Source organism: Rutidosis leptorrhynchoides, chromosome 2 (assembly GCF_046630445.1).
Source record: "Rutidosis leptorrhynchoides isolate AG116_Rl617_1_P2 chromosome 2, CSIRO_AGI_Rlap_v1, whole genome shotgun sequence".
Classification (NCBI taxonomy): domain Eukaryota; kingdom Viridiplantae; phylum Streptophyta; class Magnoliopsida; order Asterales; family Asteraceae; genus Rutidosis; species Rutidosis leptorrhynchoides.
The window spans coordinates 454,339,516-454,474,924 of NC_092334.1; the positions used below are offsets into that span (position 1 = coordinate 454,339,516).

A 135,409-nucleotide genomic window follows, 5' to 3' on the forward strand; every position below is an offset into this window, starting at 1 on the left:
AAATACTCTTTTTAAAATAACGAAAATAAAATACAATCGGTATTTATTTTTTTACGGAGTACTTTCTAAGAAATACAATATATATGGAGTACTGGTTAGAGATTAGAACATGACTAGCAGAAGACCGATCGCGCGTTGCCGCGAGTCTCAACTATCTCTTTTAGTATATACAAAACGTTGTTGGCGAAAGTTAGGCGAAAAATGTAGGGAAAAAGAAGGGTAAAAATAGCAAAATAAGAAGGAAGCGTAACGTTTTTACGAGAAAAATAAGTTTAAAATAACGGTAAAACGTTTTTGTGCAGGTCTTTTAGTAAAATTTTTGGGGAGAATGTGGAGGAAATCCACACCCAAAAAAAAAAAATCACTGTAGCTCAGTATTAGCTTTGTGAGTATAACTGGTTTTGCACATCGTACAAGTTGATAAAGTTTGGGAGGTGTACTATTCACCAATAATGAAGAAATCCACAAAAAAAAAACAAAAAAAAGGTCACTGTAGCTCAGTATTAGCCTTGTGAGTACAACTGGTTTTGTAGAGCGTACAAGTTGGTAAAGCTTGAGAGAGGGTACTATTCACCAATAGTACCCCAACTATATCTAACAGTATGTGTATACAATTAATTAAGTAATTTTACTTTTAAGTCTCGTTAACTAAGATTAACTGGACTAATGAATATCATTGAATATGCAAAGGTTAATTAAAAAATATTCTTCAATATGAAACAAAAGTTACTGATGAATAAAATACTACAATAGATAAACAAACACTCCCTTCGTTCATAATTTATTACTCACTAACTTTTTTTTTAATATATATATATATTTTTTTTTAGATTTTACAAGGTAGGTGTTCACTTTTAGAAGTTCATAAAATAACGAAGTAAAATTCTTTTATGTCCTTGACGTATGAATATGAATGGAAGATAATTTTTTTATACATAAAAAGTAAGAGATAAAACTATAAAGCTAACAAACATACAATAGAATAATAATAATAATAATAATATTTATTAAACTATATATTTTTTTATCTTGAGACAACAAAATTGCGATGAAATAACTTTTTACTTTAGCCAAGTCTAACTTGTTATTGACTTCTGTTATGTTATATGTTAGGACTCACTAAAACTTAAAGCATCAATAATTACGTTACCTATCAATGTAAATTTATCAATTTCTATATTTATTGAAGATTAAAGATAAAGAAATCTTAAAATATATCTAGATTAGTTGACATATTATATGATGCATATATATGTAATAAGTATACGTATACGTATACGTAAAAGTTTTTTAAATTTGTGATCATAGATTTGTATATTATCCCATCTGCTAATTAACTATATTCATATCTATATCTATAGTCATTATACCTCCCATTCAATCATTTATACTCACTACTAATAGTTGTTATGGTTTTTCTAAATAGACGGTATATTGTTAAAAATTTCAGTTAATTTTTGTTGTTGTTTGGTCTTTGTTCATTTTTTTGGGTTGTATGCTCCGGTTTTGTGTTCTTCATTGAGTTTCTTTCAAATGGTAATTTTTTTTCATTTTTATGTTACTAACTTCGTTTTTTGCCAAGAAAAAAAAGCTAATAAATATAATTAAAATCGGATAACAATTGACATCTCTAAAATCATACGGTATAAATCAATTACTTAAGTATCATGTCTTTCATATGTAATTTCTAAGTATATTCCACTCGTTCGAATTATTACTACATATTTAAAATATTTAATATTTGTATTGAATATATTAAATAAAATATTAAAATATAATTTAATATAGACAAAATTGCTGAAATAGTCCCTGTGGTTTGTACCAAAATGCTAGTTTCGTCCCTGTGCTTTTTTTTTTTGATGGATTTGGTCCCGGTGGTTTGTAAAAGTTGCTGATTTAGTCCCTCTGACCGACGGCCGTCAAAAAGTGTCGTTAACTCCAGTCATGTGCCAGACATGTGAGGGTATTTTCGTCAGTTTCTTTCCTTTATTTACAATATTGCTGAAATGGTCCCCGTAGTTTGTAACAAAGTTGCTGAATTAATCCCTGTGGTTTGTAACAAAATTGCTGAAATCTTTATCCCCAAAATTGCTGAAATACCTTAAATCTCACCCACCAATTCATTACAAACCATTTCTTCAACTCATTCCCAACACTTTCTTCCCCAAAATCAAAATCAATATTAAGAACACAAATTCAATCGTCCATAGATTAACTCAACTTCTGTTTTAGCGAATCCATTCACGTAATTTATTTACGATCGTATAATTTATGATTTATACAACAAATCCTTAAATTTTTTAAGACTCGGTGGATCTGGGTCATATCAGACCAACATCAGGTGGTGGCGGTTGTTGAACTCGGTTCGAGTATGACAGTGATGGGTTCCGGCAACAAGGTCCGAGACATCATCATCATCCTAATGTATCTTATGCGAATGGAAAGAACTCCGACTAGATCTGAAACTGGTTTCGGTTCGGGTACCAATATGTTTTTTTTAGATCTACAATGAATCACGTTTCAGATCCGATACAAATTGCATTTAAGAAGGACCGGGTTGATTTATCTTTTACGATTGGATAATAAATCAATGACCCAACTAATTTGATGAATTTGAATAGATAGGTGTCTGAACATGTGTAATGTAGTGTGAATTTTGTTTTAATCAAAATAAATGAATTAATTCGTTTGCTTGCTGCTAATGAAAATTTCAATATTTATATATTTTTGGATCTAGTTTTCATGAAATTAATTTTGTAACATGAAGTTAGATTTTGTAATTTGATTTTGTAAATTGAATATTGTTGCTTTGTTCATTTTCAAGAAAAACACCCAGATTCTTGATTTGTATATTATATGTATGGTGAAAAGAATAAAAGAATTGGATAATAATTTATTTAATTTTTGGTTTTCGGATGTTTTTTTTAATGGCAGGTTTTAGGATGTTTTTGAAAAAGTTTATATTTATATGTTGTTTAAAGTGTTTGAAGAATTGGTGGGTTTAATTTTACCATGTTAATTAAACTGATTGAATAAAATGAAAAAATTAGGGTTTGTTCATAGTTTTTTGGGGATAAAGATGAAGGTGGGGAAGACAAAATTGTTGAAATGGTCCTAGGAATGAAACCAGCGATTTTGTTACAAACCACAGGGACTAATTCAGCAACTTTGTTACAAACTACGGGGACCATTTCAGCAATATTGTAAATAAAGGAAAGAAACTGACGAAAATACCCTCACATGTCTGGCACATGACTGGAGTTAACGGCATTTTTTGACGGCCGTCGGTCAGAGGGACTAAATCAGCAACTTTTACAAACCACCGGGACCAAATCCATCAAAAAAAAGCACAGGGACGAAACTAGCATTTTGGTACAAACCACAGGGACTATTTCAGCAATTTTGTCTTTAATATATATTACTTATTATTTATGGTGTTATCTTTTTATGCATTACTGCTATATGTGTTCTCTTTTTTGGTTATGTGTATGGTTGCATCTTGCTAGGCGCACATAACTCTTACAGGTACGTATCATTTGTGAAATGTCCCGTTCTTATTGATTCAAAACGTTCCATATTAATTGATTTCGTTGCGAGGTTTTGACCTCTATATGAGACGTTTTTCAAAGACTGCATTCATTTTAAAACAAACCATAACCTTTATTTCATCAATAAAGGTTTAAAAAGCTTTACGTAGATTATCAAATAATGATAATCTACAATATCCTGTTTACACACGACCATTACATAATGGTTTACAATACAAATATGTTACAACAAAATAAGTTTCTTGAATGCAGTTTTTACACAATATCATACAAGCATGGACTCCAAATCTCGTCCTTATCTAAGTATGCGACAGCGGAAGCTCTTAATAATCACCTGAGAATAAACATGCTTAAAACGTCAACAAAAATGTTGGTGAGTTATAGGTTTAACCTATATATATCAAATCATAATAATAGACCACAAGATTTCATATTTCAATACACATCCCATACATAGAGATAAAAATCATTCATATGGTGAACACCTGGTAACCGACATTAACAAGATGCATATATAAGAATATCCCCATCATTCCGGGACACCCTTCGGATATGATATAAATTTCGAAGTACTAAAGCATCCGGTTCTTTGGATGGGGTTTGTTAGGCCCAATAGATCTATCTTTAGGATTCGCGTCAATTAGGGTGTCTGTTCCCTAATTCTTAGATTACCAGACTTAATAAAAAGGGGCATATTCGATTTCGATAATTCAACCATAGAATGTAGTTTCACGTACTTGTGTCTACTTTGTAAATCATTTATAAAACCTGCATGTATTCTCATCCCAAAAATATTAGATTTTAAAAGTGGGACTATAACTCACTTTCACAGATTTTTACTTCGTCGGGAAGTAAGACTTGGCCACTGGTTGATTCACGAACCTATAACAATATATACATATATATCAAAGTATGTTCAAAATATATTTACAACACTTTTAATATATTTTGATGTTTTAAGTTTATTAAGTCAGCTGTCCTCGTTAGTAACCTACAACTAGTTGTTCACAGTTAGATGTACAGAAATAAATCGATAAATATTATCTTGAATCAATCCACGACCCAGTGTATACGTATCTCAGTATTGATCACAACTCAAACTATATATATTTTGGAATCAACCTCAACCCTGTATAGCTAACTCCAACATTCACATATAGAGTGTCTATGGTTGTTCCGAAATATATATAGATGTGTCGACATGATAGGTCGAAACATTGTATACGTGTCTATGGTATCTCAAGATTACATAATATACAATACAAGTTGATTAAGTTATGGTTGGAATAGATTTGTTACCAATTTTCACGTAGCTAAAATGAGAAAAATTATCCAATCTTGTTTTACCCATAACTTCTTCATTTTAAATCCGTTTTGAGTGAATCAAATTGCTATGGTTTCATATTGAACTCTATTTTATGAATCTAAACATAAAAAGTATAGGTTTATAGTCGGAAAAATAAGTTACAAGTCGTTTTTGTAAAGGTAGTCATTTCAGTCGAAAGAACGACGTCTAGATGACCATTTTAGAAAACATACTTCCACTTTGAGTTTAACCATAATTTTTGGATATAGTTTCATGTTCATAATAAAAATCATTTTCACAGAATAACAACTTTTAAATCAAAGTTTGTCATAGTTTTTAATTAACTAATCCAAAACAGCCCGCGGTGTTACTACGACGGCGTAAATCCGGTTTTACGGTGTTTTTCGTGTTTCCAGGTTTTAAATCATTAAGTTAGCATATCATATAGATATAGAACATGTGTTTAGTTGATTTTAAAATTCAAGTTAGAAGGATTAACTTTTGTTTGCGAACAAGTTTAGAATTAACTAAACTATGTTCTAGTGATTACAAGTTTAAACCTTCGAATAAGATAGCTTTATATGTAGGAATCGAATGATGTTATGAACATCATTACTACCTTAAGTTCCTTGGATAAACCTACTGGAAAAGTGAAAAATGGATCTAGCTTCAATGGATCCTTGGATGGCTCGAAGTTCTTGAAGCAGAATCATGACACGAAAACAAGTTCAAGTAAGATCATCACTTGAAATAAGATTGTTATAGTTATAGAAATTGAACCAAAGTTTGAATATGATTATTACCTTGTATTATAATGATAACCTACTGTAAGAAACAAAGATTTCTTGAGGTTGGATGATCACCTTACAAGATTGGAAGTGAGCTAGCAAACTTGAAAGTATTCTTGATTTTATGAAACTAGAACTTTTGGAATTTATGAAGAACACTTAGAACTTGAAGATAGAACTTGAGAGAGATCAATTAGATGAAGAAAATTGAAGAATGAAAGTGTTTGTAGGTGTTTTTGGTCGTTGGTGTATGGATTAGATATAAAGGATATGTAATTTTGTTTTCATGTAAATAAGTCATGAATGATTACTCATATTTTTGTAATTTTATGAGATATTTCATGCTAGTTGCCAAATGATGGTTCCCACATGTGTTAGGTGACTCACATGGGCTTCTAAGAGCTGATCATTGGAGTGTATATACCAATAGTACATACATCTAAAAGCTGTGTATTGTACGAGTACGAATACGGGTGCATACGAGTAGAATTGTTGATGAAACTGAACGAGGATGTAATTGTAAGCATTTTTGTTAAGTAGAAGTATTTTGATAAGTGTCTTGAAGTCTTTCAAAAGTGTATGAATACATATTAAAACACTACATGTATATACATTTTAACTGAGTCGTTAAGTCATCGTTAGTCGTTACATGTAAATGTTGTTTTGAAACCTTTAGGTTAACGATCTTGTTGAATGTTGTTAACCCATTGTTTATTATAACAAATGAGATGTTAAATTGTTATATTATCATGATATTATGATATATAATATATCTCAGTATGATGTATATACAGTTAAATGTCGTTACAACGATAATCGTTACATATATGTCTCGTTTCGAAATCATTAAGTTAGTAGTCTTATTTTTACATATGTATTTCATTGTTAATACACTTAATAATATATTTACTTATCATTTAACATAATTAACCAAGTGTATCAATATCTTAATATGATTCATATGTACCTAGTAAGACGTTGTTATAACGATAATCGTTATATATATCGTTTTCGAGTTTCTTAAATTAATAGTCTCATTTTTATGTATATAACTCATTGTTAAAATACCTAATGAGATACATACTTATAATAAAAACATGTTAACTATATATATAACCATATATATGTCATCGTATAGTTTTTACAAGTTTTAACGTTCGTGAATCACCGGTCAACTTGGGTGGTCAATTGTCTATATGAAACATATTTCAATTAATCAAGTCTTAACAAGTTTGATTGTTTAACATATTGGAAACATTTAATCATGTAAATATCAATCTCAATTAATATATATAAACATGGAAAAGTTCGGGTCACTACAGTACCTACCCGTTAAATAAATTTCGTCCCGAAATTTTAAGCTGTTGAAGGTGTTGACAAATCTTCTGGAAATAGATGCGGGTATTTCTTCTTCATCTGATCTTCACGCTCCCAGGTGAACTCGGTCCTCTACGAGCATTCCATCGAACCTTAACAATTGGTATCTTATTTTGCTTAAGTCTTTTAACCTCACGATCCATTATTTCGACGGGTTCTTCGATGAATTGAAGTTTTTCGTTGATTTGGATTTCATCTAACGGAATAGTGAGATCTTCTTTAGCAAAACATTTCTTCAAATTCGAGACGTGGAAAGTGTTATGTACAGCCGCGAGTTGTTGAGGTAACTCAAGTCGGTAAGCTACTGGTCCGACACGATCAATAATCTTGAATGGTCCAATATACCTTGGATTTAATTTCCCTCGTTTACCAAATCGAACAACGCCTTTCCAAGGTGCAACTTTAAGCATGACCATCTCTCCAATTTCAAATTCTATATCTTTTCTTTTAATGTCAGCGTAGCTCTTTTGTCGACTTTGGGCGGTTTTCAACCGTTGTTGAATTTGGATGATCTTCTCGGTAGTTTCTTGTATAATCTCCGGACCCGTAATCTGTCTATCCCCCACTTCACTCCAACAAATCGGAGACCTGCACTTTCTACCATAAAGTGCTTCAAACGGCGCCATCTCAATGCTTGAATGGTAGCTGTTGTTGTAGGAAAATTCTGCTAACGGTAGATGTCGATCCCAACTGTTTCCGAAATCAATAACACATGCTCGTAGCATGTCTTCAAGCGTTTGTATCGTCCTTTCGCTCTGCCCATCAGTTTGTGGATGATAGGCAGTACTCATGTCTAGACGAGTTCCTAATGCTTGCTGTAATGTCTGCCAGAATCTTGAAATAAATCTGCCATCCCTATCAGAGATAATAGAGATTGGTATTCCATGTCTGGAGACGACTTCCTTCAAATACAGTCGTGCTAACTTCTCCATCTTGTCATCTTCTCTTATTGGCAGGAAGTGTGCTGATTTGGTGAGACGATCAACTATTACCCAAATAGTATCAAAACCACTTGCAGTCCTTGGCAATTTAGTGATGAAATCCATGGTAATGTTTTCCCATTTCCATTCCGGGATTTCGGGTTGTTGAAGTAGACCTGATGGTTTCTGATGCTCAGCTTTGACCTTAGAACACGTCAAACATTCTCCTACGTATTTAGCAACATCGGCTTTCATACCCGGCCACCAAAAATGTTTCTTGAGATCCTTGTACATCTTCCCTGTTCCAGGATGTATTTAGTATCTGATTTTATGAGCTTCTCTAAGTACCATTTCTCTCATATCTCCAAATTTTGGTACCCAAATCCTTTCAGCCCTATACCGGGTTCCATCTTCCCGAATATTAAGATGCTTCTCCGATCCTTTGGGTATTTCATCCTTTAAATTTCCCTCTTTTAAAACTCCTTGTTGCACCTCCTTTATTTGAGTAGTAAGGTTATTATGAATCATTATATTCATAGATTTTACTCGAATGGGTTCTCTGTCCTTCCTGCTCAAGGCATCGGCTACCACATTTGCCTTCCCCGGGTGGTAACGAATCTCAAAGTCGTAATCATTCAATAATTCAATCCACCTACGCTGCCTCATATTCAGTTGTTTCTGATTAAATATGTGTTGAAGACTTTTGTGGTCGGTATATATAATACTTTTGACCCCATATAAGTAGTGCCTCCAAGTCTTTAATGCAAAAACAACCGCGCCTAATTCCAAATCATGCGTCGTATAATTTTGCTCGTGAATCTTCAATTGTCTAGAGGCATAAGCAATCACCTTCGTTCGTTGCATTAATACACAACCGAGACCTTGCTTTGATGCGTCACAATAAATCACAAAATCATCATTCCCTTCAGGCAATGACAATATAGGTGCCGTAGTTAGCTTTTTCTTCAATAACTGAAACGCTTTCTCTTGTTCATCCTTCCATTCAAATTTCTTCCCTTTATGCGTTAATGCAGTCAAGGGTTTTGCTATTCTGGAAAAGTCTTGGATGAACCTTCTGTAGTAACCAGCTAGTCCTAAAAACTGGCGTATGTGTTTCGGAGTTTTCGGGGTTTCCCACTTTTCAACAGTTTCTATCTTTGCCGGATCTACCTTAATACCTTCTTTGTTCACTATGTGACCGAGGAATTGAACTTCTTCCAACCAAAATGCACACTTTGAAAACTTAGCGTACAATTCTTCCTTCCTCAATACTTCTAACACCTTTCTCAAATGTTCACCGTGTTCTTGGTCATTCTTTGAGTAAATAAGTATGTCATCAATGAAAACAATGACAAACTTATCAAGGTATGGTCCACACACTCGATTCATAAGGTCCATGAACACAGCTGGTGCATTAGTTAAACCAAACGGCATGACCATAAACTCATAATGACCGTAACGTGTTCTGAAAGCAGTCTTTGGAATATCATCTTCTTTCACCCGCATTTGATGATACCCGGAACGTAAGTCAATCTTTGAATAAACAGACGAGCCTTGTAGTTGATCAAATAAGTCGTCGATTCTCGGTAGTGGGTAGCGGTTCTTGATGGTAAGTTTGTTCAACTCTCGGTAGTCGATACACAACCTGAATGTACCATCTTTCTTCTTGACAAACAAAACAGGAGCTCCCCACGGTGATGTGCTTGGTCGAATGAAACCACGCTCTAAAAGTTCTTGTAATTGGCTTTGCAGTTCTTTCATCTCGCTGGGTGCGAGTCTGTAAGGAGCACGAGCTATTGGTGCAGCTCCTGGTACAAGATCTATTTGAAATTCAACAGATCGATGTGGGGGTAATCCCGGTAATTCTTTCGGAAATACATCGGGAAATTCTTTTGCAATGGGAACATCATTGATGCTCTTTTCTTCAGTTTGTACTTTCTCGACGTGTGCTAGAATAGCATAGCAACCTTTTCTTATTAGTTTTTGTGCCTTCAAATTACTAATAAGATGTAGCTTCGTGTTGCCCTTTTCTCCGTACACCATTAAGGGTTTTCCTTTTTCTCGTATAATGCGAATTGCATTTTTGTAACAGACGATCTCTGCTTTCACTTCTTTCAACCAGTCCATACCGATTATCACATCAAAACTCCTTAACTCTACTGGTATCAAATCAATCTTAAATGTTTCGCTAACCAGTTTAATTTCTCGATTCCGACATATATTATCTGCTGAAATTAATTTACCATTTGCTAATTCGAGTAAAAATTTACTATCCAAAGGCGTCAATGGACAACTTAATTTAGCACAAAAATCTCTACTCATATAGCTTCTATCCGCACCCGAATCAAATAAAACGTAAGCAGATTTATTGTCAATAAGAAACGTACCCGTAACAAGCTCCGGGTCTTCCTGTGCCTCTGCCGCATTAATATTGAAAACTCTTCCGCGGCCTTGTCCATTCGTGTTCTCCTGGTTCGGGCAATTTCTAATAATGTGGCCCGGTTTTCCACATTTATAACAAACTACATTGGCATAACTTGCTCCGACACTACTTGCTCCGCCATTACTCGTTCCGACACCATTTGTTCCTTTCGTTCTATTAACCCCTGGTCCGTAAACCTCACACTTTGCCGCGCTATGACCATTTCTTTTACACTTGTTGCAAAATTTGGTGCAGAACCCCGAGTGATACTTTTCACACCTTTGGCATAGCTGCTTCTGATTGTTGTTGTTGTTGCGGTTATTATTGTTGTTGGGATGATTGTTGTAGTTGCTGTTGCTGTTGTTGTTGTTGTTGTTGTTGGGCCGTTTGTTGTAGTTGCGATTGATGCTGCGATTGTTGGGATAATTGTTGCGATTATTGTTGTAATTGCTGTTGTTGTTGTATTGGTGATTCTTATCACCGTTATCCTCCCACTTTCTTTTGACTTGCTTCACATTGGCCTCTTCAGCAGTCTGTTCTTTAATTCTTTCTTCAATCTGATTCACTAGTTTGTGAGCCATTCTACATGCCTGTTGTATAGAGGCGGGCTCGTGTGAACTTATATCTTCTTGGATTCTTTCCGGTAATCCTTTCACAAATGCGTCGATCTTCTCTTCCTCATCTTCGAATGCTCCCGGACACAATAGGCACAATTCTGTGAATCGTCTTTCGTACGTGGTAATATCAAATCCTTGGGTTCGTAACCCTCTAAGTTCTGTCTTGAGCTTATTGACCTCGGTTCTGGGACGGTACTTCTCGTTCATCAAGTGCTTGAATGCTGACCACGGTAGTGCGTACGCATCGTCTTGTCCCACTTGCTCTAGATAGGTATTCCACCATGTTAACGCAGAACCTGTGAAGGTATGCGTAGCGTACTTCACTTTGTCCTCTTCAGTACACTTACTTATGGCAAACACCGATTCGACCTTCTCGGTCCACCGTTTCAATCCGATCGGTCCTTCGGTTCCATCAAATTCCAAAGGTTTGCAGGCAGTGAATTCTTTGTAGGTGCATCCTACACGATTTCCTGTACTGCTAGATCCAAGGTTATTGTTGGTATGTAGCGCAGCCTGTACTGCGGCTATGTTTGAAGCTAGAAAAGTACGGAATTCCTCTTCATTCATATTCACGGTGTGTCGAGTAGTCGGTGCCATTTCCTTCAAAATAGTCAAATGGAACAAGTTAATCATACAGAATATTAAGAGTAGTTAATAGTATTTCGTAGCATAATATGAACTCATTTATAAAAGATTTTTCTTCATATTAGCGTTTTATAAGTTTAAATTCGGGTAGTACCTACCCGTTAAGTTCATACTTAGTAGCTAATATACAATTCAACTACTACAATTCTATATGAAAAACTGATTATAATAATATTTCGCGTTCAAACTTTTATACAATATTTTACAAACTTACAATACCGCTTATTTTACATAAAGCATGAAATATAGCACACAATAACTTTGATACAAGATAGTTGTGAAGATAATTCTAGCTAGTACACAAGTCGTTCAGCAAAGGCAATAAAGACACGTAATTCATACGTCCAGAAACAAGTCATGCATTCTGGTTTTACTAGGATTACTTCCCATCCTTGGTCTTGTGGAACATAACCGTTATGGCCGTTGATAAGACAGCGTGTTGTAACGTCGTCAAAAGGACGAGGGTTACGTAATGTCCAACAGTCCCGTAACAATCTAAAAACCTCATTTCTTACCCCAATTACCGACTCCGTCACTTGTGGAAACGTTTTGTTTAATAGTTGTAGCCCGATGTTCTTGTTCTCACTTTGGTGAGAAGCGAACATTACTAATCCGTAAGCATAACATGCTTCTTTATGTTGCATGTTAGCCGCTTTTTCTAAATCACGAAGTCCAATATTAGGATATATTGAGTCAAAATAATTTCTTAACACGTTGCGTAAAATAGCATTTGGGTTCCCCGCAATATATGCGTCAAAGTAAACACATCGTAACTTATGGGTTTCCCAATGTGCTATCCCCCATCTTTCAAACGAAAGTCTCTTATAAACCAAGACATTCTTGGAACGTTCTTCGAATGTCTTACAAACTGATCTCGCCTTAAATAGTTGTGCCGAGGAATTCTGGCCGACTCTAGACAAGATTTCATCAATCATGTCTCCGGGTAGGTCTCTTAAAATATTGGGTTGTCTATCCATTTTGTGTTTTTAAACTGTAAAATAGACAAAAGTTAGATTCATAAAAAAAATACTTATTAATACAAGCAATTTTTACATATATCATAAAGCATAAGAACACTATATTACATATATTACACCACACGAATACAACTATCTTATTCCGACTCGCTCGTTTCTTCTTCTTCGGTTTTGGTTCGTTTTGCCAAGTTTCTAGGGATATATGATGTTCCCCTAATACGAGCCGTCGTTGTCCACATTGGTTTAGAAAAACCTGGTGGTTTAGAGGTTCCCGGGTCATTGTTACAACTTAAGGACTTCGGGGGTTGACGATACATATAAAGTTCATCGGGGTTGGAATTAGATTTCTCTATTTTTATGCTCTTTCCCTTATTATTTTCTTTTGCCTTTTTAAATTCAGTTGGGGTAATTTCTATAACATCATTGGAATTCTCGTCGGAATCCGATTCGTCGGAGAATTGGTAATCCTCCCAATATTTTGCTTCCTTGGCGGAAACACCATTGACCATAATTAACCTTGGTCGGTTGGTTGAGGATTCTCTTTTACTTAACCGTTTTATTATTTTCCCCACCGGTTCCGATTCTTCTTCCGGTTCCGATTCTTCTTCCGGTTCCGACTCCTCTTCCGGTTCCTCTTCGGGAACTTGTGAATCAGTCCACGAATCATTCCAATTTACATTTGACTCTTCATTATTATTAGGTGAGTCAATGGGACTTGTTCTAGAGGTAGACATCTATCACATAATATCAACACGTTAAGAGATTAATATATCACATAATATTCATATGTTAAAAATATATAGTTTCCAACAAAAATGTTAAGCAATCATTTTTAAAGAAAACACGGTCGAAGTCCAGAATCACTAATGCATCCTAACAAACTCGATAAGACACACTAATGCAAATTTTCTGGTTCTCTAAGACCAACGCTCGGATACCAACTGAAATGTCCCGTTCTTATTGATTAAAAACGTTCCATATTAATTGATTTCGTTGCGAGGTTTTGACCTCTATATGAGACGTTTTTCAAAGACTGCATTCATTTTAAAACAAACCATAACCTTTATTTCATCAATAAAGGTTTAAAAAGCTTTACGTAGATTATCAAATAATGATAATCTACAATATCCTGTTTACACACGACCATTACATAATGGTTTACAATACAAATATGTTACAACAAAATAAGTTTCTTGAATGCAGTTTTTACACAATATCATACAAGCATGGACTCCAAATCTCGTCCTTATCTAAGTATGCGACAGCGGAAGCTCTTAATAATCACCTGAGAATAAACATGCTTAAAACGTCAACAAAAATGTTGGTGAGTTATAGGTTTAACCTATATATATCAAATCATAATAATAGACCACAAGATTTCATATTTCAATACACATCCCATACATAGAGATAAAAATCATTCATATGGTGAACACCTGGTAACCGACATTAACAAGATGCATATATAAGAATATCCCCATCATTCCGGGACACCCTTCGGATATGATATAAATTTCGAAGTACTAAAGCATCCGGTTCTTTGGATGGGGTTTGTTAGGCCCAATAGATCTATCTTTAGGATTCGCGTCAATTAGGGTGTCTGTTCCCTAATTCTTAGATTACCAGACTTAATAAAAAGGGGCATATTCGATTTCGATAATTCAACCATAGAATGTAGTTTCACGTACTTGTGTCTACTTTGTAAATCATTTATAAAACCTGCATGTATTCTCATCCCAAAAATATTAGATTTTAAAAGTGGGACTATAACTCACTTTCACAGATTTTTACTTCGTCGGGAAGTAAGACTTGGCCACTGGTTGATTCACGAACCTATAACAATATATACATATATATCAAAGTATGTTCAAAATATATTTACAACACTTTTAATATATTTTGATGTTTTAAGTTTATTAAGTCAGCTGTCCTCGTTAGTAACCTACAACTAGTTGTCCACAGTTAGATGTACAGAAATAAATCGATAAATATTATCTTGAATCAATCCACGACCCAGTGTATACGTATCTCAGTATTGATCACAACTCAAACTATATATATTTTGGAATCAACCTCAACCCTGTATAGCTAACTCCAACATTCACATATAGAGTGTCTATGGTTGTTCCGAAATATATATAGATGTGTCGACATGATAGGTCGAAACATTGTATACGTGTCTATGGTATCTCAAGATTACATAATATACAATACAAGTTGATTAAGTTATGGTTAGAATAGATTTGTTACCAATTTTCACGTAGCTAAAATGAAAAAAATTATCCAATCTTGTTTTACCCATAACTTCTTCATTTTAAATCCGTTTTGAGTGAATCAAATTGCTATGGTTTCATATTGAACTCTATTTTATGAATCTAAACATAAAAAGTATAGGTTTATAGTCGAAAAAATAAGTTACAAGTCGTTTTTGTAAAGGTAGTCATTTCAGTCGAAAGAACGACGTCTAGATGACCATTTTAGAAAACATACTTCCACTTTGAGTTTAACCATAATTTTTGGATATAGTTTCATGTTCATAATAAAAATCAATTTCACAGAATAACAACTTTTAAATCAAAGTTTGTCATAGTTTTTAATTAACTAACCCAAAACAGCCCGCGGTGTTACTACGACGGCGTAAATCCGGTTTTACGGTGTTTTTCGTGTTTCCAGGTTTTAAATCATTAAGTTAGCATATCATATAGATATAGAACATGTGTTTAGTTGATTTTAAAATTCAAGTTAGAAGGATTAACTTTTGTTTGCGAACAAGTTTAGAATTAACTAAACTATGTTCTAGTGATTACAAGTTTAAACCTTCGAATAAGATAGCTTTATATGTAGGAATCGAATGATGTTATGAACATCATTACTACCTTAAGTTCCTTGGATAAACCTACTGGAAAAGTGAAAAATGGATCTAGCTTCAATGGATCCTTGGATGGCTCGAAGTTCTTGAAGCAGAATCATGACACGAAAACAAGTTCAAGTAAGATCAGCACTTGAAATAAGATTGTTATAGTTATAGAAATTGAACCAAAGTTTGAATATGATTATTACCTTGTATTAGAATGATAACCTACTGTAAGAAACAAAGATTTCTTGAGGTTGGATGATCACCTTACAAGATTGGAAGTGAGCTAGCAAACTTGAAAGTATTCTTGATTTTATGAAACTAGAACTTTTGGAATTTATGAAGAACACTTAGAACTTGAAGATAGAACTTGAGAGAGATCAATTAGATGAAGAAAATTGAAGAATGAAAGTGTTTGTAGGTGTTTTTGGTCGTTGGTGTATGGATTAGATATAAAGGATATGTAATTTTGTTTTCATGTAAATAAGTCATGAATGATTACTCATATTTTTGTAATTTTATGAGATATTTCATGCTAGTTGCCAAATGATGGTTCCCACATGTGTTAGGTGACTCACATGGGCTGCTAAGAGCTGATCATTGGAGTGTATATACCAATAGTACATACATCTAAAAGATGTGTATTGTACGAGTACGAATACGGGTGCATACGAGTAGAATTGTTGAGGAAACTGAACGAGGATGTAATTGTAAGCATTTTTGTTAAGTAGAAGTATTTTGATAAGTGTCTTGAAGTCTTTCAAAAGTGTATGAATACATATTAAAACACTACATGTATATACATTTTAACTGAGTCGTTAAGTCATCGTTAGTCGTTACATGTAAATGTTGTTTTGAAACCTTTAGGTTAACGATCTTGTTGAATGTTGTTAACCCATTGTTTATTATAACAAATGAGATGTTAAATTGTTATATTATCATGATATTATGATATATAATATATCTCAGTATGATGTATATACAGTTAAATGTCGTTACAACGATAATCGTTACATATATGTCTCGTTTCGAAATCATTAAGTTAGTAGTCTTATTTTTACATATGTATTTCATTGTTAATACACTTAATAATATATTTACTTATCATTTAACATAATTAACCAAGTGTATCAATATCTTAATATGATTCATATGTACCTAGTAAGACGTTGTTATAACGATAATCGTTATATATATCGTTTTCGAGTTTCTTAAATTAATAGTCTCATTTTTATGTATATAACTCATTGTTAAAATACCTAATGAGATACATACTTATAATAAAAACATGTTAACTATATATATAACCATATATATGTCATCGTATAGTTTTTACAAGTTTTAACGTTCGTGAATCACCGGTCAACTTGGGTGGTCAATTGTCTATATGAAACATATTTCAATTAATCAAGTCTTAACAAGTTTGATTGCTTAACATATTGGAAACATTTAATCATGTAAATATCAATCTCAATTAATATATATAAACATGGAAAAGTTCGGGTCACTACAATTTGCCCTATCTATTTCGTTTTTATGAGCATTTCTGGCCGGAGGTCCTTTTGAAAGCAATCTCTTTTGCTCTAGAGTAGAGGGAGGGACGACCTTATCTAGGCGCGAGTTCTATACCCGCGAGTGGAGTAGTGATTTCCTTCTAATCTAAGGTACGAGGAATGATTGTCTACACCCACCTCTCCCACACCCCACTTTTGTGGGTTTGGGTATTGTTGTTGTTGTTGTTGTTACGGAGTATTATTTATGGAAGGTGATCATCAAACAACACTTTTTGATCTATTTACACCTAATTACCTATCATACCATTAATTATACTTAAAATAATAATATGAGTTAAATTGCATAGATTAATCTAAGAATATAAATGTGAGTTTATGATATAAAACTGTACATAAAGTCATGTGTGAAGATTACTCCATTTATTTAATATTAATATTTAATTTAATATATATTAATAATAATGTCACTGCAATTTCCTGAAAGTGAAATCATATATGACCATTAGACCACTCCCTATAGTTAGTTATCCGCTAGTTACCCGCCATTACCCGTAACTAACCATAGACACCGTTTAGTTATTCGCGTTAGTTACCCGCATTCACCATGAATTTGGCCAGTGGCGAAGGCAGGATTTTCAGTCAGTGGTGTCATCAATTGACTTTTGAAAATAATGGGGTCAATTGCCTTTTTTAGATATTAAAACTCAAACTTTAAAGCTAAAATTGATTAAAACTCAAACTTTGAGTGGTGTCAATTGACACCGTAACCTTCTATGTGGCTACGCCACTGGATTTGGCGAGAGTGTTATATGCACGTGGGACCCTCAATGCTTTAAATTGTTTATACTTTGTGCTATATTTTTTGTACATTGTTAGTTATTGGTAATTATTATAGAGTTTTTTTTTTTTTTTTAACGAGGAACCCCACTATGGGCCAGAGCACATTGGCCCCCCCACCGCAGGTAAACCCCGGGTAAACGACAAGCCAACCCTCCACCGCTACCGGGTAAAACATCCTCCAGCTTTGGTCATTAAATGCGGGCACCCCTTGGAGTTGAACCCGAGACCTCCACCTTCATGGGAGTGTTTAGTTATAGAATTTTATGGATTAGTTATAGGATATAAGTGTTGATATGGCGCTGATATAGCAGTTAAGATGATGAATAGTGTTAGTGATAGTAGTAAAATCCCCTTTGGACTCTAAAACTTCTTCGTGCTTGACTTCTCACACACATACTCACTATATAGTCGTCAAACTACACTCTCACCTCAAAGATTCAATCTTTAAGGACACCCACAACAAAAAGTTTAATAATTTCTTCTTAAATCACAAATTTTACCCTTTTTCTTGTCTGGGGTTCACTGTTTTTGGTTTTTCAAGTTAAAAGTTGAAACTTTTTTCCCGGAAACTTCTTGCCGGAAAATATGGAAATGGATTTCTGGGGTCTAAAATCTCACTCAGCAAAACACAATCACCAACACTTTCATACTCTTCACTCCGGCCATTTTAACAACTCCGGTGACTCTCTCATGCCTTCCTTTTTAGTTTTATTTATTTATATATGTATTTCTTATTTTCATAAATATTGTTTGATTGGATACCGTTGGCTATTTATTGAACTGGGTTGTTTTTATTTGTTGAAATTTTGTACTTATAATTTAATTTACTAGGGTAAAAAGCCAATCTTTTTGGAAAGATTCCTAGTTATTAGAACATTCCAGGTTTTTTTAAGTAGTTAAGTGTAAGTGTATGTATTTTGTTGCACAGTAAGATCTGATATTCCTTGTTATTTTACCGAACATTAGAGTCAAAAATTGTTTTGATGTTCATGATCATAAATGAAGTTATAATCAAGACTTCAGTTTTGAGGTAAAGACTTGTTTGACTTTTGAAGTCAAAACATAGTTGTTTGTTTTCCAGTTGTTGGGTTGATTTGGGTTCAATTTAAGCTGTTCACCTTTACAGTCAAGCCAAATGCTTTGTGGTTCTTGATTGGATATTGGTTCACTAGGATTATCTATTTTAAATGCTCAATTGTTTACATGTTTTATATCTCAAAGGTGAATTTGTAATAGTGTCTACTGTCATGTTTTATCCATATTGTTCAATGATTCTGAAAATCAAATTTTGATTGCTTCTTGTTTGAGACAGATAGTCATTTGACAATGGCTACAATAAACGGTGATGATGATGTTCGAGCTTGGTTCCCCTGCCCTTTCTGTTACGTTGAAATCGAAATCCCTGGGCTTTGTTGCCATTTGCAAGAAGAACACTGTTTTAATCTAAAAAATGCGGTACCTATAAACTATTTATCCATCACTTTTGTGGGATATAAACACTCAGATGTAGAATCTGACTCACAAAAGCATTTATGCATCTTGAAAATTTCACTAGTTTAGCTAATGTAAAAGCTATTTTTTTTTTTTTGTTTAGGCTTGTCCTATATGTGCTGCAAATTTGGGCAAAGATGCACTTTCTCATTTCACATCCCACCATGTCCATTCAATAAAGGCAAGTAGTATACACATCTTTAATGTACCTAGATGCAACTAGTTGTAATGGAGGTAGCAATTTCAACCCGTTTAACTATAATGGAATGATTTTTGATTCGCATATCGAATTAACTTGTTTTTAATACAACTTCCTAACCGTATTAACTTGTTTTTTGGTAACTTGTAGAGGAGAAAGTCCCAAAAATCCGGGTTGTGGAGTAATGGTGTCAAAATGACTGACCGGGGAAACATGCTTGAAGCCAGACCCGACCCACTATCCGCATTTCTGGGCAACGTCCCATTTTCAGAACTTGAAGAAGATAAAGTACCAAGTGCTATTTCTGATCGCGTGAGGTATATCTTCCTTGTTATACAAATTTCTGCATTTTATTTAATCATAAAACTAATTTGTATCAAGTGCGCATAATTGCTCATTGCGTGTGAAATGTGCAGCGACGCAAGTGTAGAAGTAAAAGTGAAAGATCATGAAGAAAAGAGGTATCAAGCAGCATTTGTTCAAGATCTCATCTTTTCAACCATTTTCTGAAGTACATGTCTCAAAACACATAAGACATATAAGCAGAGGGGGTTGATATTGTATCAAGTTAAACTTGCAATACTTTGGTAGATCGTTAATCTTGATGGTTTAAATTAAGTAGTAAGCAAGTTATCGAAAGTTACTAGAGTATGTATCCATCCTTTATGTGTAACTTATGCAATGAATGAAATCAAAATCTTCATCACTTAAACATTGCAGTTATGATTAGTGTCAATTTAATTCTAGTTTCTAGATAGTATATATCCTAACATTCATTCATACATATAAAGGCAACAAGCAGAAACCTAGATAAAATTACTGCACCAAAACCATTAAACCAATTCGATTGAACAGACACGAGTCTGCTTCTACAAGAAGCGTTAAAACATCAAGCAAAAATCATATTTGTGACGATTAAGCTAAACAACTAGCATAGATTCGAGAGGAGAGTTGTAGCAACATGTATGATACCATAAAAATTGCAAAATTAAGTGCATACAGTTATATGAATCTCCAAACAACTCAGATAAAAAGCCACAAACATGAGATAGAAATCACTCGATAATCGACTGAATAACACCAGCACCAACAGTCTTTCCACCTTCTCTGATAGCAAACCTCATTCCTTGTTCACAAGCAATAGGCATAATAAGTTCAACCACCATCTTCACACGATCACCAGGCATAACCATCTTCGATTCCTCATCTTTATCATTCATAATAGCCGTTACTTTCCCAGTAACATCAGTCGTCCTCATGTAAAACTGCGGTCTATACCCTGCAAAAAACGGCGAATGCCTTCCACCTTCTTCTTTCTTCAAAACATACACCAAAGCTTCAAACTTGGTGTGTGGCGTAATCGATCCAGGTTTCGCCAAAACCATCCCTCTTTGAATATCAGTCTTTTGAATACCTCTTAACAAAAGACCAACATTATCACCAGCCAACGCTTCATCAAGAAGCTTTTGAAACATTTCAACACCTGTAACAATAGTAGTTCTAGTATCTTTCAACCCTACAATCTCAACACTCTCACCAATCCTAACTGTACCTCTTTCAACCCGACCCGTTGCAACCGTTCCACGACCCGTAATTGAAAACACATCTTCAATCGCGCATAAAAACGGTAACTCGGTTTGTCTTTGGGGAATCGGAATGTACTCATCAACCGCAGCCATTAATTCGTAGATTTTATCCACCCATTTGTTTTCACCTTTCACAATTTTAGGGTTTTCAGTTAAAGCTTCTAACGCTAACAAAGCCGACCCTGATATAATCGGAATATCATCACCGGGGAATTCATAAGAGCTCAACAACTCCCTAACTTCTAATTCAACTAATTCTAACAATTCTTCATCATCAACTTGATCTTGTTTATTTAAAAACACAACCATATTAGGCACACCTACTTGTTTCGCAAGCAACACGTGCTCTTTCGTTTGCGGCATAGGCCCGTCGGCGCCTGAAACAACAAGAATAGCTCCGTCCATTTGTGCAGCTCCGGTAATCATATTTTTAACGTAATCAGCGTGACCGGGGCAGTCAACGTGAGCGTAATGACGGTTTTCTGTCTCGTATTCAACGGTAGCAGTGTTAATTGTGATACCACGGGCTCGTTCTTCCGGCGCGGCGTCAATTTCGTCGTACTTCTTTCCGATTCCTCCGCCGGAGGAGGCTAACGCCATAGTGAGTGCGGCAGTGAGTGTGGTCTTACCGTGGTCAACGTGGCCGATAGTTCCGATGTTGACATGTGGTTTAGTACGTTCGTATTTGCCACGTGCAGCGCGGACAGTTAGGGTTTTTCGGCGGTGGGATACGGCGGCGGAAGAATGTGAGTTGTTGTGAATGAATAGATTTGTGGTGGATTTAGAGATAAATGAAGAAGATGAAAGGAGTAATTTAGGAGAAGGTGAAATTGAGGGGGATTGTGACGTGGCAGAGGTGGTGGTGTAAGTGAATGACGTGGCAGCGGTGGCTGCAGCGGAGATGGAAGCCATTATGATGGTGGATTTCAGAGGATAGGATTTTGATTTTGGGGAAGAAGAAGGATAGGGTGATTTTTGAGGGTGTGGTTTTAGAAAAAGGGATTTTAGGATTTGGGGGTTTTTATCGGGTTGAAAATTATGGTGGTGGGTTATGGAGGATCCGGTGACGTGTATTATCATTTTGCCACATAGGATCCAGTTTATATTTCCACCACAAATATTATAAATCGGATTCATTAAGTTGGATAATTTATATCTTTTCGAATATGTTATAAAACTAGAAAAAAATTCGACCGCGCGTTGCTGCGATTGTATTTGACGCGCGGTCGAATTTGGATATACGTTGTTTGGTACCTAATATATCTAGTAGGTTGGGTTGTTTGTTGGACGTGTATGTATATGTATGTAATATAGCCCGAAATATACAGTGTTTTTCTAACGATGTCCGTTTCGTGTATAGTTAGTCACGTTGTGTTCGTAAAATTATTTCGAGTTAAACGGTGGTCTCGAAAAAATTTAACTCGCACCGAGCGAGAATATAGGGCCCGTTATCTAGTGTTTTTTTAACGATGTCCGTTTCGCGTATAGTTAGTCCCATTGGGTGCCTCTGATTTTTTCGAGTTGAACGGTGGGCTCAGAAATATTTAACTCGCAACGAGCGAAAAGATAGGACCCGTAAAAAAATCGGGTGGAATTAGTTTCTTTTATTTTAATAAAATTATAAATTTACGCTTTTTACCCCTGAAAAAGTGTAAACTTGAGGGGCCGTTGTGTAAATTGAGTCGAAGTTGAGTGACCGTTTATAGTGTGAACGCGAATTCAAAAGGACGAGATAAAACTGAAACGACGAGGTTTGGTAAAATATAAAATATATAATATAATATAATATAATATAATATTAATATAATAATATAATAATAATATAATAATATAATGATTGTATCGTCAACAGTTGGTTAAGAATGAAACATTTTTTTGCATCATACAGCAGAAAGTTAATGGTTTAAAGAATAACAGTTATATACGGAGTAATAATAATGATAATAATAATAATGATAATGATAATAATAATAATAATAAAAATGATGATGATGATGATGATGATGATGATGATGATGATAATAATTTGTGAAGTGAGTTAGGTATGTCTCTTATATTATGAACATAAACGATATTGTGAAATGTTTTAATCGACGGTTATCTTCATTTTGCCATCTCTAAGCATGAATCTCAAATCTGACATGTCAGTCTGTCATTGTCCCCCATTTTTTTTCCACGTAGATATTTTAAACATAACAATGAAAATGCAAAAAAACTCCAGCTACCCTACACGTGTACATAACAACAATTCTGAATCCATTTTACCCGAAAAAAAAAAAAAAAAAAAAAAAAACTCGAAAATCAAACTATCTCTTCCATCTCTCCTCAAAGAATACTCACCCCCAATTAATTCCAATCGACGGTTTATGGTTCCAGATTCAATCATATATGATGCTGATACAAGGATTTAATCGGCGACTCAATTACCCACAGAATGATATAAACTTTGTTTCGAATTTCCTTTGTATTAAAATTAGGGTTACGAATCTCAGTATAATCGATTACGGTGGGTTCTCTTAAATAACCAAATTTGAACATGTATACCCAACTGCAATTTCAATTGTATTTCATCATCAATCGCAACACCTGAATCTCGGGTTATCAATCTCTAACGGACGATTGTAGTTGTTGATGAAATTATGGTTTTTGATTTCATAAAATCACGATATGAATGTTTCTTCAACTCTGCAGATAAGGTAATGAATTATTTATGTTTTTTTGCAAAAATTTTATGAAGTTATATCGGCATATTTTTTTAAAAAACTTCATCATGGTAATTTTTGATACAGTTTTTGGATTACAATGAAGAACATGTAACCTATTGGAGATTTTTAATCTTTTTTATGATTGATTTTTTCCTGGATATTATTACTTACTATTATCAGTTTTTGAATTTTTTTTCTGGATATTTCTATTTTATCATTTGATAATATCAATAATTAGATTTAAAAAATATACAAATTCGGTTGATTGATATTTGATCGTTTGATTGCAAATTCTGTTACCTTTTTGATTAATTCATCAAAAAGTTTGATCTTTATTCAAATCTAGGATCAAATTGAAATGGGGGTATTCATGTAGACTATGTGTTCGATAAAATGTGTAAATGAAATTGAAGGCTCTAAATTAATGATTTTTTTTTTGTGTGATTGGGTATAAGGAGGTAGGATTAATGTTTAGCTGTTTTGTTGTTTGCTATAGGCTGGTCGATGTTTTTCATTTCCTTGTGTTTGATCAAAATGTTGGAAATTAAGAAGGAACAAAAGCTTAAAATAGTGGCTATCGAAGAAAGTGGGGAGAAACATGTTGATTTGCTTAAAATAGTGGCTACCGAAGAAAGAGAGGTTTAATTAACGATACATGCTTTTACGCTTATTGCAAGGTTCAACATTCTCAGTTCTCAAATGTAGCTTCAAGTAAGATATTAACACCCAATTGGCTCTAGCAACTTGGCGGGTGTAAGGATTTAATTTAATTTAGTTTATTACTGTTTAATCATAATTTAGAACTTTGCGTTGTTGGTTTTCTTTTGTTGAATATATATTGTCGTTTTGTGACAGGTTGATTTTTGTTGTTCTCTGTTTGCTCTTTGAGGCATTGTGCTTCAAGTATACTTATAGGTGGTAAGATGTGTCGGGGTAATGGGCCGGGCCAATCTGCAACCATTTTTTTTCTTTCATGCTTATTATAATTATAATTTTATAATTATAATTATAAATAATAATATAATTATACTATACAATAGAATGTGATACATGTGATTAAAAATCCATATTGCAGGTTAATGAACTGTTGAATCTCTGAAAAAAGCAGATTACAGTGTTGTAATGGGTCCAAATGGGTATGTTTTTATTATAAAAATGAGTCAACTGGGTATGTTTTATTGCAACGAAGGTTGACAACGGGTATGTTCACACTTATATTTCAAGTCTACGGCTCTCATTCGTAGACATGTCTTTACTTATGTGTTGATCCCTGATAGCAGAAAAGGAGAAATCGTGGAACTGTCAATGTGAACGGGTCAGTCAGAGTCTTCACAATTAGCACTCTGTGAAGCTCGGAACAACCCGAGTTAAATTAAATTGACCAATTTGTTCATTAAGGTATGTATACATATATCTGGTATGTTCTGAATGAGTCTAATTAAGTTGGGCTGATCAAAAACATATATGTCCATTTGTGTGTCAAGGATGATCATACAAAATATATTGATATTGATTTGTGTGTATCTTCAATAATCAATAAGGAAATGATAAAAAAAAGCTCATCCTTTCAACTGATAGTTTATGTAAGCTTAGTACACTTTGGGAATTTCAACCCATCTAGCCATTTCCTTTTAGCAAACTTTAGACTTTACATACCTATTGGAAGTTAAACTTAACACGACTTGATCTGATGGTGTATTTCACTTTATACAGTAGTTTCTAATTTCTAATTTCTGATGGATTCAATAATTGTTTCAGCATAGTGGGACTAATGTTTCTTATGTTTATTCTTTCAGGATTATGGAGATACATATGGCAGTGTTGGCCCATCACATTAAGGATATACATGGTATGTACTTGCACTCCTTTTCATTCTCTTAAAGATTTAGTTTTCACTGATTTTGAGTTTATGTTTTTATTTCTTGTGTGGATTGTTTGAGTTTACTTTCGGTAATATATGCATAATTTGCACCATCAAGAGGCAATTACTGTTATAATAAGTGGTAGTCAATATAATATGAAATCTGAATCATTGGGAATAACGTCAATGATAAGTGGTAGTTATCGGTTTGAGTTTCCTGTTATGGTTAGAGTTTTGATGTAAGTCACATTTTGAAATATTGTACGTGGAGTTAACCGGAAGCTGGTTGCAGTTGAGAATTCGAAGCAAATGTTACCGATCGCGGATCAAAGTAGAATAACCGGATATAAATAAATGTCATGTTCAGAGAAATGTCTCGATCGATAGTAGTTCAACGGAATCCTCGGACAATGATTCTCCAAACAGAGCTGATACATTAGGTATGTGATCGAGCCTAGATCCGTCTTCCTTACGGAATTGGATCTAGGATCGAGTGCAATGAGGAGGATTGTGGTGGTGTTGTTTGTTTTGGGCCCCGATGATCGTCTTTCACTCTAGCAATCAAGTGATCAACCACACCGACCCGGTCTTGATTATTGATTAGCGTAATTCACCTTAACACAATGTAAAAATCCCTTGGGCAAAGTCACAAGTAAAAATTACAAAGGCTAGAGCAAATAGTGGGAAATCAACAACCTATAAACCTATAAATGAGAGGCCATGCTCCCTATTTATAGGATTCAGAATGTTCGCAGTGTGCGGATCTCGGATTATCACACATTTGTGCGGATCGCACATCATCGCGGATTATCGCGGATCATTGCGGATCAGCGCGGATTAACGCGGATCATTGCTGATCAGCGCGGATTAACGCGGATCATTACGGATCATCGCGGATTATCGCGGATCATAGCGGATTAACGCGGATCATTGCGGATCAGCGAGGATTAACGCGGATCATTGCGGATTTCAGCACACTTGTGCATTACGCAAGGTAGTGCTATGCGCACTATCAAGTCCCCCAAGTTCGGTATTATATGTTGAAGATATATAATGACGAACTTGTAAGTATGCAATCATAGAGAATATAGCAATATATACACTATCAAGTCCCCCCAGTTCGATATTATAAACTGAAAGTATATGATGTCGAACTCTAAGTATACAATATGCTTTGCTCGTGAAGTTATGCGCAACTCATGGCGCTTGTTTATCAAAGAAAAAATCATGTTGCAACGTTTATTTATATAGCGCTTTGTTATATATTCATAATTTCTAGACTTGTCCTTTGCAATTTCCATGTTTATTATTGTGCACATAATAAACGCGTACTTATGCGAAACAATCTTTTATATATTATGAATCTTCTAAGTCCGACAAATCGATCCTTAGGCAATCTATTAGCATTGCGAAGCATCTAAGTATTGGCAAAATCAAATACTTAGTATTTTAAATTCCTTTCGCAATATTTCGCAAACACATGCAATTTCATGTGATTCATCCAAGCGGGCTTTCTTCAACGCTTAGGCATTCATTGTATTTTCACACGCCAAGTGGTTGAAAAATCAAAGTACGCGTCCGCACTTGATAAAATTTGACCACGATTTGACGCTTTTTTGCATAGTATAATATTCTTGAGAAATTTGCCCGACGCATATATGAAGCAAGTCATTTGAAGCTTATGTTAATATAACAAAGAACACATGACGTATTTTAAGCCTATCTCACCAACGTGCATTTGTATTAAAACCGGCCCATAAAATTTTTTCCTTTTAATACGCGTTAAATAATACATTAGGTCCCATTACACAATTTTCAAAACGTATTTTCATCAAAGTAAGTTCAACGAACTTAAAGACATACATTAATAGATTAAACTCCTTAATACAATGATACGTTAGTTAAATCATAAACCGGTTATAATCATTATGACCTGACTAGTTACGTTTACACAAAACCGAGCATGGTGATTTGGGACTACGCTACCCAAATCCTAATCAAGTACAAAAGCAAGGTCTTCTAAAGCAACCGAGCCAAGATCTCTAATCCCCAAGCTTACCCGAGCCGCCAAGCACGCGAACCTATAAAAATATCAACAATGAGAGGGTAAGCTAATGCTTAGTGAATGTAAAGATACTATACACATACATATGCATAAAATGGCTACGCATCACCAAGCATCAAATAAACACATACCGGCTCCGCATGGTAAACAAACTACAAAAGAGCACATACACAAAGTAGCTACACGCTACGTAAACACCAAGCTAACGCCACAAGATTAGCTACAACACAACAACAAGTATATACGCGTATATAACAAATATAATCAACAATAACGATAAAGTTAACCCCTTAACCCAAACCACATGAAGGTCGGCCGAACTACCCGGGCCTTAGTGAATTGGCACTACCCGAGATTCACTTCCTTCACCACTTCTACAACCGAGGTTGACCGAACTACCCGAGCCTTAGTGAATTCGCACAACCCGAAATTCACCACCTCATCACCAAGATGACCGAAACAACCCGAGTCATTATGAATCCGCACTAACCGAGATTCATTTCTTCAACAACAAATGCTAGCAACCCATCGCCAAAAGGGTTATCCAAAACGCTAGCCAATTCACAACACCAAGGGTAAAAACCCACAACGCATAAGCGTATCCCATGGACTCGAAACACAAGGTCCATTCTCTCACACGAACATAGAGTAAACCCGAACAAGGGTCACCCTACACACGCACCCATTTTACACATACACGTGTGCATAGTAAATTTACACTCACCTTAACGCCTCGATGAAGTGCAAATCCAAATCCGCAACTCGCCAAAGGAAAGTACCTATTCCATTAATCACAAATACAACAACACAATTAGGGTGGATTTACAAATCAACCCAAATTGACAACTAGTGCAATTCCGACCCAAATTGCACTTCCAAGCTCAATCCGCGCCAAAACTAACCAATAATCACTAACACAAGTGAGAATGGTCCTAATATGCCCATTAAACCCGAGCATAGGCATTAAATACCAATCTTGCCCAATATGACACCTTAACCCTAATTTTAACCCATTTCAAAATTGGTCAACCACAAGAACCCTAAAGGTCTCCAATACATCAATAATCACTAAATACTAGTGATTACACCCATTTACAAGTCTTACAAGTATAAACTTGCACATCAAACCCAAAACCCGCCAACAACAACAATAAATCCAAATCTTGGTGTTAATCTTCAATTAACAACCAAATGGGTTCCATTATGAACATACAATCAAAACCCCTAAATTTAGATGATGAACACGAAAACGAAATTCGGAGTTAGAGCTTACCGCTAGTATCAACTTGTAGCTAAGAACGAGGAGAACAAACTTGTCTCTTACGCTTTCGATCAAAACCCGCTTCTTCCTTTCCAAAAATACCTTTGAATCAATTGGGGTATTTGAGTTTTTGAGAGAAAAGAAGAAGAAAAGGAAAAAGATAAAAAGAAAAGAGGTGAGTGGATGGGATTTAAGATCCCAAATCTGGCACATACGCGAAATGACCAAAATGCCCTCGAACATCCTTTAAAATTGCAAATCTGGTACCAGCTCGCCCAGAATGCCGCGCCGCGGCCTTTATCGTCGCGCCGCGACATATAACGTGGTCTGGTGGTTGCCTTGACATGCCTCCTGACTTTGAAACTAGTTAATCGCTGCGCCGCGACCCTTTCTGTCGCGCCGCGACCTTCTGCAGAGTCTGATTCTGACTCTGAATTTCAGGGACTGAACTTGCCTAACTCTGATTCTGATGCAAATTCTGAAAATGCATAAGTGTTAGGTTCACTTTTAGTGGCGCTTTCTGCTGCGCACATTTACTGACACTTTCAGGAACATTTTCTGATACACTAAAATCCGGGGTGTTACAACTCTCCCCCACTTAGATTCAATCACGTCCTCGTGATCCTAGTCACTTAACCAATCCGAACCTACACTCGATGGTTTTCAAACAACGTTCCAATTCGACTTCCACCACACTTATCGTTAATCTGAAGGTTAATCCATTAACTAAATACACACTTGCACGCAATCCGAGACATGCAATACACGCAACAACCGAAGTCCATAACAATCACTTAGAATACGCGAAATTGACACGTACTCTTCCAACTACTCTAGGCAATTCTTCTCAAAGAGTCGCCCGTGATTTATCAAATCCACAATTCCGAGCACTAACACTAACTCAATCCCTCACATCGGGAAAAACTCAACCAATCTCGCACCGAGATATCAACTTCTAGCGTTCCATACCAAGTACATTGCTAGTAACAACCATAGCCAAAATAAGGTCAACCATCAAACCGAAGAAAAACCGAATAAAAGTGAATCCTTACGGATAACACTTACTGCTTAATAACCCTTGTAGTGCGCAAACACGTCCATTACGCAACCACCGCAACATCGCAAGCAACGGCTAAAACCGTTAGCGCTCAAACGACTATGGCAACGCAAATCCCAAGGTGTACAAAATCGACTAATGTCACACCCATAACAACATGTGAGCGAAACACGGCTATCGCATCACTAATCACACAACATGGCCCTCACGACCCCACCATTGGCGTATAAAACAATCAATAGTTCACACATCCAACATGGCCGAAACAACCCGAGCCTAGACACATATGGAGGATGGTCGAAACAACCCGAACCTTAGTGAATTCGCAACAACCCGAAATTCACCAACCCAATCCATATTTTCACAACAAAATGACCGCACAACCCGAGTCACCGTGAATACGCGCAAACCGATATTCACTACCTCCACCCCATAGTATAACCGAAGATGGCCGTACAACCCAAGCCTTAGTGAATCCGAACTACCCGACATTCACTACCTCAAACTATGAGTCCAAACAACAGGGACAATCGTACAACCCGAAACATTGTGAATACGAACAACCCGATATTCACGTCCCAAACCACACACAAGGAATGGTACTCGCATTTCCCACCGGTACTCGCATTTCCCGATAATGTTATACCATGGCGATATAACACTACTCCCATCACAAATATCCATTAGTATACTTAACACCGTGTACACTAATTCCCCGGGTGGCATCTTAACACGTCGATGCTTCACCCATGATGAAGTCAGCGGACCCCGAAGGTCATGCTTCACCAATATGACACTACTCCCATGATGAAGTCAGCGGACCCCGAAGGTCATGCTTCACCAATCAAAATCCCATGATGAAGTCAGCGGACCCCGAAGGTCATGCTTCACCAATCAACGCCCTTTTTGGCCTCGAACAACGAGTAGCGTAACATCGCGCTCTGCTATGCCATAGTGAATCCTAATGGATACCACTAACCATTCACACAATCGAGCAAGAACCACCTATATCAAACATAGGTACGAAATAATAATTCTCTAAAAGAGAATCCACCACGCACATCCCCTAACCGAGGGACTTCACCTTGCTCGCCAAACACGTCTATTATCTCTCAACGAGATTTCCACATTATCACCTCGGTGATAATTTCAAATCTAAAATCAGAAGTACAATTCACCGAAATTGTACTCTACCACAAATCGACCAAAACTAGGTCCCAACACAAATTTCGGATCTATCATAAGCATTATCCGAATTCTCACCCTAAGGTCTCCTCGTGCGGGAGTAAACTCCCCTACTTGGAAATACGTTCCATATCCACAACACGTACAACCGTACAATGCTACCAAAGGTAGACTATACCAACAATTGGGTTCACACGACCCATCACCACATCTTGCTCCAACCTTGAGCACACGAAGGTTTTTAACCAATTCCTTAAACACTTCGAACAAAAAGTGTACCACAAATTACCCAAACTATACTCTCGGAAATCATCCACTTGCTTTAGCTTGTCAAACTTCACCTAGTCACTCATGTACCTAAGGGTTTCACTTCGGTACCCTAAGTACAAAGTAACCGCAACATAATCGGAGTCGAATACCACGCTAGTAGGTATAAAAGAGGCACCTAATGTCGCGTCACGTCGACTCCTTTACCAACATACATCGAGATCCAACACTCGATCTCTCGGGTTTCATCCCACCCGTCAAACCTCATGGTTCATCAACTTCAACATAAAAGCGAACACGCGCTTAACGACCGATCACCAAAACCCATTTCCATGGTTTGGTAGAAACATTTTTCAAATACTAAGGAATGCTTGGTTTCACCAAGTCTTACGCCCTTCGCCCGACAATCAAATGTCACCATAGGGTACTTCCATTAGGAACGTCACCCATAACAATATTATGCACAATACAATGCATTTAACAAACCCGACGCATAAGCACATAAATAAATATTCAAAGGACATATTTATTAAAACGAAATGTACCTCAACGTCTCCTTTCGGCATTCGCTGCCGCCAACTCAGGACAATCCGGCTTGCGATGTCCCTCCTTATGGCAATAGTAGCACATCCCGTCATCACTCTTTGGCATTGTGCATTCCCACAACTTGTGGCCCCTAACACCACAATTAAAACATCTAGGCGCACGAGAACTCGTAGAACCTTTCACCACATTACCCATACTCGCACCTGCGCCCTTTGTTTTCTTACTTGGAGCACCATACGAATCAACCCTTCTTTTACTTGAAAGCTCCCTAGCTTTCGATCGCGAATGTGATTCGAAACCCCTAGCCATGTTAAATAACTCCGCAAACGAGTTCACTTGGCTAATGCTAATTTTGCCCTACAAATCATCATTCAACGTCTGATAGAAATCTTCCATCAACATCCGATCATTCCCAATATACTCCGGGCAAAAACGAGCCTTCGACATAAAGGTCATCTTTAGAGTATTCAAGTCCATTGATCCTTGTTGCAAATTTCGTAACTCATTCCACATTTCTAACAAATCAGCTGAAGTCCGGAACTCCTCGAAGAATTCCCTCTTAAACTCGTCCCATGATAACACCATAAATAGTTCACCACCGACAAGATCAATCTTACCATCCAACCAATCCTTTGCTCTACCCCGCAACAAGCTAATAGCGAGCCTTGTCCTCTTCTCGGGAGGACATTCAATCGTGCGAAAACACCCTTCGACATCCGAGATCCAAGTGGCGCTTACCAAGGGATTCGGTTTCCCATCGTACATCGGAGGTTTAGTCCTCATGAAACTCTTAAGACACCGCTCCATTTCACTACTACCCCGAAATTCGGAATACCTCCTATCCATTCTTTCTTCCAACGCACTCATTTGCTCCGCAACGGCGGCCGCAACTCTAGCGTTAAACTCCAAATCGTTCGTCTCGATCCCGTTTCCCGTCGCCATTCTAAGGAATACAAAGCGATTAGATCACGAACGTATAAAGCACACACACAATACCGCCCCATCTTGCTAAACACTCATCGTACATCACTTGCTAGACACGATTTGCACCCGTAATAAGGTCTGCAAGTCCTTATTACGCATACACGCCGTATCGGCTCGTTAGTACAATGACCGCCTCGCTCGATGATAAATGAAAACGCAAGCATAAACTAAATACAACTTAATCGCATATTAATAATATCCACATATTAAAACAAACGTTAGTCAACCTAATAACAAGGCACTAACTATAACCCATTCCGACCCGTTCACCTACAAGTCCCGCAACAAATAAGTACACACAAAAGTCTACGTCTAGGCACCTATCTCAAGTCGCCTAAATCCCTTAGACCATGCTCTGATACCACTTGTAACAACCCAACCCGTATTAAAACTGGCCCATAAAATGTTTTCCTTTTAATACGCGTTAAATAATACATTAGGTCCCATTTCACAATTTCCAAAACGTATTTTCATCAAAGTAAGTTCAACGAACTTAAGGACATACATTAATAGATTAAACTCCTTAATACAATAATACGTTAGTTAAATCATAAACCGGTTATAATCATTATGACCCGACTAGTTACGTTTACACAAAACCGAGCATGGTGATTTGGGACTACGCTACCCAAATCCTAATCAAGTACAAAAGCAAGGTCTTCTAAAGCAACCTAGCTAAGATCTCTAATCCCCAAGCTTACCCGAGCCGCCAAGCACGCGAACCTATAAAAATATCAACGAGAGGGTAAGCTAATGCTTAGTGAATGTAAAGATACTATACACATACATATGCATAAAATGGCTACGCATCACCAAGCATCAAATAAACACATACCGGCTCCGCATGGCAAACAAACTACAAAAGAGCACATACACAAAGTAGCTACACGCTACGTAAACACCAAGCTAATGCCACAAGATTAGCTACAACACAACAACAAGTATATACGCGTATATAACAAATATAATCAACAATAACGATAAAGTTAACCCCTTAACCCAAACCACATGAAGGTCGGCCGAACTACCCGGGCCTTAGTGAATTCGCACTACCCGAGATTCACTTCCTTCACCACTTCTACAACCGAGGTTGGCCGAACTACCCGAGCCTTAGTGAATTCGCACAACCCGAAATTCACCACCTCATCACCAAGATGACCGAAACAACCCGGGTCATTATGAATCCGCACTAACCGAGATTCATTTCTTCAACAACAAATGCTAGCAACCCATCGCCAAAAGGGTTATCCAAAACGCTAGCCAATTCACAACACCAAGGGTAAAAACCCACAACGCATAAGCGTATCCCATGGACTCGAAACACAAGGTCCATTCTCTCACACGAACATAGAGTAAACCCGAACAAGGGTCACCCTACACACGCACCCATTTTACACATACACATGTGCATAGTAAATTTACACTCACCTTAACGCCTCGATGAAGTGCAAATCCAAATCCGCAACTCGCCAAAGGAAAGTACCTATTCCATTAATCACAAATACAACAACACAATTAGGGTGGATTTACAAATCAACCCAAATTGACAACTAGTGCAATTCCGACCCAAATTGCACTTCCAAGCTCAATCCGCGCCAAAACTAACCAATAATCACTAACACAAGTGAGAATGGTCCTAATATGCCAATTAAACCCGAGCATAGGCATTAAATACCAATCTTGCCCAATATGACACCTTAACCCTAATTTTGACCCATTTCAAAATTGGTCAACCACAAGAACTCTAAAGGTCTCCAATACATCAATAATCACTAAATACTAATGATTACACCCATTTACAAGTCTTACAAGTATAAACTTGCACATCAAACCCAAAACCCGCCAACAACAACAATAAATCCAAATCTTGGTGTTAATCTTCAATTAACAACCAAATGGGTTCCATTATGAACATACAATCAAAACCCCTAAATTTAGATGATGAACACGAAAAAGAAATTCGGAGTTAGAGCTTACCGCTAGTATCAACTTGTAGCTAAGAACGAGGAGAACAAACTTGTCTCTTACGCTTTCGATCAAAACGCGCTTCTTCCTTTTCAAAAATACCTTTGAATCAATTGGGGTATTTGAGTTTTTGAGAGAAAAGAAGAAGAAAAGGAAAAAGATAAAAAGAAAAGAGGTGAGTGGATGGGATTTAAGATCCCAAATCTGGCACATACGCGAAATGACCAAAATGCCCTCGAACATCCTTTAAAATTGCAAATCTGGTACCAGCTCGCCCAGAATGCCGCGCCGCGGCCTTTATCGTCGCGCCGCGACATATAACGTGGTCTGGTGGTTGCCTTGACATGCCTCCCGACTTTGAAACTAGTTAATCGCCGCGCCGCGACCCTTTCTGTCGCGCCGCGACCTTCTGCAGATTCTGACTCTGAATTTCAGGGACTGAACTTGCCTAACTCTGATTCTGATGCAAATTCTGAAAATGCATAAGTGTTAGGTTCACTTTTAGTGGCGCTTTCTGCTGCGCACATTTACTGACACTTTCAGGAACATTTTCTGATACACTAAAATCCGGGGTGTTACAAGCACAAATAATAATATTTCCATGATCATATGCTCATGGACTTAAATGATGTTGCATTGTGCTTATATCACAAATAATAGCATTGCCAAGTCCATACTCAAGACAACCGTATGCAACTCAAAAATATTTGCACAAAGTAGCGCTTGACATCCAAATATTGAACGCTTAACTCGCATACATTTTTAGTTGAATCCAGTGATACTTGGTATTGGATTCATCATGCTTATCATCACGCAAACACGTTAATAATAGCGGTATATTTAATTTTTTCATTTCCGTATTCGCGTAGTTCAGAATTTCGTGCTAGTGTACCATTATGTGCTTTCACATGTTGCACGTGGCAACCAATTTGATACTAAGTTTTCACGTAATTTCTTCTTTGTTACACGTGTACGTGCAAAGCCTCAACAACTTGCAATAATTTCATGACTATTAATTTGTCATTCATATTATTGTAAAGGAATTGTGCTCATAAGTTATTGCTAAAAATTGACCAGTGAAGAATCATGTGATACCTTTCACCTCCCATTTAATACATACTTGTAGACTTGTAGTCCCAGCTATGAAGTTTGCACTGAAACATGCGTAAGCACTTCGCAAAGTGAACAACAATCCCCAAGGATTTGATCTTTTGCATTTCAGAATTATTTGCCGCATGATTTTCTGGAGTTGTCTATAGTTCAAAAATATATCGCTTTTACTTTCATCATCGCAATATTCTTTACTTTTTCCAAATAAAAGATTTTACAGAAAGATCCGCACAAATCACTATACCCGCATTTGAGAGCATGTGAGTTGTCATTGCGCTAGGCAAGTCTGCCATCAATCAGCGCATTTACCACGAAGCTTTTTTTTAATGTGTTGTGAACGAAACGTGTTACACAGAGGCCGTAAGAAATCAAGCAGGTAGCATGCAGCTGCTATCAAGTTGCCAGCGTATAAAAAAGCAAGCAAGAAACTTGGCTCGCCTTAACAATTTGGTACCACAAAATTTAAGTGCGCAATGTTTTAAAGCCAAAATCAGGTTTCGGGACCATGCTTGGGCCATAATCGGGCACCGCGAAGTCTGAATATCAATGTTTGAAAGCTAAATTCGGGCTCTTTTCAAGACCGTGCTCGGGCCATTACCGGGCACCGCGAAGTCTGAGTGCACTTAAAACACATTTAGGCTGTTTATCAAGATGTTATTTAGGCCAAACAAATGAGCTGCAATTCAGCACTTCATAGCCAGCAAATCGAGTTGTTTTCACACCAAACAAAGGCTGCTTTTAGGTAATACTCAAGTGTAAGGGTTGCGTTCAAGCCGAATAACATCGGGACAATGCCCGGGCAACAATTTAGCAACGCGAAATCTAAGCGCGCAACGTTTGAAAGCTAAAATGGGCTGTGTTCGAGACCATGCTTGGGCCGTATGTAAGACCCTATTTCTGTTTCTGGCATTTTAGTTATTCGGGACGCCGTCCAAACATTCGGGACGCCGTCCAAGCAAAGAAGGACGGGACGCCGTCCAGAAATAAAGGACGGGACGCCGTCCAAGATTCGGGACGCCGTCCAAAGTGTCTGTCGAGCCAGCTGTTTTAATTAATTAAAAAGGGGTAAAATGGTAAATTCACTTGGGTGCCGGTTTGGAGCCTTCAAGGCTGATTCATTGATCACTTTGGATCAATTCTCACCAACCAAAAACACTCTCAACATTATTTAGAGAGAGAGGAGAAGTTCTAGAGAGAGAGAGGTGGATTTGGAGAAGAAGGAGTCGGATTCTCGCAAAAGCTCGGGTTCTAAAGTTGTTCATCTCGCTCCTAGCTACGTTGTGGTGGTATTGGTAAGCTCAAACTCCGAATTTCATTTGTTAGATTTGATGTTCAAGTTAGGGTTTTGAGCTAGATTGTTGTGAAACCCTTTTAGATGATGAAGTAGGTTCATGGTGACTTGTTAATCTTGTCACTTGGCGGGTTTTGGGTTGGTTGACGTTTTAGCCTTGATTAGGGTTTGATCTTGAGTTTAATCACTAGGTTTAGTGATTATGGAAGTGTTGAAACACTTTTGGGGGTGTTTGGTTGCCTAATTTTGAAATGGGTCAAATTAGGGTTTTGGTGTCAAAATGGGTATGACACGTGTTTAACACTTGTGTTCGGGCTTAATCGGTGTGTTAGGACCATTTTCACTCGTGTTAGTGGATATTGGTTAATTTGGGCGCGGTTTGTGCTTGGAAGTGCAAATGGGTCGAATTTGCACTAAGGGTCAATTGGGTTGGTTTGTAAGTCAACCCTAATTGTGTTGTTTGTATTGTGATAATGGAATAGGTACTTTCCATTGGCGCGTGGCGGTTTATTTGGAAGCATTCTTCAAGGCGACAAGGTGAGTGTTAATATCCTATGTGCATATGTATGTGTAGGATGGGTGCGGGTCGGGTGAAGTGGTTCTCGGTTATAGAGCTCACTTCACATATAGGTGGATTTGATGGACTTGTGTATAGGTCCAATTGGCACGGTTGTGCGTTTTGGTTGTTTACCTTTGGCGAGGTACACGTTGTGTGTACGTTATCACACGTGGTTGTGATTTGGATGTTATAACCCCAAAGGCGAAGGGTTGATATTGTTGTGATGTGGATAACCCCGATGTGGTGGATTTTATAATCCCGTGACCGTGGGTTTGATGTTGAGAAGTGAATCTCGGGTAGTGCGGATTCATGATGACTCGGGTTGTTCGGTCATCTTGTGATGAGGTAGTGAATCTCGGGTTGTGCGAATTTACTAAGGCTCGGGTAGTTCGGCCAACCTCGGTTGTTGAATCGGTGAAGAAGTGAATATCGGATTGTGCGAATTCACTAAGGCTCGGGTTGTTCGGCCAATCTTCATTGTGGTGTTTGGTATTCGGTAATGGGTTAAGGGGTTAACCTTGTAGTTTGGTTACCCATTTATGTACGCGTATTTACTTATATTGTTGTAACTAATCTTGCGGTTTGACTTGGTGGTACGTTAGGTATAACATTGCTTAGTTATGCTTGGATTGCGGTATGTGGCTCGTATTTGTGTGTTAGCGATGCGCATTTCATTTTATGCATATATATGTATGTAGTATATTCTCATTCACTAAGCGTTAGCTTACCCTCTCGTTGTTTACATTTTTATAGATTGCACGGATGCGGTGGCTCGGGTAAGCGCGGGGACTAGTGGGCTTGCGTAGTTGCTTTAGAAGACTTGCTTTTGGATTTGATTAGGATTGGATAGCGTGTCCCCAATCCCATGCTCGGTCTATGTTTTTGTATAAACTAATGGGTCGAAATAGTCACTTATGGTATTTTGGGTCGTTGTGGGCCCGGTGTCGTAAAATTCGGTTTTTATTGTGGAAAACTCTTAGTTTACACTATTGTAATATATTGTGAAAGTGTTTTGGTTTAAAAGTGTCGGGGAGCGGGTTTTCGCTCGCGTGAGTTCGAAAAACTGATCAGAATGTTTTAGTACATCTGGACGCCGCCCCAGACGTCTGGACGCCGTCCCAGTCTTAAGAGCTGGACGCCGTCCAAGCTTTTGGACGCCGTCCAGATCAACTGTTTCAGAATTTTTTTTTTGTGACACGTTTTCGGATGGTTAACGGGTTGGGTCGTTACAAGTGGTATCAGAGCATGGTCTAAGGGATTTAGGTGACTTGAGATAGGTGCCTAGACTTAGACTTTTGTGTGTGCTTATTTGTTGCGGGACTTGTAGGATTACGGGTCGGAATGGGAATTTGGTTAGTGCCTTAATTGATAGGTGGACTAACGTGTATATTAATACGTGGATATTATTAATATACGATTGTGTTATGTTTATGTTTATGTTGCGTTGCGAATATCATCGAGCAAGATGGTCGTTGTACTAACGAGGGGATACGATGTGTGTGCGTAATAAGGACTTGCAAACCTTATTACGGGTGCAAATCGTGTTTAACAAGTGATGTACGACGAGTGTTGAGCAAGATGGGGCGGTGTTATGCGTGTTGTTTTATACGTTCGTGGACTAATTATAACGACCCTCATTTTTCCATCTATATAATGCCCGAACAAAAGATTTAAGTATAATGAATAAACTCTAAGTACTAATAAAAGGTCGTTATATACATACGAAATTAACGAACGTTAAACGAATAATAAATTTTATTCAACAACGTACGCGTAAGAATTTTTATAAAAAAAAAATTTATGTCATAACATGATTACATATAAAATACTTATATTAATTTTGTATTTAGTTAATATATTATACAATTAATAAATACAAGTATATATAAATGTAGTAACATATATAAAACTAATAAAATTATAAAGTAATAATTTAATTAAATAAAAACCACATTTAGTAATTATAATTTTATAAATACAGAATATATATTTATATTTATCAAAATTCGTATTTAATAATTAAATAAAAATAGAAATTTAGTTAGTTAATATTTTTAGAACTATGAAATATATATATATATATATATATATATATATATATATATATATATATATATATATATATATATATATATATATATATATATATTTTTTTTTTTTAAAAGTAGTATTTTTTTATATATAAACTAGATCTAGATCCACTTTTATTTATTTTATTCCTACTTTTAACTTTACTTTTATTTATTTATATTTTGAAATGGTGGCATGACTGGCCATAAATACTTTTAATTTTTTTACAAGACACTAGTTATTTTTTTATATAAACTTTTGTATTTTTTTATTTTCTCTTTACCAAAAATTGTAACTATAAATACCATAGCCTAGTTCACAAATTTTGTACACCAAAAACTTGAAGAATTCTCTCTCAAACCTCTGCAAAAATTATTTTTGTAAGTTCTCTATATTATTTTTATAGTTTTTATTTAGTTTTTATCATATTTTTGTGCTAGTTTTATGTTAAATACCAAATAAATATGAAATTAATTATAATAAATAATGTAAATACATGATAATTAGTATTAAGTATCCTAATGACTATAAAAATTATTTTTATGAATTATACATTCGAATTTATATTTATTAAAAATCAAAAATTGATTTTTTTTATATTCGGAATATATAGATATATAATAAATAAATAGTAAACGATTATATATATATGTTTTTACAATTTTCGCTTATCACATATGTTATGCAAGTAATTATAAAAATTAATGTTTGATTTAATTGTCATTTTAAATAATTAATTTGTTACAGTAGCCAAAAACAGTGTTTTTTTTAAATAAAAAGAGAACTAAATGGTATAATATTTTTATGACTACAATAATTAATAGAAACTACTTTTGAACTATTAAGAAAGTTATAAAATTATTTTTTTGAATTAATGAATATATATTTCTAGTTAATTTCGAATTTAAACTAATAACAATACAAAAGTTGAATTAAATAGTTAAACTATTAATATAATTATCCAAATAATTTTTCTAAGCTTAATATACTAATATAAGCTCACGAAAATTATTGGTTGAATTAATTTAGTTGATTTAATAATTATTACTTTATAAACTTTGATTTATTGCAAACCGAAAAAGAAATTAGCAATAAATACTTTTACACCATAACAAAAATTTATAAAATTTTCCTAAGTTTATTTTGATCAGTAGAACCTAAGAAAAATATAAGATGTGGTGTTAAACTTGTTTACCTATTTATTTTCATTTTAACTATTAAAAAAATTATAAAAAGTAATATTTAATACACAAAACTTAATATTAATGTATAGAAAATTTTTATTATGTTTTATACAAGTTACTTACTGTTATGAAATCAATAAAACACTTGTTAGCATCATTAGATAATTATTGGTGCTTATATTGATCTAAAACATAATTTAAACTATATATATATATATATATATATATATATATATATATATATATATATATATATATATATATATATATATATATATATATATATATATATATGTATATGTATCCTTACATATATATAATATATATATATTAAACACTTATAAGTAAAGTATATAAAGTGTTGTATTTCTATACGCACCTAAAAACGCATTGGAACGGTATATTAGATGGGTATAGATCTTGATCTTTCTCGAGTGGATGGACGCTCGAAAGTCTAGGCGGAGAGTTTGGATTACCGAGTTAAAGGATCCCGTGGCTCAGAAACCTATGACCTGAAAAGGCCATTTTAAATTGAAAGTGTTAGATTGGAAGCTTGTCTAGTATGAAAAGCCTTTCCAAAATGATAAACCTTCTTTAAACTTACTATAAAAGAAAATACTTACACTTATCATAATACGGGCAAAACATCTAAACTATTCTCAACTTATTCTTAGGTTGACTTCTCTGTGCTTCGATCATCCATACTTTCTCTTTAAGGAATACTTTCACTCACCGAATTACTAAGGTGACTTTCATAGCCCCACTCTTATTGCTATAGCACTTTTTATACTTACTGGGGTGAGACACATGCTGCTTTTATACTTTAAACAACTTAGACACAAGTACGAACCTAAACTGTACTATGACTAGCTTATGCTACTAAGACCCCACAGTGATATTTTTTTAATTGCTTTTAGGATAAGGCATTCTTAATTATTGGGGGTAGGCCTATCGGGAGTAACGTCCCCGATACATTTGACCGTGATGTCTTTGTATTACTTAATAATGATTTAAACATGGTGATAAGGTACTGCCAACTTATCATCAGGGCAACAAAACAAACGTTTAGTCTAAAATATCACGAATCAGTACTACTTTTGGATCTGCGAGATCTACTTTTTGATCCTGCGGGAGATCAACTTTACAACTAAATCTTGTGGTCTAAAAACAACGATAACTACTTTTGTTAAACCTATGAACTTCACTCAACCTTTTTGGTTGACACTTTAGCATGTTTTGTCTCAGGTGCTGTTTGATTCAAGCTTTCTTATCTACTACTTATGTGATGCTACTTGGACTTAGGATCAAGAGATATCGCATTTATTACTTCTGCATATGAACAATTACTTTATCGTTATTTCCATTATTGTAACGACATTTCATTTTCCACTGTGTACTCAATAAAGTTAAATTTTCTCATTTAGTATTGTTCTCGTATTATAATATGTTGGTTTATTTGATATTAGTAACGTTTCTTCCAGACCCTATTGGGAGGACGTCACAGATTGGTATCAGAGCATAACCAGGCTGTTATAGAGAACCAGGATTGCATTTTTATGTGTGCCTTACTTGCTAGCTAGGGTGCCTTAGCAATCTAGGAAACTATAACCTTTCCTGCCTTAGACTTAAATCATTTAGAATTGCCTTATAATCTTAACAATCATGCTTTACCAAACTTGACTTAAAGATTCTAATCAAAGTCTCTTTCCTAATGTAGGACTACAACTTTCCTTGACCATAGTGCCTTTAATTGTTGCCTTTAACTGTTAAATGCTACACTATACTTTAGAAACTTTACTTATCTTAGAATGCCGAGCTAATCTAAGAACTCTGCTCATTTTCCTGAGTACTATCCAATTACACCACCGCATCTAAATGCGACACAATGATTTCAGAAATTCTTGACATTCATAAGTCATCTATCATGGTTATGTGTATTACATATGTATTACATGAAATATTATCCATGATTTTGAAATTCTTATAATTGTTACTACTCACACTCAAACGTATATAACTCTCTGTTATATCACGTACCTATATGCCTTATGCCTTTATGCATCGGTTTGCGAATTGAAAAATGTCATTGGGTTATCACAGTATACGAATTGAAAGTCTTTAATCAAAAGATTATTAGATTACATACTTATCACTTTATGATCTCGACACGTCATACTGCCATTATTAAAGTAAAGACACATCATATCTTATTATATCTTATCGTATCTATCCTAATAGATTTTGTCTAACACTTTTCCTAAATTCCCTCCATAAATTACGGAAATCTTTTGCTATATACACGTATTCGAGGAGACGAATATATCATCCAGTATTCAAAACTAATCTCATATCAAAAACCCTAATTCCAAACACATAATATGGATTCCTCGAACTCTTCGAGCTCCAATGGCAGCGTAACCGGAATGAACCAACCAATCAGCCATCATCTATTTTGGATGAATTGGGGATGGGTTCGTAGTAAACTTAATCAATGGAGACAAGAAGAAGGTGATCCCTTCCACCAACCGAATTCACCTCTTGGTGAAGAACCTGAAGCACTTACTGGCGAACCCGTTCGGAACACTATTTTCACCCTCATTTCCAGGATATCCAGTCACGAATATATAATATCTAAAATTTTAGATCTTATTCATCCACTTGTCCGAACCGCCAATCATCCCGGAATAATAGAAGAAGTCAACGAGCTTCGCGCTCGAGTAGTGGCTCTGGAGAATATGGTGCGAAACCTACGAACACCAGCAGCAGCACCAGCAGCATAACCAGTACCACCAGTACCATCGGCATCACCACCAACATCACCAGCTTCACCAACGAAAACATCCGCATTCCACGCCTCAACATCACACTCAGTACCTCAAACATCAACATCATACGCCCCATAGATACCAAGGAATATTAGTAATAATGAGTTAAGATGTATTGACTCATTCTTCCTGAAGAATTACATATGTATACTTTATATATATGGATTGGAACAATAATAAATCTTTTCATACTAAGCTATTACGTGTGAATCTTAACTAGTATGTACTACTTGATTAATTCATATCATTAATATGCTATGATGTACATCCTTCGTTAATGACTTAACAATCGTTAATCACTGCTTCAACACAATAAACTCCATTTCATAATAAACCAAGTGTATTACTCAAATACATGATTGATTGTATACTTTCATTTTCGATGTACTCGAAACTTTCTAGAAAACATCATTCGTGCCTTATGAATTTCACAAGAATTCCACGAGCACCAACATCATATACTGAGGTATATCAATAACAATGAACGATGAAGTATTGATTCATAACTTCATTAGCGAAATATTTCGCGACAATTATGAAATCTCTAAGGTTTTGGAGATTATTTATTCTCGTTTCAACCGCAAATCAAATGAGTTTAATATTATATTAACTCATTAAATCTATATTATATCTGAAGAATACATATATGAACGTATATCTTCTCTTTTGTACAAACTGTTAATTGTGAAAATATTTTAATGGGTAGGTAATACCCGAGAAATATTTATATCTCACATTAATATGTTACATTGTACATTCTTCAAATTCTGATTCAATAATCAGTAACTATACTACTTACATCCACATATGTATCCGCGCACCAAAGAACAACCATTTTCATTCAAATCAAATTACATATTCTGAATTTGACATATCAGAATTCAAGTAAAGCTATAGCAGATGTTATCTTCCTAAAGATCACTACATTCATGAATTATATTCATTCGTATTCTATGATGAATTATCACATCAAACCACCAAAATTATCATTCATTACTTTTGAAATCAACAACGCCTATTCGTCAACCATTAGATCCATTGACGATTACAATCAGCGTTTAATCATCTAAAAATAAAATTTCTTGAAACCATCTCGGGTTGTCAATCAATGATTCAGATTCGTTAACCTTGAGAATGCTGACGAAGCAGCAAATGCTATAGATGTTCTTAAGGGCTAACAGTTTGATAATAAAGAATGGTACGTTGGAAAAGCCCAAAAGAAAATTTGGAACTGAAAAACGGATTGAGCTAACCATGGAGGAGACCAAGGACAAACACAAGGGTCAAACCCTATATTCAAAGAATCCAGGAAATTCTGAATCCGGTGAAATCTTTAGAGAATATCTTGCTCCAAAGTCATGTTAAAAGCTTGCGGAAAATTTTTCTTCATCAACTTTCGAACTTAGAAATTCCAAAATATCATCATAAATATCCTCTATATTTCGGAAGATATCTTCATAACGATTCATGTCCGCAATTAAGTATCTCTTTGCGATATCTTTATAAAGGAAACTGTTTTAGTTTCTATATTCTGTAAAATTCGAGTTTAAATTATAAATGCTTTGAAGAAGTGATTGGGAATTGAAGCATGAGTTAATATAATACAATGACGTCAGGCCAACGTGATTATATTACAGAAAGTCATGCTCAGTTTTTAATGGAAGATGATGATTCATAGATTTTATAATCATCATTTGCCATGTTACACGACTCTTACATTCTATTTAACCTCTAAACATATCAAGAAAATATTTTTCTTGATGATTCGGTCTTTTTCGGATATTCTGGTAATATGACAAATCAAATCGTGCTATTACCTTTCCTTTCTACTTTATATATTATGATCATTCAAAACTTCATACCTATGAATTCTGGACCATTACTCGCTTGACTTGAAGTCGGGAAGAAGAAACAAAAACATAAAGCTCCGACATATAAGGGAAAATATAAAGCCCGATAACGACTCCGAAATTACAAACCATGTATATCAATGCGTATAGCAATATAAAGACACGGGATAATTAAAAACACTATAACCCCAAGAGCATAGAAGAAGTAAACAGATTCCTCTGGCGGTAAAAGAAAAAGAAGAATGACTGCATAGATGGTCAATATAATAACCAGGATCAGAACTGGATTTAGCATTTTCTTAATCTTTTGGAAGTTTGAATTGAGAAAGAAAGTATAGAAGTGGTGAAGATAATGAAACGGAAGAAGCTAATTTATAGTAAAATTCCAAACACATCAATCGAGGCAAATCACCGCATTTAATCAAACAAATCTCAAAATTTCGTAAATACCGGAGAATCAAATCTTATAGATTACGAAGATTTCCTTTAATTCCTTGAATTCCGGAAATCAATCGTGACTACGTCAAAAGTTAAGGCGAACATTTAATTTTCTCATTTCACTCTTTTATGATAGCTTCGTTTATACTCTTCCTATAAACGAATCGTTTTATCCATATTATTCAATAGTGATAAAACTTTATTTTTCAACTTATATTCATCATTAAAATATTCTTGTTGTAAACAATGAAGATCTCTATCAAATTTCATGACTGTGATTTTCACGAACTCCTCTCTGTTTGTCTGCCCTAATATTGTGGCATAAAATGCTCAAGGTTTTAAATGAGCTCAATACCATTCATAACACATTTCATGTATCCAATTTACTGAAATGACTTGTATAACATCATCATTTTGAATGATCTTCGTATTAATGATAAAATGCACTTCGTTGAAGAACCTATAGAAATCATGGAAGGAGAGGTCAAACAAACGCGTAAAAGCAACATACCTATCATTAAAGTCTGTTGGAATTCGCGTAGAGGCCCCGAATATACCTGGGAACGCAAAGACCATATGAAACGGAAATATCCCCATCTCTTCCCAACTGTTGATGAAGCAGACGGGAACTCCACTTAAAACTTCGGGACGAAGTTTTCATTAACGGGGAGGTACTATAACGACCCTCATTTTTCCATCTATATAATGCCCGAACAAAAGATTTAAGTATAATGAATAAACTCTAAGTACTAATAAAAGGTCGTTATATACATACGAAATTAACGAACGTTAAACGAATAATAAATTTTATTCAACAACGTACGCGTAAGAATTTTTATAAAAAAAAAATTTATGTCATAACATGATTACATATAAAATACTTATATTAATTTTGTATTTAGTTAATATATTATACAATTAATAAATACAAGTATATATAAATGTAGTAACATATATAAAACTAATAAAATTATAAAGTAATAATTTAATTAAATAAATACCACATTTAGTAATTATAATTTTATAAATACAGAATATATATTTATATTTATCAAAATTCGTATTTAATAATTAAATAAAAATAGAAATTTAGTTAGTTAATATTTTTAGAACTATGAAATATATATATATATATATATATATATATATATATATATATATATATATATATATATATATATATATATATTTTTTTTTTTAAAAGTAGTATTTTTTTATATATAAACTAGATCTAGATCCACTTTTATTTATTTTATTCCTACTTTTAACTTTACTTTTATTTATTTATATTTTGAAATAGTGGCATGACTGGCCATAAATACTTTTAATTTTTTTACAAGACACTAGTTATTTTTTTATATAAACTTTTGTATTTTTTTATTTTCTCTTTACCAAAAATTGTAACTATAAATACCATAGCCTAGTTCACAAATTTTGTACACCAAAAACTTGAAGAATTCTCTCTCAAACCTCTGCAAAAATTATTTTTGTAAGTTCTCTATATTATTTTTATAGTTTTTATTTAGTTTTTATCATATTTTTGTGCTAGTTTTATGTTAAATACCAAATAAATATGAAATTAATTATAATAAATAATGTAAATACATGATAATTAGTATTAAGTATCCTAATGACTATAAAAATTATTTTTATGAATTATACATTCGAATTTATATTTATTAAAAATCAAAAACTGATTTTTTTTTATATTCGGTATATATAGATATATAATAAATAAATAGTAAACGATTATATATATATGTTTTTACAATTTTCGCTTATCACATATGTTATGCAAGTAATTATAAAAATTAATGTTTGATTTAATTGTCATTTTAAATAATTAATTTGTATTTTCTTTAGTTTTGCTACAGTAGCCGAAAACAGTGTTTTTTTTAAATAAAAAGAGAACTAAATGGTATAATATTTTTATGACTACAATAATTAATAGAAACTACTTTTGAACTATTAAGAAAGTTATAAAAATTATTTTTTTGAATTAATGAATATATATTTCTAGTTAATTTCGAATTTAAACTAATAACAATACAAAAGTTGAATTAAATAGTTAAACTATTAATATAATTATACAAATAATTTTTCTAAGCTTAATATACTAATATAAGCTCACGAAAATTATTGGTTGAATTAATTTAGTTGATTTAATAATTATTACTTTATAAACTTTGATTTATTGCAAACCGAAAAAGAAATTAGCAATAAATACTTTTACACCATAACAAAAATTTATAAAATTTTCCTAAGTTTATTTTGATCAGTAGAACCTAAGAAAAATATAAGATGTGGTGTTAAACTTGTTTACCTATTTATTTTCATTTTAACTATTAAAACAATTATAAAAAGTAATATTTAATACACAAAACTTAATATTAATGTATAGAAAATTTTTATTATGTTTTATACAAGTTACTTACTGTTATGAAATCAATAAAACACTTGTTAGCATCATTAGATAATTATTGGTGCTTATATTGATCTAAAACATAATTTAAACTATATATATATATATATATATATATATATATATATATATATATATATATATATATATATATATATATATATATGTATCCTTACATATATATAATATATATATATATATTAAACACTTATAAGTAAAGTATATAAAGTGTTGTATTTCTATACGCACCTAAAAACGTATTGGAACGGTATATTAGATGGGTATAGATCTTGATCTTTCTCGAGTGGATGGACGCTCGAAAGTCTAGGCGGAGAGTTTGGATTACCGAGTTAAAGGATCCTGTGGCTCAGAAACCTATGACCTGAAAAGGCCATTTTAAATTGAAAGTGTTAGATTGGAAGCTTGTCTAGTATGAAAAGCCTTTCCAAAATGATAAACCTTCTTTAAACTTACTATAAAAGAAAATACTTACACTTATCATAATACGGGCAAAACATCTAAACTATTCTCAACTTATTCTTAGGTTGACTTCTCTGTGCTTCGATCATCCATACTTTCTCTTTAAGGAATACTTTCACTCACCGAATTACTAAGGTGACTTTCATAGCCCCACTCTTATTGCTATAGCATTTTTTATACTTACTGGGGTGAGACACATGCTGCTTTTATACTTTAAACAACTTAGACACAAGTACGAACCTAAACTGTACTATGACTAGCTTATGCTACTAAGACCCCACAGTGATATTTTTTTAATTGCTTTTAGGATAAGGCATTCTTAATTATTGGGGGTAGGCCTATCGGGAGTAACGTCCCCGATACATTTGACCGTGATGTCTTTGTATTACTTAATAATGATTTAAACATGGTGATAAGGTACTGCCAACTTATCATCGGGGCAACAAAACAAACGTTTAGTCTAAAATATCACGAATCAGTACTACTTTTGGATCTGCGAGATCTACTTTTTGATCCTGCGGGAGATCAACTTTACAACTAAATCTTGTGGTCTAAAAACAACGATAACTACTTTTGTTAAACCTATGAACTTCACTCAACCTTTTTGGTTGACACTTTAGCATGTTTTGTCTCAGGTGCTGTTTGATTCAAGCTTTCTTATCTACTACTTATGTGATGCTACTTGGACTTAGGATCAAGAGATATCGCATTTATTACTTCTGCATATGAACAATTACTTTATCGTTATTTTCATTATTGTAACGACATTTCATTTTCCACTGCGTACTCAATAAAGTTAAATTTTCTCATTTAGTATTGTTCTCGTATTATAATATGTTGGTTTATTTGATATTAGTAACGTTTCTTCCAGACCCTATTGGGAGGACGTCACACTAATCGTTTTGCATTCTTTAGAATGACGACGCGAAACGAGATCGAGACGAATGACGAGGAGTTTAACTCTAGAGTTGCGGCCGCCGTTGCGGAGCAAATGAGTGCGTTTCGAGAAGAAATGGATAGGAAGTATTCCGAATTTCGGGGTAGCAGTGAAATGGAGCGTTGTCTTAAGAGCTTCATGAGGACTAAACCCCCGATGTATGACGGGAAACCGGATCCTTTGGTAAGCACAACTTGGATTTCGGATGTCGAAGGGTGTTTTCGTACTATTGATTGCCCTCCCGAGAAAAAGACGAGACTCGCTACTAGTTTGTTACGGGGTAGGGCGAGGGATTGGTTGGATGGTAAGATTGATCTTGTCGGTGGCGAGACATTTATGGCTTTATCGTGGGACGAGTTTAAGGAGGAATTCTTTGAGGAGTTCCGGACTTCGGCCGATTTGTGGGAATTACGTAATGACTTACGAAATTTGCGACAAGGATCTATGGACTTGAATACTCTCAAGATGACCTTTATGTCGAAGGCTCGTTTTTGCCCGGAGTATTTGGGGAATGATCGTTTGTTAATGGGGGATTTCTATCGGACCATGAATGATGACTTGAGAAGTAAAAATTAGTCGGGGTCAAGCGAAATCGTTTGCGGAATTATTCAACTTGGCTAGAGGTTTCGAGTCGTATACGCGATCAAAGATGTGTGAACCTTCAAGTAAGAGGAGGGTTGATTCGTACGGCGCCCCGGGTAAGAAAAATAAGGGTGCAAGTGCGAGTACGGGTAATGTGGGAAAAGGCACGGTGGATTCTCGTGCACCTAGATGTTTCAATTGTGGTATTAGGGGCCACAAGTTGTGGGAGTGCACAATGCCGAGAAGTGATGACGGGATGTGCTACTATTGTCATAAGGAGGGGCATCGCAAGCCGGATTGTCCCGAGTTGGCGGCGAATGCCGCAAGGTGACGTTGAGGTACGTTTCATTTTAATAAATATGTCATTTGAATATTTATTTATGTGGCGTTTAAGTTCGGAATTGTTATTGCATTGTGTTGTGCATGTTATTGTTAACGGTGACGTTCCTAATGGAAGTACCCTTTGGTAATGATTGTTTTGGACGAAGGGCGTAAGACTTGGTGTAACCAAGCATTCCTTAGTATTTGGGAAATGTTTCTACCAAGCCATGGAAATGGGTTTTGGTGTTCGATTGTTAAGAGCGTGTTCGCTTGTATGTGGAAGTTGATGAACTATGAGGTTCGTCGGGTGGTTGGAACCCTTGAAATCGAGTGTTTTGAATCTCGATGTATGTTGGTAATGGAGTTTATATGACGCGACATTAGGTGCCTCTTTTATACCTACTAGCGTGGTGTTCAACTCCGATTGTGTTGCGGTTACATTGTACTTAGGGTACCGAAGTGAAACCCTTAGGTACATGAGTGACTAGGTGGAAATTGACAAACTAGAGCAATTGGATGATTGCGAGGGTGTGGTTTGTGTAATTGTAGTACACTTTTCGTTCGAAGTGTTTGAGGATTGATTTAAATCCTTCGTGTGCTCTCGGTTGGAGCAAGCTGTGGTGATGAGTCGTGAGAGCCCAATTGTTGGTAAAGTCTACCTTGGGTAGCATGGTACGGTTGTAAGAGATGAGGTTATGTGATGTAGTTCCAAGTGGGGGAGTTACACTCCCGCCCGAGGAAGTTTTAGTGTGAGATTTCGGATGACGTTTTAGTAAGATCCGAAAATTGTGTTGGGACCTAGTTTGGTCGATTTGTGGTATATTACAATTTCGGATAAATTGTACTTATGGTTTGGATTTGAATTATCACCGAGGTGGTAATGTGGTAAATCTCGTTGAGAGATAATGGACGTGTTTGGTGAGCAAGGTGAAATCCTTCGGTTAAAGGAGGTGTGAGTCGGATTCTCTTCTAGAGAATTATTGTTTTGTGCCTATGTTTGATATAGGTGGTTCTTGCTCGAGTGTGTGAATGGTTAGTGGTATCCGTTAGGATTCACTATGGCGTAGCAGAGCGCGATGTTACGCTACTCGTTGTTCGAGGCCAAAAGGGCGTTGATTGATGAAGCACGACCTTCGGGGTCCGCTGACTTCATCATGGTAGTACGTGATTGGTGAAGCATGACCTTTAGGGTCCGCTGACTTCATCATGGTTGATTGGTGAAGCATGATCTTCGGGTCCGCTGACTTCATCATGGTTGTTGATTGGTGAAGCATGATCTTCGGGTCCGCTGAATTCATCAAGGGAGTAGTGTTATGTCGGTATGGTGTAACATTATCGGGAAATGCGAGTACCGGTGGGAAATGCGAGTACCATTCCTGAGTTGTGTTGTGGGACGTGAATATCGGGTTGTTCGTATTCACAATATTTCGGGTAGTACGATTGTCCCTGTTGGTTGGACTCATAGTTTGAGGTAGTGAATGTCGGGTAGTTCGGATTCACTAAGGCTCGGGTTGTACGACCATCCTCGGTTATACTATGTGGCGGTGGTAGTGAATATCGGGTGGTGCGTATTCACGATGACTCGGGTTGTGCGGTCATTTCGTTGTGAGATATATGGATTGGGTAGGTGAATTTCGGGTTGTGCGAATTCACTAAGGTTCGGGTTGTTTCGACCATCCTCCATATGTGTTCAGGCTCGGGTTGTTTCGGCCATGTTGAGTTGTGATCTATCGGTTGTTTTATACGCCGATGGTGGGGTCGTAAGGACCGTTTGGTTTGATCTATTGGTTGTTTTATGCACCAATGGTGGGGACGTAAGGACCATGTTGTGTGAACTATCGGTTGATTTATACACCGATGGTGGGGTCGTGAGAACCATGTTGTAGGATTAGTGATGCGATAGCCGTGCTTCGCTCACATGTTATTACAGGTGTGACGAATTGTCGATTTTGGTACACCTTTGGATTAGCATTGCCATAGTCGTTCTGGGCGCTGTCGGTTTTAACCGTTTGTTATGATGTTACGGTAGTTGCGTATGGGTCGTATTGCGCACTACAAGGGATGTTTAGTGATTGGTGTTATCCGTAAGGATTCGTTTGGTTCGATCTCCATCGTTTCGTGTTGTTGACCTTAGGTTGACTTGGTTACTTTTAGCATTGTACTCGGTAAGGATACGCTAGGGGATTGATATCTCGGTCCGAGATTGGTTGAGTTTTCCCGATGAAAGGGAGTGAGCATGGTTTTAGTGCTCGGATAGTGGGTTTGATAAATCGCGGGAGACGATTTTAGTTGTTAAAGGTGATTCCTTGGGAAGAGTTGACTAGGAAAGTCGGATTGGGGCTATGTTTGAGGACCGTTGAGTGAGGTCTGTTCGGTTACGTGTTGCAGATCACGAGGACGCGATCGTGTTTAAGTGGGGGAGAGTTGTAAGACCCTATTTCTGTTTCTGACATTTTAGTTATTCGGGACGCCGTCCAAACATTCGGGACGCCGTCCAAGCAAAGAAGGACGGGACGCCGTCCAAGAAGTGGGACGCCGTCCAGAAATAAAGGACGGGACGCCGTCTAAAGTGTCTGTCGAGCCAGCTGTTTTAATTAATTAAAAAGGGGTAAAATGGTAAATTCACTTGGGTGCCGGTTTGGAGCCTTCAAGGCTGATTCATTGATCACTTTGGATCAATTCTCACCAATCAAAAACACTCTCAACATTATTTAGAGAGAGAGGAGAAGTTCTAGAGAGAGAGAGGTGGATTTGGAGAAGAAGGAGTCGGATTCTCGCAAAAGCTCGGGTTCTAAAGTTGTTCATCTCGCTCCTAGCTACGTTGTGGTGGTATTGGTAAGCTCAAACTCCGAATTTCATTTGTTAGATTTGATGTTCAAGTTAGGGTTTTGAGCTAGATTGTTGTGAAACCCTTTTAGATGATGAAGTAGGTTCATGGTGACTTGTTAATCTTGTCACTTGGCGGGTTTTGGGTTGGTTGACGTTTTAGCCTTGATTAGGGTTTGATCTTGAGTTTAATCACTAGGTTTAGTGATTATGGAAGTGTTGAAACACTTTTGGGGGTGTTTGGTTGCCTAATTTTGAAATGGGTCAAATTAGGGTTTTGGTGTCAAAATGGGTATGACACGTGTTTAACACTTGTGTTCGGGCTTAATCGGTGTGTTAGGACCATTTTCACTCGTGTTAGTGGATATTGGTTAATTTGGGCGCGGTTTGTGCTTGGAAGTGCAAATGGGTCGAATTTGCACTAAGGGTCAATTGGGTTGGTTTGTAAGTCAACCCTAATTGTGTTGTTTGTATTGTGATAATGGAATAGGTACTTTCCATTGGCGCGTGGCGGTTTATTTGGAAGCATTCTTCAAGGCGACAAGGTGAGTGTTAATATCCTATGTGCATATGTATGTGTAGGATGGGTGCGGGTCGGGTGAAGTGGTTCTCGGTTATAGAGCTCACTTCACATATAGGTGGATTTGATGGACTTGTGTATAGGTCCAATTGGCACGGTTGTGCGTTTTGGTTGTTTACCTTTGGCGAGGTACACGTTGTGTGTACGTTATCACACGTGGTTGTGATTTGGATGTTATAACCCCAAAGGCGAAGGGTTGATATTGTTGTGATGTGGATAACCCCGATGTGGTGGATTTTATAATCCCGTGACCGTGGGTTTGATGTTGAGAAGTGAATCTCGGGTAGTGCGGATTCATGATGACTCGGGTTGTTCGGTCATCTTGTGATGAGGTAGTGAATCTCGGGTTGTGCGAATTTACTAAGGCTCGGGTAGTTCGGCCAACCTCGGTTGTTGAATCGGTGAAGAAGTGAATATCGGATTGTGCGAATTCACTAAGGCTCGGGTTGTTCGACCAATCTTCATTGTGGTGTTTGGTATTCGGTAATGGGTTAATGGGTTAACCTTGTAGTTTGGTTACCCATTTATGTACGCGTATTTACTTATATTGTTGTAACTAATCTTGCGGTTTGACTTGGTGGTACGTTAGGTATAACATTGCTTAGTTATGCTTGGATTGCGGTATGTGGCTCGTATTTGTGTGTTAGCGATGCGCATTTCATTTTATGCATATATATGTATGTAGTATATTCTCATTCACTAAGCGTTAGCTTACCCTCTCGTTGTTTACATTTTTATAGATTGCACGGATGCGGTGGCTCGGGTAAGCGCGGGGACTAGTGGGCTTGCGTAGTTGCTTTAGAAGACTTGCTTTTGGATTTGATTAGGATTGGATAGCGTGTCCCCAATCCCATGCTCGGTCTATGTTTTTGTATAAACTAATGGGTCGAAATAGTCACTTATGGTATTTTGGGTCGTTGTGGGCCCGGTGTCGTAAAACTCGGTTTTTATTGTGAAAAACTCTTAGTTTACACTATTGTAATATATTGTGAAAGTGTTTTGATTTAAAAGTGTCGGGGAGCGGGTTTTCGCCCGCGTGAGTTCGAAAAACTGATCAGAATGTTTTAGTACATCTGGACGCCGTCCCAGACGTCTGGACGCCGTCCCAGTCTTAAGAGCTGGACGCCGTCCAAGCTTTTGGACGCCGTCCAGATCAACTGTTTCAGAATTTTTTTTTTTGTGACACGTTTTCGGATGGTTAACGGGTTGGGTCGTTACACCGTACGATCGGGCACCGCGAAGTCTGAGTGAATATCTTCTGTATGCCAAACTTGGGCCATTTCTCAAGACGTTTTTTATGCTAAAACTGTTACGCATAATTAGCCTAAGTAGGTGCGCAAATGCTGCTGCAAATTAGCTTCAAAATGTTCTTGGGGGTATCTAAAGTGTGTGGCACACAAGGTTCCATCATGTATCGATATTTTACTTCGTCAAAGATTTAGTGTGCATGGGTAAAAGCGATAGCCAGACGCTATTGGTTGTATAACATGCCTTCACAACTCATGCGTACAACAAACGTGCGCCTTTAATTTGTGCGGTTCTCAAGTACAAAATATATACATTCGAAAAATATTAGGTGTGAGTGCGCCACCTGTTAAAATATAATTGTTCCGCGTAGTGGTGACTACATCGCGCAAGATGATTTGTGGCGCATAATTTGAGAATGTAGAGATAGAGAATTGCGCTAGTTTTGGAATAATAATAGCGAACATCTCACATGAGGCTAATATTAGAATTTTGCAGTGATATCTAGTAATAAGATATTGCATATATGAGTTTTAAACGAATCATGAGTTTCTATCAGAATAGTTCGCATGGGAAGGCACAAATCCCAACTTATTTATTTAATCGATTTTTGGCAATCAAAATGATTAAACATGTTATAAATCCTTTTTTGCAAGCACCGTCAAACGAAAAGCTGAAAAAACCTTTTATTACAATTGTGCGCACTACAGTGACACAATATTAAAGCTTTATTTTTTTATGCTTCTGTTTCTATTTATTGTACTATCGCAAGTTAACTGGCTCAAGCTGCAATCGTTACTTAATAGATCTGAGCGCTAATCAGATCTTGCAAAAGTAATTTTCATGCACAACATCAAAGCGATATGTATTGAATCAAAATTAAGTACGTAAAGTAAATGAAAACTTACATATACGAATTAGATCCGATTCACATGATTGATTGTAAGAGCACGCTAGAAATCATGACGTGTCCCACGGATGTCACCAATTGATCGAGCCTAGATCCGTCTTCCTTACGGAATTGGATCTAGGATCGAGTGCAATGAGGAGGATTGTGTTGTTGTTGTTTGTTTTGGGCCCCGATGATCGTCTTTCACTCTAGCAATCAAGTGATCAACCACCCCGACCCGGTCTTGATTATTGATTAGCGTATTTCACCTTAACACAATGTAAAAATCCCTTGGGCAAAGTCACAAGTGAAAATTACAAAGGCTAGAGCAAATAGTGGGAAATCAACAACCTATAAATGAGAGGTCATGCTCCCTATTTATAGGATTCAGAATGTTCGCGGTGTGCGGATCGCGGATTATCACACATTTGTGCGGATCGCACATCATCGCGGATTATTGCGGATCATCGCGGATTATCGCGGATCATTGCGGATCAGCGCGGATTAATGCGGATCATTACGGATCAGCGCGGATCATTGCGGATCAGCGCGGATTAACGCGGATCATTGCTGATCAGCGCGGATTAACGCGGATCATTGCGGATTTCAGCACACTTGTGCATTACGCAAGGTAGTGCTATGCGCACTATCAAGTTCCCCAAGTTCGGTATTATATGTTGAAGATATATAATGACGAACTTGTAAGTATGCAATCATAGAGAATATAGCAATATATACACTATCAGTATGTTGCATATGAATCTATCTATTTGGAGTTGAAAAATTGAATCTTAAAGTAAAAGGGTTATCAAACTGCTTCTGTGTATATCATAGTTGTGAATGATAAGACAAACATTTTACTAATAACTCGATATTGGTTAATTTAGTGGGCCTATATTCCAACTAAATATTATGATTCCATGATAATAAGCAACAAATGATGTGGCAACATGTAATCTACTGTTAGATTACAGATTCGACAACTACAATGTGAATCAATAGGTAAAAATTATATGGTGGAAGATTTGAAATGTGATCAAACATAAAATTTGACTGAAAAACAAACATTTAGATTATAAATCAACGTCTATAAATGGTGTAATTATATAACAAAGTTTATGTCATCGATCGTGTTTAATAAGTTAATTTCAACGTCAATTTGGATAATCCACTCTACATGATTATGTTTAGGAAATCACAATCCAATATTAGAATAAAAAATAATACTTATCGGATATTCATTGAAATTTGCTTACTTGACATAGTAATACTTTGATTGAATTTTTTTTTTTTTTCCCTTGCTTTCTTATAGGAGAAATTTTGACTCACTACATGGAAATGGGTCAAGAATTTGTACTACCTGTTTAATAACAGGTCAGACATGTATATTGTAAAAAATAGTTAAATGAAAAGGTGTCGAATGAGTTAAATTGGTAAAAAGTCATCTAACGAATGTGTCAAATTGTTATAATTCTTCTAACGCTTATTCATACGCTTACTTTTGTGGATTGATTTCTAGAACGACCTATATTATTCACATAATATATTACCTTCTATAAACATATTATATATTATATATTATATATTATATATCTATATCTAAAAGGCAAAGGCCAAATGAATAGTACTATTTCTTTTCTCACTTTACGCAAACTTAACCCCCCAACTTTTTTTACAATACAAATCGCACCCCACTTTATACTCTTATTCATCTTTTATTAAAATACAAATCGCACCCCCACTTTATACTCTTATTAAAATACAAATCGCACCCCCACTTTATACGTATATTTTTTTCCAAATTTCACAAACTTAACCCCCTAACTTTTATTAAAATACAAATCGAACCCTCACTTTACTAACTTTTTTTTTTTTACTAATATTCAACTTTCACAAACTTAACCCCCTAACTTTTATTAAAATAGAAATCGAACTCTCACTTTATACGTATATTTTTTTTCAAATTTCATAAACTTAACCCCCTAACTTTTATTAAAATACAAATCGAACCCCCACTTTACTAACTTTTTTTTTAAATAAAACCCGAACGCTAAAAGAAGCAACTTTCACAAAAGGAACAACCCTTCAATATTAGATGTCGAAAAAAATTCTTTTTTACAAAATAGATCAAGAAGGCAAATGCCAAATGAATAGTACTATTCTTTTTCCCACTTTACGCAAACTTAACCCCCCAACTTTTATTAAAATACAAATCGCACCCCACTTTATACTCTTATTCATCTTTTATTAAAATACAAATCGCACCCCCACTTTATACGTATATTTTTTCCCAAATTTCACAAACTTAACCCCCTAACTTTTATTAAAATACAAATCGAACCCCCACTTTACAAACTTTTTTTTTTTTTTACTAATATTCAACTTTCACAAACTTAACCCCCTAACTTTTATTAAAATAGAAATCGAACTCCCACTTTATACGTATATTTTTTTTCAAATTTCACAAACTTAACCCCCTAACTTTTATTAAAATACAAATCGAACCCCCACTTTACTAACTTTTTTTTAAATAAAACCCGAACGCTAAAAGAAGCAACTTTCACAAAAGGAACAACCCTTCAATGTTAGATGTCGAAAAAAATTCTTTTTTACAAAATAGATCAAGAATTTTTTTTTAACTCGCTTTCAAAACGGAGCCCCCGCCGCGAAGCGAGGGCTCCACAACTAGTTTAAGCTAATTTACCAAACTTTTGCAACCAATCAAATTACCATAAATAACATTAAATTCAATTGACATAACTTCAAAATAAAATAAATGTTGAAAGTAACTTAAAAATTATAACTTTTTAATGATTTTGATTAATAGAACACATTTATATGTTGCCTGATCATATACATGACATTGTATATGTGTGTTTTATTTGCTAAAGGCTAAAAGCAGAATTATGCGGACTCTAAAGTTAAGATATGCAATATTCGCTGAAAATAAAGTGCAGCATTTATGTTTCCGCGTTAATAAGGGACTGCGGTTTAATCCGCCGAGTTTCCGCGGATGGTTAGGTAATTCGCAGACCGCGGACATCTCGAATACTATAAATAGGGAGCTTGGCCTCTCATTTATGGGTTGTTGATTCTTTGCCATTTGACTACGCCTATGTGATTTCCACTTGTGACCTTGCCCAAGGGATTTTTACATCGCGCAAAGGTGAATTAAGCTAGTTAACAATCAAGACCGGGTCGGGGTGGTTGATCACTTGATAGTTAAAGTGAAAGACGATCATCGGGGCCCAAAACAATCATCAAACACTCCATCCTTCATCATAATCTTATTGCACTCAATCCGTAATTAAGTAACATCATTAATTAGGGATTGATCAATTGGCGCCATCCGTGGGACACGTTTTACGAATTAAACTGAAAATTATTTGTTTTGCGCTATCAAACGATTAATTCTTTAGTTTAATTTCAATCGTGTTTTTGTTGTGATGATTTGCAGGTGAATACATTTAAAATCAGCAGTAAGTTGCTCGATTGTTTAGAATAATGAGTAATATCGGAAATAATGGCGATGTAGTGGTTGCTGTGCGAGCAAATGTCCAAAAAAGAGGAAGAAAGCGAAAGTCAGCTAAATTGTATCATAATTGGCAATTTGCGCCAATTAGTTTCCCGAAAATGCAGAGCTATGATTTTTCTAAAATGCCGATAGTAGTATCGTGCAAAATCGCAGAAGCTGAAATTACAGTCATGAAAGTTCATGTCGATAATGGCAGCAGTGTTGATGTTATCTACGAACAATGCTTTGTTCAGCTGCCGGAGGGTATTAAAGCAAACCTACAACCAACCGCGGTTTCGCTAACTGGTTTTGCAGGAGAGTGTGATGACCCGGAAATTTCTGACCAAATTTAAACTTAATCTTTGTATGATTAACATTTTCGACACGATAAGCAAAGTCTGTAAAACTGAATCTCAAAATTTTTGAACTACTTTTATATATTTAAATACCTTTCGGTTGTTTTCGACGATTCGCGAACAATTATATGTAAATAGATACATATATACTATAACTTGAAAAGGTAACAATGTATTAATTATTTGATACCGTACATTAAACTTATTGGTTTAAATATCTATTTGAATATGTATGATAAGTTGAAATATTTATTATTAAAATTTATTTATAAATAACTTCCAATGTGTATTTAAAAACTGATTTATATATATTAAAAAGATATATACATATATATAATTTCAAGTTATTTAGTAAACGATAGTAACATTTCAAATTGCTACAGTACCCAAAATGCTACAGTGTTTTTGAAAATCACTATTTGCTACAGTGAAATTGACTTTGCTACAGTGAATTGCTACAGTAAAAATTGACTTTGCTACAGTAACTTTGCTACAGTGGAAGCAAAGTAACTTTGCTACAGTGGTATATTTTATGGATGATTTAAGACTATATTTTGACAAAGGTACGATTCACGAAACGTAAAGTACAAGTTTTCTCAGCGTACGAAAGGGCGTTCGAAAAACCGGAACCGGGACATAAGTCGAGTGACAACGTACGACTTATCGGAACAAAAATTACAAGTCAACTATGCACGTGAATTTAATATAATATATAATTAATTAATTTAAATTATATATATTATATTTATATTTATTTTATATTATGTCGACAAGCTAGGAGCCAAAACAATGTGAGCTGTCCCTGGTCCTCATGCGAGTCGCATGGCCAGAAGGCCATTTCCATGCGAGTCGCATGACTCCAGATTTCAGGCCACATCTATAAATTCCAGTGTTTTCGCTCGATTTAAATCACACACATACACAAATATATATATACTCCGTAATATTATTTATTATTTATTATTATTATTATTATTATTATTATTATTATTATTATTATTAATATTATTATTAAGATTAATATTAATCTATTATTATTAGTATTATACCTAAAATACTACGACGAGGTCATGAGCGTGTCACTTTCAAAATATGTTTTCAAGCGGGATAGAGTTAAGGAAATTATGGGTTATTGCCATGGAGGTTATGGGTAATGTTCGGGGGTATTTTTGTGAATCAAACCTCGTGTTTATCATCTCCGATGCGTCTACGTGCTTTCCTGCAATAATGTATATCAATATTAAACAGTGAGTTCATTGACCCCTTTTTATACATATTTTTGGGCTGAGAATACATGCAAATGCTTTATTAACAATATACAATATTTATATGCGTGAGTTTCATTATTCCCTTTTTACTCATTACATTTTTGGGCTGAGAATACATGCAAATGCTTTATAAACTGATTTACAATATTTATATGCGTGAGTTTCATTGCTCCCTTTTTAATTGCTTTTGCAATCTATATTTTTGGGCTGAGAATACATGCACTTTATTTTAAACGCAATGGATACAAGTACATACTAAATTCTACACTGAGTTTGAACCGAAAATCCCTTAGCTTTGGTAACTGTTAACTGCCAGTTATAAGAACTGGTGGGCGCGAGTAGTAGTATATGGATCCATAGGGCTTGATATCCCCGTCCGAGCTAGAGCGCTAGCCTTTTAATGGACGTATGCTATTTGAGAAGCGTACACATTGGTTTGCGTGTATTATTAAGATGATTATACAAAGGGTACAAATTATATAAGCATTAAAGTTTAGTTACCAGGGTGCTCAATTTTGTAGAACCGATTGATAAACGTTTCGGATGAAACAACTGAAATCTTGTGATCCACCTTTTATGTAAAACCTATTGATAAACGTTTTGAATAAAACAACTGAACTTTTGTAATCCACATTGATATACGGATTATGTGTAATATTAAAACTATGAACTCACCAACCTTTGTGTTGACATTTGAAGCATGTTTATTCTCAGGTTCCCTAGAAGTCTTCCGCTGTTTGCTTATATGTTAGACAAGCTATGTGCATGGAGTCTTACATGGCATATTTATCAAGGAAACGTTGCATTCACCAAATCATCACCATGTATCTTATTTTGACTGCATTGTCAACGGAATTACTATTGTAAACTATTATTTACGGTGATTGTTTATATGTAGAAATCATCAGATGTCGAAAACCTTTGATTTAAATATTCATTTATGGTGTGCCTTTTCAAAAGAATGCAATGTTTACAAAACGTATCATATAGAGGTCAAATACCTCGCAATGAAATCGATGAATGACGTGTTCGTCCATATGAATTTGGAGCGATCGTCACAGAGAGTCTTCATTGCCTATGGGCATTTTGCCATTAGAAATCGAGCTAGCCGATGTAAATGACAACGCTTTGGCGCGACAGGCGCGGTTAGATTTTTATGTTATGCGAGCCTCATCTCGCTATAACTTGCTGCTGGGAAGAACCGCTATAAGTAAATTCGGAATTATCCCGTCCACAATTCATGGCATGATCAAATTTCCAACATATAAAGGGGTTGCCACAATATGTTCAATGAGCATTATGCCTATTTGTGCGGCTGTTAATGTAAAAACCGCAGGCTGATGATGCGGATAATATGGAAATTATGAATCCCGCATATCCTGAGCAGAAAATTAAAGTGGGACGCAATATTAGTGCGGATATTAGGAAGCAAATAATCCAATTACTTGTCCAGTACATGGATGTTTTTGCTTGGAGCGAAAACGATATGACTGGTGTTCTGCGTCATATTTCACAACACAGGCTTAATGTAAATCCAGCCCTAAAACCTATAGTGCAAAAGCAAAGGGGTATGGCCCCAGACCGCGTAAAATGGTTGTGCGAAGAAGTAGCAAAATTGGTGAGAGCTGGAATTTTGCGTGAAGTTCAATACCAATCGTGGATCGCGAATCCAGTGTTGGTGAAAAAACCTGATGGTTCTTGGAGAATGTGTATTGATTACAAAGATTTAAATAAAGCGTGCACTAAAGATAACTATCCGCTTCCAGAAATTGATTTAAAAGTGGAATCTTTGCATGCTTTCCCGTATAAATGTTTTCTGGACGCGGCAAGAGGTTATCACTAGATTCCAATGGCTCAAGATGACGCAGATAAAACCGCATTTCATACGGGCAAAGGCATATATTGTTATATAATGATGCCTTTTGGTTTAATTAATGCGGGTGCGACATATCAGCGTTTGATTGATACCGCGTTTGACAAACAAATAGGGCGTAATCTTGAGGCTTATGTAGATGATTTAGTGATTAAAAGCACAACGCAAGAGCGAATTATTGAAAATATGCGCGAAACATTTGATACACTGAGAAAAATAAACATGAAATTCAAATCCACTAAAATGCAGTTTCGGTGAAACTGAAGGAAAGTTTTTGGGATATCTTGTTACAGAACAAGGTATTCAAGCTAATCCAAAAAAGATCGCGGCTATAGAAAATATGACCGCGCCAAAAACGATTAAAGAAGTGCAAAGTTTGACGGGAAAACTGGCCGCGTTAACGCGCTTTTTGTCTAAAGCTGCTGAAAGGCAGTTGCCGTTTTTCAAAACTTTAAAAGGATGTTTGAAACAAAAAAGTTTTGTTTGGTCCAGTGAAGCAGAAACCGCATTTCAAGAGATGAAAAAGTTGTTGAAAACTTTGCCTACACTAACAGTGCCAATTGATGGCGAAATTCTTTACCTTTATATATCAGTGGCAAACGAAGCTTTCGGTTCAGTTTTGATCGCGAAAAGGAACAAAATACAAAAGCTGGTGTATTTTGTTAGTAAAGCTCTTACAGGAAGTGAAATAAACTATGCGCCGATCGAAAAGTTTGTGTACGCGCTTATTTTAACATCGCGAAGGTTAAGAAGATATTTTCAAGGGCATCCAGTGCATGTATTAACTAATATGCCAATCAAGCAAGTTTTAACAAAACCAGAGATATCTGGTAGACTTGCATTGTGGGCAGTTGAATTAGGTTATCAAATATCTTACCTTCCGCGTAGTGCTATAAAAGGTCAGGTTATGGCAGATTACCTCGCTGAAATGTCTGGAGAATTGGAGGTGATTAATGAGCGAACCGCGTTGAAACCGGTACTTGATGAAACTTGGGATTTGTTTACTGATGGTGCTTCGTGCGCAGAGGGTGCAAGTGCGAGTTTGGTTTTGGCAAACCCAAGTGGTGAGGAGCGTACATATGCACTGCGTTTTAATTTTGATGTGTCAAATAATGAAGCGGAGTATGAAGCACTACTTGCTGGTTTAAATATTGCGCGAAAAATAAATATTGCTAAGTTGCGAGCATTTACAGATTCGCAGTTAGTAGCGAATCAGTTTAATGGCTCTTTCGAAGCACATGATCCTTCTATGCAGGAATACTTGCAGCTATTAAAGGAACTAGCAGCGCGGTTTGAGCATTTTGAACTTGCACAAGTGCCAAGAAGTCAAAACAAGAAGGCGGATGCTTTGAGCAAATTGGCGGCTTTAACGTTTTCGCAGTTTCAAAAACAAATATGGGTTGAGGAATTACCAAGTAAATCAATAGATAGTGACTTAATGGTCGCATCTGTTGAAGAAGAATAGCCAAATTGGATGGAGCCAATTATACAATATACCCGCAATGATACTTTGCCAAGCGACAGCCGCGAAGCTCGTTTAGTAAGAGAGCGGGCACCAATGTATATCATCCAAAATGATATCCTATATCGCAAATCGTACTGCGGACTAATGATGCGATGTGTTGGCCCAATTGAGGCAGAAATGATTGTAGAAGAAGTGCATAATGGTACTAGTGCACTGCATTCAGGCTACAAAACAATTGCAGCGAAAATTATGCGGATGGGTTACTTTTGGCCATCCCTATACCGCGATGTGGCGAAAATTGTTAAAAGATGCAAAAGTTGCCAAAGGCATGCCCCGCAGAACCGAATGCCAAGGCATGATATGATTCCTGTCAATTCGCCAAGGCCATTTCACAAATGGGCTATTGATATTGTAGGGCCATTTCCTGCAGGGCCTGGCAATGTTAAATTCCTGATTGTGGCAATCGATTATTTTACCAAATGGATTGAAGCTAAGGCGGTCCGCACTATCACTGGTGTACAAGTGCAAAATTTTGTATGGGAATACATTGTTTGTAGATTTGGCATTCCGCGAGAACTGGTTAGCGATAATGGTGCACAAATAGCGAAAGATCCTTTCAAAACATGGTGCACTGATTTAAATATCATACAAAAGTTTACGTCAGTAGCGCACTCACAAGCTAATGGCTTATGCGAAGTAACCAACCGTGATATAGTAAGCGGTATTAAAAAGAGGTTATGCGAAAAGCGAACTGGTTGGGTAGATGAATTACCCAATGTGTTGTGGGCACATCGCACAACTTTCAAAAAGAGCACAGGAGAAACACTTTTTAGTTTGGTATATGGTTCTGAGGCAGTAATTCCCGCAGAAATTTTGGTACCAACGCACAGAATAGTTAACTTTGAGGAAGAAGCGAATGATGCTGCGTTGAGCGAAAACCTGAATTTCATTGAAGAGCTGAGGTTAATGGCTGCTATCAGAGAAGCGAATAATAAGCAGCAAATTGCTAAGTATTACAACAAAAGAGTGCGTGCTTTGTCTTTCGCTATAGGCGAATGGGTGCTGCGAAATAATGAAGCAAGCAGAGCAAAAAAGCTTGGCAAATTGGGTCCTAATTGGGAAGGACCTTATCAAATTGTGGCAATTAATGCGGCAGGTTCATATAAGCTCGCGAATATGGAAGGGCGAATTTTACCTAATGCGTGGCATGCTGTTTTATTAAAGCGATATTACGCATAGCTTGGCGAAAATTATAGAGGATATATGTTCAAAGTGCGAAATTGGATTCAAGGCATATGGCTGATATACTTATTAGGTGTTGCTGTTTTTAATTTTTTGCAAGTCTTGATCACGCTTGTAGGAATTTTAAAAATAAACACTTGTAAAAGTATGCGAAAAGTTTATTTGTGAAATGCGAATGATTATGAAATGTTTTATAGTTTGTTTCATAAAGTTGTAGTATTTCACAAGTGTTTTGATAGCAAAGTGATGAAATTGCCCACTTTTGCATGTACATTATTGCGAAAAGAATTTTATATCCTAAGTATTTGATTTTGCCAATACTTAGATGCTTCGCAATGCTAATTAATTGCCTAAGGATCGTTTTAGCGGACTTAGAAGATTCACAACGTATAAACATATACGCATACAGATTGTTTAGCAAAAGTACGCATTTATTATGTGCACAATAATAGAAGTTGGAAATTGCAAAGGACAAGTTTGTGTTATGAATACTGTTTACGAAAAAGCGCTATATAAATAAAGAGTACTCGCGAATAAATATGAAAAAGTGAAGTTTCATTGATAACGACGCAGAGATAGTTGCGCGCTAATTTCTACAATATTCTATTCTAGCTTAGATAAGTCAAGTTCAAAGATGTCTTTTAAAGTAGCATCATCTTGTTGACTTATTGCAGTAACTTTGTCGATTGGAATATCCGCTAAGCTTGCTTGTGCAGTAGCAGCTGCTTCACGTGCTTCGCCAAGTGAACAAACGCGATCTCCAATGGCGGGAGGTAGTGGATCTGGTATGGTGCAATGTGGAGCAATTTCATCCAGAAACTCTACTCTCTCGCGCAGTCGTAAAGCAGCTGCGTAAGTAGAAAACAGAACATTCACGGGATGCGAATTGAGAACCTTTTTAGCAAACTCCGGTAAGTGTTTGCGGAGTTGGGAGAACTCAAATTTCGCAGAGGCTGCGGAGGCCAGAGCATTGTCTCGCTCCGCAGTAAGCTTTGAAACCTCCTCTTGTAGCGAGGAGATTGTTGTCTGAAGATTGTTTTGTTTGTCAGCTGCAGTAGACACTTTGAAAGGACCCGTCCTAATCCATCTGGACGAAGTCACCAACAACTGGTTCCATTGCGATGATCGACTCCAAGTACTGTCTTTAAAATGAGCAAATGCACAGCGGAATGTTTCTTTTATACCTGAGAATAAACATGCTTTCAAGTGTCAACCAAAAGGTTGGTGAGTTCATTAGTTTAACATAAATAATCATTTTCAATAATATAATAGACCACAAGATTTCATATTTCCATTTCTCATAAACATACGTTCCATGCAAGGAGACAAAATATCATTCATATGGATTGAACACCTGGTAACCGACATTCACAATATGTATTTAAGAATATCCCCATCATTCCGGGATCCTCTTTCGGACATGATATAAATTTCGAAGTACTAAAGCATCCGGTACTTTGGATGGGGCTTGTTGGGCCCGATAGATCTATCTTTAGAGTTCGCGTCAATTAGGGTTTCTGTTCCCTAATTCTTAGATTACCAGACTATATAGGGTGATATTCAATTTGATAATCCAACCATAGAATGTAGTTTCGATCACTTGTGTCTATTTCGTAAAGCATTTATAAAAGCAGCGCATGTATTCTCAGTCCCAAAAATATATATTGCAAAAGTATTTAAAAAGGGAATAATGAAACTCACATATACTGTATTTTGTAGTAAAAATACATATGACGACGTTGAACAATGCAGGGTTGGCCTCGGATTCACGAACCTATATCATTTATATATTTATTAATACACATAATTGTAATTAAATAAATATATATATAGATTTACTAGTTATATCCTTTTTATATTAATAATATATATATTTCATATATTCATTTGGTACATAAACATATTAAGTTTGTTGTGTTATATGTATTATTTATATTTATATATCAATTTCATTTGGTTGTTAAAGTTGTATTTTGATAATACTAAATTAATACTTTAGGTGATAACAATAATAATAATGATAATACTAATAATAATAATAATCGTGTTATTAATTCTATAAACGATAATATAAATGATAATTTTTATAATAATCTTATAGAAATGGTAATAATAGTAGTTTTGATAATAATACCTAATATTCAATAATAACAATAATAGTTATAACAATCTTTTTACTAGTGATAATTTTAATAATACATCTTGTTAATAACAATAATAAAATCTTCATATTTAATTTCTAAAACAATAATTAAAGTTTCTATAGCAAAAATTCGTAACCCCTAATTATAATATTAGTAGTAATATTTATCATACTAATAATATTTGGTGGTAATACTAATACTTGTAATAATAATGATATTAATATTAATGATAATAATAATACTACTAGTAAATCATAATGATAACATAACAATACAAGTAATAATAATAGGAATTAATAATAACAATAATAATAATAATAACAATAATAATAATTATAATAAAAGTAAGTTACTAAATGAACTACCTTCAATTAAATTCGGCCAAAAAGAAAACTGTCACTCCAGGGATTCGAACCCCCGACCTCTCGAAACCCGACATCATCCTAAACCGTCTGGGCTATGCCCATTTTCTGTTTAATTATGTAACTTAAATTTTATTTATACTGATCCTGTTAACCTTCTTCTTCTTCATCTTTCATAAACGAACCCAGAATCAAACTGTTTTCTTAACAGCGTATTATAACTGGTTTAAAACTTTTTAACAAAATGAAATCAATCTATATAAATGTTTAAATCACTTGAAAATGTAAAAAGATTATAAAACAGAAAAAATTATGCTGCTTCTGCAGCCGCTGCATAACAACGAAAACAATTATTATAATTTTGATTTTTCAAACGTTATAGCCAAAAGTTATAACACGATTTATATTTTAAAACACTCCTAGAAACTTTTAAAATCCTCAATTGAACCAAAATCTTTACAGAATACTCGAATTTGTTGATAATCAAATCTGTTGACTTTTATTTTCAAATCTTTGACTCCAAAATTCGAGTTTGTTATAAAAATTTGAGATTTGAAACTTTACAGATAGTTTAGGCGTAAGATTTCCAAAAATCCTGCATTTCTACTTTTTGAAATTCGTTGAAGAATCGAGCTTTTTGAAAATTGAAACCAAAAACAAAGTAGAACCTGTGTTCTTCGACTTCTAGGTTTGGATTCACATATAATCGATCTGGTATTATTGGTAATGGATAGTGATAATGACGAGCCAAATAATTCCTCAATAACACATACAATTCGTTTGTTTTATTGTGAAGAAATTCGACAGACAGGATCAATAAAGTACAGAGGTAGGAAAATAAAAATAAAAAATAACACAGATAAGGATTTATAACTGATTTTGTTGTCTAGCAAATTGGATTGGTATCCTTTTGGACAATTTAAATTACCTTTAAAGATTTGTAGATGATTGCAAGTTGGATTGGAATCAAAAATCGTACGTACCAAATATGTAAATATTGTTAATAATTGATATTTATTATTATATTAAATTTAATCTAAATTCTAAATATAAATAATAATATTAGTAATAATAATAATAATAAGTCACAATAATAAGGATTCTAATAAAATTGATAATAATAATGTTCTTAATGATAATTATAATAATAATAATAATACTAATTATATTAGTATTGATAATAATATTAATAATAATAATATTTATATATATTTTCAATTTTATATCTATATATTATATTTTTAAAATAAGAACATTAATAATACTAATATTAATATTTAACAATAATAACAATATTTATTATAAAAATTATATTTAATGAATTAGCATTTACTTATAATAGCTTATGTAGTATAACTATACGTATTATATTATAAAGAGTGTTAACTAATATTCTGATCATAATAAAATTTAAAATTTTACTACTAATTATAATAATAATGTTATTAACAATGATAATGATATAAACAATAATGTAACAAATTAAATGGATCAAATTTCATATATACATATGTATATATATAATATTATTAATAATACAGATATTAATACTAATATTGATATTATAATGATGATGAAAGTAATAATATTAATATAACAACTATATTTTAACTTGTATTATATATTATTTATGATGTAATACTTAGTAATCATATGTATTATATGATAAATTTTATTTATTATTTATAAATTTTAATGTATTACTATATATAAATATAATTATAATTATTCATAGAATTCATATATATTCATTTTAAATTATAATATAATTATTTTGTATTTTCTTTTACATATATAATTTAAATTATATTTTATGATTTCCAATTTTTTTATATTTACATAATATATATTTACATATTTTTTTTACAAACAAATGTTCGTGAATCGTCGGAAATAGTCAAGGTCGAATGCATTCCTGAAAAATTGTTCCAACATTATGAGACTCAGTTTAATAGACTTTGCTTATCGTGTCGGAATTATATAAAGATTAAGTTTAAATTTGGTCGGAAATTCCCGGGTCATCATAGTACCTACCCGTTAAAGAAATTTCGTCCCGAAATTTGAGTGAAGTGGTCATGGCTAACTATAAAAATGTTTTCATGACGAATATGAGTTGATAAATTGAGTTTTATCATCATTGAGTAATATAGATAAAATGATTCGTTTAATCTAAGCGTATGAATGAAGCTATCACAAAAGATTGAGATGAAGAAATGGAGATTCTTCCATAACTTTTGACGTAGTCGCGATTGAATTCCGGAATTCAAGGTATTTAAAGAAAATCTTCGAAATCTAATAGATTTTATTCTTCGGCGAATAAGGAAATTAAGATCTCTATAATTAATGCAAAAATCAGCCTTGATTTCTTTGTCTGGTATTTTTACTATAAATGAACTTCTTCCGTTCCATTACTTTCACCATTCCTATACTTTCTTCCTCTATTCCTACTTCTAAAATGTTGGAGAAATGCTCCATCCAGTTCTGATTCTTGATATTTTCCTATCTATGTATCTGTCATCCTTCTTTTCAATCTTCCACCAGAAAATCTGTTTACTTCTACTATTGCCTTCGAGGGATACTATTCTTAATTATATCGTGTCTTTATATTGCTAATCGCATTAATATCCACGGTTTGTAATTTCTGTGATGACATCACCCGTTTCGTCTTTTTTTTCTTTTTTACGGTTTTTCATCCCGATTATCGGGCCCAACGGAGTGGGCTACTCCGGACCTCCATCTAGTTGTATTAATTACCAATTGTCTTCACGGAAAACGAGAGATGAACAGCAATAGAGGAGTTGGCGAGAGTGGATTGATGAAGTAAAGGTAGTAGCACGATTTGTTTTGTCAAATTACCATATTCACTGAGAATAGAACTATCAAGAATATACTTTCTTGATATGTTCAGAAGTTAAGCAGAATGACAGAGTTATGTAACATGGCACATGATGACGTTATGATCTGTGAATCGTCACGTCCCATTAGAAACTCAGCATGACTTACTGTAATATAATCACGTTGATCAAGTGTCATTATATTATACTAACTCATGCATCAGTTCCCAACATTACTTCAATAACATTCATATTTTAAGCTCGAAGTTTACAGAATATAGAAATTAACAGTTTCTATATGATGTAACACTGATAGCACGAAGAGATTAATGATTTCAGATATTATTAGTTATAAAAATATCTTCAGAAATATGGAGGATATTTATAATGAAAGATACGATGATATCTTTGAGTATCTAAGATCAAAAGATGATGGAGACTATTGTCCGCAAGAGTTTAGAGTAAGGAGCAAGATATTCACTAAAGACTTTAGCAGACATTGAATAATTTGGATTCTTTGAAGTCAAACTTATTCTTTGTGATTTGTCCACGGCTTTCTTCATAGTTTCGCATAATCTGCTTTTCGGTTCTAAATTTTCTATCGAATGTTTCCAATATAATGATACACAGGAAGCACGAAGTGGTATATAATCTCAGACGAGAATATTTATGAAAATATCCTCAGAAATACCGAAGATATTGATGATGATATTTTTGGAATTTCTAAGTTTAATGATTGATGGAGAAAGATTTTCCGCAAGATTTTAACATGACTTCGGAGCAAGATATTCTCTAAAGATTTCAACGGATCCAGAATTACCTGAATCCTTTGAATATAGGGTTTGGTCCTTGTATTTGTCCTTGGTCTCCTTCATGGGTAGCTCAATCTGTTTTTCAATACTCAATTTTCTACCGAGTGTTCCTAACACTCCTTTCTTTATCATCAAACTTTTGGCCATTTAGACCACCTATCATTTTTCTGTTTCCTCTGCATTTAATGCTATGATATCTGAATCATCGGTTATTAATCCGAGGTGGTTTTAGGATAATTGTGTTTTTAGATGATTAAACGCTGATGGTAACATGGTGGAATATGAAAGGTTCTCTGGTGACAATAAAAGAGCACGCGTATATATCAACGTTATAATAAGGTTGTTTCGTACGAAAAGTCAAAGTTGTTTTGCTGGAGCTGTGACAAAATCGTCTATTTTGAAGAAGAACTGCAAAGTTATTTTGGGTGATAATAACACTAAAGAAATTAGCACAGCTATGTGTTAAACGTTTACTCAGTTTCCGAGAGTTTTTCAAGTGCATAACTATATGCATCAATCTTTTCTTCCATAGTTGAAGTGCGGTTGGTTCGTTCTATCGATTGAAGTGTTTTCAAGAATCATGAAAGGTTTGAACGCAGATTGTAATCGTCAAGATACAGATGAGATTTAAGATGAAATCAAGTGGCAAACTTGAAGAATTTTTTAGTTTCATATGTTATGATCAATATTTTAATTCATTTTAATTATCCAATGTTATTAGTCCACAGTCTATAGTCCACGGTTGACAGTCCAATAATTCATATATAATTTAATATGTAATAATTGAATTAATTAATACGTATCGTGACCCGTGTACATGTCTCAGACTCGATCACAACTCAAAGTATATATATTATTTGAGAATCAACCTCAACCCTGTATAGGGAACTCGATCATTACTGCATATAGAGTGTCTATGGTGATTCCAAATAATATATATAGATGCGTCGATATGATATGTCAAAACCTTGTATACGTGTCCCGATATTTAAAGTGCGTAAAATAAATAACAGAAATTAAATAACGATAAATAAAGTGCGTAGAGTAAATAACAGAAATTAAATGACGATAAATAAAATTGCGAGAATGTAAATTGCGATAATTAAATTGTGATAAATAAAATGTAACCAGTTAGCTAGGAACAATTAGCTAGGAACAGTTAGCGTGGATTCTTAACAAAATTTCTCATAGTTAATTCGTTTGTTTCTAACAAATTTTATTTTGTCAAATGTTTTCTTCATTATGCCACTTGTTGGATTCTGATAAATCAAAATCCCAATATGAAATTGGATGAATATGGTTATTCTGTGGTGAACGGATTTGTATATCGGTGGATGTAAGTAAGATAGTAAATGACTGTTGAATCAGATTCGGTGAACGTACAATGTAACTTATTAATGTGAAATCTAAATATTCCTCGGGTATTACCTACCCGTTAAAATATTTTCACCATTAACGGTTTGTACAAAAGAATTTTTAATTACAATCTTTATGAAAACATATATACATATATGTTTTCTTCAGATGTAATCATGGATTTAATGAGTTAATATGATATTAAACTCATTTGATTTACAGCTAGAATTAGAGTACATAATCTCTAAAATATTAGAGATTACATAATCGCCATGAAGAACGAAGATAATTGATATAGAACGATACGTAGAATGATGATTATACTCGTGGTACAAATTGAGGCATGGATTGTTGATGGTACTGGTGCTATTAATGATGGTACTGTTGGTGCCGGTGATGTTGCTGAAGCTGGTAAATTTTGCACCATATTTTTCAAATTAATTACTCGTGCGCGAAGTTCGTTGACTCTTCTATTATTCCGGGATGATTGTCGATAGGAACGAGCGAATGAATAAGGTTTAGAATCTGAGTTATGGTATAGTCGTGGTGAGATACTCTGGAATCGAGTGTGAAAGTGGTGTTTAAAAATGAGTTCGCCGGTAAGTGATTCAGGTTCTTCGCCAAGAGGGCAATGTGGTGGAAGGAAGGGGTCACCTTCTTCTTGTCTCCAATGATTGAGGAGACTAAGAACCCATCAGATGAATTGGGGATGGCTGATTGGTTAATTCTTTCTAGTGACGCTGCTTTCGGAGCTTAGGTGAAACTCCATATCGGAATAGTTGTCGGAATTCGAGGAATTCGAACTGGTTGAAGGATTCACTCGTACGATCAGATGAAGGATTTTTGATAAGAAATAGATTATAGGATGTAGATTAGTACCCTGTAATACATAATTTACATATGCATATATAATACTAAAATCCCATAAGTTACAGAGGAATCTACGGAAGCTGTCAGGCAAAGATAACAATAACAGATACGATAAGATATGAATTAGCAGATACGCTAAGATATGAATTCTGTCTATACACTATTCATGCAGTCAATGCAATAAGATGTGTCTAGACTAAGAATAATAAGCAGGTAATTTAATAAGGATGATAAGCAAAACTTTTGACATGCAGACACGGTCAAAGTCCAGACTCACTAATGCATCCTAACGACTTATAAGTTAGACACACTAATGCAGACCCGGTTCACTAAGACCACCGCTCTGATACCAACTGAAAGGACCCGTCCTAATCCATCTGGACGAAGTCACCAACAACTGGTTCCATTGCGATGATCGACTCCAAGTACTGTCTTTAAAATGAGCAAATGCACAGCGGAATGTTTCTTTTATACCTGAGAATAAACATGCTTTCAAGTGTCAACCAAAAGGTTGGTGAGTTCATTAGTTTAACATAAATAATCATTTTCAATAATATAATAGACCACAAGATTTCATATTTCCATTTCTCATAAACATACGTTCCATGCAAGGAGACAAAATATCATTCATATGGATTGAACACCTGGTAACCGACATTCACAATATGTATTTAAGAATATCCCCATCATTCCGGGATCCTCCTTCGGACATGATATAAATTTCGAAGTACTAAAGCATCCGGTACTTTGGATGGGGCTTGTTGGGCCCGATAGATCTATCTTTAGAGTTCGCGTCAATTAGGGTTTCTGTTCCCTAATTCTTAGATTACCGGACTATATAGGGTGATATTCAATTTGATAATCCAACCATAGAATGTAGTTTCGATCACTTGTGTCTATTTCGTAAAGCATTTATAAAAGCAGCGCATGTATTCTCAGTCCCAAAAATATATATTGCAAAAGTATTTAAAAAGGGAATAATGAAACTCACATATACTGTATTTTGTAGTAAAAATACATATGACGACGTTGAACAATGCAGGGTTGGCCTCGGATTCACGAACCTATATCATTTATATATTTATTAATACACATAATTGTAATTAAATAAATATATATATAGATTTACTAGTTATATCCTTTTTATATTAATAATATATATATTTCATATATTCATTTGGTACATAAACATATTAAGTTTGTTGTGTTATATGTATTATTTATATTTATATATCAATTTCATTTGGTTGTTAAAGTTGTATTTTGATAATACTAAATTAATACTTTAGGTGATAACAATAATAATAATGATAATACTAATAATAATGATAATCGTGTTATTAATTCTATAAACGATAATATAAATGATAATTTTTATAATAACCTTATAGAAATGGTAATAATAGTAGTTTTGATAATAATACCTAATATTCAATAATAACAATAATAGTTATAACAATCTTTTTACTAGTGATAATTTTAATAATACATCTTGTTAATAACAATAATAAAATCTTCATATTTAATTTCTAAAACAATAATTAAAGTTTCTATAGCAAAAATTCGTAACCCCTAATTATAATATTAGTAGTAATATTTATCATACTAATAATATTTGGTGGTAATACTAATACTTGTAATAATAATGATATTAATATTAATGATAATAATAATACTACTAGTAAATCATAATGATAACATAACAATACAAGTAATAATAATAGGAATTAATAATAACAATAATAATAATAATAACAATAATAATAATTATAATAAAAGTAAGTTACTAAATGAACTACCTTCAATTAAATTCGGCCAAAAAGAAAACTGTCACTCCAGGGATTCGAACCCCCGACCTCTCGAAACCCGACATCATCCTAAACCGTCTGGGCTATGCCCATTTTTTGTTTAATTATGTAACTTAAATTTTATTTATACTGATCCTGTTAACCTTCTTCTTCTTCTTCATCTTTCATAAACGAACCCAGAATCAAACTGTTTTCTTAACAGCGTATTATAACTGGTTTAAAACTTTTTAACAAAATGAAATCAATCTATATAAATGTTTAAATCACTTGAAAATGTAAAAAGATTATAAAACAGAAAAAATTATGCTGCTTCTGCAGCCGCTGCATAACAACGAAAACAATTATTATAATTTTGATTTTTCGAACGTTATAGCCAAAAGTTATAACACGATTTATATTTTAAAACACTCCTAAAAACTTTTAAAATCCTCAATTGAACCAAAATCTTTACAGAATACTCGAATTTGTTGATAATCAAATCTGTTGACTTTTATTTTCAAATCTTTGACTCCAAAATTCGAGTTTGTTATAAAAATTTGAGATTTGAAACTTTACAGATAGTTTAGGCGTAAGATTTCCAAAAATCCTGCATTTCTACTTTTTGAAATTCGTTGAAGAATCGAGCTTTTTGAAAATTGAAACCAAAAACAAAGTAGAACCTGTGTTCTTCGACTTCTAGGTTCGGATTCACATATAATCGATCTGGTATTATTGGTAATGGATAGTGATAATGACGAGCCAAATAATTCCTCAATAACACATACAATTCGTTTGTTTTATTGTGAAGAAATTCGACAGACAGGATCAATAAAGTACATAGGTAGGAAAATAAAAATAAAAAATAACACAGATAAGGATTTATAACTGATTTTGTTGTCTAGCAAATTGGATTGGTATCCTTTTGGACAATTTAAATTACCTTTAAAGATTTGTAGATGATTGCAAGTTGGATTGGAATCAAAAACCGTACGTACCAAATATGTAAATATTGTTAATAATTGATATTTATTATTATATTAAATTTAATCTAAATTCTAAATATAAATAATAATATTAGTAATAATAATAATAATAAGTCACAATAATAAGGATTCTAATAAAATTGATAATAATAATGTTCTTAATGATAATAATAATAATAATAATAATAATACTAATTATATTAGTATTGATAATAATATTAATAATAATAATATTTATATATATTTTCAATTTTATATCTATATATTATATTTTTAAAATAAGAACATTAATAATACTAATATTAATATTTAACAATAATAACAATATTTATTATAAAAATTATATTTAATGAATTAGTATTTACTTATAATAGCTTATGTAGTATAACTATACGTATTATATTATAAAGAGTGTTAACTAATATTCTGATCATAATAAAATTTAAAATTTTACTACTAATTATAATAATAATGTTATTAACAATGATAATGATATAAACAATAATGTAACAAATTAAATGGATCAAATTTCATATATACATACGTATATATATAATATTATTAATAATACAGATATTAATACTAATATTGATATTATAATGATGATGAAAGTAATAATATTAATATAACAACTATATTTTAACTTGTATTATATATTATTTACGATGTAATACTTAGTAATCATATGTATTATATGATAACTTTTATTTATTATTTATAAATTTTAATGTATTACTATATATAAATATAATTATAATTATTCATAGAATTCATATATATTCATTTTAAATTATAATATAATTATTTTGTATTTTCTTTTACATATATAATTTAAATTATATTTTATGATTTCCAATTTTTTTTATATGTACATAATATAAATTTACATATTTTTTTTACAAACAAATGTTCGTGAATCGTCGGAAATAGTCAAGGTCGAATGCATTCCTGAAAAATTGTTCCAACATTATGAGACTCAGTTTAATAGACTTTGCTTATCGTGTCGGAATTATATAAAGATTAAGTTTAAATTTGGTCGGAAATTCCCGGGTCATCATACACTTGTAGCTTCAATTCATCTACCGCGGTTTTGGCCGCGGTGAGCTCATAGGAGAGATCAACACAGCGTTTCTCGCTGTTTTCAGCTTTGATCCTCTCAGCATTGTACTTCTGCTGTTCGGCTTCAAGAACATTGAAAAATTGTTCTTGACGGCATATCACATAGTATACCGAGTTGAAACACATATAAAAGTTTTGAACAAAACTATTGTGCACATCAAGCGCAGAGAGCTTAGAAAATTCACGGCGAAGCTCGCCTGGAATGGCCAACTTCATCTGTTGACGCTGGTCAAGTGCAGCGGCAGCAGAGGCATAAGTATACCCTGATAAGCCATCAATCCGCACCCCATACGAGTCTGGAGGGGTGCGGATTAGCTCTGTAATCTACTCCATGGAATGCGGGCTCGGGTAGCGTAGATTGAATGGTGAGCCTCCTATAAACCAAAACAAGTATTATAGCAGTGGAATGTACGGTAAACAAGGTCATACATATGAGTAAAAGTACGCAATATACCGGTTTGTTGATCCCCTTCATAATCTGATGAAATTGGATTATCGACCAGGGGAGTGCTTTGTTTGAGCTTCTTGCTCTGAGATGATGGTGGAGTTTGAAGAGGCCGTTTTCCGGAACTTGGCTGTGATGATGGCGACTTTGACGTCAAATCAACGACAGGAATCGCCTGTTTTTCCTGCTTGATTTGGCTGCCGGAGGAGGCTGTTGATTTAGATTCCGGACTGGTGAGTAGTTTTGTAATAAGAGCCTTGGGATCTACCTTTCTATCAACTTCGTCAATCTTCATTTTTAATTACAAAGGAGAAGTGGTGGTTAAGAATTCGTAAAGATTAATTGCGAATTTTTGTAATTGCGAAGTATGTTAGATAAAGCGAGTGAGACCTTGGTGGTTATGAATCATGATATATATATATGGGAAATAAGGGTGGCAATTGATTGTGTTAATTATCCGTTATGATAACTCAAACGGTAATAATTGAAATAACGGGTGAAAACGGTAACTAACCTATATCGAAAGCGAAAATAGTTAAATGCGAATAGCGGTTATGTTAAAAGCGGAATTTTAGAGTTTATCATGATACATCTGCTTCGCAAAATGAATCATAATAAACTGGGGGGACTTGATCATATACATGACATTGTATATGTGTGTTTTATTTGCTAAAGGCTAAAAGCAGAATTATGCGGACTCTAAAGTTAAGATATGCAATATTCGCTGAAAATAAAGTACAGCAGTTATGTTTCCGCGTTAATAAGGGACTGCGGTTTAATCCTCTGAGTTTCCGCGGATGGTTAGGTAATTCGCAGACCGCGGACATCTCGAATACTATAAATAGGGAGCTTGGCCTCTCATTTATGGGTTGTTGATTCTTTGCCATTTGCCTACGCCTTTGTGATTTCCACTTGTGACCTTGTCCAAGGGATTTTTACATCGCGTAAAGGTGAATTAAGCTAGTTAACAATCAAGACCGGGTCGGGGTGGTTGATCACTTGATAGTTAAAGTGAAAGAAGATCATCGGGGCCCAAAACAATCATCAAACACTCCATCCTTCATCATAATCTTATTGCACTCAATCCGTAATTAAGTAACATCATTAATTAGGGATTGATCATTTCCCAACATATGACTTGGTTAAATAATGATAATTACATCCAAATTTAAAGATTTGTTAAATCCTCACATTATTATCAATAACTAATAAGCTTAATTTTAGGAAGTCAAGTGTCGAAATGGTCAAAGTAGTTTTTTCGGTCAACTCGAATTCGGGTCAGATTTGACCCGATTGTAAAAATATTTTGTGAGTAGGCCTGAAATGTGTTATTATGTATCTCTGCATATTTTAAGGTCATTTGGATGTGTTTTCGGATCGGAATAAGTTATAGGTCAAAAGGTGTCAACTTGGTCAAATTCGGGTCATATTTAACCTGAATGTTAATGTATTTTTTGTTAGTAGGCCCGAAATATATTATTTAGTATCTATGTAAATTTTCAGCTCATTTGGATGTGGTTTCGGGTCGAAATAAATAACGGGTCAAAAGGTGTTAACCTGGTCGAATTCGGGTCAGATTTGTGACGACCCGAAAATTTCCGACCAAATTTAAACTCTATCTTTATATGATTCTGACACGATAAGCAAAGTCTATTAAACTGAGTCTAAATTGTTTGAAGTATTTTCATGAATGCGTTTGACTTTAACTATTTCCGACGATTCACGAAGCACTAATTGTAAATAGATATGTATATATTTAAATATAAAAATATATATTTTGAAATATAATTTATAATGTAAATGTTAGAAACTAATTATGTAAAATAAAATAAAGTAAAATAAATATTATTTAAAACATATCTGTATATATAATTAAAATATATAGAATATATAAATAGGATCTCGAACTTAATTAGTAAACGACGGTAACGTTCAATTGTCACTTGATTGATATTAAACAAGTTAAAATACGAAATTAATAACGAATAATTATATATAAACAATTGTAGATCAATATATATATATATATATATATATATATATATATATATATATATTAAATTATATATTGTACTATATATAATATATATACATAGTTATTATATGTATATTGTAAATTATAATTATTGTTTGTAAAAAAAAAAAAAAAAAAAATTTAAAATCTATTTTTTTATGAAAATATTTATAAGTTATTATATAGTTATTAACATTATTATTATTATTAATGTAATTATAATAATTATTATTATTAATATATCATATCATATATGATAAATAATAAATATAAATAATCGGATATTTATATCCTTGTCTGTTTTCCTCTTTTCTTCACATTCTATTTTACCCGTGAATTTCCTGTCTATCTCCATCAATCAACAACTTGATTAATATTTAATTGAGATGGGTGATACATGAACTAACTGTGATTCACGGGATCGAATATATTAAAGGAAATAGTGTCGGCAGTCAATAATTGTATCTGTGAGCTGTACTCACATGTATGATTACTGTATTAGTTTTTGTTTCATTCCCTCACAATCATATTACGGAGTATTATAGTTATTCATAATTGATACCCATATGAATGATCACCATCACCTTTTAATATTTTCTCTCCTTGCTTTTCTTTCTTGTCTAACATACAACTAACCAAAAGACTAAAGCAATTAATTTGCTTCTTTTGCTTTATATGTCTATGTACTAACCCATCACCAAGAAACCCATCTTTCATGTTTTCTTCCCACCATCGACCAACAATACAATTCTCCATCTTCAAACACCCATTTCACCATGCTCGAACTTTCGTTGTTTATACTATTGTTATGTTGTTGTTTGTCCGAAGAACTCCACGAAACCCACTCGCCTAACTGCTTCTCTTTAACCTACTACAACCATCGGATAACACCCAACATCACCACCAAACTGCACCGGTTGTTACTTCCTGCTACTGCTGTTTTTCTGTTGTGTAAACCACCACAACCGCCACCTATTTTTGCTTCTTTTCTTGCTAATTATCGATCACCAAGAACACCATGTAAAACCCAACACCAAACCCCGCTGTTGCGTCACTTCTATTTCTGTTTTTCTGTTTTGGGTCGAGCTACCATCAATCGGATCACTACTTCTGCACAGCCAAACCGTCATCATAGAACACAGACACAAACCCACTTCAATTTATGTTCCCAGCTGCAGCTTCGTCTTCATAATTCATCACCACATATCTATTTTCTTTTCCTGATCCGAACACAACAACCCAACCCACCTTCCATGTTTCTTTCTTTATCCCACTGCTACTAGCCGCTATTTTTCTGTTTCTTGTTCCTATTGTCGACTGAAAATGTTGCTGTACGAACCCTTTTCTGTTTCTACTGCAGTAATGAAGGGAATGATGATGTGAAAGTAATTAATATGCTTGAGACTTTAATTAGCAAGAAAAGAAGTAGAAAGGGAAGAACCTGTCGGGATTTTGTTGAACATATGGGGCATCCAAGAACACGTGATAATGATGAGAAATTGGTGCAACTAGCGGCCGATTTTTTTTTTCTTATTTCCAGTCGACATTCCTGAAACCACTCAACAGCCCACGAGTTTCTAATTAGGCTTGTTAAAGTTGCTATATGGGCTTATTCAAAATAAGCAATTGGGCTGCCATGTTTCTACTTCTTGGGCCAAAATAATACTGAATAATTAGCTTAGGATTATAATGATGATACATAAATAAGATGATGGTTATAATGTTAGATTATGGTGACGGTAATAATGATGAAGATGATGATGAACGAATGTTATAATGATAATGATCTTGATTCTGATAAATAATATGATGATGATAAATGGGGTTTTAAGATTAAGAAGGAAATAAAATTGAATTAAAACGGGTTAAGTAAATATAAGTTTGAGATTAATCAGATGAACTGAAATGGAGTAATGGTTTGAGTGTGTTTGTGCAATTCGAGTGGTCGCGGGTTCGATTCTTGCTGGTGACATCTTATTTTTAAAGCATGTTTTGAGGTAGTTATTTATTTATTTACTTATCATTATTATTCTTATCATTATTATCATTATTATTAAAATTAATATTTTTAGGATCATTATTATTATTTTATCATCATTATTATTAGTATTAACATTATTATTAATATTTTTATCATTTTTAGTATTATTACTATCATTGTTATTACTTTTACCATTATTAATATTACAACTATATTATTTTTATTATCAATATTACTATTAATATTATTATTATAAAAGTTAGCTATATTTAATAAAACTACATTTAAAAAAAAAAAATTTATTTATTTAAAGTATATAAAGTAAATATATTTAAGTTAATAATGAGACACATGAATTACTAAAACTAACAGTTATAATAATAATAATATATAAATTTATTCGACTTCAAGTATATGTGTTAATATATATATAAATGATATAGGTTCGTGAATCCGAGGCCAACCCTGCATTGTTCAGTTCCGTCGTATGCATATTTTTACTACAAAATATCGTACAGTGAGTTCCATTTACCTTTTTACCCTTTATATTTTTGGGCTGAGAATACATGCGCAACTTTTATAACTGTTTTACGAAATAGACACAAGTAATTGAAACTACATTATATGGTTGAATGATCGAAATTGAATATGCCCCTTTTCATATAGTCTGGTAATCTAAGAATTAGGGAACAGACACCCTAATTGACGCGAACTCTAAAGATAGATCTATTGGGCCCAACAAGCCCCATCCAAAGTACCGGATGCTTTAGTACTTCGAAATTTATATCATGTCCGAAGGAGGATCCCGGAATGATGGGGATATTCTATATGCATCTTGTGAATGTCGATTACCAGGTGTTCAATCCATATGAATGATTTTTGTCTCTATGCATGGGACTTATGTTTATGAGAAATGGAAATATGAAATCTTGTGGTCTATTAAAGTTATGAAATGATTATTTATGATAAACTAATGAATTCACCAACCTTTTGGTTGACACTTGAAAGCATGTTTATTCTCAGGTACGAAAGAAATCTTTCGCTGTGCATTTGCTCATTTTAAAGATATTACTTGGAGTCATTCATAGCATATTTCAAAAGACGTTGCATTCGAGTCGTTGAGTTCATCAAGATTATTATTAAGTCGTTGATAGTCTGGTATATTATGAAATGTGATGCATGTCTGCCTACTTTAGATGTTTGTCTTTCAAAAACGAATGCAATGTTTGTAAAATGTATCATAGGGAGGTCAAGTACCTCGCGATGTAATCAACTGTTGTGAATCGTTTATAATCGATATGGACTTCGTCCGGATGGATTAGGACGGGTCCTTTCAAGATTTGACCCGATTGTAAAGATATTTTGCGAGCGTACCCGAAATATGTTTTTAAGTAATTCCGGAAGTTTTCAGGTCAAACGGTTAAGTGGAACTTGGGTTTTGTCAAAATGGGTCATGTAACTTTTTGCTATAAAAGTAATCTGGAAGTTCTTAGCTATTGTGTTTTTCTACAGTTATTGTTTATCTACCAAAATGTCACCATATTAATAGCTATTGTGTATCTACAGCTATTGTTTCATCTTATTATTTTGTACATACAAAAAACTTCTTATTGTTTCATCATAAGAATCTGTCAAATACATTCTATGTGTTGAATTAATATAATATATACATATATATTAATATATAAAATAGGTAATAAACGTTACTCTTAAGTTCACTGAGATTACTCTTATCTGGAGAAAATGATCAAAATCAAACCACCAAATTGATTCAATCAACATATAAAGGTTATAATTAGTTCAACTTATCTATTAGCCTCATTAGAACTACATTATCACCCATAAAAATCACAATACTTTGTGTAGCTATGATAATAACGCTTTGACTTAATTTCAACAATTTTTTAAATTGCTTTTACTGAAATAGAAGTGTTCCTTTTTATATACAATGTCAACAGTTGGTTTTTGTTGATTTATAATGTTTTAAGGCAATTACGAATTGGTTATCTATTCAAGAAATATGGTGCCCAAAAAATTTTTTAACATCAGCAAAAAATGGACAAAAGTCTTGGAAATTCAAAAAATAATCTTTGAATTAGCAGCTTACAGAAGATTTCCTTCGTTCATGACATTTATAGATGATATAAATCAAGCTGAATTGGTAAGAAATTTCAATATTATTATATTATAGTGTGTTACTATATTATGTTGTAAAAGATTAGTACACACATTTTATAGTTATTGTTCACAATTACTTTTTTTTTATTAAAAAATTGTTTGTATAACAGCTTTTAAAGAAGAAATGTCTATCAACATACAAAGGGAGGTTGACCCCAACAGATGACGTTGTTGTTCATTATCAAGGAACCTACAAAAAAAGGTTGGGAATATCAATAATTGAAGGAAATTTGATCATAAATAGAGGCTGGCAAAATTTAAAGGTTGATCTGAAACTACAAACTGGAGATTGTCTTATCTTTTATGCGCTTGATAAACTAAACTTAGAGTTAATAATATATAACCAAGATGGTTGTGAAAAAACAAGCATTTTAAATTATATGCCTGCTGAAATGGAACCGCCTACTAACTTGCACAAAGAAGTCAGTGTATGGGAATGCGAAATGGTCATACCGCGCGGAAACGTATTGGTAAGCAAACTATATTTGCATAATTATTTAATGATATAATATGCTATTAAGTAGTACACTTTTTTATTGAATCAACTAATAGTAACACAGTTTCAGATTTAGTTCAATTCATTATGTTATATTACATTCTAAGACTAATAAAAAATAATACTTTTTATTGTAGCGAATTCCAAACAAAATGATGTTTATACATGGTTTACGAAGTGGCAAAAGAGTAACATGCATCAATCTCGATCAAGTTAAGTACAAGTGGAGTTTGAAACAAGAGAAATCGAAGAAAAAGCCAAACCTCTGCGTCTCTTACGGATTAACACGCTTTCGAAAAGAAAATAATCTCAAACCTGAGTCAAGATGTTTATTCAAGTACTGCTGCAAATACCGTGTCTTTTACTTCTATGATGTTTCCAACAACTAAAAAATAATACTTCCACTTCACATAAATGTATGAACAACTATTATGCAAACGTTGGTGGTGAAAACAGTATATTAATAACTAGAGTTTTTTTATTAATATCTTATATGTTATATTGATCAGATATACATTCGTTAACAATTTACATGTTCTGGTATTAAGGGTCGCCGTGCAACGCACGGGCTCTTAAAGTCTAGTAAATTACATATTCAACACACACATTTGCTTTGTTGTAAAGAAGATGAGAAACAAAGTTTATAACTAGGGTAAACTGACTCTTTGGTGGCCCTAAATTGACCGGTTTCACGGCCAACATGTGAGAAGATTTTATAAGTAAACTTTGATTGTTTTAATAAAACGGGATGATTAAGTGCGAAATGATTCAAAGATTACGATTAAATTTGATATTAAATAACCACATGTTTGATAAAACTCTACTCTTTAAATAATGTAGAATTAATGTATTGATTTTTAACAATAAATAATAGAATAGAATATAGTTTTTACTATGAAATCTGAATATAATTCTAAAAGGATACTTTATTGTATAGAATTGGTGCCGTTCTCCCATGCATCATTTTCCATAATATAATTATGAATTGAAGAACGCTTGAGCTTGAAACTGGAATTTTAGCATTGAAGCCTTGAAGGTGATAAATAATTCAACTCTAACAACACATTTTTGTTGTTCTAGCATTATTTCTCATTCATGTTACAAATAAATAAAAAAATGAAGGGTTGTTGTAAAGATTAAAAGGTTTCTAACATGTAAAACAACAAGTTTGAACTATGCTTTGACTTCAAAAGTCAAATAAGGTAGTCTTCGGTCTTCATGACTAAGATTCTGATGGTTCAATTTCAATTAGTCTCTACGATCAATAATTTGCCAAAACAATCAAACTTGAATTATGATTCGTGAAATTCTGATAATAATACAGAAACTGATCCTTACAACAATTAGAACACTATTCCTAGCTAAAACAAGCAAACACATCATTAATCAATGTAATAGTTATAATAATAATAACTACTCAAGAGATCGTTTTGTTATTAGTTTTATGTTTCGTAGTGTACTTTTGGCTTCATGGATCGTTTTTTTGTTTTGTTTAGTTTTTGGTTTAGTTAGTGTTTTGATGTAAGTTAGATGACGCTCGGTTTAGTTAATTCGTATGATAGCCGTTTTCTAGGTTCGAGCCTCATCGGATTTCCCTCTTGTATCTCTAGTTGAATTCGTTTTCTTTTCGAAAACGTTTTCCGTTTTTTAAAAGTTTTCGTTATTTTGCCAAAAAGAAGAAGGAAAAAAAAAAAAAAAAAAAACTACTCGAGAGATAATAGACCAGTCTGCATCCAGATTGAACTCCATTACCAAGTTTATACAGACACATAACTATGTTTTTAAGACTAGCCAAATGCCTGTAACAAATGAACACAAAATTCTTGCTGCAATTATTAACTAAAAGCTTGTTCTAACTTAAATCGTACTAATAAATAAAGATAAAAATATACTCCAACACCACCCATTCCAACTACCTCTCTTTCAGTTCCAGCAAGATGGCGGTTATTATTTCCTAAGTGCATTCATCTTGTCCCTAAGATAATAAAGCTTCGCCCTCCTCACTTTCTTCTTGTCCAAAACCTTTATCTCTTTCACATTCGGTGAGTACCTGTTATCAACCAACAAACGTACTTCAACACCATCTCCAACATGAAATTGTAACAAACTTTGTGTTCATGTATGCATACAGATGTTCTTAAGTCTACTGAACTGTCTTAAACACTATCATATACTCTTAAGGTCACTAATCGAGTTAAAATTTTGTGATTTTAACAAAGATAAAAGTTAAAGACAGTATTTTTGACCCATTAATTATAAATAGGATATATTCTAGGATCCCTCCTCGGGGCAAACACTTTTATGAATATCTGTTCTAGTTGATCCACTACAAGATAGATGAAAACTAACAGTTCTAACAAAAAAGTTTAATTTATAAACGACTAAACATATATAGAAAAAAAATGCTTATTGGGAATTTCAATGCATAAAACTTCCTACAAACGGAGTATCATACTAGAGAAGTCGATTATTTTCAAAATGTATACTTTTAGTAAATCATATTTGACACAGTAATTCATTAATTAATAAGAAAAATAATGTTATTGGTCAACCCACTCGTTTTGACCTTTTACCCGTTACCCAACCCGTCAATTCCCAAATTTTTAGAAAGTATGCTTACAGAGGTAGGAGATTTTCCACCCCAACTCCTGCAACCAGCCTTCTTAATCTGATTGTTGTATTTAGACCCGCGTTGCGTCTTGCTATCACAATTCCTTTTATTGTTGACACACGTCTTTTGTTCTCAGGTACTTCCTATAATTTCATAGATTATAAAATAATATAATATACGAAAGATCAGCCTTCACAAAGTTTCAAATACAAAATAACCGAACGTTAACTAGTCACCACCACAAAATCAACACACGTCTCTTACCAATTTGAACTGGATTATATAACCTGGCTTTATTTCAGGTATCTCTCTTTGTGTGTTAACTTCCTGCACCGCTTCTTTATCAACTATCTGCAAATGAACTAACATTCATATATGAGAAATGACAATAAAGAAAATATGCACCAATATAGAAAAAGAAAAAAATCCTGCCTGCATTATGTGCCTGGCGGTTTTATCGAGCCTCTTGAATTTGATGCGAGGTGCAACCTCAGTGGCAGCAGCATCTTGCGAACCATCCTTTGTTGTAATGCCCCTATTAGTCAAACGAGGCACCAGATGCGCACCCCAAAATAAGCCTGGACTGGACTCTCGATAGTATGATGCAACTGCAGGTATGCTTATGGAACCATTACTTCTGGTCTGAAAAATTCACAAGTCAATGTAAAATTCTCATTGCAAGCCATACGAAAAAAGTAGGGGTTTTTTTCTACTTCTAAAATGTGCCGGAAAACATACAATATACGGAGTACTAAGTTCCAAGCTATATAGAATAATTCCAGTGGCCAGTTTCAATAAAACTATGCTGATTCAGATAAAGCCCTTTTCTTTGATTGTAACTTAAAACATCTCTAAACCTTCATTATACTATTTGAATTCTCGGTAGCAGTTTTGTTTGGTAGCTAATCTACGAAACGTCAATATGGCATAACCTTCTTTAATATACTACTCTATATTTTATATACACGAGGTTCATCAAAAGGAACGACACCGAAAGCTATAACTGTTTCCATGATATTAAAGCGGGTTGACAAAATGTAACCCTAACGAATAAATAACAGTATATAATGACCATAATGTAAACTTATATACGTGTACAATGTACTCTTAAAAGCATAACATAATTTCTACAGCGGTCAAAAGCCAGAAATGAGAGGTAAAATCATATTATAAATTGGTCTAAAGTAAATACCAAGTACAAGTACTTTCAAGACCCAAGAGGCAGAAAACACATTGTAATTTATTACAGAGTAATATATAGAAAACAGACTCACCGAATCAACCTATATGACATTACTGAAACTTAATGCAAATTTGTTGTTCAGTACTTATACAACTATACAAGTAGAGGATCTTTAATAACACATCAGATTTCTGGATGTCTACATCTTGCATCAAGGTTCAGGTCGAAACCATTTAATCCAGCTTGTATACATGGCTTTATAATACAGATTATATAAATGTATCAACAATAGAAGGCAGTGAATCACATTTCTATCAATAGTAATTGGTAGTGGGCTATCATTATAATAAAATCTAATCATCATATGACTAGACTAAAAAAGATAACATCGTAGTTGCCAATAATAAGATCAAGGAATTTGCTAACGACAACCCTAAGGGATGTCGTTAAGATGCATAAATAACTTGTACACGTTTAATGTGGTGGTTTTTGAATTGTACAATTTTTTATGCACATGCCTGTCGTTGGCATTTTCGTACGATAAATTAGTGGAATTTACAAATGTATTTGATCTCCATCTGATGACTGATCTACCCCCCTGAATTTTGGATATCAGGTGGTTAATGCATTACTGACCCAAATATGATTATTCTGACTACATCAAACATAACTTCTAGCATCAAGACTTGTTAAAAATCCCTATGAGCTTTGATAAATAATAATAAACCAGCGAAAACTACATGTACTACGCCCAATTAATGTACTAATTAACAAAAGTAAATAACGAAACAGAAAAAAATGGTATTAATCATTACTAAGTGAAGCTCTGTCATAACTGATAAAAGTATTCTACAACATCACCATAACAACTATGAAAACATCATTTTTATTTAACCTAGAATCTGTTACAAAAATTGAAGGTCTGATTTCAAGCTTTTGAGTTTCATTACATAACTCCTTAACAAATTAACCACAATGATACACTAATTAAACAAATAATTATATCTAGAACAGAACAAAATGACCGAAAATATGAAGAAGAACAAACCGTAAACGATGTCGAATTAAAAGTAAGGGGAGATTTAATAGCGTTCTTTGTGAGCGATCTTATTCTGCCGCAAATTGATTGCATTTCTTCCGATCAATTTACGTAAAACCCTAAAAATTTCAACCGGCGACTGGTTCTAAAGATGTGGGATGCAAAACCCTTGTCGGATCTTTGTAATACGGAGGTTAATGATCCGAATGTCAAATCATGTTATGACTAAATTACCCCTGGAGGTAACATACACCAGTGTTGTAAAAAATCCGATTACTCGCCGATTAATCTCCGATTAATCATTTTTAAGAGCAATCCGTTTCGATTTCCAAAAATCTGTTTAATTAAACGGTCAATGTTAATTGATGGGTCAAAACCGAATTTAGTAACCAAATCGGTCAAAGTAAAAAATGGTTAATATTTTAACATAAATTTAAACTAGATATTTATAGTTTTGGAGCAATATGAACAATTTTACACATACATACATAATGTTAAAATAAATAGACATGATTACCATTGTTGTTCCATCACCTAATTTTTTTTTTTTTTTTTTTTTTACGTTAATGTCATTAATGTTTGCAGATGTTCTACGGTTGATTCCAAATTTTAACAAACGTTAGTCAAATTCTATTAAGTACGATAACATGACTTGCATGTGAGAGCTTCGTCCTTTTAATTTTTGATGGTGAACAAAACACTCATAAAAAACACCAATCGCAATTTTATCAACACATTTCTACAAATTAAACACAATATCCCCCAAAAACCTCACAATTTCATTTGTATTGTGTTGAGATGCCAAACCCAAATTTATTAACCATATTTTATTTACCAATTCAATATCCTTGCTTTTTGCTAAATCCGTTGTCCCATTATTCCTGCAATCCAAATAATTTTAACTGATTCAACAGTTTCGCTCGGTTTTTATTTGCAAATAACGATAAATCATCCGGTTTCGATTAAAACCAAAATTCATGAGAAAAATCATAACGTGGTAGTTTGATTGTGACATTACTAATGTTTTAATTATTTAACTCATTATACAATAACAACATGAAGAGGTGTGTGTGTGGGGGTTTGGGGGGAGGGTGTAGTGACCCGAACTTTTTCATGTTTATATATATTAATTGAGATTGATATTTACATGACTAAGTGTTTCCAACGTGTTAAACAATCAAAATTGTTAAGACTTGATTAAATGAAATAAGTTTCATATAGACAATTGATCACCCAAGTTGACCGGCGATTCACGAATGTTACAAATTTGTAAAAACTACATGTTGTGGTATATATAGACATATATATATATATGGTTGACATGAGATTATGATGAGTAAGTATCTCACTAAGTATATTAACAATGTGTGATATACATAAGAAATGAGATTACTAAGTTAGATTATCGTTATGATAACGTCTACTAAATACATATGTATCATATTAAGATATTGATACACTATATTTAACATGATAAAATGATATTTAAATATATCATTAAGTGTGTTAACAATGAACTACATATGTAAAAACAAGACTACTAACTCAAGAATTACGAAACGAGACTTATATGTAACGATTATCGTTGTAACGATATTTTAATGTATATATCATATTAAGGGATATTCATACATCATAATATCATGATAACATAATAATTTAACATCTCATTTGATATAATAAACATTGGGTTAACAACATTAATTGAGATCGTTAACTTAAAGGTTTCAAAACAACACTTACATGTAACGACTGACGAAGACTTAACGACTCCATTAGAATGTATATACATGTTGTGTTTTGATATGTATTCTTACACTTTTGAAAGACTTCAAGACACATATCAAAGTACTTCTACTTAACAAAAATGCTTACAATTACATCCTCGTTCAGTTTCATCAACAATTCTACTCGTATGCACCCGTATTCATACGCGTACAATACACAGCTTCTAGATGTATGTACTATTGGTATATACACTCCAATGATCAGCTCTTAGCAGCCCATGTGAGTCACCTAACACATGTGGGAACCATCATTTGGCAACTAGCATGAAATATCTCATAAAATTACAAAAATATTAGTAATCATTCATGACTTATTTACATGAAAACAAAATTACATATCATTTATATATAATCCATATACCAACGACCAAAAACACCTACAAACACTTTCATTCTTCAATTTTATTCATCTAATTGATCTCTCTCAAGTTCCATCTTCAAGTTCTAAGTGTTCTTCATAAATTCCATAAGTATAGTTTCATAAAAATCAAGAATACTTCCAAGTTTGCAAGTCTACTTCCAAGCTTTCTAATCCATTCCAAGTAATCATCTAAGATCAAGGAACCTTTGTTATTTATAGTAGGTTTTCTTTCTAATTCAAGGTAATATTCATATTCAAACTTTGATTCAATTTCTACAACTATAACAATCTTATTTAGAGTGAAAATCTTACTTGAACTGTTTTCGTGTCATGATTCTGCTTCAAGAACTTTCAAGCCATCCAAGGATCCTTTGAAGCTAGATCCATTTTTTTCATTTCTAGTAGTTTTATCTAGAAAACTTGAGGTAGTAATGATGTTCATAACATCATTCGATTCATACATATAAAACTATCTTATTCGAATGTTTAAACTTGTAATCACTAGAACATAGTTTAGTTAATTCTAAACTTGTTCGCAAACAAAAGTTAATCCTTCTAACTTGACTTTAAAATCAACTAAACACATGTTCTATATATATATGATATGCTAACTTAATGATTTAAAACCTAGAAACACGATGAACACCATAAAATCGGATATACGCCGTCGTAGTGAAACCGGGGGCTGTTTTGGTTTGGATAATTAAAAACTATGATAAACTTTGATTTAAAAGTTGTTCTTCTGGGAAAATGATTTTTCATATGAACATGAAACTATATCCAAAAATCTTGGTTAAACTCAAAGTGAAAGTATGTTTTTCAAAATGGTCATCAAGATGTCGTTCTTTCGACGGAAATGACTACCTCTTTAGTAATTGACATATAACTTAAATTTTCGACTATAAACCTATACTTTTTCGGTTTGGATTCTTAAATTAGAGTTCAATATGAAACCATAGCAATTTGATTCACTCAAAACGGATTTAAAATGAAGAAGTTATGGGTAAAACAAGATTGGATATTTTTGATCTTTTTAGCTACGGGAAATGTTTAATAAATCTATACAAATCATATCCTAGCTAACTTATATTGTATTATACATATATTCTAATATATTATGTAATCTTGGGATACCATAGACACGTATGCAAATGTTTTGACATATCATATCGACCCATGTATATATATTATTTGGAACAACCATAGACACTCTATATGCAGTAATGTTGGAGTTAGCTATACAGGGTTGAGGTTGATTCCAAAAATATATATACTTTGAGTTGTGATCTAGCCTGAGACGTGTATACACTGGGTCGTGGATTGATTCAAGATAATATATATATCGATTTATTTCTGTACATCTAACTGTGGATAAGTAGTTGTAGGTTATTAACGAGGACAGCTGACTTAATACACTCAAATCTTTAAAACATAATAAAAATGGTTGTAATTATATTTTGATTATACTTTGATATATATGTACATATTTGTATAGGTTCGTGAATCGATCCGTGACCAAGTCTTATTTCCGAGGAAGGAAATATCTGTGAAAGTGAGTTATAGTCCCACTTTTAAAATCTAATATTTTTGGGATGAGAATACATGCAGGTTTTATAAATGATTTACAAAATAGACACAAATACGTGAAACTACATTCTATGGTTGAATTATCGAAATCGAATATGCCCCTTTTTATTAAGTCTGGTAATCTAAGAATTAGGGAACAGATACCCTAATTGACGCGAATCCTAAAGATAGATCCATTGGGCCTAACAAACCCCATCCAAAGTACCGGATGCTTTAGTACTTCGAAATTTATATCATATCCGAAGGGTGTTCCAGAATGATGGGGATATTCTTATATACGCATCTTGTTAATGTCGGTTACCAGGTGTTCACCATATGAATGATTTTTATCTCTATGTATGGGATGTATATTGAAATATGAAATCTTGTGGTCTATTGTTACGATTTGATATATATAGGTTAAACCTATAACTCACCAACATTTTTGTTGACGTTTAAAGCATGTTTATTCTCAGGTGAATACTAAGAGCTTCCGCTGTTGCATACTAAAATAAGGACAAGATTTGGAGTCCATGTTTGTATGATATTGTGTAAAAACTGCATTCAAGAAACATATGTCGATGTAATATATTTCTATTGTAAACCATTATGTAATGGTCGTGTGTAAACAGTATATTTTAGATTATCATTATTTGATAATCTACGTATTGCTTTTGAAACCTTTATTGATAAAATAAAGGTTATAAAAATGAATGCAGTCTTTGAAAAACGTCTCATATAGAGGTCAAAACCTCGCAACGAAATCAATTAATATGGAACGTTTATAATCAATATGAACGGGACATTTCAGTTGGTATCCGAGCGTTGGTCTTAGAGAACCAAAAAATTCGCATTTGTGTGTCTTATCGAGTTTGTTAGGATGCATTAGTGAGTCTGGACTTCGACCGTGTTTTCTTTAAAAATGATTGCTTAACATTTTTGTTGGAAACTATATATTATTAACATGTAAATATTATGTGATATATTAATCTCTTAACATGTTTGATATTGTGTGATAGATGTCTACCTCTAGCACAAATCCCATTGACTCACCTAATAATAACGAAGAGTCGAATATATATTGGCAAGATTCACAAGTTCCCGAAGAACCGGAAGAAGAGGAAACGGAATCGGAAGAAGAGGAACCGGAAGAAGAGGAACCAGAAGAAGAGGAACCGGAAGAAGAAGAAGAGGTTCCGGAAGGGGGAATAGTAGGAACCACAGAAAACCGGTCAAATAAAAGAAAATCCTCAACCAATGGACCAAAGTTAATAATGGTCAATGGTGTTTCCGCTAAGGAAGCAAAATATTGGGAAAATTACCAATTTTCTGATGAATCGGATCCTGATGAGGATTCCGATGATGTTATAGAAATTACCCCGGCCCAATTTAATGAGGCAAAATAAAATAATAAGGGAAAAGGCATTAAAATAGAGAAATCTGATTCCGACCCCGATGAACTTTATATGTACCGTCAACACCCGTATTTCCAATATCGTGACAATAACCCGGGAACCTCTAAACCACCAGGTTTTTCTAAACCAATGTGGAAAACAACGGCTCATATTAGAGGAACATCATATATCCCTAGAAAATTAGGAAAAAGAACCAAGTCCGAAGAAGAAGAAACCAGTTATTCATATTAGAGGGGTGTGAGCATGTTGTGTAATAAATGTATTGTAGTGTGCTTGTACTTTTATGTGCTATGTAAAAATTACTTGTATTGTTTGTTATTACGAATCTAATCCTTGTCTATTTTACAGTATAAAAACAAAATGGACGTTAAGGATAGACAACCGAATATTTTAGAAGACCTACCAGATGATATGATTGAGGAAATCTTGTCTAGAGTCGGTCAGAATTCATCAGCACATTTAGTTACGGCGAAATTAACTTGTCAAACATTTGAAAGACTTTCCAGAAATGCCTTAGTTTATAAAAGGCTTTCCTTTGATAGGTGGGGTATATCACATTGGGGAGACTTTAAGTTAAGCCGTGTTTTTCTTTAAAGCGTTAAATGCGGGGAACCCAAATGCAATTTTACGCTACGGGTTAAGAACCTATTTTGACTCAACATATCCCAACATAGGATTTCGTGAATTAGAAAGAGCTTCTAACATGCAACATAAAGAAGCATGTTATGCTTACGGGTTAGTGATGTTCGCTTCTTACCAAAGTGAGAAAAAGAACATCGGATTGCAACTTTTAAATAAAACTTTCCCACAAGTGACGGATTCAGTAGTTGGGGTGGGAAACAAGGTTTTTAGATTATTACGGGGCTGTTGGACATTACGAAACCCTCGTCCTTTTAACGACATTACAACATGCTGCCTAGCCAATGGTCATAACGGTTATTTTCCACAAGACCAAGGATGGGAAGTCGTCTTAGTAAAACCAGAATGCATGACTTGTTTCTGGACTTATGAATTACGTGTCTTTATTTCCTTTGCTGAACAACTTGCGTATTAACTAGATTTATCTTCAAAACTGTTCTGTATCATAGTGTACTATATTTCATGTTATATGTAATATAACGAAGTTGTAAGTTTGAAGAATATTTGTATGTGATATATTATTATAATCAGTTTTTCATATGGAATTGTAGTAGTTGAATTGTATATTAGCTACTAAGTATGAACTTAACGGGTAGGTAGTACCCGAATTTAAACTTATAAAACGCTAATATGAAGCAAAAGCTTTTATAAATGAGTTCATATTATGCTACGAGATACTATTGACTACTCTTAATATTCTGTATGATTAACTTGTTTCATTTGACTATTTTGAAGGAAATGGCACCGACTACTCGACACACCTTGAATATGAGCGAAGAGGAATTTCGTGCCTTTCTTGCTTCAAACATAGCCGCAGTACAAGCCGCGCTACATACCAACAATAACTCTGAATCTAGCAATACAGCTAACGGCGCAAGAAATCGTGTAGGATGCTCCTACAAGGAATTCACTGCCTGCTGTGATGACCCGGAAATTTCTGACCAAATTTAAACTTAATCTTTGTATGAGTAACATTTTCGACACGATAAACAAAGTTTGTAAAACTGAATCTCAAAATTTTTGAACTATTTTCATATATTCAAATACCTTTCGGTTATTCTCGACGATTCGCGAACAATTATATGTATATAGATACATATATATATATATATATACTATAACTTGAAAACGTAACAATGTATTAATTTTTTTTGATACCGTACATTAAACTTATTGGTTTAAATATTTATTTGAATATATATGATAAGTTGGAATATTAATTGTATGAATAACTTACGACGTATATTTAAAACGTGTTTATGAATGTTGAAAATATATATTAACTTGGTCATAAAACGATTTGTTATTATTATTATATATATATATATATATATATATATATATATATATATATATATATATATATATATATATATATTAACAAATAGCGAGACAATGATTTATAGAAGTAAATGACCAAAACACTCGAAAGTTTAAGATACACTTTGAATGATATAGTTTATTGATAATTTAAGACTATATTTTGACAAAAGTACGAGTCACTAAACGTAAATTGTGAGTTTTCTAAGCGTACGAAAATGCGTTCGAGAAACCGGAACCGGGACATAAGTCGAGTGACAACGTACGAGTCATCGGAACGAAAATTACAAGTCAACTATGCACATGAATTTAATATAATATATAATTAATTATTTAAATTATATATATTATATATATTATATTTAATTATGTCGACAAACAAGAAAATAAAAAATATGTGAGCTGGATCTGACGGCCATGCGATCGCATGAGAAATAGGCATAAAACCCATGCGATCGCATGGGCATCAGAATCAGGAATTATGGCTATAAATACCAGGTTTCTTGCGCATGTTTTTTACACATATTACTCCGTAAGTATTTTTTATTATTATTATTATTATTATTATTATTATTATTATTATTATTATTATTATTATTATTATTAATCTTAATACTTTTAGTAATATTATACATAAAATATTACGACGAGGTCATGAGCATGTCACTTTCAAAACAAGCTTCAAACGGGATAGAACTAAGGAAATTATAGGTTATAGCTATGGAGGTTATGGGTAATGTTCATGGGTATTGTTCGCAAGTTAAACCTAGTATTTATCATCTCTGTTGCGTCTACGTACTTTCCTGCAATATTGAATCTCAATATTGATACGTGAGCATTCATATCTTATCTTTTATATATTAATACTGTATACATGTCTAGTGCTCGAGTATATATTTATACATGCTTGTATGCTAAATTTCGTCGTTAAACAGTTTATAATGAATCACGAATTAAATACATATATTACTGGTAAAAGGTATATGATATACATGTTTTTGGAAAGCTGGCGAAAAATCAATAACTTTTCATTTAGAAATCGCGTAATTTCGATGAACGAATCAAAAGATATGGTCAACTGAATTATAATTAACGTTAATTGGGATTGCTTTTGAATCTGCAATTAATATTTAAATAACCTGTTTATGAGATTGATAAAATACAACTAGCCAAGTAAATGAATCCTTATATAAGGCACGTCTCGTTTTGTTGAACAATTGTCAAAATTGACTTTTTGAAATGACTTTTGATAACTTTTGTATGTCGATCTCGAGCATTAGGATTGTGATACACTATAACCCAACCTAGTTTATTAGACATGTATTGACCAACATATGTTCTCTAGGTTGAGATCTACGGTTAATCTTGCATTCTGAGTTACGGTCACTTTTTGATGAATGACCTTATGTGCTGCTAAGGTGAGTTTCATTTGCTCCCTTTTTAAATGCTTTTACAATATATATTTTTGGACTGAGAATACATGCACTTTATTTTAAACAATGGACATAAGTACATACTAAATTCTATACTGAGTTTGAACCGAAAATCCCTTAGCTTTGGTAACTAGTAACTGCCGGTTATAAGAACTGGTGGGCGCGAGTAGTAGTATATGGATCCATAGGGCTTGATATCCCCGTCTTAACTAGAGCACTAGCCTTTTAACGGACATATGCTATTTGAGAAGCGTACACGTTGGTTTGCGTGTATTATTAAGATGATTATACAAAGGGTATAAATTATATATACGTTAAGTTTAGTTACCAGGGTGCTCAATTTCGTAGAATATTTTGATAAACGTTTCAGATGAAACAACTGAAATCTTGTGATCCACCTTTATATACAGATTATGCGAAACACTAAAACTATGAACTCACCAACCTTTGTGTTAACATTTGTTAGCATGTTTATTCTCAGGTTCCCTAGAAGTCTTCCGCTGTTTGCTTATATGTTAGACAAGCTATGTGCATGGAGTCTTACATGGCATATTTATCAAGGAAACGTTGCATTCACCAAATCATCATCATGTATCTTATTTTGACTGCATTGTCAACAGAATTACTATTGTAAACTATTATTTACGGTGATTGTATATATGTAGAAATCATCAGATGTCGAAAACCTTTGATTTAAATATTCATTTATGGTGTGCCTTTTCAAAAGAACGCAATGTTTACAAAACGTATCATATAGAGGTCAAATACCTCGCAATGAAATCGATGAATGACGTGTTCATCCATATGGATTTGGAGCGATCGTCACAGTTGGTATCAGAGCGTTGGTCCTAGTGAACCAGGTCTTGCATAAGTGTGTCTAACTGATAGTTGTTAGGATGCATTAGTAAGTCTGGACTTCGACTGTGTCTGCATGTCAAAAGTTTTGCTTATCATTTCTTGTCAGAAATTACCTGTCTATCATCTTAAGTCTAAACGCGTCTTATTGCATTGATTGCATAGATAGTGTATAGACAAAATTCATATCTTGGCATATCTATTACAGTAAACTTTGACAGCCATCTTCCGAAAATTTCTCCGTAATTTACGGGATTTTGGTATTATATATACATATGTAAATTATGTATTGAAAAGAACCAATCTAAATTCTATAATCTATTTTATATCAAAAATCATCTCTCTAATTATACAAGATGGATCCCGTATCTAGTTCAAATTCCTTAAATTTCGACAGCTATTCCGATATGGATATTCACCTGAACTCTGAAGAAAGTGTATCCGGAATGGATCAACCAATCAGCCATCACCTATTCTGGATGAATTGGGGATGGGTTCGTAGCCTACTTAATTATTGGAGACAAGAAGAAGGCGATCCCTTCCATCCACCATATTGCCCTCTTGGCGAAGAACCTGAAGCACTTACCGGCGAACCTGTTTGTAATACTATTTTCTCTCTCATTTCCAGAGTATCTCATCATGATTATATACTATCCCATATTATAAATCTTATTTATCCGATCGTCCGAACCACCGATCATCCCGGTATAATAGAAGAAGTCAACGAGCTTCGTGCTCGGGTAGTGGCTTTGGAGAATATGGTGCAAGGGTTACGAACACCAGCAGCAGCACCCGCAGCATAACTGGTACCACCATCATCCACGCCAACAGGATCATTACCACCACCAACAACCACATCCGCATCACATGCCTCAACATCACAATTTGTACCTCGGATATCAACATCATACGCACCATAGGTACCAAGAAGTACCAGCAACGACAAACGATGAAGTATGGATTCATAACTTCATCGGAGAAACATTCTACGGCGATTATGTAATTTCTAAAGTTTAGAGATTATCTATTCTAGCCTTAACCCTAAATCAGATAGAGTAGAAACCCTTATCCGAATGGTGTAAGATACAAGCTAGACTTGTTTTACCAACAACATCAACAGTACCCTTAGCCTCACCAGCACAGTCAGTGCTGTCAACATCGTCAGAATCAGCAGCACCTCTAACATCACAAGCTCCTTCAGTTCAAGAAAGCACCGTGGACATCATTACGAGTCAACAACGAGTATATTGTATCAATGAGTTATGAAGTAATAACTCAATTCATCTAAAGAATTTATATGTATATCTTATATATATAAATTTTAAAACCATCATGAATCTTTTCGTACTAAGCTATTACGTGTGAATTTTAAGGGGTAGATACTACTCGGTTAATTCATATTACTAATATGCTATGATGTACATCCTTCGTTAACAACTTAACCATCGTTAACTACAAATATCTGTTTCAACTCAATGAATTCCATTTCATAATGAACTTAGTGTATTAATCAATTACATGTTTGATTTTACACTTTTATCTTCGATGTACTCGAAACTTTCTAGAAAACATCATTTATATCTTATGACGTTCATAAGAATTCCACGAGCATCAACATCCTTCACCGAGGAATAAGAATAAATAATGAAGTATTGATTTCATTAGTGAAATACTCCGCGAAGATTATGTAATCCTTAATGTTTTAGAGATTATTCATTCAATTCAAAAATCAAATGAGCTTAATATGATATTAACTCATCAAATTTGTATTACATCTGAAGAAAATATACATACATATATTTTCATAAAGACGGTAATAAATAAATTCTTTTGTACAAAGTATTAATTGTGAAATCTTTAACGGGTAGGTAATACTCGGGAAATATATAAGTTCACAATTAATATGTTATACTGTACATTCTTCAACTTTGATTTAAAAATTATTAACTATGCTCACAGCGATATACAATCGTTTCCATACAAATTCAATTACATATTCTGATTTTAAAAAATAGAATCCAAGCCAAGATTTAACAGAAAACATCACTCTTAGATTCTTACAGCTTTCAAATGCTATACTTTGACTTCAAAACTGTGCTAGAACATCACTTCTATTCATAAACCCAGAAAAAAAAGAAAAAAAAAATTTGTTTCGTTCAAAATTCTAGAACATCATATGTATCTTGACAATTACAATCTTCATGAAAACCCTTCAAACTTTTGAAAACACCTCGAATTGATAACCAACGATTCGGTTATGATAACTTTGAATGCTGATGAAGCAGCAAAAACTGTAAACGACCTTAACAGTCAAAAGTTTGATGATAAAGAATTGTGTGTTGGCAAAACTCAGAAAAAGAGAAGGTTTGGAACTGGAAAACGGATTGAGCAAAGTATGAAGGAGGCTGTGGATAAATCACAAAGACTAAACCTGCCTTCAAAGAATCCAAATTATTCAGTATCTGCTGAAGCCATTAACGAATACCTTGCTTCCGAATCTAAACCCTTGCGGACAATATTCTTCATCATCCTCTGATATTAGAAATTCTAAGATATCATCATATCTTTCATTATAAATATCCTCCATATTTCTGGAGATAATTCCATAATCATTCTCATCGGAAATCAATTTTCTCCTTGCGATATCTGTGTAACATCATAAAAGAAACTATTTTAGTTTCTAAATTCTGAAACCTTCGAGTTTAAAATATGAATATTTTTGAAGTGGTCTTGGGAACTGAAGCATGAGTTAGTATAATATACTGACACTTGATCAACGTGATTATATTACAGTAAGTCATGCTGAGTTTCTAATGGAACGTGATAAAGGTTCACAGATCATACCCTTATTATAAACCATGTTACATAACTCTTTCATTCTATTTAACCTCTAAACTATCAAGAAAATATTTTCTTAATGATTCGGTCTTTTTCAAGGTATTCTGGTAATTTGACAAGTCAGATTGTGCTATTACCGTTTTTTTAGAACATTAATTATGTTCATTCCGAAATTCATACCTATGAATTCTGGACCATTATTCGCTTGATTTAAAGTCGGGAAGATAAAACAAAAGCATGAAGCTTCAAAATATTGTGACGACTCGGGAATTTCCGACCAAATTTAAACTTAATCTTTATATGTTTTCGATACGATAAGCAAAGTCTATAATGTTGAGTCTCGAAGATTTTGGAACTATGTTCATGTATTCATTTGTCTTTTGACTATTCCCGACGATTACAACAACAACAACAATACCTAATTCCACTAGAGTGGAGTATGGGGGAGGTTAGATGTAGACAGTCCTTTCCTCTACCCTAAAGTAAAAGGGAAGTCATTCCTCCACCCCACGGATACCTATCGGTCCCCAGGTAGAGGAAGTCGTCCCTCCCTATTTTGTAGAGCAGAGAGGCTGCTTCTTAGGGACCTCCGACCATAAAGAACCATGAATTCCAATATGTGCAGTAAAAGTATACAAGTAGAGTAGATAAAAAATAAACTTTACCATGAATAAAGTATATATCAATACGATATGTATAGGTAAATAAAGCATGTAACAAAATAATGTAATATAACATATAATTAAAATATGTGCGTGTCAAATATGCAAGTATAACCAGTCATGTAAGTACAATAAGTATACGAAAACATGTTGGTAAGAAGCATGTAGGTATACTATGCAGTATAAAATAGATGGTATACAATGTAAACATAGACAAATAAGCATACAATGATAGCATAAAAGCATGTGATATGTAAGTATGTATAAATTAATTGCTATATAATGTAATACAAACATGTAACCATATAGTGCAATAAATCCTCTGAAAATGCTACAATAAGTATAGATATATAATATAACCGTAAAAAAGGTACAGCCAATACGATAAGGCACACAAGCAAGTAGGCAGGAAATATAATATAAATATATAAAAAAATAAACAAAATGTAAAGCCTAGTCATCTATTCTAATTCTACTCCTCCACAAATTCCTATCAGAAGTCATGTCCTCAGTCAATAAGAGCTCCTTCATGTCAAGCTTCAATCTATCCTCCAACCTACGTCTGGGTCTACCCCTTCTCCTTACGCCCCCAACAACAAGGGTCTCGACTCTCCTAACCGGGGCTAAAAGTGGGCGCCTCAAAACATGTCCAAACCATCTTAGTCGTCCTTCCCTCAGCTTGTTGGTTATGTTCCCAACTTTCAAGTTCTCCCTAAAAACTCCATTTGGTATCAAATCTAGCATTGTCTTACCACACGTCCACCTAAGCATCCTCATTTCTGCCACCTCCATCCTTCTCTCCTGGGCTTTCGTCATTGGCCAACTCTCCGATCCGTACAACATGGCCGGTCTGATTGCCACCTTGAAGAATTTCCCTTTCAATTTAAGGGGTACCTTCTTGTCGCACAATACCCCTTTCGCTGCCCTCCACTTCAACCATCCTACTCGTATACGATGTGTCACGTCCTCATCTATCCTTCCCGATTTGTGAAGCATCGAGCCTAAATATCTAAAGGACTCTTGTGGAGGTAAAATTTGGTCCCCAATTCGGACGTCCACAATATCCTCTTGTTCCTCTTCGCTCGTCCTGAAATCGCATCTAAGGTACTCTGATTTAAGTCTGCTAATCCGTAGGCCATTTGATTCTAGGGCGCTCCTCCATTGCTCTATCCTTCTGTTAAGCTCATCCTGGGAATCCGAAACTAATACAATATCGTCCGCGAATATTAGGCACCATGGGATGTTATCTTGTATCCTTTGAGTCAGTTCGTCTAGAATCAAAGCGAAAAGATATGGGCTAAGGGCCGATCCCTGATGTAAACCTACCTCTACTGGGAAAAACTCAGTGTTTCCTACCGTCGTACGTACACGAGTCTTCGCCCCCTCATACATATCTCTAATAGTCCTTATATATCTACTTGGGACACCCCTAACATTAAGGGTCTTCCAAATCAGCTCACGCGGAACACAGTCATAAGCCTTTTCCAAGTCTACGAATGCCATGTGTAGGTTCTTTTGTTTTTCCCTATACTTCTCCATAAGGCTTCTAACGATGTGGATCGCTTCTATCGACGAACGTCCTGGCATGAAACCGAACTGGTTCTCTGAAACCTTTGTCTCACGTCGGAGCCTCGTCTCAATCACTCTCTCCCAAAGCTTCATTGTATGACTAAGTAACTTTATGCCTCTATAATTACTACATATTTGCGCATCTCCCTTATTCTTGTAAATGGGAATAACCTCACTAAGTCTCCATTCCATAGGCATCTTTGTGCTTCTAAACGTCATGTTGAAAAGGTTTGTCAGCCATCTAACCCCTTCATCTCCTAGGCACCTCCATGCCTCAATCGGAATTTGGTCTGGTCCTACTGCTTTGTTTCTCCCCATCTTTCGTAGAGAAGATCTAACTTCCTCCTGGTTAATCCTCGTACAGAAACAGTTGTTTTGATACTCACGAACCTCATGGAGTTCCCCGTTCCGCTCGGGTCTTTCCCTACAGAAGAGGGATGCAAAATACTCCTCCCATCTATTCCTAATAAGGTCTTCTTTCACTATAGTTTGACCCGCTTCATTCTTGATAAATTTGACGTTAACCAAGTCCCTGCTTCTTCGCTCCCTAGCTTTAGCTATCCTATATATGTCATTAGCTCCCTCTTTAGAGTTTAGTTTCCTATATAAATCTTCATATGCTTTGTCTTTAGTAATAGCTACGGCCTTCTTTGCTTCTCTTTTAGATTCTTTATATCTTTCTTCTATCCTAGTTCTCTCTGCAGGTGTCCCTTCTCCAAAAGTAATGAGCTCCCTAAACCTCGTCTGTTTTAACGCGACTTTCATTTGGACATCGTCATTAAGCCACCACGATTCTCTACTACTCTTATGGGCTCTCGATGTCCCTATTGCCACCCCTAAGGTCTCTTTTGCCACATCTCTGATAGCGGACGCCATGCGGTTCCAAATCTGATCTACATCAGTAGGGGCTACGTAATCCCCTTCTACCCTTAATCTATCAGCAACAGTCGCTCTAAAAGTCTCTGCATTCGCTCCATGCAGGTTCTTCCAAAGGACTCTAGGTTGCACAACCCTGGCCCTCCTACCAACTCTTCCCCGAGTGACTAGGTCCATGACCAACAATCGATGCTGGGAGGAGCAAGTCAATGCTGGAAGGACCTTACAGTCCCTACAAGTCCTAAGTTCCCCTTTACGGAGGAGCAAAAAGTCAATCTGGGTGCTACGACCCCCGCTATGAAAAGTAGCTAACTGAGCATCCCTCTTCTTGAAGAAAAAGTTTGCTACGACCATCTCGTGGGCAATGGCAAACTCCAGGATTGAGAGCCCTTCTTCATTTCTAGGGCCAAACCCAAAGCCCCCATGGGCTCCCTCGTAACCTTCTGCCTCCACTCCTATGTGTCCATTCAGATCACCCCCTATAATCAGTCGATGGTCCGCTGGGCACCCCCTCACTACCTCATCTAACAATTCCCAAAAACTCTTCTTCTCCGCATCACTTAAGCCCGTGTGAGGTGCGTATGCGCTTATGACCGTGAAAGTCTCCTCCTTAATAATTAGACTAACCGACATAATCCTATCGCTAAGCCTACTCACGTCAACAACGTTATCCTTATGTAGTTTGCCCAAAAAGATACCTACCCCGTTTCGTGCTATCCTAGAACCCGAGTACCACAACCTATAGTCTTTAATATCTACCGCCCCTTCACCCTTCTATCTAGTCTCTTGAACACACCTTATGTCTACATTACTCTTAAGAAATGTATCAACGAGCTCAATCCTCTTGCCCGTCAAGGTTCCTATATTCCAACTACCCACTCTAATCCCACCCGGGGTAGCAACCCTATTACCCCCTCTAACACCTCTAGTCCTATCCGCCCCTAATCTAGGAGGACATGACCTCAGGTGATCATAGGTGCTAGTAGGGTCTATATTAACCTATAAAGAAAATAAAAATTGAGAGAATTCAAAACAAAAAAGTAAAATACAATAAAGACCGGGCTATACAATAGTAAACAGTCAAAGTAAGGCAAAAGATAGGAAAAAGATAGCAAGTGGTAAGAAATAAATAGATGAGATAAGAAAATAAATAAAAAAACAAGTTCAGCAAGTTAGAAAAATACTCCGTATATTCTAATAATACCAATCACGTAACTAGTATACAAAAAAGTAAGGCTCACAAGATTAGGATAATACAGTCAAAGTAAGGTTAAGGGTAAAAGAAGTTTAAGGGTAGAAAGAAATAAACACAGCCTTGTGTAAACAAGGAAATTCCGGCAGCGGTGACTAGCGACGGCACAAGGGCAGCAGGAGGCGGCGGAATTTGCGAGGCTTCGTTTTAATACCTGCGAAAAGAACAGAGAAAGTGCCCGGAAAAAATTCCGGCGAACTGAGCGACGGCGCGTGGCGGCGCGTTTCGAAACGCTTGCCGGCGAAAATCGAACTCACAGAATCAGAAAAATGCCGCAAGTTTAATGATGTAGGTTACGGCTTCTAATTCAATAGGCAGCTGAAGCGGCCCTGGTCAGCGGCGGTACACGTCCACAATTAGCGGCGTTAACCGGCAGCAGTCCTCGGCGGTACACGGCTAGCAGTCAGCACCCTCTTGGTGATGGAGCCCTGCAAAATTTAGAAAAAGATAACGGTTATGGGTTAGTTCTCGCGACGACGCGTGCGGCGAGTGGCGGCGGGTGGCACAACAATCACCGGAAAAAAAGGTACGGTTGGGTCCGGGAAAATTGCGCGAGTTGAATGGTGTGGGTCTCAGCTTCTAATTTGTTCTAGAATGGCAGCAATCGTCGATTTAAGTCCAAAGTGGGTTTTTGTTTTTTGGAGATGTAGAGTCAGAGTCAGAGAGAAACGTTGGGAGTCAGAGTCAATGTGATATTGATAAATAAAATTCTTCATAAACAAATTATTTGTAAATATGTATGTACATGTGTATACAAATATAAAGGTAAATAAATATAATAATTGGAAATAACAATATTTAATCAATTGAACTAAGAATTATTATTATTAGATATTGACATTAAGTATTATTATTAGTATTATTTATAGCATGTAATTAATAACTGGAAATGTTAATATCTGATATAATAAATGTAATTATAAATTAAACTATAATTGTTATAGTAATAATATTTTTATTTTTAATATTAACATCTACAATAGTATCATTTACATTATGATGAAAATGGATGTAAATATAAATTGTTATACTATTATCACTAATATTATTGTAATTAGTATTATTATTAATATCATTTATAATAGTATTATTATCATCATTATTATTTTAGTTATCAACATTATTACCATTATTCATATCATTATTATTATTAATAATGATTATTAACAGTGTTATCATTTATTATTATTAATAGAACTATTATTGTTAAAGTATTTACACATTTTTATTATTAAAAATATTATCACTGCTATTAAATTGTGGAGTCGGTTTCATGTAACTTTCAGACACTGTATATTTTGTTCTTTTATATTTGAAATCATACAAATCAATAATCAACCACAGTAATGATCCAAATTCTGTTAGATGTCTGCTTCACTTTTATTTTTATCTTTTTCTTGTTGATTTGTCTGATCGAATGAATAACTGTTGACCCTTATTCACCACTTGTGTATATTTTTCTTTCTATTTCTTGTTAGAAATCAATTGCAACCAACCTACAGTTTATTTATTTCTGTTTACTGATTAGCTTCAAAAACCATCACTTTGCAAACCTTCCCGAACTTTTCATCTATATAGATACATACACGTGTATACCAAATCGGACCACCTTTCACCTTGATCAAACCTTATGATTTGTTTCATCTCATTATCACTATCATTCCCATCTTATATCATCATAAATCATAAAATCCTTATGATAGAAAACTTATTCATGAAACCCATATTATCACCACCTTGTCTCTCCTCAGAACCAATTCGAAAACCATCAATACCACGTAACCCAAACACCACAAACACAAACTCACTTCAAGTTATATTCGTTGCTGCTATTGTTCTTCTGTTTCGATTGAGCACCCCAAACCGAACCCGTGTGAGTTTTTGTGTTAATCAAACCCATTAAATTTTCTTTTGAGCCGTGGAATATATGAACCGCCGATATATTTTTTTTACAGCAAATTACAAATGACGATGAAGGTTATGTTGAGGTGATAATATATTAATCATTCGTTAGCTGTACTATCTTCTGAACCCATGTGGACCGAATTAACCACTTCACCATTTGTTTATTTATTTAAAGATTGTTATGCATGATATAAAAGGACACATATCAATCAATTAGTATTTGTGGCAGACAAAAGTGTGTTACTTTTGGAAAGTATACGAGTAAAATATTCACCTATGGTTCATTTTGAATAAACTGCAAAACCCAAAACAAACTGATATCATGGGTCGTGACCTACTCCTTCTTTTGGACCGTATAACTTGCTTTTGGACTTCCTTTTTGGGTTTGATTAACGAGGTGCTGGATTGGGTCATTTTCTGTTTGTGCCGAGGCCACTGTATTATGCCGATATTGATGATGAGAGAGGATGATGTTACATGCATGATGATACGGCCGATGATGATGATGATTAAAAAGGTTGTATACAACTTGATTTTTTTTTATTTAACCGCTGGTCCCTTTTAGATTGATTGAGGATGAGAATGAGATTAGGGCTTATTAAATCGTTGATGGGCTTCATCTAGATTATAGTTGGGCCGAGTTTAGGTTGGGCCAAGTGTTGTGTCTCTGTTGGACCGAAATTTTTGAGGAAGAAGAATGAATTTCAAATACATAAATTCGTGTTATAAAAAAATTCAAGGGGGTTTATATCAGAAATGTAAGCATGGAAGGATGGTTAAGGAGTGTTGGCAGGGAATGAAAGGTCTCGGTTTCGAACCATGCTCGAGACATTTTTTTTTTAGAAAAGGCTTACATTATGAGGTAGCCATTTTAATTTATCATTTTATTATTATTATTATTATTATTATTATTATTATTATTATTATTATTATTATTATTATTATTATTATTATTATTATTATTATTATTATTATTATTATTATTGTCATTTTTATGATTGCTATTGTTATTATTATTATTAGTAATATAGTTATTAGAATTAGTACCATTATTATTATTGTCATAACTACAAATAAAAATTTATATAAACACTTTATCACAATATTAATAGTACTTAATAATATATTTTGTTATTAATTAAGTTACATTAAAATTTAATAAGATAAGTATTAATTACGTACAAAGTATGAATTAAATATATTAAGTTTATCTATATAACATAATATAACAAGTATACTATTAATAATAATATATAAATTTATTCGATTACAAGTACATGTTTTAATATATATAAATATAAATGAATGATATAGGTTCGTGAATCCGAGGCCAACCCTGCATTGTTCAATATCGTCATATGTATTTTTACTACAAAATACATTAGGTGAGTTTCATATGCCTTTTTACCCTTTATATTTTTGGGCTGAGAATACATGCGCAATTTTTATAAATGCTTTACGAAATAGACACAAGTGATCGAAACTACATTCTATGGTTGGATTATTAAACCGAATATGCCCCTTTTTATTAAGTCTGGTAATCTAAGAATTAGGGAACAGACACCCTAATTGACGCGAACTCTAAAGATAGATCTATCGGGCCCAACAAGCCCCATCCAAAGTATCGGATGCTTTAGTATTTTGAAATTTTATATCATGTCCGAAGGAGGATCCCGGATTGATGGGGATATTCTTATATGCATATTGTGAATGTCGGTTACCAGGTGTTCAATCCATATGAATGATATTTTTGTCTCTATGCATGGGACGTATGTTTATGAGAAGTGGAAATATAAAATCTTGTGGTCTATTAAAATTATGAAATGATTATTGATGTTAAACTAATGAACTCACCAACCTTTTGGTTGACACTTTAAAGCATGTTTATTCTCAAGTACGAAAGAAATCTTCCGCTGTGCAATTGCTCATATTAGAAATATTACTTGGAGTCATTCATGCCATATTTCAAAGGACGTTGCATTCGAGTTGTCGAGTTCATCAAGATTATTACTAAGTTAATTATAGTTGAATATATTATGAATTGGTATGCATGTAGTCAGCTTTCGATGTAAAGTAAATTTGTCTTTTAAAAACGAATGCAATGTTTGTAAAATGTATCATATAGAGGTCAAGTACCTCGCGATGTAATCAACTATTGTGAATCGTTTGTAATCGATATGGACTACGTCCAGATGGATTAGGACGGGTCGCTTCAAATATCAATGGGAGTATATATAAATCACAGTAAATTGGAGAGAGTATTAACTGTGGATGTCAATGATTATGGAAAGACAGAAGCAGAGACATCGAAATATAAGGGAAGATATAAAACCCAACAACCACCCAGAAATTACAAACTATGTATATCAATGCGTATAGCAATATAAAGACACGGGAGAATGAAAAACACTATAACCCCAAGGTAATGGTAGAAGAAAATAACTTCCTCCGGTGGTAGATGAAAAAGAAGAATGACAGATATGAAAGTTAGGAGTATATCAAGAATCAGAACTGGATGAAGCATTTTTACAATCTTTTGAAAATAGGAAATGAGGAAGAAGATGTAAGAGTGATGAAAATAATGAAACGGAAGAGGTCAATTTATAGCGAAATATCAAACATAGCAATCGAGGCAAATTACGCATTTAATCAAAAGAAATCTTAATTTCCTTAAATTTCGAAGAATCAAATCTTATTTAGATTATGAAGATTTTTTATTCCTTAAATTACGAAAATCAATGGTTAATACATCAAGAGTTAAGACGAATCTCTATTCTCCATTTCACTCTTTTACGATAACTTCTCTCATACACTTCGAATAATCGGATTGTTTTATCCATATTATTCAACGGTGATAAAACTCTATTTATCAACACATATACGGCATGAAAACATTTTTATTGTTAGTCATGACGACCTCACTCAAATTTCGGGACGAAATTTCTTTAACGGGTAGGTACTGTGATGACCCGGAAATTTCTGACCAAATTTAAACTTAATCTTTGTATGAGTAACATTTTCGACACGATAAACAAAGTCTGTAAAACTGAATCTTAAAATTTTTGAACTATTTTCATATATTCAAATACCTTTCGGTTGTTATCGACGATTCGCGAATAATTATATGTATATAGATACATATATATATACTATAACTTGAAAACGTAACAATGTATTAATTTTTTTTGATACCGTACATTAAACTTATTGGTTTAAATATTTATTTGAATATATATGATAAGTTGGAATATTAATTGTATGAATAACTTACGACGTATATTTAAAACATGTTTATGAATGTTGAAAATATATATTAACTTGGTCATAAAACGATTTGTTATTATATATATATATATATTAACAAACAGCGAGACAATGATTTATAGAAGTAAATGACCAAAACACTCGAAAGTTTAAGATACACTTTGAATGATATAGTTTATTGATAATTTAAGACTATATTTTGACAAAAGTACGAGTCACAAAACGTAAATTGCTAGTTTTCTAAGCGTACGAAAATGCGTTCGAGAAACCGGAACCGGGACATAAGTCGAGTGACAACGTACGAGTCATCGGAACGAAAATTACAAGTCAACTATGCACATGAATTTAATATAATATATAATTAATTATTTAAATTATATATATTATATTTAATTATGTCGACAAACAAGAAAACAAACAATATGTGAGCTGGATCTGACGGCCATGCGATCGCATGAGAAATAGGCATAAAACCCATGCGATCGCATGGGCATCAGAATCAGGAATTATGGCTATAAATACCAGGTTTCTTGCGCATGTTTTTTACACATATTACTCCGTAAGTATTTATTTATTTATTTATTATTATTATTATTATTATTATATTATATTATTATTATTATTAATATTATTATTATTACTAATCTTAATACTTTTAGTAATATTATACATAAAATATTACGACGAGGTCATGAGCGTGTCACTTTCAAAACAAGCTTCAAACGGGATAGAACTAAGGAAATTATGGGTTATAGCTATGGAGGTTATGGGTAATGTTCATGGGTATTGTTCGCAAGTCAAACCTAGTATTTATCATCTCTGTTGCGTCTACGTACTTTTCTGCAATATTGAATATCAATATTGATACGTGAGCATTCATATCTTATCTTTTATATATTAATAGTGTATACATGTCTAGTGCTCAAATATATATTTATACATGCTTGTATGCTAAATTTCATCATTAAACAGTTTATAATGAATCACGAATTAAATACATATATTACTGGTAAAAGGTATATGATATACATGTTTTCGAAAAGCTGGCGAAGAATCAATAACTTTTCATTTAGAAATCGCGTAATTTCGATGAACGAATCAAAAGATATGGTCAACTGAATTATAATTGACGTTAATTGGAATTGCTTTTGAATCTGCAATTAATATTTAAACAACCTGTTTATGAGATTGATAAAATACTACTAGCCAAGTAAATGAATCCTTATATAAGGCACGTCTCGTTTTGTTGAACAATTGTCAAAATTGACTTTTTGAAATGACTTTTGATAACTTTTGTATGTCGATCTCGAGCATTAGGATTGTGATACACTATAACCTATCCTAGTTTATTAGACATGTATTGACCAACATATGTTCTCTAGGTTGAGATCTACGGTTAATCTTGCATTCCGAGTTACGGTCACTTTTTGATGAATGACCTTATGTGCTGCTAAGGTGAGTTTCATTTGCTCCCTTTTTAAATGCTTTTGCAATATATATTTTTGGGCTGAGAATACATGCACTTTGTTTTAAACAATGGACATAAGTACATACTAAATTCTATACTGAGTTTGAACCGAAAATCCCTTAGCTTTGGTAACTAGTAACTACCGGTTATAAGAACTGGTGGGCGCGAGTAGTAGTATATGGATCCATAGGGCTTGATATCCCCGTCTTAACTAGAGCACTAGCCTTTTAACGAACGTATGCTATTTGAGAAGCGTACACGTTGGTTTGCGGGTATTATTAAGATGATTATACAAAGGGTATAAATTATATATACGTTAAGTTTAGTTACCAGGGTGCTCAATTTCGTAGAATATTTTGATAAACGTTTCAGATGAAACAACTGAAATCTTGTGTTCCACCTTTATATACAGATTATGCGAAACACTAAAACTATGAACTCAGCAACCTTTGTGTTGACACTTGTTAGCATGTTTATGAAATGTCCCGTTCATATTGATTATAAACGTTCCATATTAATTGATTTCGTTGCGAGGTTTTGACCTCTATATGAGACGTTTTTCAAAGACTGCATTCATTTTTAAAACAACCATAACCTTTATTTTATCAATAAAGGTTTCAAAAGCATTACGTAGATTATCAAATAATGATAATCTAAAATATACTGTTTACACACGACCATTACATAATGGCTTACAATAGAAATATATTAAATCGACATATGTTTCTTGAATGCAGTTTTTACATAATATCATACAAACAAGGACTCCAAATCTTGTCCTTATTTTAGTATGCAACAGCGGAAGCTCTTAATATTCACCTGAGAATAAACATGCTTTAAACGTCAATAAAAATGTTGGTGAGTTATAGGTTTAACCTATATATATCAAATCGTAACAATAGACCACAAGATTTCATATTTCAATATATATTCCATACATAGAGATAAAAATCATTCATATGGTGAACACCTGGTAACCGACATTAACAAGATGCATATATAAGAATATCCCCATCATTCCGGGACACCCTTCGGATATGATATAAATTTTGAAGTACTAAAGCATCCGGTACTTTGGATAGGGTTTGTTAGGCCCAATAGATCTATCTTTAGGATTCGCGTCAATCAGGGTGTCTGTTCCATAATTCTTAGATTACCAGACTTAATAAAAAGGGGCATATTCGATTTCGATAATTCAACCATAGAATGTAGTTTCACGTATTTTGTGTCTATTTTGTAAATCATTTATAAAACCTGCATGTATTCTCATCCCAAAAATATTAGATTTTTAAAAGTGGGACTATAACTCACTTTCACCGATTTTTACTTCGTCGGGAAGTAAGACTTGGCCACTGGTTGATTCACGAACCTATAACAATATATACATATATATATCAAAGTATGTTCAAAATATATTTACAACACTTTTAATACATTTTAATATTTTAAGTTTATTAAGTCAGCTGTCCTCGTTAGTAACATACAACTAGTTGTCCACAGTTAGATGTACAGAAATAAATCGATAAATATTATCTTGAATCAATCCACGACCTGGTGTATACGTATCTCAGTATTGATCACAACTCAAACTATATATATATTTTGGAATCAACCTCAACCCTGTATAGCTAACTCCAACATTCACATATAGAGTGTCTATGGTTGTTCCGCAATATATATATAGATGGGTCGACATGATAGGTCGAAACATTGTATACGTGTCTATGGTATCTCAAGATTACATAATATACAATATAAGTTGATTAGGTTATGGTTGGAATAGATTTATTACTAACTTTCACGTAGGTAAAATGAGCAGTTTTTATCAATCTTGTTTTACTCGCCATTTCTTCGTTTCTAATCCGTTTTGAGTGATTCCAGTGGCCACGGTTTCGTATTGAACTTGACTTTATGAAACTAAACAGAAAAGGTATAGGTTTATAGTTGGAAATACAAGTTAAAAGTCATGTTTGAAAGAGGTAGTCATTTCCGTCGAAAGAACGACATCTTGATGACTGTTTTGAAAAACATACTTTCACTTTGAGTTTAACCATGATTTTTGGATATGGTTTCATGTTCATAAGAAAAATCATTTTCCCAGAAGTATAGCTTTTAAATCAAAGTTTTTCATAGTTTTTAATTATCCAAACCAAAACAGCCCCCGGTTGTAACTACGACGGCGTAAATCCGGTTTTATGGTGTTTATCGTGTTTCCGGGTTTTAAATCATTAAGTTAGCATATCATATAGATATAGATCATGTGTATAGTTTATTTTAAAAGTGTAGTTAGAAGGATTAACTTTATTTGCGAACAAGTTTAGAATTAACTAAACTATGTTCTAGTTATTACAAGTTTACCACTTCGAATATGATAGCTTTTCATGTATGAATCGAATGATATTATGAACATCATTACTACCTTAAGTTTCTTGGATAAACCTACTGGAAAATAGAAAAATGGATCTAGCTTCAACGGATCCTTGGATGGCTCGAAATTCTTGAAGCAGAATCATGACACGAAAACAAGTTCAAGTAAGATCATCACTCGAAATAAGATTGTTATAGTTATAGAAATTGAACCAAAGTTTGAATATGAGTATTACCTTATATTAGAAAGATATCTTACTGTAAATAAGAAAGATTTCTTGAGGTTGGATGATCACTCTACAAGATTGGAAGTAAGCTAGCAAACTTGGAAGTATTCTTGATTTTATGAAACTAGAACTTGTAGAATTTATGAAGAACACTTAGAACTTGAAGATAGAACTTGAGAGAGATCAATTAGATGAATAAAATTGAAGAATGAAAGTGTTTGTAGGTGTTTTTGGTCGTTGGTGTATGGATTAGATATAAAGGATATGTAATTTTGTTTTCATGTAAATAAGTCATGAATGATTACTCATATTTTTGTAATTTTATGAGATATTTCATGCTAGTTGCCAAATGATGGTTTCCACATATGTTAGGTGACTCAAATGGGCTGCTAAGAGCTGATAATTGGAGTATATATACCAATATTACATGCATCTAAAAGCTGTGTATTGTACGAGTACGAATACGGGTGCATACGAGTAGAATTGTTGATGAAACTGAACGAGGATGTAATTGTAAGCATTTTTGTTAAGTAGAAGTATTTTGATAAGTGTCTTGAAGTCTTTCAAAAGTGTATGAATACATATTAAAACACTACATGTATATACATTTTAACTGAGTCGTTAAGTCATCGTTAGTCGTTACATGTAAGTGTTGTTTTGAAACCTTTAGGTTAACGATCTTGTTAAATGTTGTTAACCCAATGTTTATAATATCAAATGAGATTTTAAATTATTATATTATCATGATATTATGATGTATGAATATATCTTAATATGATATATATACATTAAATGTCGTTACAACGATAATCGTTACATATATGTCTCGTTTCAAAATCATTAAGTTAGTAGTCTTGCTTTTACATATGTAGTTCATTGTTAATATACTTAATGATATGTTTACTTATCATAATATCATATTAACTATATATATAACCAAATATATGTCATCATATACTTTTTACAAGTTTTAACGTTCGTGAATCACCGATCAACTTGGGTGGTCAATTGTCTATATGAAACCTATTTCAATTAATCAAGTCTTAACAAGTTTGATTGCTTAACATGTTGGAAACACTTAATCATGTAAAATAATAATTTCATTTAATATATATATAAACATGGAAAAGTTCGGGTCACTACAGTTTATTCTCAGGTTCCCTAGAAGTCTTCCACTGTTTGCTTATATGTTAGACAAGCTATGTGCATGGAGTCTTACATGGCATATTTATCAAGGAAATGTTGCATTCACCAAATCATCACCATGTATCTTATTTTGACTTCATTGTCAACGGAATTACTATTGTAAACTATTATTTACGGTGATTGTCTATATGTAGAAATCATCAGATGTCGAAAACCTTTGATTTAAATATTCATTTATGGTGTGCCTTTTCAAAAGAATGCAATATTTACAAAACGTATCATATAGAGGTCAAATACCTCGCAATGAAATCGATGAATGACGTGTTCGTCCATATGGATTTGGAGCGATCGTCACAACTGCAAACCTTCAGAATTTGATGGGACCGAGTTGTTCAAATTCGATACGTGGAAAGTGTTATGTACAGCCGTCAGTTGTTGAGGTAACTCAAGTCAGTAAGCTACTGGTCTGACACGATCAATAATCTTGAATGGTCTAATATACCTTGGATTTAATTTCCCTCATTTACCAAATCGAACAACGCCTTTCCAAGGTGCAACTTTAAGCATGACCATCTCTCCAATTTCAAATTCTATATCTTTTCTTTTAATGTAAGCGTAGCTCTTTTGTCGACTTTGGGCGGTTTTCAACCATTGTTGAATTTGGATGATCTTCTCGGTAGTTTCTTGTATTATCTCCGGACCCGTAATCTGTCTATCCCCCACTTCACTCCAACAAATCAGAGACCTGCACTTTCTACCATAAAGTGCTTCAAACGGCGACATCTCAATGCTTGAATGGTAGCTGTTGTTGTAGGAAAATTTTGCTAACGGTAGATGTCGATCCCAACTGTTTCCGAAATCAATAACACATGCTCGTAGCATGTCTTCAAGCGTTTGTATCATCCTTTCGCTCTGCCTAGACGACTTCCTAATGCTTGCTGTAATGTCTGCCAGAATCTTGAAATAAATCTGCCATCCCTATCAGAGATAATAGAGATTGGTATTCCATGTCTGGAGACGACTTCCTTCAAATACAGTCATGCTAACTTCTCCATCTTGTCATCTTCTCTTATTGGCAGGAAGTGTGCTGATTTGGTGAGACGATCAACTATTACCCAAATAGTATCAAAACCACTTGCAATCCTTGGTAATTTAGTGATGAAATCCATGGTAATGTTTTCCCATTTCTATTCCGGGATTTCGGGTTGTTGAAGTAGACCTGATGGTTTCTGATGCTCAGCTTTGACCTTAGAAGACATCAAACATTCTCCTACGTATTTAGCAATATCGGCTTTCATACCCGGCCACCAAAAATGTTTCTTGAGATCCTTGTACATCTTCCCCGTTCCAGGATGTATTGAGTATCTGGTTTTATGAGCTTTTCTAAGTACCATTTCTCTCATATCTCCAAATTTTGGTACCCAAATCCTTTCAGCCCTATACCGGGTTCCGTCTTCCCGAATATTAAGATGCTTCTCCGATCCTTTGGGTATTTCATCCTTTAAATTTCCCTCTTTTAAAACTCCTTTTTGCGCCTCCTTTATTTGAGTAGTAAGGTTATTGTGAATCATTATATTCATAGATTTTACTCGAATGGGTTCTCTGTCCTTCCTGCTCAAGGCGTCGGCTACCACATTTGCCTTCCCCGGGTGGTAACGAATCTCAAAGTCGTAATCATTCAACAATTCAATCCACCTACGCTGCCTCATATTCAGTTGTTTCTGATTAAATATGTGTTGAAGACTTTCGTGGTCGGTATATATAATACTTTTGACCCCATATAAGTAGTGCCTCCAAGTCTTTAATGCAAAAACAACCGCGCCTAATTCCAAATCATGCGTCGTATAATTTTGTTCGTGAATCTTCAATTGTCTAGACGCATAAGCAATCACCTTCGTTCGTTGCATTAATACACAACCGAGACCTTGCTTTGATGCGTCACAATAAATCAAAAAATCATCATTCCCTTCAGGCAATGACAATATAGGTGCCGTAGTTAGCTTTTTCTTCAATAACTGAAACGCTTTCTCTTGTTCATCCTTCCATTCAAATTTCTTCCCTTTATGCGTTAATGCAGTCAAGGGTTTTGCTATTCTGGAAAAGTCTTGGATGAACCTTCTGTAGTAACCAGTTAGTCCTAAAAACTGGCGTATGTGTTTCGGAGTTTTTGGGGTTTCCCACTTTTCAACAGTTTCTATCTTTGCCGGATCCACCTTAATACCTTCTTTGTTCACTATGTGACCGAGGAATTGAACTTCTTCCAACCAAAATGCACACTTTGAAAACTTAGCGTATAATTCTTCCTTCCTCAATACTTCTAACACCTTTCTCAAATGTTCACCGTGTTATTGGTCATTCTTTGAGTAAATAAGTATGTCATCAATGAAAACAATGACAAACTTGTCAAGGTATGGTCCACACACTCGGTTCATAAGGTCCATGAACACAGCTGGTGCATTAGTTAAACCAAACGGCATGACCATAAACTCGTAATGACCGTAACGTGTTCTGAAAGCAGTCTTTGGAATATCATCTTCTTTCACCCGCATTTGATGATACCCGGAACGTAAGTCAATCTTTGAATAAACAGACGAGCCTTGTAGTTGATCAAATAAGTCGTCGATTCTCGGTAGTGGGTAGCGGTTCTTGATGGAAAGTTTGTTCAACTCTCGGTAGTCGATACACAACCTGAATGTACAATCTTTCTTCTTGACAAACAAAATAGGAGCTCCCCACGGTGATGTGCTTGGTCGAATGAAACCTCGCTCTAAAAGTTCTTGTAATTAGCTTTGCAGTTCTTTCATCTCGCTGGGTGTGAGTCTGTAAGGAGCACGAGCTATTGGTGCAGCTCCTGGTACAAGATCTATTTGAAATTCAACGGATCGATGTGGGGGTAATCCCGGTAATTCTTTCGGAAATACATCGGGAAATTCTTTTGCGACGGAAACATCATTGATGCTCTTTTCTTCAGTTTGTACTTTCTCGACGTGTGCTAGAACAGCATAGCAACCTTTTCTTACTAGTTTTTGTGCCTTCAAATTACTAATAAGATGTAGCTTCGTGTTGCCCTTTTCTCCGTACACCATTAAGGGTTTTCCATTTTCTCGTATAATGCGAATTGCATTTTTGTAACAAACGATCTCTGCTTTCACTTCTTTCAACCAGTCCATACCGATTATCACATCAAAACTCCCTAACTCTACTGGTATCAAGTCAATCTTAAATGTTTCGCTAACCAGTTTAATTTCTCGATTCCGACATATATTATCTGCTGAAATTAATTTACCATTTGCTAATTCGAGTAAAAATTTACTATCCAAAGGCGTCAATGGACAACTTAATTTAGCACAAAAATCTCTACTCGTATAGCTTCTATCCGCACCCGAATCAAATAAAACGTAAGCAGATTTATTGTCAATAAGAAACGTACCCGTAACAAGCACCGGGTCTTCCTGTGCCTCTGCTGCATTAATATTGAAAACTCTTCTGCGGCCTTGTCCATTCGTGTTCTCCTGGTTCGGGCAATTTCTAATAATGTGGCCCTGTTTTCCACATTTATAACAAACTACATTGGCATAACTTGCTCCGACACTACTTGCTCCGCCATTACTCGTTTCGACACCATTTGTTCCTTTCGTTTTGTTAACCCCTGGTCCGTAGACCTCACACTTTGCCGCGCTATGACCATTTCTTTTACACTTGTTGCAAAATTTGGTGCAGAACCCCGAGTGATACTTTTCACACCTTTGGCATAGCTGCTTCTGATTGTTGTTGTTGTTGCAGTTATTATTGTTGTTGGGATGATTGTTGTAGTTGTTGTTGTTGTTGTTGTTGTTGTTGTTGTTGTTGTTGTTGTTGTTGTTGTTGTTGTTGTTGTTGTTGTTGTTGTTGTTGTTGTTGTTGTTGTTGTTGTTGTTGTTGTTGTTGTTGTTGTTGTTGTTGTTGTTGTTGTTGTTGTTGGGCCGTTTGTTGTAGTTGCGATTGATGTTGCGATTGTTGGGATAGTTGTTGCGATTATTGTTGTAATTGCTGTTGTTGTTGTATTGGTGATTCTTATCACTGTTTTCCTCCCACTTTCTTTTGATTTGCTTCACATTGGCCTCTTCAGCAGTCTGTTCTTTAATTCTTTCTTCAATCTGGTTCACTAGTTTGTGAGCCATTCTACATGCCTGTTGTATGGAGGCGGGCTCGTGTGAACTTATATCTTCTTGGATTCTTTCCGGTAAGCCTTTCACAAACGCGTCGATCTTCTATTCCTCATCTTCGAACGCTCCCGAACACAATAGACATAATTCTGTGAATCGTCTTTCGTACGTGGTAATATCAAATCCTTGGGTTCGTAACCCTCTAAGTTCTGTATTGAGCTTATTGACCTCAGTTCTGGGACGGTAATTCTCGTTCATCAAGTGCTTGAATGCTGACCACGGTAGTGCGTAAGCATCATCTTATCCCACTTGCTCTAGATAGGTATTCCACCATGTTAACGCAGAACCTGTGAAGGTATGCGTAGCGTACTTCACTTTGTCCTCTTCAGTACACTTACTTATGGCAAACACCGATTCGACCTTCTCGGTCCACCGTTTCAATCCGATCGGTCCTTCGGTTCCATCCAATTCCAAAGGTTTGCAGGCAGTGAATTCTTTGTAGGTGCATCCTACACGATTTCCTGTACTGCTAGATCCAAGGTTATTGTTGGTATGTAGCGCAGCCTGTACTGCGGCTATGTTTGAAGCAAGAAAGGCACGAAATTCCTCTTCGCTCATATTCAAGGTGTGTCGAGTAGTCGGTGCCATTTCCTTCAAAATAGTCAAATGAAACGAGTTAATCATATAGAATATCAAGAGTAGTCAATAGTATTTCGTAGCGTAATATGAACTTATTTATAAAAGCTCTTTCTTCATATTAGCGTTTTATACTCTTTAATTCGGGTAGTACCTACCCGTTAAGTTCATACTTTGTAGCTAACATACCATTTCAACTACTACAATTCTATATGAAAAACTAATCACAAAAAAAATATCATATTCAAACCTTTATACAATAACTTGCAAACTTACAATACCACTTTTTTTTACATATAGCATGAAATATAGCACATAAAACTTTGATACAAAGTAGTTGCGAAGATAATTCTAGTTAATAAATAAGGCGTTCAGCAAAGGCAATAAAGACACGTAATTCATACGTCCAGAAACAAGTCATGCATTCTGGTTTTACTAATACCACTTCCCATCCTTGGTTTTGTGGAACATAACCGTTATGACCGATAGTAAGACAATGTGTTGTAACGTCGTCAAAAGGATGAAGGTTACGTAATGACCAACAGTCTCTTAATAACCTAAAAACCTCATTTCTTACCCCAATTACCGACTCCGTCACTTGTGGGAACGTTTTGTTTAATAGTTGTAGCCCGATGTTCTTGTTCTCACTTTGGTGAGAAGCGAACATTACTAACCCGTAAGCATAACATGCTTCTTTATGTTGCATGTTAGCCGCTTTTTCTAAATCACGAAGTCCTATATTCGGATATATTGAGTCAAAATAATTTCTTAACCCGTTGCGTAAAATAGCATTTGGGTTCCCCGCAATATATGCGTCAAAGTAAACACATCGTAACTTATGGATTTCCCAATGTGATATCCCTCATCTTTCGAACGAAAGCCTTTTATAAATCAAGGCATTCTTGGAACGTTCTTCGAATGTCTTACAAACTGATCTCGCCTTAAATAGTTGTGCCGAGGAATTCTGACTGACTCTAGACAAGATTTCATCAATCATGTCTCCGGGTAGGTCTCTTAAAATATTGGGTTGTCTATCCATTTTGTGTTTTTATACTGTAAAACAGACAAGAGTTAGATTCATAAAAAAAATACTTATTAATACAAGCAATTTTTACATATATCATAAAGCATAAGCACACTATATTACATATATTACACCACATGAATACAACTATCTTATTCCGACTCGCTCGTTTCTTCTTCTTCGGTTTTGGTTCGTTTTGCCAAGTTTCTAGGGATATATGATGTTCCCCTAATATGAGCCGTCATTTTCCACATTGGTTTAGAAAAACCTGGTGGTTTAGAGGTTCCCGGGTTATTGTCACAACTTAAGAAATACGGGTGTTGATGATACATATAAAGTTCATCGGGTTTGGAATCAAATTTATCTATTTTTATGCCCTTTCCCTTATTGTTCTCTTTTGCCTTATTAAATTGTGTCGGGGTAATTTCTATAACATCATCGGAATCCTTGTCGGGATCCGATTCATCGGAGAATTGGTAATCCTCCCAATACTTTGCTTCCTTGGCGGAAACACCATTGACCATAATTAACTTTGGTCGATTGGTTGAGGATTTTCTTCTACTTAACCATTTTATTATTTCCCCCACTAGTTCTATTTCTTCTTCCGGTTCCGATTCTTCTTCCGGTTCCGATTCTTCTTTCGGTTCCGACTCTTCTTCCGGTTCCTCTTCGGGAACTTGTGAATCAGTCCACGAATCATTCCAATTTACATTTGACTCTTTATTATTATTAGGTGAGTCAATGGGACTTGTTCTAGAGGTAGACATCTATCACATAATATCAAACGCGTTAAGAGATTAATATATCACATAATATTCACATGTTAAAAATATGTAGTTTCCAACAAAATTTGTTAAGCAATCATTTTTCAAGTAAACACGGTCGAAGTCCAGACTCACTAATGCATTCTAACAAACTCGATAAGACACACTAATGCAAAATTCTGGTTCTCTAAGACCAACGCTCTGATACCAACTGAAATGTCCCGTTCATATTGATTATAAACGTTCCATATTAATTGATTTCGTTGCGAGGTTTTGACCTCTATATGAGACGTTTTCCAAAGACTGCATTCATTTTTAAAAAAACCATAACCTTTATTTTATCAATAAAGGTTTCAAAAGCATTACGTAGATTATCAAATAATGATAATCTAAAATATACTGTTTATACATGACCATTACATAATGGTTTATAATAGAAATATATTACATCGACATATGTTTCTTGAATGCAGTTTTTACATAATATCATACAAACATGGACTCCAAATCTTGTCCTTATTTTAGTATGCAACAGCGGAAGCTCTTAATATTCACCTGAGAATAAACATGCTTTAAACGTCAATAAAAATGTTGGTGAGTTATAGGTTTAACCTATATATATCAAATCGTAACAATAGACCACAAGATTTCATATTTCAATATACATCCCATACATAGAGATAAAAATCATTCATATGGTGAACACCTGGTAACCGACATTAACAAGATGCATATATAAGAATATCCCCATCATTCCAGGATACCCTTCGGATATGATATAAATTTCGAAGTACTAAAGCATCCGGTACTTTGGATGGGGTTTGTTAGGCCGAATAGATCTATCTTTAGGATTTGCGTCAATCAGGATGTCTGTTCCCTAATTCTTAGATTACGGGACTTAATAAAAAGGGGTATATTCGATTTCGATAATTCAACCATAGAATGTAGTTTCACGTACTTGTTTCTATTTTGTAAATCATTTATAAAACCTGTATGTATTCTCATCCCAAAAATATTAGATTTTTAAAAGTGGGACTATAACTCACTTTCACCGATTTTTACTTCGTCGGGAAGTAAGACTTGGCCACTGGTTGATTCACAAACCTATAACAATATATACATATATATATCAAAGTATGTTCAAAATATATTTACAACACTTTTAATACATTTTGATGTTTTAAGTTTATTAAGTCAGCTGTCCTCGTTAGTAACATACAACTAGTTGTCCACAGTTAGATGTACAGAAATAAATCGATAAATATTATCTTGAATCAATCCACGACCCGGTGTATACGTATCTCAGTATTGATCACAACTCAAACAATATATATATATATATATATATATATATATATATATATATATATATATATATATATATATATATATATATATATATATATATATATTGGAATCAACCTCAACCCTGTATAGCTAACTCCAACATTCACATATAGAGTATCTATGGTTGTTCCGCAATATATATATAGATGGGTCGACATGATAGGTCAAAACATTGTATACGTGTCTATGGTATCTCAAGATTACATAATATACAATATAAGTTGATTAGGTTATGGTTGGAATAGATTTATTACTAACTTTCACGTAGGTAAAATGAGTAGTTTTTATCAATCTTGTTTTACTCGCCATTTCTTCGTTTCTAATCCGTTTTGAGTGATTACAGTGGCCACGGTTTCGTATTGAACTTGACTTTATGAAAATAAACAGAAAAGGTATAGGTTTATAGTTGGAAATACAAGTTAAAAGTCGTTTTTGAAAGAGGTAGTCATTTCCGTCGAAAGAACGACATCTTGATGACTGTTTTGAAAAACATACTTTCACTTTGAGTTTAACCATGATTTTTGGATATGGTTTCATGTTCATAAGAAAAATAATTTTCCCAGAAGTATAGCTTTTAAATCAAAGTTTTTCATAGTTTTTAATTATCCAAACCAAAACAGCCCCCGGTTGTAACTACGACGGCGTAAATCCGGTTTTATGGTGTTTATCGTGTTTTCGGGTTTTAAATCATTAAGTTAGCATATCATATAGATATATAACATGTGTATAGTTTATTTTAAAAGTGTAGTTAGAAGGATTAACTTTATTTGCGAACAAGTTTAGAATTAACTAAACTATGTTCTAGTGATTACAAGTTTACCACTTCGAATATGATAGCTTTTCATGTATGAATCGAATGATGTTATGAACATCATTACGACCTTAAGTTCCTTGGATAAACCTACTGGAAAAGAGAAAAATGGATCTAGCTTCAACGGATCCTTGGATGGCTCGAAATTCTTGAAGCAGAATCATGACACGAAAACAAGTTCAAGTATGATCATCACTCGAAATAAGATTGTTATAGTTATAGAAATTGAACCAAAGTTTGAATATGAGTATTACCTTATATTAGAAAGATATCTTACTGTAAATAAGAAAGATTTCTTGAGGTTGGATGATCACTCTACAAGATTGGAAGTAAGCTAGCAAACTTGGAAGTATTCTTGATTTTATGAAACTAGAACTTGTAGAATTTATGAAGAACACTTAGAACTTGAAGATAGAACTTGAGAGAGATCAATTAGATGAATAAAATTGAAGAATGAAAGTGTTTGTAGGTGTTTTTGGTCGTTGGTGTATGGATTAGATATAAAGGATATGTAATTTTGTTTTCATGTAAATAAGTCATGAATGATTACTCATATTTTTGTAATTTTATGAGATATTTCATGCTAGTTGCCAAATGATGGTTCCCACGTGTGTTAGGTGACTCACATGGGCTTCTAAGAGCTAATTATTGCAGTGTATATACCAATAGTACATACATCTAAAAGTTGTGTATTGTACGAGTACGAATACGGGTGCATAGTAAAATTGTTGATGAAACTGAACGAGGATGTAATTATAAGCATTTTTTTAAGTAGAAGTATTTTGATAAGTGTCTTGAAGTCTTTCAAAAGTGTATGAATACATATTAAAACACTACATGTATATACATTTTAACTGAGTCGTTAAGTCATCGTTAGTCGTTACATGTAAGTGTTGTTTTGAAACCTTTAGGTTAACGATATTGTTAAATGTTGTTAACCCAATGTTTATAATATCAAATGAGATTTTAAATTATTATATTATCATGATATTATGATGTATGAATATATCTTAATATTATATATATACATTAAATGTCGTTACAACGATAATCGTTACATATATGTCTCGTTTCAAAATCATTAAGTTAGTAGTCTTGCTTTTACATATGTAGTTCATTGTTAATATACTTAATGATATGTTTACTTATCATAATATCATGTTAACTATATATATAACCATATATATGTCATCATATAGTTTTTACAAGTTTTAACGTTCGTGAATCACCGGTCAACTTGGGTGGTCAATTGTCTATATGAAACCTATTTCAATTAATCAAGTCTTAACAAGTTTGATTGCTTAACATGTTGGAAACACTTAATCATGTAAAATAACAATTTCATTTAATATATATATAAACATGGAAAAGTTCGGGTCACTACAGTTTATTCTCAGGTTCCCTAGAAGTCTTCCGCTGTTTGCTTATATGTTAGACAAGCTATGTGCATGGAGTCTTACATGGCATATTTATCAAGGAAACGTTGCATTCACCAAATCATCACCATGTATCTTATTTTGACTGCATTGTCAACGGAATTACTATTGTAAACTATTATTTACGGTGATTGCCTATATGTAGAAATCATCAGATGTCGAAAACCTTTGATTTAAATATTCATTTATGGTGTGCCATTTCAAAAGAATGCAATGTTTACAAAACGTATCATATAGAGGTCAAATACCTCGCAATGAAATCGATGAATGACGTGTTCGTCCATATGGATTTGGAGCGATCGTCACACCTGCAAACCTTCATAATTTGATGGGACCGAAGGACCAATCGGATTGAAATGGTGGACCGAGAAAGTTGAATCGGTGTTTGCCATAAGTAAGTGTGCTGAAGGAGATAAAATGAAGTACGCTACGCATACCTTCACAGGTTTTGCGTTAACATGGTGGAATACCTATCTAGAGCAAGTGGGACAAGATGCTACTTACGCGCTACTGTGGTCAGCATTCAAGCACTTGATGAACGAGAAGTACCATCCCAGAACCGAGGTCAATAAGCTCAAGTCAGAACTTAGAGGGTTACGAACACAGGGATTTGATATTACTTCGTACGAAAGACGATTCACAGAATTGTGCCTATTGTGTCCGAGAGCGTTCGAAGATGAGGAAGAGAAGATCGACGCGTTTGTGAAAGGATTACCGGAGAGAATCCAAGAAGATATAAGTTCACATGAGCCTGCCTCCATACAAAAGGCATGTAGAATGGCTCACAAACTAGTGAACTAGATTGAGGGAAGAATTAAAGAATAGGCGGCCGAAGAGGCCAGCGTGAAGCTTGTCAAAAGAAAGTGGGAGGAAAACGGTGATAAGAGTCACCAATACAACAACAACTATCCCAACAATCGCAACATCAATCGCAACTACAACAAACGACACAACAACAACAACTACAACAATCATCCCAACAACAATAACAATCGCAACAACAACAACAATCAGAAGCAGCTTTGCCAAAGGTGTGAAAAGTATCACTCGGGGTTCTGCACCAAATTTTGCAACAAGTGTAAAAGAAATGGTCATAGCGCGGCGAAGTGTGAGGTCTACGGACCAGGGGTTAACAGAACGAAAGGAACAAATGGTGTCAGAACGAGTAATGGCGGAGCAAGTAGTGTCGGAGCAAGTTATGCCAATGTAGTTTGTTATAAATGTGGAAAACCGGGCCACATTATTAGAAATTGCCCAAACCAGGAGAACACGAATGGACAAGGCCGCGGAAGAGTTTTCAATATTAATGCGGCAGAGGTACAGGAAGGCCCAGAACTTGTTACGGGTACGTTTCTTATTGACAATAAACCTGCTTACGTTTTATTTGATTCGGGTGCGGATAGAAGTTATATGAGTAAAGATTTTTGTGCTAAATTAAGTTGTCCATTGACGCCATTGGATAGTAAATTTTTACTCGAATTAGCAAACGGTAAATTAATTTCAGCAGATTATATATGCTGGAATCGAAAAATTAAACTGGGTAGCGAAATATTTAAGATTGATTTGATACCAGTAGAGTTAGGGATTTTTGATGTAATAGTTGGCATGAACTGGCTGAAGGAGATGAAAGCAGAGATCGTATGTTACAAAAATGCAATTCGCATTGTACGAGAAGAAGGAGAACCCTTAATGGTGTACGGAGAAAAGGGCAACACGAAGCTACATCTTATTAGTAATTTTAAGGCACAAAAACTAATAAGAAAAGGTTGCTATGCTATTCTAGCACACGTCGAGAAAGTAAAAACTGAAGAAAAGAGCAACAATGATGTTCCCGTCGCAAAAGAATTTCCCGATGTATTTCCGAAAGAATTACTGGGACTACCTCCACATCGATCTGTTGAATTTCAAATAGATCTTGTACCAGGAGCTGCACCAATAGCTCGTGCTCCTTACAGACTCGCACCCAGTGAGATGAAAGAACTGCAAAGCCAACTGCAAGAACTATTAGAACATAGTTTCATTCGACCAAGCACATCACCATGGGGAGCTCCTGTTTTGTTTGTCAAGAAGAAGGATGGTACATTTAGGTTGTGTATTGACTACAGAGAGTTGAATAAACTTACCATCAAAAACCGTTATCCACTGCCGAGAATTGACGACTTATTTGATCAACTACAAGGCTCGTCAGTTTATTCGAAAATCGATTTACGTTCTGGATATCATCAAATGCGAGTAAAGGAGGATGATATTCCAAAAACTGCTTTTAGGACGCGTTATGGTCATTACGAGTTTATGGTTATGCCGTTTGGATTGACTAACGCACCAGCTGTGTTCATAGACCTTATGAACCGAGTGTGTGGGCCATATCTTGACAAGTTTGTCATTATTTTCATCGATGACATACTTATTTACTCAAAGAATGATCAAGAGCACGAAGAACATTTGAGAAAAGTGCTAGAAGTATTGAGGAAAGAAAAACTGTACGCTAAGTTTTCAAAGTGTGCATTTTGGTTGGAAGAAGTTCAATTCCTCGGTCACATAGTGAACAAAGAAGGTATCCAGGTGGACCCGGCAAAGATCGAAACCGTTGAAAAGTGGGAAACCCCAAAAACTCCGAAGCATATACGTCAATTTTTAGGATTGGCTGGTTATTATAGAAGATTCATCCAAGATTTCTCCAAAATAGCAAAACCCTTGACTGTATTAACGCATAAAAGGAAGAAATTTGAATGGAAGGATGAACAAGAGAAGGCGTTTCAGTTATTGAAGAAAAAGCTAACTACGGCACCTATATTGTCATTGCCTGAAGGGAATGATGATTTTGTGATTTATTGTGACGCATCAAAGCAAGGTCTCGGTTGTGTATTAATGTAACGAACGAAGGTGATTGCTTATGCGTCTAGACAATTGAAGATTCACGAGCAAAATTATACGACTCACGATTTGGAATTGGGTGCTGTTGTTTTTGCATTAAAGACTTGGAGGCATTATTTATATGAGGTCAAAAGTATTATATATACCGACCACAAAAGTCTCCAACATATATTTAATCAGAAGCAACTGAATGTGAGATAACGCAGGTGGACTGAAATGTTGAATGATTATGATTTTGAGATTCGATACCACCCGGGGAAGGCGAATGTGATAGCTGACGCTTTGAGTAGAAAGGACAGAGAACCTATACGGGTAAAAGCTATGAATATAATTATTCGTACTAACCTTACTACTCAAATAAAGGAGGCGCAACAGGGGGTTGTAAAAGAAGAAAAGTTGAAGAATGAGATACCCAAAGGATCAGAGAAACATCTTAATATTCGGGAAGACGGAACCCGATATAGGGCTGATAGAATTTGGGTACCAAGGTTTGGAGATGTGAGAGAAATGGTACTTAAGGAAGCACATAAAACCAGATATTCAATACATCCCGGAGCGAGGAAGATGTATAAAGATCTCAAGAAACATTTTTGGTGGCCGGGTATGAAAGTCGATATTGCTAAATATGTAGGAGAATGTTTGACGTGTTCTAAGGTCAAAGCTGAACATCAGAAACCATCAGGTCTACTACAACAACCTGAAATCCCGGAATATTAATGGGAAAACATTACCATGGATTTCATTACTAAATTGCCAAGGACTGCAAGTGGTTATGATACTATTTGGGTAATAGTGATCGTCTCACCAAGTCAGCACACTTCCTGCCAATGAGAGAAGATGACAAAATGGAGAAGTTGGCACGATTGTATTTGAAGGAGGTTGTCTCCAGACATGGAATACCCATCTCTATTATCTCTGATAGGGATGGTAGATTTGTTTCAAGGTTCTGGCAGACGTTGCAACAAGCATTGGGGACTCGTCTAGACATGAGTACTTCCTATCATCCACAAACTGATGGGCAGAGCGAAAGGACGATACAAACGCTTGAAGACATGCTACGAGCATGTGTTATTGATTTCGGAAACAGTTGGGATCGACAGCTACCGTTAGCAGAATTTTCCTACAACAACAGTTATCATTCTAGTATTGAGATGACACCGTTTGAGGCACTTTATGGTAGAAAGTGCAGGTCTCCGAGTTGTTGGAATGAAGTGGGGGATAGACAGATTACGAGTCCGGAGATAATACAAGAAACTACCTAGAAAATCATCCAAATTCAACAACGATTGAAAACCGCCCAGAGTCGACAAAAGAGCTACACGGATAGTAAAAGAAAAGATATAGAGTTTGAAATTGAAGAAATGGTCATGCTTAAGGTTTCACCTTGGAAAGGCGTTGTTCGATTTGGTAAATGGGGGAAACTAAATCCAAGGTACATTGGATCATTCAAGATTATAGATCGTGTCGGACCAGTAGCTTACCAACTGGAGCTACCTCAACAACTCGCGGCTGTACATAACACTTTCCACGTCTCGAATTTGAAGAAATGTTTTGCTAAAGAAGATCTCACTATTCCATTGGACGAAATCCAAATCAATGAAAAACTTCAATTCATTGAAGAACCCGTCCAAATAATGGATCGTGAGGTTAAGAGACTTAAGCAAAACAAGATACCGATTGTTAAGGTTTGATGGAATGCTCGTAGAGGGCCCGAGTTAACCTGGGAGCATGAAGATCAGATGAAGAAGAAATACCCGCATCTATTTTCAGAAGATTCGTCAACACCTTCAACAGCTTAAAATTTCGGGACGAAATTTATTTAACGGGTAGGTACTGTAGTGACCCGAACTTTTCCATGTTTATATATATTAATTGAGATTGATATTTACATGACTAAATGTTTCCAACGTGTTAAGCAATCAAAATTTTTAAGACTTTATTAAATGAAATAAGTTTCATATAGACAATTGATCACCCAAGTTGACCGGCGATTCACGAACGTTACAAATTTATAAAAACTACATGTTGTGGTATATATAGACATATATATATGGTTGACATGAGATTATGATGAGTAAGTATCTCACTAAGTATATTAAAAATGTGTGATATACATAAGAAATGAGATTACTAAGTTAAGAAACTCGAAATGATATATATAACGATTATCGTTATGATAACGTCTACTAAATACATATGTATCATATTAAGATATTGATACACTATATTTAACATGATAAAATGATATTTAAATATATCATTAAGTGTGTTAACAATGAACTACATATGTAAAAACAAGACTACTAACTCAAGAATTACGAAACGAAACTTATATGTAACGATTATCGTTGTAACGATATTTTAATGTATATATCATATTAAGAGATATTCATACATCATAATATCATGATAACATAATAATTTAACATCTCATTTGATATAATAAACATTGGGTTAACAACATTAATTGAGATCGTTAACTTAAAGGTTTCCAAACAACACTTACATGTAACGACTAACGAAGACTTAACGACTCCATTAGAATGTATATACATGTTGTGTTTTGATATTTATTCTTACACTTTTGAAAAACTTCAAGACACATATCAAAGTACTTCTACTTAACAAAAATGCTTACAATTACATCCTCGTTAAGTTTCATCAACAATTCTACTGGTATGCACCCGTATTCGTACTCGTACAATACACAGCTTCTAGATGTATGTAGTATTGGTATATACACTCCAATGATCATCTCTTAGCAGCCCATGTGAGTCACCTAACACATGTGGGAACCATCATTTGGCAACTAGCATGAAATATCTCATAAAACTACAAAAATATTAGTAATCATTCATGACTTATTTACATGAAAACAAAATTACATATCCTTTATATCTAATCCATATACCAACGACCAAAAATACTTAAAAACACTTTCATTCTTCAATTTTCTTCATCTAATTGATCTCTCTCAAGTTCCATCTTCAACTTCTAAGTGTTCTTCATAAATTCCATAAGTATAGTTTCATAAAAATCAAGAATACTTCCAAGTTTGCAAGTCTACTTCCAAGCTTTCTAATCCATTCCAAGTAATCATCTAAGATCAAGGAACCTTTGTTATTTACAGTAGGTTATCTTTCTAATTCAAGGTAATATTCATATTCAAACTTTGATTCAATTTCTACAACTATAACAATCTTATTTCGAGTGAAAATCTTACTTGAACTGTTTTCGTGTCATGATTCTGCTTCAAGAACTTTCAAGCCATCCAAGGATCCTTTGAAGATAGATCCATTTTTCTTATTTCCAGTAGTTTTATCCAGAAAACTTGAGGTAGTAATGATGTTCATAACATCATTCGATTCATACATATAAAGCTATCTTATTCGAAGGTTTAAACTTGTAATCACTAGAACATAGTTTAGTTAATTCTAAACTTGTTCGCAAACAAAAGTTAATACTTCTAACTTGACTTTTAAAATCAACTAAACACATGTTATATATCTATATGATATGCTAACTTAATGATTTAAAACCTGGAAACACGATGAACACCATAAAATCGGATATACGCCGTCGTAGTGAAACCGGGGGCTGTTTTGGTTTGGATAATTAAAAACTATGATAAACTTTGATTTAAAAGTTGTTCTTATGGGAAAATGATTTTTCATATGAACATGAAACTATATCCAAAAATCTTGATTAAACTCAAAGTGAAAGTATGTTTTTCAAAATGGTCATCAAGATGTCGTTCTTTCGACGGAAATGACTACCTCTTTAGTAATTGACATGTAACTTAAATTTCCGACTATAAACCTATACTTTTTCGGTTTGGATTCTTAAATTAGAGTTCAATATGAAATCATAGCAATTTGATTCACTTAAAACGGATTTAAAATGAAGAAGTTATGGGTAAAACAAGATTGGATATTTTTGATCTTTTTAGCTATGGGAAATGTTTAACAAATCTATACAAATCATATCATAGCTAACTTATATTGTATTAAACATGTATTCAAATATATTATGTAATTTTGGGATACCATAGACACGTATGAAAATGTTTTGACATATCATATCGACCCATGTATATATATTATTTGGAACAACCATAGACACTCTATATGCAGTAATGTTGGAGTTAGCTATACAGGGTTGAGGTTGATTCCAAAAATATATATACTTTGAGTTGTGATCTAGCCTGAGACGTGTATACACTGGGTCGTGGATTGATTCAAGATAATATATATCGATTTATTTCTGTACATCTAACTGTGGACAACTAGTTGTAGTTATTAACGAGGACAGCTGACTTAATACACTCAAATCTTTAAAACATAATAAAAATGGTTGTAATTATATTTTGATCATACTTTGATATATATGTACATATTTGTATAGGTTCGTGAATCGATCCGTGACCAAGTCTTATTTCCGAGGAAGGAAATATCTGTGAAAGTGAGTTATAGTCCCACTTTTAAAATCTAATATTTTTGGGATGAGAATACATGCAGGTTTTATAAATGATTTACAAAATAGACACAAGTACGTGAAACTACATTATGGTTGAATTATCGAAATCGAATATGCCCCTTTCTATTAAGTCTGGTAATCTAAGAATTAGGGAACAGACACCCTAATTGACGCGAATCCTAAAGATAGATCTATTGGGCCTAACAAACCCTATTCAAAGTACCGGATGCTTTAGTACTTCGAAATTTATATCATATCCGAAGGGTGTCCCGGAATGATGGGGATATTCTTATATGTGCATCTTGTTAATGTCGGTTACCAGGTGTTCACCATATGAATGATTTTTATCTCTATGTATGGGATGTGTATTGAAATATGAAATCTTGTGGTCTATTGTTACGATTTGATATATATAGGTTAAACCT

The 135,409-nt window shown here is 34.3% G+C and overlaps 4 protein-coding genes and 1 long non-coding RNA gene across 8 annotated transcripts; 2 read left to right on the plus strand and 3 right to left on the minus strand.

Annotated features, from left to right (window-relative positions):
- Positions 1–18,202: 18,202 nt before the first annotated feature.
- On the plus strand, positions 18,203–20,204 carry LOC139894505 (protein DEHYDRATION-INDUCED 19 homolog 5-like). The gene is made up of 5 exons (XM_071877833.1): positions 18,203–18,487; positions 19,121–19,263; positions 19,403–19,480; positions 19,649–19,815; positions 19,915–20,204. The coding sequence occupies exons 1-5, from the start codon at positions 18,394–18,396 to the stop codon at positions 20,006–20,008; spliced, it is 576 nt and encodes a 191-aa protein (XP_071733934.1). The 5' UTR covers positions 18,203–18,393; the 3' UTR covers positions 20,009–20,204.
- Positions 20,205–20,305: 101 nt separating this feature from the next.
- On the minus strand, positions 20,306–22,083 carry LOC139894504 (elongation factor Tu, chloroplastic-like). The gene has a single exon (XM_071877831.1). It carries the CDS (start codon positions 21,994–21,996, stop codon positions 20,554–20,556), a length of 1,443 nt encoding a protein of 480 aa, XP_071733932.1. The 5' UTR covers positions 21,997–22,083; the 3' UTR covers positions 20,306–20,553.
- Positions 22,084–23,366: 1,283 nt separating this feature from the next.
- On the plus strand, positions 23,367–86,099 carry LOC139892504 (uncharacterized). 4 transcript variants are annotated; one of them, XR_011774099.1, is made up of 8 exons: positions 23,367–23,780; positions 24,286–24,500; positions 25,070–25,187; positions 25,586–25,638; positions 25,943–26,090; positions 85,003–85,175; positions 85,303–85,662; positions 85,826–86,099. It is a non-coding gene; the product is annotated as an uncharacterized lncRNA (long non-coding RNA). The 4 variants fall into 4 exon arrangements; XR_011774100.1 differs by having other exon boundaries at positions 85,117–85,175; XR_011774102.1 differs by lacking the exon at positions 85,003–85,175.
- A 1,324-nt stretch (positions 86,100–87,423) lies between these two features.
- LOC139892505 (uncharacterized) lies at positions 87,424–90,698 on the minus strand. Its single transcript, XM_071875612.1, has 5 exons — positions 90,531–90,698; positions 88,732–88,941; positions 88,564–88,650; positions 88,309–88,442; positions 87,424–87,738 (listed from the first exon to the last, which is right to left on the minus strand). Exons 1-5 carry the CDS (start codon positions 90,612–90,614, stop codon positions 87,636–87,638), a joined length of 618 nt encoding a protein of 205 aa, XP_071731713.1. The 5' UTR covers positions 90,615–90,698; the 3' UTR covers positions 87,424–87,635.
- Positions 90,699–104,520: 13,822 nt separating this feature from the next.
- LOC139889298 (uncharacterized) lies at positions 104,521–108,994 on the minus strand. Its single transcript, XM_071872258.1, has 7 exons — positions 108,903–108,994; positions 108,691–108,748; positions 107,465–107,522; positions 107,249–107,346; positions 106,639–106,841; positions 105,213–106,491; positions 104,521–104,571 (listed from the first exon to the last, which is right to left on the minus strand). Exons 1-7 carry the CDS (start codon positions 108,992–108,994, stop codon positions 104,521–104,523), a joined length of 1,839 nt encoding a protein of 612 aa, XP_071728359.1.
- Positions 108,995–135,409: the final 26,415 nt, after the last annotated feature.

Bases quoted from the DNA above. Each gene is read 5' to 3' on its own strand.
- LOC139892505 (XM_071875612.1), bottom strand. From the start codon at position 90,614: ATGCAATCAATTTGCGGCAGAATAAGATCGCTCACAAAGAACGCTATT. The intron at 88,651-88,731 runs GCAGGATTTTTT...GTTCATTTGCAG, and splicing joins CCGCCAGGCACATAATGCAG to ATAGTTGATAAAGAAGCGGT. The intron at 87,739-88,308 runs GTAAGCATACTT...GGTTGATAACAG, and splicing joins GTGGAAAATCTCCTACCTCT to GTACTCACCGAATGTGAAAG.
- LOC139894505 (XM_071877833.1), top strand. From the start codon at position 18,394: ATGGAAATGGATTTCTGGGGTCTAAAATCTCACTCAGCAAAACACAAT. The intron at 18,488-19,120 runs GTGACTCTCTCA...TGTTTGAGACAG, and splicing joins CGGCCATTTTAACAACTCCG to ATAGTCATTTGACAATGGCT. The intron at 19,264-19,402 runs GTACCTATAAAC...TTTTTTGTTTAG, and splicing joins GTTTTAATCTAAAAAATGCG to GCTTGTCCTATATGTGCTGC.
- LOC139889298 (XM_071872258.1), bottom strand. From the start codon at position 108,994: ATGGGTTTGATTAACACAAAAACTCACACGGGTTCGGTTTGGGGTGCT. The intron at 108,749-108,902 runs GTGAGTTTGTGT...TGGGAATGATAG, and splicing joins AGCAACGAATATAACTTGAA to TGATAATGAGATGAAACAAA. The intron at 107,523-108,690 runs GTATACACGTGT...TAAATTTTGCAG, and splicing joins GTGAAAGGTGGTCCGATTTG to GGCTCCATCACCAAGAGGGT.
- LOC139894504 (XM_071877831.1), bottom strand. From the start codon at position 21,996: ATGGCTTCCATCTCCGCTGCAGCCACCGCTGCCACGTCATTCACTTAC.